We start from the raw sequence: 144,179 nt of genomic DNA on the forward strand, positions 1-144,179 counted from the left end.
CCAGAATAATCTTTCAAAATTAAACCTCTGATCTTGTCATTCCCTAACCCCCACAGCCCTTAGGCTAAAGCTCAACATTTTGATTCAAGCAAACAAAACACCCTGTCTGATGTCTCCTGCCTGCATCTCTTGCCCTTTTTTTGCCACTCCCTTCCTTTTACTCTCCACTTAGCCACATTTAATTTCAGTTTCTGAAGTATGCACTACTCTCCATTGATGCTGACTCACCAGCTAAGCTGTGGTCTCTGCTAGGAATCCTCTTCCTATTGCTCCCCCTGCCACTCTGCCTCCATCGGTGGCTGCCTCCCTCTACTTTCAGATCCCTGATTCACTTCAGAAGGTCCCTTCTCTGACCTTCTGAGTCTGTTTAGTGCTCCTCATATATGCTCCCAAAGGATCTTCACTTCTGTCCTAGCACTTACTACACTATATTGTGATTGTTTATTTACTATTAGATTTTTAGCATCATGAGGGTAGAAACCATATTTATTTTATTCATCTTTGTATCTCCAGTGTCTCTCACTTAGCTCAATATGTTTTTGTTGAACAAATGAATCCAAAGTAGATATTCAATATTCAATACATGCTTTACCTTTCATAGTGGACAAACATGTCTGACTGGTCAGGCAATTAAGCGATATTCAGTGTAACAACCACTCTCACTGTGAATGAAATGGAAGAATTCCTTTCTCCAGACATCTTTAGTTAATGTTTAAAAAAAAATGTTGCTAATTTTAACAGAGCACTGTGAATTGCCACTGTTCACACAGAGAAAAAGATCAAACTGAAAGCAACTCTTGCTTTCCAATTCAAGGTGCCAATGGGCCTCTTCTTTGAAGTATGCCCAAGGGACCCAAGAACAAGAAGAGAGAAAAGTTTTCCACAATGGTTAGCCAAGACTCTTCCTACTTTCTGATTCTACTAAAAAATGGTGTTCTGTCTCCTATCCTGTGATCTCAAGGTTGCTAGAAAATTAGAAATAGCTGCTCAGCACATGAAGGATGAAGGGTCCAGCTCTAATCTGCTCAAATATTCAATGAATGTTTAACTGCAGGCTAACTGTACGCAAGACATCGTCTGCCTTTTCAGATTCTACTTAGAGTTTATGAGAGATCAAACCTTTGTCTTCCATTATTTCATTCTCTCACATAGTCTTCCATGAGAGGAGGAGACTAACTCTATTGCAAAAGGCCCTCTAGCCTTTAAGAAGCAGAATAAAATCAGATAAACAGTTTCAGATCCAGTCATACAAGTCCAAATCACATCTAATTTATGATTTTAAAATGAATGTTGCTGTTTGTTGAATCTCATCTATCATGATGTACACTCCTGTATCCTTCTCGTATAGATCAGCTCTGGTACTTGTTTGTGAGATTGCTGGTCATAGGACAGTTTTCTTCATGAGAAGAAAATTGTTTAAGGAACAGAATCAAATTTTAAATGTATTAATAGGCCAACTGCACTACCTCCAACTCCACTTGAAAGAGAACCAGCGATCTGGAATTCCATAAAAGCATGGCATTATCTTCTTGGTACCCAAGGTAGGTTTAGATTGCTTACACATAGTACCAGAAAACAAAAAGCAAATGCTGGCATTTTAGAATTGCTGTGTTAGCTGGAAATGAATAATGCAAACAGAAGCACATGAGAGAGAACTTCAAGGGTCAATGCATTCTTTCCAGCTAGGAATATGGTGTCCATGCACAGGGCTCCCTTTTAATTATGCCTAGTTCTCTAAATAAAGCCTATCAACTTTTCATGAAAAGAAAACCTTTAAAGAAACAAAGTAATAAAGCAAACTTTCTGGGAATGTTTTTACTCAACTGGTGCAGACTTGTTGTTTGTGTGCAAACCTTCTCTAGTACCAACTGCGTTCTATTGCCCAGTATAATGAACATTAATAACGACAAAGGTTAATGTAATATTCTCAGTGTAGAAATGTGCATGTAATGTCAATTCCTTTACTGATGACTCTTCCATTTTGTAGTACATTGTATTGGTAAGCAGGCTTAATTCATCATAATGAAGCTATGAATGAAACGGTTAAGATCAAATTTTAATCTGAATTACAACAAAACATTTTTGCAGGTCAAAAAGCATTTCAAACTGGTGTCAGAAGTCAACATATGATTCAATAACAATACAGGCTAATAGAAATAGATCCTTGGCATTTGTTGTTTGGGACTTCTTTTTTTTTTTTTTTTTTTGGCATTAGGGATTCAGGGATAGAATCCCAGGGTGCTTAATCACTGAACCTTATCCCCATCCCTTTTTATATTTTTATTTAGAGACAGGGTCTTGCTAAGTTGCTTATGGCCTCGCTAAGTTGCTGAGGCTGTCTTTCAATTAAGATCCTCCTGCCTCAGCATCCCAAGCTGCTGGGATTACAGGCATGAGCCACCGTGCCTGGCTGTTAGGGAACTTTTATGTTGGGTCACTGCTGTACAGGTACTGTGTAAACCAAATTATACCCTTTCAAGAAGTATTTCAGGGGATCCAAGATGGCGGGCGAGAGGGAGGCTACATTCTGTGTCACTCTGTGACCTGGGATTCTAGTAGTGGGAATACTGTTTCTCTGTGAGTTACTGGAGGACCCCTGACAGCTGCTCCTGCACAGGAATCAGGCCACTGTGCCAGCACAGAACTCTGGCTGCTCACCCATGCAGGACCATGGGCCACCATGCCTGAGCAGCACTAGCAGCATCAGCACCCATATGGGACCCTTGGCCGCCATTCCCACACAGTATACCCAGCCACTGCCCATAAGCAGGACCTCCGGTTGCCACTCCTGTGTGGATCTCCATCTACCAACATGGGGCTCCCCCCCACTGTCCCCTCCATCTTGGGACACTGCAACCATGCCATAGTCCCCTATATACAGTAGCCTGCGCCTGGGGACACAGGACTGGGACTGGAGACAGCCGCCAGTCATAACACTGCATGCCACAGAGTTGCATCTCTGAACATGCGGCCCAACGCCACACCCGGCCTGATCTGACCTGACAACCTATCTCTGAAAGCAGCCGCCTCCATCTTGGCACAACCTTTGTCTTCATCTGTAGTTAGGGAAACACCCAGCTTGGGACACCTGCTGGGGCCTAAAAGCAATATCAAGGTACCTATAGTCCCCAAATCCCCTCTTTCCCCCACAGCCACTAACCTGGCACATTGCTTGCAGCTACGCAGTGGGTCAGTAGCTCACAAAGCCTGGCCCTGAACTGCATGATACAAAACAGCTCTCCTGGCAGGTGCGCAGACCCCAGAGCTCAGCCCACAAGACCTCTGGAGAGAGAGGTTCATGATTAGGAAGTAGAAAGGGAGGGTGTGAGTGAGATACAGTGTAGACTAAATTAGAGACCAGCAACTGTGAGGTCTACAGATGATATCGGGAGATAAGACCAGGTATCCACATTACAGGGGCAGGCCCCAAAGGAGAGCCTTGGGGTGCAGTCTCCCTCCCATCTAGGATGGGCAAGTGCTATACCCCACCTCCAGGGGCTCCACTCCAAGACCAACCCTCCCAACCTAATAACCTTCACCATCCTGAGGGTGAAGATATCAGCAAACAGACAATCCCACCTATTGGATGAGAAGGAAAGCTGGAAAGATACTGATCTCCAAAAAAAACAATTCTTATATTTTCCTTGGAGATATTTTTTTCTTTTCTCTTTTTTCTTATTTTTTCTCTCTCTTCTCCTGCCCTCACATCCCCAACATTTGTGAAACCAAGTACTTTTCATGAATTAGGTTACTGAGGACTGGGATTGCTGAATAGTATATTATAGTTGTGATGTATATTCTTTTATCTCCTATTTTTATTTTTCTTAATTTTTATGTTTGTTTGTTTTTATCATCTTCCCACTTACTTGTTGTCTACCCCAAATCACTTTCTCTCTTTTCTCCTGCTACTAGCCAACTTCTTTAGATTCCTCTTTCAAGCTTCCTAAGATCTAAAAACTCGATATCCTCACCTCCTACCTCCTTAACATCTCATTCTATACCACACCCCCAGTTTTCTCTTTGTTCACCATCAGAAACTGTATATCTTTGCAAACCTATTGTTTATATTGTAGATAATAATTGAACTAAACATTTCTGAATATTGTGACAAAACCATAAATGTCTTAATAGCAGCTATTTGGTTTAAGGTTGTATATTATTTGTATTTGGATCTGTTAATATTATTCTCCCCCTTAAAGAAGAGGTATTGGAATCCTGCAGGGACACTATAAGACTATAGGGTTAAAACTGTAATGCCTCTGATCCTCAGTGCTAGAAGGGAAGACACACAAACAACATGAAATAACAAGGGAAGACAGTGCCCCAAACAAACCAAGATACCACATTATTAGAATCCATGGCCAGCACAGCAGAAGAAATTACAGAGAAAGAGTTCAGGATGTACATAATTAAATGTTCAGGATGTACATCATAAAATGTTCTGTGAATTAAAGGATGATATAACAGAGCAAATACAGACAGCAAAAGATCATTTTGATAAAGAGCTACATAAACAAATACAGGAAGCAAAATATTACTTCAATAAGGAGATAGAGGTTCTGAAAAAAAAAACAACAACAGAAATCCTTGAAATGAAGGAAACAATAAACCAAATTAAAAACTCAATAGAAAACATCACCAACAGATTAGATCACTTGGAAGAGAGAACCTCAGATAATGAAGACAAGATATATAATCTTGAAAATAAAGTTAACCATACAGTGAAGATGGTAACAAACCATGAGCAGAACATTAAAGAATTATGGGATAACATAAAAATACCAACTTTAAGAACTATTGGGATAGAGGAAAGCATAGAGTTACAAACCAAAGGAATGAACAATATATTCAATAAAATAATATCAGAAAAATTTCCAAACATGAAAAATGAATTGGAAAATCAAATACAAGAGGCTTACAGGACACCAAATGTACAAAATCCCAACAGATCTACACCAAGGCACATTATAATGAAAATGCCTAGCATACAGAATAAGGAGAGAATTTTAAAAGCCACAAGAGAAAGAAATCAGATTACATATAGGGGGAACCAATTAGGATCTCCACAGATTTTTCAACACAGACCCTGAAAACTAGAAGATCCTGGAACAACATATACCAAGCTCTGAAAGAAAATGGGACCAACCAAGTATCTTATATCCAGCAAAATTAAGCTTTAGATTTGGTGACAAAATAAAAACCTTCCATGTAAAACAAAAGTTAAAAGAATTTACAGGAGGCTGGGTTTATGGCTCAGTGTCAGAGCTCTTGCCTAGCATGTGTGAGACACTGGGTTCAATCCTCAGCACCACATATAAATAAATAAAAAATAAAGGTACATCAACAACTAAGATATATATATATATTTTAAATTCCATATATATATATATACATATATATATATATATATATGTATATATATATTTAAAAAAGGAATTTTTATAACTAGAACTAAAGAACATCTTTGGCAAAATATTCCATGAGGAGGAAATGAAAAACAACAACTAAAATCAGCATAGGGAGGTATCACACTAAAGGAAAAAACAATCAAAGGAGAAACACCAAGTCAGGTTAAATTACCAAAAATAAAAAAAAGTGACTGGGACTATAAATCATGTCTCAATAATAACCCTAAATGTTAATGGCTTAAACACACCAATTAAAAGACATAGACTGGCAGACTGGATTAAAAAAAAAAAGACCCAACAATATGTTGCCTCCAAGAGACTCATCTCATAAGGAAAAGATATCTACAGAGTGAAGGTGAAAGTTTGGAAAAAACATACCACTCACATGGACTATGGAAACAAGCAGGGATTTCCATCCTTATATCAAATAAAGTAGACTTCAAGCCAAAGTCAATCAAAGGGATAAAGAAGGACATTTCATAATGCTTAAAAGGGAACAATACATCAACAAGATATAACAATTATAAATATATATATGTCCCAAACAATGGAGCATCTATGTTCATCAAACTCTTCTCAAGTTCAAGAGTCAAATAGACCATAACACAACAATTCTGGGTGACTTTAACACACCTCATTAGCTACTGAATAAATCTTCAAACAAAAGCTAAACAAAAAACTATAGAACTCAATAATACAATCAATAACTTAGACTTAACAGACTTATATAGGATATTTCATCCATCAGCGAGTAAATACACTTTCTTTTCAGCAGCACATGGATCCTTCTCTAAAAGAGACCATACACTATGCCACAAAGCAACTCTTAGCAAATACAAAAAAGTAGAGATACTACCCTGCATCCTATCAGATCACAATAGAATGAAATTAGAAATAAATGATGAAATAAAAAATAGAAGCTAAGAGACTAAATAATATGCTACTGAAGGAACAACAATGGATTACAAAAGACATTAAAGAGGAAATTTTAAAATTCTTAGAGGTAAATGAAAACACTGATAGAACATATCAAAATCTCTGGGACACTGTGAAAGCAATACTAAGAGGAAAGTTAATTGCATGGAGTTCATTCTTTAAAAGAAGAAAAAGTCAATACATAAATGACCTAACATTATATTAAAAAAAAAAAAAACAGAAAAAGAACAACAAATTAACACCAAAATCAGTAGAAGACAGGAAATAATTAAAATCAGAGCTAAAATCAATGAAACTGAAACAAAAGAAATAATTGAAAAAACTGACAAAACAAAAAGATGGTTCTTTAAAAAAATAAATAAAATTGATAAACCCTTAGCCATGCTAATGAAGAGAAGGAGAGAGAAAATTCAAATTACTAACATTGTGATGAAAAAGGAAATATCACGACGGACACTACAGAAATACAGAAGATAATTAGAAATTGTTTTGAAAATTTATACTCCAATAAAATAGAAAATATCAAAGGCATCAACAAATTTCTAGAGTCATATGATTTGCCCAAATTGAATCAGGATGACATACACAGTTAAACAGATCAGTTTCAAGCAATGAAACAGGAGACGCTATCAGAAGCCTACCAACCAAGAAAAGCCCAGGACCAGATGTGTGGGGAGCCACTCTGAATGATTCGCGTCTTCCATCCTGGAGTGGAGTGGCTTTGACAGTCACTACATCTCATAGTGACCTGGACATTGCCCTGGTCCCAGAAGTTTGAGGGCTTGTCTTCTGATGTAGGTATGTCACCCCATGGTCCCTTGGGTTGAATTACACTCACCTGTCCTTTGTAACCCTGCCCCTTCTGACCTTTTTTGGATGGAACTTTCTAAGAATAAGCATCTCACGAATAAAAGCCCACTTCTGAACGTGCTCTCTCTTTCTCTCTCTCTCTCTCTCCTCTCTCTCTCTCTCTCTCTCTCTCTGCACGCGCCTGGTATCCCTGGAAATTCACAAGAGCGACCTTAAGTTCAGCTGCCCACAAGGGTCAGGGACAGCACACATGGATACACAGCTGAGTTCCACAAGACCTTCAAAGAAGAACCAATACTCCTCAAATTATTCCATGAAATAGTAAAAGCAGGAAAACTTCCAAATTCATTCTCTGAAGCCAATATCACCCTGATCCCAAACCTAGACAAAGACACATCAAAGAAAGAAAACTTCAGACCAATATCTCTAATGAACATAGATGCAAAAATTCTCAATAAAATTTTGGCTAACCGAATATGAAAACATATTTAAAAGATAGTGCACCACGAACAAGTATGAGTGTGCCCCTAGGGATGCAAGGTTGGTTCAACATACATAAATCAACAAATGTAATTCATCACATCAATAGACTGAAAGATAAGAATCATATGATCATCTTCACAGATGCAGAAAACGCATTCGACAAAATATAGCACCCCTTCATGTTCAAAACAATAGAAAAACTAGGGATAACAGGAACATATCTCAACATTGTAAAAACCATCTATGCTAAGCTCAAGGCTAACATCATTCTAAATGGAAAAAAATTGAAAACATTCCCTCTAAAAACTGGAAGAGGACAGGGATGCCCACTTTTACCACTTCTATTTAACAAATTTCTTGAATCTAGCCAGAGCAGATACAGATACGGATAAGAAGAACTCTATCACTATTTGCTGATGACATGATTCTATACTTAAAGGATTCCAAAAATGCCACCAGAAAACTTCTAGAACTAGTAAATGAATTCAGCAAAGTAGCATGATATAAAATAAATACCCATAAATCAAAGACATTTCTGTATATCAATGACAAATCTTTCTGTATATCAATGACAAATCCTCTGAAAGAGAAACTAGGAAAACTACACCATTTACGATAGCCTCAAAAAAAATTAAATACTTGGGAATCAACTTAATAAAAGAGGTGAAAGACTTCCTCAATGAAAACTAAAGAAAGAAATTAAAGAAGACCTTAGAATATGGAATTTGCTCCAATTCTGTAGGCTCTCTCTTCACCTGATTGTTTCTTTTGCTGGGAAGAAGCTTTTCAGTTTGAATCCATCCCATTTATTGATTCTTTATTCTAATTCTTGGATAAGCAGAATTAATATTGTCAAAATGACCATACTACCAAAAGCACTATACAGATTTAATGAAATTCCAATCAAAATCCCAAGGACATTCCTCATAGAAATAGAAAAAGCAATCATGAAATTCATCTGGAAAAACAATAGACCCAGAATAGCCAAAACAACCCTCAGCAAGAAAAGTGAAGCAGGTGGCATCACTATTCCAGATCTTAAACTATATTACAGAGCAATAGTAACAAAAACAGCCATGGTATTGGCACCAAAATAGACTTATAGACCAATGGTACAGAATAGAGGACACAGAGACAAACCCACATAAATACAGTTATCTCATACTAGACAAAGGTGCCAAAAACATACATGGGAGAAAAGATAGCCTCTTCAACAAATGGTGCTGGGAGAACTAGAAATCCATATGCAACAAAATGAAATTAAACCCCTAATCTCTCACCATGCATAAACTCAACTCAAAGTGGATCAAGGACCTAGGAATTAGACTAGACACCCTGTGCCTAACAGAAGAAAAACTAGGCCCAAATCTTCATCATGTCAGATTAGGCCCTGACTTCCTTAACAAGACTCCTATAGTGCAAGAAATAAAATAAAGAATCAATAAATGGGATGGATTCAAACTGAAAAGCTTCTTCCCAGCAAAAGAAACAATCAGGTGAAGAGAGAGCCTACAGAATTGGAGCAAATTTTTATTACACACACATCAGATAAAGCACTAATCTCTAAGAGATATACTTTAAAAACTTAATACCAAATAAACAAATCACCCAGTTAATAAATGGGCCAAGGAACTAAATAGAGACATCTCAGAAGATGATTTATAATCAATCAACACACACACACACACACACACACACACACACACACACACGTTCAACATCTCTAGTAATTAGAGAAATGCAAATCAAAACTACTCTAAGATTTCAACTCACTCCAGTCACAATGGCAGCTATTAAGAATACAAACATTAGGTGTTGGTGAGGATGTAGGGAAAAGGGGCACACTCATACATTGCTGGTGGGACTGAAAATTGGTACAACCAATATGGAAAGCAATATGGAGTTTCCTTAGAAAATTTGGAATGGAAATCACCATTTGACCCAGCTATCCCACTCCTCGGTTTATACCCAAAGAACTTAAAAACAGCATACTACAGTGACACAGCCACATTAATGTTTATAGCAGCACCATTCACAATATCTAAACTGTGGAATCAACCTAGATGTCCTTCAATAGATGAATGAATAAAGAAACTGTGGTATATATATATACAATGGAATATTACTCAGCATTAAAAGAGAATAAACTCATGGCATTTTCAGGTAAATGGACGGAGTTGGAGAATATCATGCTAAGTGAAGTAAGCTAATCCCCCCGAATCAAAGGCCAAATGTTTTCTCTGATATATGGATGCTGATCCATAATGGGGGTGGGGGTGGGAGCATGGGAGGATGGAGGAACTTTAGATAGGGCAAAGGGGAGGGAGGGGAAGGAAAGGAGGTCTGGGGGTAGAAAAGATTGTGAAATGAGATGAACATCATTACCCTAAGTACATGTATGAAGACACTGAATGGTGTGATTCTACTTTGTGTACAACCAGAGACGTGAAAAATTGTGCTCTATATATGTACTACGAATTAAAATGCACTCTGCTGTCATGTATAACAAATTAGAATAAGTAAATAAATTTTAACAAAAGAAGTGTTTCAGCTATGAATTATTTCAAGTACCCTTTCCATCAGCCATTGAATGACTGAAGATAACCGTATTTCATTTAACATACTCTGACTTTGTTGCATTTCAAATAGGCTTCTGAGTTCCCCAAGTGAAGAAGCTGTAAATTTGATAAGTCTGGGACCATCTACTGTCCAAGTCCAATTTCATACAAAGGACCAGCACCAAAGACCTAAGGAACTAAGATGAGGTATGGATTACTTTTTTTCCTATAGAATTTCAGGTAATCAGATTCATGGCTACCCACAGAGCCAAGAGTTAAAAAGTATGTTACAAAATTACAGGAAATGCTGCCTGCAGCACAACCGCATCCTCTCTAAAGGGCAGGCTGCTTATCTTGATATCTTCTAACTCCCTTCACTCAGTCTCCAGTTTATTTACAATGAATAACTGCCCATTGTTATCTACTCTGACAAAGGAACATCTAAGGACTGGTCTCTCTGGCCAGACTGGATTAAGGCTTGGATTTGTGCCTTGCCTGAAGAATTCCGCTTAGTTGTGAAATCCCGCCCAGACAACATTTTCAATGGCCCTTTTGTTTAAAGAGAAATTAAAACACTTTGGTAAATAAGTATGGCCATATTTGAAGTCAGCAGCAATAATGAAACCAATAAAAACACCTTCAAACAAACTCTTGATTGTTAACTCTCAAACTTAAAAAAAAAAAAATCCTAGAACATATACCAAGGTACTAAAATGCTCTTTTAAGGCTTCTCTGCAATAGGCCACATCCCAAGAGTAGTATCTTTTGACTTTCATTTCATCACATACAAGTATCACTTCACAGCTAAATTACCTCTGCAATAAGAAACCAACTTTGCATAGTGTATTTGACTAAGGAATTCCTGCCATGGTTGAGTTCTTTTGAGTAAAATTAATGAAAAACAATCAATATGCAGTATAACTAATATAGAAATGACACTAACAAACTTGCTAGAATTTACATATTCAGGTGAACAGGTTTTTTTTTTTTCCCCCCCGCTTCAAGCTAGTCATTTTTTCCCCCTCCAATACTGGGGATTGAACCTGGGGCATTCTACCCCTGAGCTACATCTCCAGTCCTTTTTAAAATTTTGAGATGGGGTCTTGCTAAATTACCCAGCCAGGATTGCTTTAAGCTTGAGATCCTCCTGCTTCAGCTTCCCATGGGTCCTGGGATTAAGGTGTGCCCAGCCAAATTAGTCATTTTGAGAAGCAATACTAATTCTAGTTGGGAGCAATCTGGTGTGTTTGTGTATAAGGGGGAGGGGGAGATATTCTTGGACCTCTCTTCCAGAAGCTACCTGTCTTTCCCTACTCAATCCCTGTACAAACTTTACTTTGGAGGTTATTACTTTAGGGATTCTAAGATCCTACCAACACCCACAGCTGCTACCCTTTCTCAGCTGCCACTTGAGCCTATTCTTGCTCTAGGAGCTTCTAACTATAGACACCTAACAACCTACCACACTCTCTCATTCTCTTTTCTCTGTGCACCTGATCCAATTCAACTCCTGTCTCTCCACTTAAGGATTTGCCCTTCATGGTTCAAAATCTACTCAACTTTATGGGTACTTGGTATTCAGATTATTCTTATTCTTATTGTGAACTGAGATTTTTATTGTTGTTGTTGCTTGACAGTATAATAACTATTATATCATTTTCATTTGTTTCAAATAATTTTCTAAAAGGAATTTAATGAAGCCAAGTACAATTGAAAACTACCTGAATGCCTTGCATTCCTAAGAGAGGTGTGGTACGCAAAATAACTATTCATTTCACTGTAAGTAGAAAAATAAAGTTAAGAGCCTTGTCAAATGAATGAGTGGATGATTTGAAATGATTCATGTAGAGTACCAAAGAGCTGCAAGGGAAACTCCCAGAGATTTTGTTTTGTGTTTTCGTTGAGACAGGGCCTTCCTATGTTGCCCAGAATGGCCTGGACTCAAGTGATTCTCCTGCCTCAGCCTCCTGCGTACCTGAGATTACTGGCATGAGCAACTGTGCCCAACACAACTCTTTCACACTTGTCTTTCATTTCCAAACTAGGCAACCTTTTCAATGAAATCTGAAGCAGCCCTTCCCTTAGACTTGGAAACCATTGTTCACATGACAACAAGTTATTTTCACTCTGCAGACACTTGTAATTTAAAAATAAAAGCTATTAAATACAATTAAAATAAAAGCTATTAAATGCAAATAAAAGCTATTAAATGTCTGTTTTAATAATCAAAACATAGGAATATACCTGAGGCTGGATGACTCAAATTTATGATAATCAGGGTAGACAGGGGATTGAGGTTCTACTACCAGATCTGTCAAATCAATGATCACTTCACCTGACTAGGACTTGGTTTCCTCACCCATAGCCTGAGTTCTAAGATCACAGCTATTTTATATTCTATTTAAGATAAATAGTTATACAGTAAAAAGATATAATACTTTAGGGCTGCAATTGTAGCTCAGTGGTAAAGTGCTTACCTACCATGTGTGAAGCACTGGGTTCAATCCTCAGCATCACATGAATAAATAAAGGCATAAAAAATACAATAACATTAAAAACATGCTAATACTTCAGGAATACCTACAGTAATCTTAATTTTCCCTTTTAATATTAGCTGCCTTCTGTGTTTTTTCTTATTAATCATAGGGTCTCAAAATGAAATGTCTGGATGACATACTTTTTGGCTATAATTGATATGGAGATCTTCTCTTCTCCATGAGAATCCTTTACCACAAGTTTGCCCTGTCAAACTTCCAGTTAGTGTCACTTTTTGTAGTCTCCCTCTTTTCCTGCTTTTGTCTCTTGTCCAGCTAAGGTAAATGCATTTTCTGATCAAATAAACAGCTTCTATAACCTTCTTTCCTTTTCACTATTTTTGCTAACCCTCCTAACTCAAGAGTGTTTCAGTAGTTTAGAAGTTCTCAGTTTTCTCTGACTATACAAGAAACAGTTTTTAAGCATTTACTGTGTGGCTCAATAAGTATCATATGACTATGATACATATCAACTTGCAAAAGAATTTCTTCAATGTATTTCATCATTAAAATGGGGAAGCAGCAGAATGTAGTGGCTGTGTACACACAAATGGGGTAAGACTTCCAAAGTTCAAATTCTGAGTCCTTTGGTTAGTTATAAGTCGTGAACCTTGGGCAAGTTACATTGTTGTGGCTGACTTCATTGTAAAATAGATAACAGATCCTAACTCACAGGGCTGAGTTTTAAATAATACCACTAATATTATTAGTATGGTGCAAACAGTGCTTGACACACACACTCAAATGTTAGCTGTGACAAATTTATTTTATACTGTGGCTTAACTTTTGACTTACATAGCTGGGTTTACAATTTAGTATCACCCTAAAGAACCTAGCATTCCCATCACATCACTAGTACCATGTTTGGACATGATACTTTATGACAATTATTAAGAAAACTCTTGATCTTATTTATTTCCTGTTGATAATGATCAGAGAGAGGCATATTACTTCACGGAAACTGGATATTAAAGTCTGGATTTATAAAATAGGTTCAAGAATTCTGTGTGCTGCTGGGCACAGTGGCACATGCCAGTAATCCCGGTGTTTTGGCAGGCTAAGAAAGGAGGATTGTGGGTTCAAAGCCAGCCTCAGGAACAGTGAAGGGCTAAGCAACTCAGTGAGACCCTGTCTCTAAATAAAATACAAAATAGAGCTGGGGATGTGGCTTGGTGGTTGAGTGCCCCTGAGTTTAATCCCTAGTACCACCCCCTCCAATTGTTTGCCACAAATAGTTCAATGTTTACACAAAAAAACCAAAAAAATTTCAAGAAAAAAACACACTTTTGCTCTGCCACTGCCTTTTATAAAGGATTTGAAGCAGCAAATTACTAAAATCCAGAAAAACTGAGGAATATTTATTTTAAAAGCCAAGAGTCAAGTAAAAAGGTGGATATGGATAAGAATAAAGAAAAACTATCAGAAGACTTTAGCAAAAGGAAGTTACTGACTGCAGCTGAAAACAGAACATATCTCCTTAGAGGGTAGCCAAAGCAAAGACAGAAACACGAGTGCTGTCCCAACTCTCCTACTTCTATGAGAGGAAGTCCACTATTAATCACGAGGAATATGTTTTGTTGGTTTATTTCTAAGCTAGCATGAGATATACTGGGCTAGCATGATATATATAGAGAACATTCATCATAATGATCTTTAGTATACTGAGAACTTGGATAGCAGTTAAGGAAAGTAAAGGCATTCCAGCTTTGGCAAAAATCTTTTCTAATAAGAGGCTCAATCAAATGTCCGATTACTTCCTGAATCCACTGCCAGAGGACCCTTCCCCTCAAAAAACTGTTGATGCCATCCTTCCAGTTGCTCAGGCTGATTGAGCTAAGCATTTTTTCCCCCTTTATTTTGTATTGGTGCTGAGGATTGAATCCAGGGCCTTGGACTATGTCACTGAGCTACACCCCTACCCCTGAGCCGTTGTTCTTTTGATTCCTTCACACACCATACCTGATCTTCCAGCAAATGCCATTGGTTCTACCTGCAAAAACATCTAGAATTTGATCACTTCTCAAACTATTTCTAAGGTCACCGCCTTGATCCAAGCCACTGTGTATTTCTCTCCAGAATTACTGTCTATCCCCTTCACTGTTTTAGATCATGTCACTCTCATTCTCATGCCCTAGACCCTCTAATGGCTCCCATCTTACTCAGAATAAAAGCTACATTCTCAGGTGGTGCCTCATGATCTAGATCCATCCAATTCCCTCTACCTTTAACCTGTCATTTTACTTCGTCTTTATCTACTACTCTTCCCCTTTTCATACCACTTTAGCCACACTGGCTTCTTTGCTATTATAGAAATATTTCAGAGAAGTTTCCATTCCAGGGCCCTTGTGATGGTTGTTTCTTCTGCCTAAATGCTCTCCTAAGTAGCCCTACTCTTCAGCTTCTTCAAATCTTTAGTCAACTACTACCTTCCCAGTAAGGGAAGGTTTCCCTGGACCTCCTACATATTACAAAACTCTATCCCTCCCCACCAGTACATAACTTATTTATTTTCCTTTTCTGCTTTTCCTCTTCAGCATAGTTCACTATCATGTTACATTTTTAATTTTTTTCTTGCTCATTTCTATCTTTCTCACCTGATTACAAATTCCAAGGTGGAAGGGTTCTTTTTCTTCTTATTATTACCTAATGTTTAGAACAGAATTTGGTGCATACTAGCTTTTCAGTATCTGCTATAAAAATGAGTGGATGAAAATTTGAGGTCAAGGCATTACAGTATACTTATATAAGAGTAACTCTCAAAGCGGGGGTGTTAAGATTTTAGTTTAGTTAGGTAGAGTTTTGCTGATCTGATTTGCTACAGGGATAATACTCTGAGCAAAGACAGACTCCTGTTTCTCAATATCTGCCCTTCATGATGTTTTACCTCTAGACTGTAGCATTTTAGATTAGGGAAACTGAACATCTGTATAAACTGATGAACTTTTAAATGCAAAATTGCTTTCATAAAAGTTAAGCCCCAGGGATTCAACCCAGTTGCGTTTAACCACTGAGCATCGTATCTCCAGCCCTTTTTATCTTGATAGAGGGAGTCAAGAGCCTTACTAGATTGCTGAGTTTGACTTTGAACTTGGAGATCCTCCTAACTCAGCCTCCTGAGCCACTGCGATTACAAGTGTGTGCCACCAGGACCGGCTAGGATTATCTTTCTCAAGAATGCATTTAAGAGACCTAAATACAGCCTTTTCTCCTCCTTGGCCAGAATACTGACATTTCTTCAATACATCTGAATGAATAAATAAAAAAGTGTTCTATTAGGTACTGGAAAAATGATAGAACTATTACTCAAAATGCTAAACAGCAAACACCTAATGATTTACATTGCTTGAGTTTTTAAAGTTTAAATTTGATATAAAATGAACCATGTTATTCCCAGATGCTAGGAGGAAATTCAGGCACTTTGGGAAGAAGATGAAACTTTTATAGTTACTGAGGCACTATTTTAAATAGCCCTGTATGCAACCTGCGTAGAACCAACTCTCCAGCAGGACTTGACTTAGAAAAGGTCTTTATTATTAAACCACTATCAAGTCCCTCTATTATTAAGAGAAGATTTCCAAAGAGAACCAGACACTTTAAAAGTGTTATAGTAAATGTAACTTCCTTGTCTATTTCAAATGAATATTTTAAAGTGTTGGGCAGATCTGTCCAGTCTCGACTATGGTTTCCATTCTCCACTATGCAAAAAGGCAAGACACAAATTCAAATATCTATTTTGGAAAGTATTTACTTAGTTTGAATAAATTAATTGCAAATAAAAATTAAGCTACAATATATAGCCTGAATAGAAAGGACTAGAACAAATACAACACAGGACTTGATTTCCTTGCATTAGTCACAAAGCATGTGACAATCTAGAAAATTCAGAATCATTATGTTTCTTTGAAAAAGGGGTAACAATAGTTACTGATACATCACAACTAATAAACTTATAATACAAGTTTCCTGACATGCATTTCCTGAGTGAACTCAATGATCATTTTTAAAAACAAAGAATTTTGACAGTTGAAGTAAAATAAAATAGTTCATGGCTTCTAAGTGACAAGTTTTGCTTTTTTAACCCCCCTAAAATATAACAGCAATGTAATAGGATAAATTAAAGCTATGCTACCACATATAAAAACCTGCTAGTCAATTAAGTATCATACAACTTTTCAAATTAAAGGAAAACAAATCAAATGACTAAAAAACTATTCTGTCAAAATCTGAAAATGTATTGATTTCTACAAGTGTCAAAAAGGGTTTGATGTAGTGCAACTATCTATACTTTTCTTGTGGCACATTTAGAAAAAAGATTAGGGCAAAGGAGAAGAAACTTTTTCTTACTTCTGAAAGCAAAGGACTTACTGAAGTTAAAGAGAATAAACAGACCTTGCAAATGTATCCCTCAACTCTGCTGTCACTGGTGAGCATCTGCCAACCAAACATTTATTTGAGTCACACTGTGGCAACTCTTATTAGGATTCAAGTCCACAGTTAAGGCTGGTCTGCTAGGTTAAAAGTGGAGGGCACTATCGTCATTCTTTAACCCTCTATCTCTAAATTTTCTAATGCCCAGATAAAGCCAAATACAGAATTAACTAAGCATTTCTTTTTCTAAAAGCAAATCAAGTCACTCTCCTTTCTTGTTAATTTATATTTTTCTCATGGGAATGATTTTTTTTTCTAGAAACACTGAACAGATGAACCACAGTTTATATCCAAAAAATAAACTTGCCAAATGTTGCTGATACTAAAAACAGGTTAATTATCATGGGAGAAAAATAGATAATCTAGATTAAATTGCATATTCAAAGGAGCATATAAAATGTTTCTTAGCATTAAGTTTTTGTTGTAGTACTACACTTGAGAGAAACATTAAGGAAAAAAAAATCTTTCCTGATTATCTTCAATGTGGTTAAAAACAAACACTTCTTAGACAATGGTAATTAATGTGAACCTGATTTTATAAAGTATTCTAATTTATCAAATCACATATTTAGATGGGAGTGGGAGAGAGGCTCTCTTGTTCTTCTTCCTAAGTTTGCAAATCCTTGAGATTTGTGCTCACTAAACTACCATTCACACACACGGTGTGACACCATCATTACCATGCTACACTATCAAGAACGTTCTAAGATATTTTCTAAAATAAAGATAAATAGAAAAGTTAATATACATGTTGCTGTATTTTACAATGTTTGCAACAAACTGTAAACTAACATAGTTTGAACCAGCAGTACCCTCAGTTATACAAAACAATTTCTCGACACTGAGGATGGGTGATTCAAAAACACTAAAATGAAGGCATCAAATTAGACTATGTCTTTTTCTCCTCAAAATATATTTTCAAAGATTGTAATTCAGAAGTCTGGTACTTTCAAAAATTCCTTTGCTTGAGTTTCCCCGATTTTGCTCAGAAATTGCTACTATTTGTTATAAATTTAAAAAAAATTCTTCATCTTAATGCAAATGATCAGAGCAGAGAAACTGTGATGTGAACAACAGGTTGCAAAACCCAAATCACTTAGCTTATAAATTTATAATGTAGTCCTGGAGGACAACTGTCTGTTAGTCTAGAGGTCCTTGGAAAATGAGTCTGATGTAGCCTTGTTCACCAGCCAACTGATGTGCACAAAAGGGACAGGCTGCGTGAAAAGTGTGAGTACCATGAGGAAGCGGGATCTGGGACCAATAGGCTGTTGTCTTCTCTGAACACACATGCCCACAAGGGCTAAATGCATGTGTTGGAGGGCCAGCGTCCACATAAAATCCAGCTTCACATCCAAGCCACAGAGGGACATAGGGACCGACAGATCTACACATAGGACATTCACGATCTTTTCCGTCACGTTCTTCTTTGTTTCCCCAGTTATGATAGCCATGTACATGGCCGCAGTTTAGATATACCCATGGTTGTTTTTCATCTACAACATCTTTCCTCTTCATACTAGGAAATGCTAATGTGTTGAACCCTACAGGGCACTGAGGTCGTGCTGCGTTGATTTCCTGTCTTAAAGCTTCTAAATGCTTCACGGTGGGAGTGTGGGAAAGGCCTTCTGCAGTACGCCACAGCAATGTTGCACCACAGAGGTCAATCAATGAGCCATCTTGTAACTGATTGGTTTCAATTTCCACCTAGAGATTAAAAAATAAAAATAAAAAAGTGCATTCACTACTACGTTTTGGATTTTTACATAAAAGATTTAGTCTTAAGGGAAAGTCATGAAAGATGTAAGTTTGAAAACTAAGGATAAAATACTGAACAGTAACATCTCTTTATTCTCGAGGACAACTTACGATTAAAACATCTAGCTAAACAAGAAGCCTAATATTTCCAATTAGGTAAAAATGGTCAAAAGATATTTAGACCAAAGAAAGGTTACAGTGCTGTTTCATTGAGGAAAGCTTGAGTTTTAAAATCTATTGACATAATATGACAGACAAAATCCTTATATTTTCCTAATTGAAACAACGAGATATTATCTTTTGGTAGTGTATTTGACACTCAGACTCAGTTCTCTTTATCAGTGATAGATTTAAGATTTTGTTTTGAGTATACATAATGTGTTCAGTCCAACTTATCCTATGTACTGATGGTGGCTAAATAAGAAACTAGAATTCAGTATTTACCATTTTTCCTCTCTGTTGAGCTGATCTGGTTTCACGCAGGCTGAATACATTCCCACACACCGATATTTCTCTCCATATTCCAGGCTTGGAGTCTTCTGTGAACCCATTACGTGGATGCATCACAAGAACACCATTAGTGGTTAAACCATCCATCTGCCCATCGGATGTCTTCCATTTGGCAGCCTTTTCCTATAGAAATAATAGTAGTGACCTTACATTTATTTTTAATTTGGAAATAGAAGCTGGTATAAAAGAATGCATCATTTAGGAAAAAAGCTTTTTACCCCAAGAAAAATGTTTTTTGATGAATCAAATCCTGCAGCATAAATCCGTGCTGTAAAGGGGGGATTTCGTTCACATATGATTCTACAGGCAAATCTTGATATAGTGCTTTGAACTGACTGTGTATCAGAATTACTTTGACTTCCAGGAACCGTGTCAGTTACAACAAAATCAATAGGACTTTCAGTCGACCGACCAATCTAAGGGAAAAAGAAATATCTATAAACTTATTTGAAGAACACAGTGGAAAAATCTACTCAAGAAAAGTGAAATGTTAAGGTGAAAAAATTAAGACTAAAATTTCTAACTCAAACTTAGCATACTTAACTTTGGGGGCATCTATACCCTTGAAAACTAATCTTTCAGACTCTCTATGGTGTAGTAATCATTTGCAATACTGAATAAAGTGGGAACTTAAGACAGAATATATAAAACCCTCAGAGTATGAAGAATTCAGGATAACTGATATTTCTAGATGGTTGCAGACTATAACCTTTTTGGGTGGAAATACATCTACCATGTATTACTCTCCCTTGTTTAACAGGATATATTGAATATTTAAACAAATCTTGTATGATGTATCCAGAACATTACACCATTGACTACCATTTACAGAATGCTGCAATCCAATGATGTCTTCAGGTACTATAAGATAATTACATTAAAGGCTTGAGTGGCCTTGTTTTGAGGTCTTTTGTACACTTTACAGATTTTCCCACTTCCTTTTTTGCTAAGTTATCAGCTATCATTTCTTGATTTAAGTGATATTTTTTTCCCCTCGAACCAGCTTTTCTTATTTTGATATGGGTTGAGAAATCAAATAACCAACTTTAAAGAACAGCATTGCAAAAGATTCTTAGAGCCTAAGGGATTCTCTAAGAAGCACAAAAAAAGGAATTTCAGTGAGACTCTGTGGCATTTACTTTATATTGCCTAGATGTCTTTTAGATTTTCTTGCTGGTTCTTGCTCATATTTCTGAAGAGAAGGTTCCAAGATAAGAATTCTGGATGAGTGAGGTGTTAGAGAATAAGAGAAATCTTCAAAACTACTAAGCAATAAATAAATAAATTAATTCCATTTCTAAAGTTGAAAAGAAGATAACAAATCACTGGAATAGGTGACAAAAGTGACAAGAGTTACAAGGTTTTAAACATTTAGAAATTATCAGTCTGTTAATATTTGTTAAAAAGTAGTATCATTAAATTGAAGAATGTGAATACTGAAAAGACTCTTAAAAGTCATTCTTTGCATAGTTGAGCCTCAAGAGTTCCTCATATCAGCAAAAACAAACCCAATCAATAAGAATTATGGTGCACCAATAAAAAAATGGAAAAAAAGAGTTCCTCATATCAGCATACTTTTAGATAAAACTCTTTAGTGTTTTTTTCCTATCAACAAGTACAGTTTTTACATTTAGTTTGAATAATTTTAGGGAAAAGTTGGTTGGTTAACAAATGTTAGATGTTCCTTTTGCTTATTTTTAAGTTAATGATATCTCAAGAAAACGACCACAGACCTATGAAACTAAAAATATCTCCAAAAATAAAAAGGCTCTTTTAGAGGCAAAAGATGTATGCCAAAGAGTAGACTGGGGATTAATATTTGGGTCAAGCAAAAGCATCATTTATTTGTTTGGGAAGAGCCACTGGACTTTTCTAGAAAGTTGACATTTGATCTGGGCCTTGGAGAAGACTGAAGACTTCAAAGCAATATTGGTATTGACAAGTAAGAAGTAAGAAAGCTTAAATATTTATAAAGAGAAAAACTATACGATCAGATGCCAAAATATTTTATATTAAACTCCAGTAGTTCTTCCTTTAATTGCTACGATTAGCTTTGAAACTATAGATTTCTCATGTCACTCTTCCCCATGACCATGAGAAAATGGTTCCTTACAGCCTATCCATACTTTTTATTTATGATAAGTTAGAAACTTACTAAGGATTTCCCTCTCTTTTGTCAATTCAGCCCAATTTCCTATTACTTCTGTATACAAGTATATATTGTAGCAATAAGTAGCTTGTTCATCAATTTCCTGCCACACTGCATAGAATTTTTCTGCCATCTCTTTGGCCAGAATGCCTTTTTCCTGGTTACCAGCAAGGATCCTACTTGATCTGACAAGAAGGTCCAAATGAATAGGCACTGCTGTGAAGTCTTTTCTCCATCCTTCTGCCACCCTATCAGAAATCTGTACTTCATTCACATTTAGACAACAGTATAGCAACTGGGCAGGAAACTGAGTTGGAGTTTGAATGTCTGACGGATTGAAATATAAATGTTCTTGTTCAGTTTAGAAAGCAGATAATCTAAAATGTTTATAAAACCAGTTCCTGGAAGACTGCCTAATTTAACAGGATATTTCTGATTTATCTCAGGTTTTCTGATGTAAAAATGTTTGTATTTTCCATGGGAATAATACCTGTAGAAAGGCCAAAATCAATTTATTATTATACCGGGAAAAACTCTCTACTTTATGATAAAGGAGAAATTGATTACATATGATAAAGGGATGAGCAAATAAACATAATGTACTTTCTGCAGTTAAAATTCTGTGATCAAGTGTCTAAGAAGCACCTTGATTTAAAAAAAGCTAAACAAGTTCATTTTAATTGTTTGGTGGTGAAATAAAATGTGGAAAATCATCCTAAAGCTTTGTGTTAGGTTTTTGCTGGGATCCAAACCTTCATGTAACTAAGGACATTATTTACTTACTTTTGGTAAAAACAAGGAAACAAAAAAATACATTCTAAAATTAACCACAGAGACACTAGTCTAAAAAAAATGTTGCATCTTATTTAAGGGCTAAAGGGAGAAACCAACCTCAAAAGAAATATTTTGCTATTGGTTAAACTTAAATGTGTCTCTGGGACTTTTCATCTTTATTTACTCTTGTACAATTAAAAAAAAAGTGGAAAAATAACTGGGACAATAATAATAATAGCAAAATTTATCATGAAACATTTATGTCCTACTGAAGTTTCTTTAGCAAACCCAGTATTAAGGGAGGGGATATTAAGACTTCTGTTTACATCTTTGGATTTAGCAGTTCTGTAAACTATCAGTTTATAAAAACATCAGCACTGGATTGGTACAAAAATGAAGGTGCACCAGTAATAACAAGTTTGACATCACATATTTGATATGAATAGTTAGAAATTGCCTGTACTTTTTGTTGCCTAGGGAGGAAGGTGGGAGGTAGTGGGGGGGGGGGGGAAAGGGCATAAATGCATGCAGAGTATTTTTGAGTTTCTTTTTTTAGATATTAATAGCTAACATTTACTAAGAGTTTACTAAGTAGCTAGCAGAGCTCTGAGCACTTTACATGCACAACTCATTTAAGCCTGCCATGAGGAGGATTCTATTACCTGCATTTTACAAAGGATGACATGGAGGGCTAAGTAAAGTTTATCAGGGATTCTGATTATTGAGGCCATCTCTTAACCATGGCATAATGACTTTTATAAGGCTCAGAAATCAATACATATTTTAATGAGCTACATTATTAAAAATTATAATTCTTAATTTGACTGCAGCAGAAGTTGCTGACAATATATTTTTTCCTTTGGTGCTGGGGATTGAACCTAGGGCCTTATGCATGCTAAGTGCACATTCTATCACTAAGCCATATGTATCTCAACCTCCAACAATAGATTTTTAACTATTATTTTTTTTAAGAAAAAAAAATTTCATGTTATAATACCTGAAACATATCAGTGTTGCTATCATGAGTATATTCAACCACCACTGTCTGGGCCCGAGATAGAGTGTATGATATGCTATGCTGGTCCTTGTTGCTTATTGCCTGTGAATAAAAAAGTTAATAACAAATATTAGATAAAGCAAATCAGAAAATCAATCAAGTCAATTGAAAAATCTTTCCAATAAAATAAAGGTAAAACTATTTTTCACATATATGATCCACTTATGTATTTCCCCCCTGAAATTTAAGGTCCAGGTTAATAACTCTTGCATAATCTCAGCTATGACAATAGTTTCCTTAGATTGAGAGGGTATAGAAGAATATTTTCAAGTAGTTACAGAGTAAAACCACATATTTTAAAAACAAAAACTCTAAGATCTACCTCCCTTGTAAAGTATTTTAAATTATAAAGTAATCAAAACCAGATGCCATATAGAAGCTAAAATTGATTCTCAGTACAGGAGAAGAAAATAATTCTTATAAGAAGAAACTTATTTTTAAAGTCCTTTAAAGAGTCGTACAGTTAACCAATCTGCAGGGTTAGCTGGTTTTCTAATCATTTGATGACTTATACAGATGATAAATGTTTGCCATATATATATGTTGGGCTAGATATAGAAAAATTTGTAGAATGATTAAATATTAGCAAAGGCAATAGATATTAAAGCTTATGACTGTACTTCTGACTTATCCCAAACTAAAAACATTGCTAAAAAGAACTCTTCAGTTTTGTTTTCAGGCCCTTTTTATGTATATGAGCTAAAGATAATATCAGAGGGGGAAAAACCTAGTCATTGCATAAAGGAAGTGGAAACAGGTTGAGTAAGAGGAAAATAAGATACAAAGACACAAGAGAATGATTATACACAGCAAAGGAGCTAAATGAAAATTGATTTTTAAAAAATATTTTGTTATATATGGACACATAACTTTATTTTATTCGTTTATTTATTTTTATGTGGTGCTGAGGATCAAACCCAGAACCTCACGTGTTAGGCAAGCATTTTACTACTGAGCCACAACCTCAGCCTGAAAAATGTTTCTTAATTAGAAGTTTGGCATTATAAAATTTTAGCTGGTTTCAATTTTTAGCTAATCTGTATCAGATTAAGCTTTAAAATAATAATTTTAGATTAAGATAATTAATTTTCAATACTGAAGGAGAATAAATATCTGAGTTCTATCTACCCAGCTTTATCAGTCTAACAATGCTTTTGTTTCTGATATATTTTTTTTAAAAATTAACTCTACAGATATAACTGAGCCTGCCCATATGTCCCTCCGTATTCTTCCCTTCTCCTCAGAGGTATACAACCTCAAGAATGCAGTGTAGATCACTTACATGCAGGTTGTTAATATATTTTTTGCTACGCATTTATGTTTCATGAAAATTGTATAATTTTTTTCACATGCTTTACAATCTATACTTAAATCCAGCATTAAGCAACTGACTTTTCAAATAATTGCTCAGTATTTAAAAATGCTGTCTTTTGTGTGCTTTGAGACTAAAATCTTTAGTTTTTTTTTTTTTTTTTAAAACTACTGAACCTACTCTTAGATTAGGGATAAGAACTATGTCAAGTTTGAGTCTCACGGGGCTGGAAGGCAAGGTTTTAACCACTCATTCCAGATGACTGCCAGACTAAATAATTTAAGTTTTCTTCATGACCTCACTAACATATTCCTTTAAAATTTAAAAAGAAAAATTTGTTTGATTCTCTGTAAAGATAAAAAGGAGTCAACAAAAACATGAGGGGCATGCTGGGTACAGTGGTGCAGCACTATAAGCCCAGTAGCTCTGGAGGCTGACAGGCAGATCTGAAGTTGGAGGCCAGCCTCAGCTACTTAGCAAGTGTCTGTCTCAAAACTTAAAAAAAGGTTGGGGATATAGCTCAGTGGAAGAACACCCTTGGGTTTAGTCCCTAGTACCACAACAAACAAACAAAAACCTAAGTGGCATTACAGAGTAAAAAACCCAATATTTCAGAGTTTGAAGTTACAAGCATTTTCCCTCAGAGGGGTTTTCAATCAGAGGTGGTATTAGCTAAGAAGCATCTGAAAATGTGTATTTTTTGGCTGTCACAATGATTTGAGGGCTCAAATAATACTTGATGTGTGGGGGATCAAGAATATTAAATGTCCTATAATATGTGGACGGTCCTGTACAATGAAGAACTGGCACACCCCAAATGCCAGGAGCTTACTAGAAACATCACAAAAAGCTCCTCAGATTGGGATCCACAAGCCATTCACATATACCACTGCTCAGCACAGACCTTTTCTGCAAAGGAACAAAAATTATCATTTAAAGACACTCCCTTTTCTATACTCATTGGCTCTTGAATAGTATAAAGAAGGCCTAGAGCAAAGGCTTGAGGATTGTGTTTTGCACTCCAAACTGGATAGGCTTTTTATTTAAAGATCTAGGTACTTTCTGAAGTCACTCCAAACTGGATAGGCTTCTTATTTAAAGATATAGGTACTTTCTGAAGTCAAACAAATCTGTAATTTTTCTTATTTGTTTATCACAGTATCAACTGGAAATAGAGGAATTCACAAGGAAATGTAAAGATCAAATCTCTACTTGTCTATTATTCTAGGAAAAGCACAAGTGTCCTGAAATGGTAGTCTAGCTTCTGGAGATTTTGGTATAGAAAGGAAAAGGGGCTAGAAGCATTGATAAGGATAGGAGGGTGAGAAATTACCGCTGAATATTTATTTCTATAGCTTTGATTCAAGCTAATAATTACTGAGGTCCTCTATGTACAGGGTACTGTAATAAAAGCTGTGACAGTCATGAACCAAAAATAAAAATAAGCCAGGTACAGTGGTACATATTTATAATGCTAAAGACTCAGGAGGCTAAGGCAGGTGGATTTCAAGTTCAGGGCCAGCCTCAGATACTTAGCAAGGTCCTTAGCAACTTAGTGAGACCCTGTTTCAAAAAATAAAAAGGGCTTGGGATGTGGCTAAGTGGTTAAGTACCCTGAGTTCAGTCCCTGATATCCCAAACAAGACAAAAACAAAAAATCCACAGAATCTTAGATAATCATTAAGTTTAAACACTACCTTGTCCATCTGATATCTTATTATACATACTAGACACCATACTCCTTCCACCAGCCCAGGGGATGTCCCTGAGTAACAGAAATGCCCTCTTTATCAGGGTGGACAGTCACACAATTCTAAACACTACCAGATAAAAAGTCCTGGCCATACATCCACATCTTTTAATAAGAAAAGGGAATGTTTCCTTGTAATTTCTATCCACAGAACATGGTGTGTCATTTTAAAAGAATAAAAAGCCGAATTTCCCTTCTTATAGCAGTTCTTCAATCCAAACAAAATTTATGAAACAGAATGCGAAGGGAATGCTAGAGAATATAAGAAACACACAAAAGTTTTTCAAGTTTCCCAGTTTACATAGCTTTTATTTTTATTTGTTTACCTTTGCTGCCTGAGGAGTACATGCAATATGCACAGTGCTGGGCTTTACCCCATTTGCCTTAGGTCTTTTAAACAAAGCAAATCTACTTTTCCTCCTTCCTCTATCACCATTTGGGAGAGATCCATTATACCTGTTGTGGAAAAAATAAAAGAGATTAAGTGAGCTCTTTTTAGAATCACACAATTATAAAACAAATGTTTTACTTTACCTTGTAGAATCAATTCCCAATTAATTATCTATTAGCATATTATAACAATCTCAAATTCTTTTTGGCAACTGCTTATCTCCACACCAGTTGTCTGGGTATGAAACAAAGTAAGAATCTCTTTGGCTATATCCCAAGTCTCAGAGAAATACATTTTGTATTATGCATAGCTTTGTGTTGGTTACATATTTTTGTCCCTCTTTTAGTGAATATAATAAAGAGCTGATTAATGGCCTAACAGATTCCTTATGACTCACTGTATTTTTTTCTATTTTTTAAATTGTTTTTGCATGTGCTAATACATTTAAAAGTATAACATATTTTGTTTAAAATAGACTCTCCCTTAATTGTGAACCAAATACTTTAAATAGCTGAACTTTCCTTTAAAAAATATTTTTACTTGTAGATGGACACAATATCTTTATTTACTTTTATGTGGTGCTGAGAATCGAACCCAGTGCCTCACACGTGCTAGGCAAGTGTTCTACCTCTGAGCCATAACCCCAGCACCTACTTGAACTTTTAAAATAAGAATATTTAGATTTCTTCATTAAGTTTTGGCTACCTGAATACATACACACACATAGACAAGCTCTGCCAACATGGTGTGTATGTGTAATATGTCTGCTAGCTAGTAAACATACTTTTTGTTTTTCAGGCCTTATAACCATGTTTTCATAAAAAATATATGCCCGGAAAATAAGCAAGTTAAGTAAGGACTGAAACAACTGGAAACAAGCTTTTAAAAAAATCCAAACAGAAACACTTGGGTGTTCACTCTATGGTAGGTACTTAATAAAGTCTGCAAGACTGGCCCTACTGTCCCCATTTTTGCAGGCTAGGAAATAAACTCAGGAATTATTTTCTGAAGGCCACATGACAATGGCAAAGCCAAAGCTTGAATCTGGGTATGTTTGTTATGCTTTTTTGTCATTCTTCACTGCTTCACTAATGTATAAACAGCTAATATCTTCATTCACTGCTTTTCTATTCTGATAAAATCTTTGGTTTGATAATTTCCTATATGTAGTTGGTCAATCTGGGCAGAAATGAGGCAGGGAATAGGGACAGATCTGGAGTTGGAGGAGAAAGTGATTGTAAAATGGCCTGCAATTATGGTTGAGAAGGAAGAATCATGTTTCAAAGTTGAGAAGTAATTTACCCAGTAACTGTCATATACAGAAACCAAACTGATTTATTTATAAAAAAATAAACAAATATTTTGTACTGGGAGAAAGTCCTAACTATTTCTTGCTAGCCTTGTTACAGTACAAAGCAGAGTCCCTTGGCTAATATGTTAAATTTACTATTCTAGGCTATGGGTTGCCACAAGTTCCACTGTAGGCATCTTATTTACCCTCACTACTGTCCTTAAGTTGCATGGCTCATTCCTCTTCTGTGGAATATTGTGTTCCTGAATTCAAAGATCTTTTCTAAGAGAAATTAACAGCAGGAAATGAACACCTTGTCCAATTTCACTTCTTCTAGAATTGGGAAGAAGCATTATTTGCATTTTAAGACACCAAGTACCAGATACAGAAATGACCACTACTACTAGAAACTACTAGGCTGAGAGGCAGTTTAAAACCACTCACTAAATTTTAACCCTTACTTTTCAAATATTCTCAAATTTCCCACTAAAATACCTAGTTGTTGGTTTTGTTTTTTTTTTTTTTTTGGTAGTTAAAAGCTGTTTGTCATTAATAGTACTAAAAGCAATGTGACTTGAATTTCTAATATTGAAGTTAACATATTAAGTTTATGATCTTTTAAATTTGGTTTTTGATAGGAAAATTTTTATGCCTCAAAAGGTCTTAGATCTATCTTATCACACTGTCATTTTATAGGGGAGGAAAAACAAAGGTCTAGAACACTTGACTTGCCCAAGGTCACAAAGTTAACAGTGTTGGAATACGTACTGGAATCTAGATTCCCTGTCAAGATCAACAACTCTACGGATCTCCCCTGTGTCTCTTTCTCATCTGAAACAACACATTCTTACTTGAACAAGAACTTATACCATTCTGACTCTCAAATTTACAACAGTATCTAGAGCTGCTGTTTAGGCAAAAGAAGAGAAACAGTAGGTGGGAAGGAAATTTTCCAATTTTTAGTTTCTGGAATCTCTAGAATTAATATTAACACAATATTAACAGATTAATATTATGTCCCCACTTTGACAGTTATGGCAAGTTTATATTTAATAAATTGAAATAATGGAATAATCTATTCTTCAATCCATAGGCTGTTTTTCTGGGAATTATATTAATGAGATTACTATTGAAGAAAACAAGTAAGCTAGGTACTGGCCTTCAGGGTCTTCCTAACTTCTTTCAACAATACAGAGCACAAAGCAGACCTTAAGCACAAAGCGTCAACTACCTCTGGGGACAAAACAATAAATAAACACTCATTTACATGAAATGTCCTAAAGCAGGAGAAGAGGAAGAAAATTTTTGGTAAAGATGGCTGAGACAGAGGAGGAAAACTGTCTTCTTTGAGGGTACGGGTAAGATAAAGTTTATGAATCATTTAAGCACTTACAAAAATGGCATAAATGTAAGCATTGTAAGTTTCTTAATTTGGTAACATTACCCCATAACTTTAAATTTCTCTTTGGAAGCTAGTAAGATATAAATTCTAAAAAAAGTACTTTTAACCTAGAGGCTAAAATTACTATATATTATTCAATTTTATATTTCATCAGATGTAGAATGCTTACCCTAAGACAATGAGTTCACCATATTTTACTGGTGCTTTGGAAGGATGATTTTCTTGATCAGGAGAAAACATGAGCTTGGCTGTCTTTCTCAAATCTTTGTTTACTGGTCAGGAGCCTTGGGACACCTTTTGCATTATCTCCTAGAGGGGAAAAGTTTTCATTAATAATGTGAACAATGAATTTCAGTCTAAATAAAGATATTAATTTCTAGCAGTCTTTTTGAGAACAGTAGTATGAAATCATCATCTGATAAAGTATGTGACACTTTCTGCTTACAACATTTGATACAAATGGATCCAAATTTAAATTTGGGCCTTCTATTTACAGAAGACAGAGGTGTACTTTCCTCTATTATTTCTACAAAGTACAACTAAAAACTCTGGACATCATATGTGAAATGCAAGATGACATGAAATGATTGGGGATATAGCTCAGTGGTAGAGTACTTGCCTAGCATGAGCAAGGCCCTGGGCTTGATTCCCCATTAAGGAAGAAAGAGAAAGAGAGAAAAAGGAGGAAAGGAGAAGAAGAAAGGGAGGAAGAAGAAAGGAAAAGAAAAGAAACATGAAAAATGGAAAGAGGCAGAACAGGTAGAAACCCGAGCATCCAAGAATCAACCTGAGAGTGAGTTCTCTCAGTTTTCTGTTTTTACTAATACATTCCAGACATGGAGCTACAGAAGCCAGAATCCGGATATGTCAACTAATACATATCAGAGGAGGAAAAGGCACAACAAAAGCTTGCTTTCTAGTTAAAGGAACAAGAAAGGGGCAACCTACCAAAACAAAACTTTGGACAATAATAATTGTTCTACTACAATCAAAGCCTACAGAAAATACTACATACTCCTCCTACTACACCACCAAGAGTTGAATGGGGAGACTTGACTTCCATTTTGGGTACCATAAGGAGGAGGTCCAATGCCCCACAGAGGTAGCATTAGAGTAGGTCAAGTAGGAAGACAGGCCTTTCACTCCAATGGCCAGGTACATCTTACACTTACCTTAGCATTATCAGTAGGGACTACATAGGGAACTTGGATTTCCACTATGACCCAGTAATAACAAGGACCGTCCTCATGTGTCAATGGCGGTAGAGCAGAGAAGTTCAACTTTCATATAAACCTGGCAGTAATATTAGATAAAACACCCCTATTAATCTGTCAGAGCAGTGTCAGGAAAAGCCAGGGAAACAGAAGGTTTAGATGATATCCAGAGCCTTAGAATATAATATGAAAAATGCCCCAAGTTTTAAAAGAAAATTACTCATCATATCAAGACTGTAAAGATTTAAAACAATGCAAAAGATAACCAGTAGATGCCCAAACTGAGATGATAGTAATGGAAGAATTATCTGACAGAGTTAAAAGCAATCATGATAAAAATGTTTCAGTAGTTACAAAATACATTTGGGGCAAGTGGGGCAGGGAAGGAAGTTTCAGCAAAGAAAGAAGATACAAAGAAGCAACTGGAAATGTTGGAACTAGAAAATATATTAACCAAAATAAAAGAGAATAATAGGAATTACTCAATCTGAACAAGACAGAAAATGGTGTGTGGGGGGGGGCATGGGCAGAGCCTCATGGGTTTATGGGACTACAGCAAAAGATCTAACACTTTGTCACTGGAATTTCAAGAAGAGAGAAGAGCAGAGCTGGAACAGTACTTTCAGAAATAATGACTGAAAATTTAAAGTTGTAAAGAAAAATAAAACTACAGCTCTGAACAAACCACACACAGGATAAACCTAAAGACATGAAGCCAAGATGTATCATAATTAAACTTCTGAAAACCAGAGGCAAAGAAAATATCTTCAAGGCATAAAAAGAAGCAACATCTTATCTGGAAAAAAACAATTAGAAAGACAGCAGACTTCTTATCGGAAACCATAGAAGCCAGAACACTGGTTTAATAATTTCTTCCTGTGCTAAAAGGAATGAACTGTCGACAGAGAATTCTATAGTCAACAAAAATAGAGAAGGATTATTAAAACATTCTCAGATGGGGAAATTAAAAGAATTTGCCAGCAATAGACCATAAAAGAATGGTTAGAGGAAATCTTCAAAATAGAAAGAAACAGATAAAAGGAAAGATCTTTGGAATATCAGGGAAAAAACAAACAAACAAAGAAAATGGTAGCAAAAATACCAGTAAATAATAAGCTTTCCTTTCAAGGTAGAAACAACACTTGGTTGCAAATGTAAAGGTAGGTAATATTAAAGACAATACTGTACTCCTGAGCGTTAAACCTGTTTAAATGAAGACTTATGTACACATAAAAAGTCCGTAGACAAATAATTATAGCAGCTTTATCTGTAATAGCCTTATAACAGAAACAATCCAGATGTTCTAACTAAATGAATGATTGAATTAGTATATACACATCATGGAATACTACTCAGCAGCAAAAAGGAACAAACTATTAATAAATACAACATGGATGAATCTTATTACTTATTTATGTTAAGTAAAAAATGCTAACTCCAAAGATTATATGAACAATTACTTTTATATAACATTCATGAAATGAGTAGAAAGGGTTACAAAAGACCAATAGATGGGCCACAGTAGTGACAGAGATAAAAACAAAAACAAAAAACATTTCTATCAATGTCAATATCCTGGCTGTGGCTGGGGATGTAGCTCAGTGGTAAAGTGCTTGCCTAGCACATGCAAGAAGGGAAGACACTGAGTTTGATTCTCAGCACTGCCAAAAAACAAACAAAACAAAACAAAACAAAACAAAACCCCAAAACCTAAGAAGAATATCCTGGCTGTGATATTCTGCTATATATATATTCTTGCAGAACTATAGTTCTGCAAGACATAACCACTGAGATAAGCTGGGTAAAGATACACAATCTCTGTTCTTTCTTACAATTGCATGTGAATTTACAATTATCTCAAAATAAAAAGTTTAATTAAAAAATATAAATTTAACCTAAGTATGAAAAACAAAAGATAAACACTTCTGATAAATAAAAAAATCCCTATATAAACAAATCCTCGAATACTATCATGTCTAGTTCATTAACAGATTAATGGGACCATGAGTTTCTTTATCTGTTTCTCTCTCTGGTTTTCCTGATGAACACTGTTACAAAGGTTTCACAATAAAACTCTTATTACTACCTAGCCCATAAATGTCTCCCGTTTTTATACTTCCACCAATATGTTTTACAGGAAACTCATGAATAAAAAAAAATGTCTTTTTCTACAGTACACTGAAATACAGTCTACAATAGTGGCACTTCTGGAGAGAAGGCAAGAACAGAATATTTAGTTCAATGAGATCAAATCAAATCAGAGAAAGCTTAGCTATTCTGACACCTTTAATCCTTTGAAAGCAATATAACACTATTAGACCAGCAATCTGACAAATATGCTAACTTTATTGAAAGTTCAAAAATACTGATTTATTTTAAAGAAATGAAGCATATTTAAAACTATTTTAAGGAAAACATTTCCTCTGTTCAAATGAACTAAAACAACAACAACAACACAACCAAAAAAACAAAAACCTCTCATCTTCCAAAATAAATTCATTCTTGTTGTCTTGTTGATCAAGATTTTAACTCATTAGATTGTTTAAAATTTAGGTAACAGATATCAATACATGTCACCATAATTGTCAGATGTTAGCATTGTGTGGAAATGTCTTAAGCAAAAATGAACTACACTGATCAAACTCCTTATTTAGAAAATGAAACTGATGCTAACTAAAAATTTCAATGCCAAAATTTAAGAGTTTAAAAAATTAATTCAAATGAACCAAAGAACAATTTTTGTTTCTCATAAAAGACCTTCTTTTTGGCATACTTGAAATCATAATTGAAGGCTGGGATGTAGCCAATGGTAGAGTATTTGCTTATCACTTGCAAGGTACTGGGTTCAATCCCCAGCACAGCAAAAGCCAGAAAACAAAGACAAAAAATATCCCAACACAGCTGAGCATATAAACATGTCTTTATATCCTCTTATTTCCTTCCTAAGAAGCATTCCATTTAAAAAAGGAATGCAGAAGCTTAACTGGAGGTCTTAACTGTGCTTTTTCTTTTCAATTAGGATGCTGCCATCAAACATGAAAACATTGCCTTGACACATTTCTGAACCAAGAACAGCAAGAAATAAAAATAATATTAATTAATTAAATTTAAATTAAATTTTAATAGCATTGTCTTGTTTTGATTGGATTTTTACTCAGAGTTACTTTCTATTTAAAGAAGTGATAACTTCTATGTTTAGTAGCAAAAATGTTTGTTTAAAAAAAGTTTATTCATTTAAAGAAGTCAATTTAAATATTATTAAATAATATCAGCATGGATATGGCAAAAATATGAAAGTGTCATATCAAATGGCTAGCAAATATTAGCCTATGTTCTAGTTCTAGCTCTCTCTGAACAATGCAATCTGTTTCTTGATCTCTAAAAATGAAGGAACTAAAGTAGAAATGAAGAGAATTTTGAAGTTAGAAAAAATATAAGCAACCATCTGGTCCTGACATAAGAATTTACACATAACATCCATAGCATTACATTATGTAGGTTTAGTTCTACTGCCTCTATAGTAAAAGAAACAGCTTAGATGAGAAACTAAAAAGAATAAAAGTAGAGGTTAGCATATACCCTTCAGTCTACACTTTTTAAAGCCCTTGGCCACATTAGCCAAGAAAAACAGTATGTTTTTCCGTTCAGACATATTCTTATTACTCTGCTTAGGTGCCTCAGAAGGGCTGATCTTAAAATAATTTATCTTGGACATTGAAGTTTCTACCACAGAAACAATCTCAAACTTATTTTCTATTTTTGTCTTTAATAATCTAAAATAAAACAATTTAGTAGTACTGGTTATTTATATACTTAAATAGCCCAAGATAAACAGTTTTCTTAAGTTTAAAATGGCATATGATTAATTGATATATATCTGGCATTACTAAACTACAAATAAAATGTTGACAGTTATTTTTTGGAAACTTCATTGAATTTCTAACACATGTTGATAGGTGATTGTCATAAAAGAAGCTGATATACTCTTATGATTTTCAAAATGGGTCAGAATTTTTTTTTTTTTTTTTTTTGTGGCAGGTAACCAGGGTTTGAACTAAGAGACACTTGACCACTGAGCCACATCTCCAGCCCTACTTTGTATTTTATTTAGAGACGGGGTCTCACTGAGTTGCTTAGCACTTCGCCATCGCTGAGGCTGGCTTTGAACTTGTGATCCTCCTGTTTCAGCTTTCTGAGATTCTGGGATTACAGGGTAGTGTCCGGCTGGGTCACAATTTTTAACACAGCATAGGAGCTAGAGCCTGGGCTCCTGAAACTTTGGCAATATACAAGCTAAGCTTATGCTTGTGCATTCACTTTCTCATTTATTCTCTCCATATTTAAAAATCCGATTAAGATATGTAGTTCTTCAAAACGAATTCCTGAAGTCATGCACTTGACAACTTGAAATAGGTGTGTACACAAAAAAAATTCTAATGCTTCAATTACTGGTCCCACTTCTTGGTGGTTAGACTCCATGTATACTGCTGTTTTTCCCAAGGTGTTCTAGCTCAAAGAACATGAAACAATAGCACCATTAATTCTACCCTACTAGAAAAAAATACTAAGAGAAAAAGTTTTTTGGTTTTTTTAATCTTTTTCCTCTTTGTCTTTGGTACTGGTAGTTGAACCCAGGGATATTCTATCACTTAGTTACATCCCTAGATCTTTTGATTTTGAGACAGGTTCTCACAAAGTTGCCTAAGCTATCCTCAAACTTGTGATCCTTCTGTCTCAATCTTCAGAGTAGCTGGGACTACAGGTGTGCACCACCTGGCTTATGATGCTGTTTTCTATAATATCTATTACTTTGAAGCTCTGCTTCATCCTTAAAAATTAAGCATGTTGCTCTCAAAGGCAGGAACTAATCTTCCTAAGTTAAAACATTTTTTTTCAATAAACATATTCTGAAATAATGTTATTTTCTGTGTAGGTTTGGAAGAACATAAAAAGTTGGTCATAAGATATTTCTTAGGAATAATCTTATTTGTTTGATAGATATCACTGTCTAGCCATATGTTCTCTGAAGGCCGGTGAAGTATAATTATTTTCAAACTATGTCTTCCTAAAGGGAAAACTTTCTATAACTGTCAGTTTCATCTCAAAAAGGGAAACTGGGAAATAAATCTTCCCTCAACATAATGTTTTCTTTTACTAGTTACATTAGTTAGTCTTTTGCTTTTGCAGACATTGATCAAATTTAACAATGCCAGTAAACACAAATACAAAATTCCTGCTCTGAAAAATAAAAAAGAACTAAAACAAATACTAAGTAAGGGACAAAACCAATCTTATTTAGATGTTTACCCAATCTTTTGAACACTTCTATTTTGGTAGCAAGTGGGTAGGCATAAAGGGATACTAGATGGAAAAGAGGAAACTTAAAATATGAAATGTTATAATGCTGCTTTATGGTGAAAAAAAAAGTGGACTGTATTTACTATCTCTGATGAAAGATTTCCATCTACCCAAGAGTCCCTGTGTGGTTGATTTCAAGAGGATGACTCAAACAGAAAGAACTGTTCAGGTATATTTGGGAGGGGGGAGCCCACTTTATGAAACCAAAGCAGCTTATGATTGAATGGAGGTAAATGTATAGTAGTTTCTTGGTAAGAGCGATACTTCAATCACATTTTTCCTACTTTCACAATCAGCAGAATTAGTAAGCGGAATTTTTACACAAAAGGAGAAACAACAGTGTCAGAGATGGTAGCTGGAGATTACTATTTTACTTGCTCAAAATAGCAGGGCAAGGAAGTAAGATTCATGTTCCCTTTCCCAAGATACAAGATGCCAAATGCACAAACTCCCAGCCTCCCCTAGCAAGAGTAGCTTCATGACATGCTGAGAGTCTATCACCTACAAAGATAACTTATTTTCATTCAGATGGAAAAGTAGTTAACATATTTGCCAAGGACTGAATTTATTTCTTTATAAACTAGGGTTTAAAGGTCTGGGCATCACTGACATTTTGACATTGGAGGGGCCTAACCTGTGTGCTGTTAAGAGGCTCAGGACATCCTTGGCCTTGACATCAAAAATGTCTCACTGGTCCACTGTAAAAACCATCGCTCTAATTTTAAACTAGGGGTAATAGAATTTGTTGCAAAGAGGGGAATTTCCCCTAGTTTTTGGCATAAAACTTAACAGGTAGTAAGGTACTTAATAACATACCAATGATGTCTTATTAGGTTATTTATTTTAAGCCTTCTGTTAGTGAAGGCAACAGCTTTGAAGGAGGTTGCAGTGAGAGTGAGAATGGAAGAATTTCACCTTGCCTTGATGGCACTTATTAATGTTCCTGTGCAGTTAAAATGTTGTATTATATAAAAAAATGAAATATTGTTTTATTTCAATATTGTTTTATTTAAATATTGTTTTACCTCTCTCAAATGGTTGAAGGAAAGGGACTAGAGCTGAGGTGGCAACAGAAATAGTTAAAAGGCCAGTACTATAGGCAGATAAGGAAGTATCTTCTGGACCTAGAGACCATACTTAGAAAAAAATAAAAGCAGGCTTTGGAAAACAGGGAAATCCTTATAAGTCAGAGGGGTGTCGATTTGAATCAATTTTGGGTTAAGGTCTATTTTTTCACAGGTACCGAAGGTTAATTAGCAAAATACTTTCACATAAGATTATTTAATTTGACCCTCATAATAGCCCTGTGAATTGAGTTGAAAATTCTTATAATCATTTATCCCCATTTTATAAATAGGGAAACTAAGGATCCTAGGTGAAGTAGTTTAGGTTTTACCACTAATTCATACTCTAGTTAAGGATGAATGGTCTAATTCCTAAATAAGAATAAGAGACTATATTAGGGACCATTTAGAAGAGAGATTATAAAATATACCTGCATAAACCCTAAAAAGGTATACTTCACAGACTAATAACAATTATGCAACAATGACTAGAGCTTTTTGAGATTATTTGAACTTTTGTCGCTTCCTCAATGCTCAGCCTATTTGTCAATCCTGTTTCCTGGTAGTTACCCACAATAAAAAAAGTTCAGTAAATGAGGTAGACTTTGCATACTTGTTTTAAAAATCAGGAACCCAAAGGGAGAAAGAAGGGTATTGCACTGAGGTAAATTCTTGGTACTATCAGGAAGAAAAACATTTGAAATGAGTTCAGACTGTTTAGGGACAGAAAGTTTCACATGCTCCCTAGAAGTTATAGCTAAGAAAAAGACTGCAGGGGCAGTATTACTGATTGGGAGAAGGGGTTATGAAACAGCCTCACCACCTTCCCCCATATAATCACTTAATTATTCATACTTAAAAGATGTTATTTTAAAAGCATAATTAGAACTTAAACATTTTTATTGTCCTTTTCTGTTCTTGGCCTGCATTCAACCATTTTAGATTCCCAAAATTCCTAAAATGATAATATGCTTCTCAAAAAGCAAGACTAGAAATTCCCCTATGAACCATTAAAACATAAAATGAAAATTCTGAAGAAGCAGTAAATCTGGTGGAATTTGACAATTATTTGGAATAAAAACACAAGATTAAACTATATTTGTGGGAAATTCTATCATTTTCTAAAGTCAGCATCCAACACTGGTAATACCTTTTGATAATGGCTAACACTGAGTTCTGTCTCTATGCCAAGTACTGTTCTAAATAAGCACTTTATAAGCACTTTATATGTATTAAGTCATTTAAGCCTTGAACAACCTTACCAGACAGAAACTATTATAAACCTTATTTCATAGGCAAGAAAACCAAGGTCATACACCTCAAGCTTATACCACCATGGAATTGCTGAAATAATTACAGTCTGCAATACATTGGGTAGGGGAAGAGGGGAAATTACACTGGGAAACTAAATTAAACAAGAACTAAAAAAATCCCCCAACTCCTTTCTTACTAAAGTACTGCTTGTATAACTAATACTATTGTCCCAACAGCTTTTAAAAATAGACTTCTATAATAACTATTTTAATTTTCTCAGTAATGCAATCAATTGTTAAAAGTACCGTGGATAAGCTAGGCATGGTGGCACAGGCCTAATCCTGGCAACTCAGTAGCAGAGGCAGGAGGATTGCAAGTTCAAAGCCAGCCTCAGCAATTTAGCAAGGTCCTAAGCAACTTAGTGAGACCTTATATCAGTATAAAATGAAAAAAAGAAAGGGCTAGGAATGTGGCTCAGTGGTTAAATGCCCCTGGGTTCAATCCCTGCTACAAACAAACAAACAAACAAACAAAAAACCCAAAAGCCCTTGGATAAATTCTAAACTTGGTGAAAAAAATGCATAATTATTTTCCCAAACACTTTAAAGCCCATCAACCTATGGGATTTAAACGTGGAACATTAAGTGAGGGGCACTGTTTTATTTCCAGGAATAAGTAATATTACTCTTATATAGGCCCTGGGTTTTTCTCACAAAAATATTATGATTAGTTGGGGAAGTCAAATTACTCCCAGAAATTGAATAATCTGAGTTTTCTCTAGTCTTTGTTTTTATTAAAACAATAAATAAGTTCCACACTTTTTTTTTAATGGCAACAATAGTATCAAAGTATCTCTCCTAAGATAATTATGAATTATACAGGGGAAAACAGTAAATTTACAATGGGACAAACTTGACAGACATTGATCAAATTTAATATGCCAGTAATAAGATATTTTCGTATCACATATCTGAGGGATGTTACCCAAAAATGGATAACCTCAATCTAATGACAAGAAAACACCAGACAAATCCAAATTGACAGACATTCCACAAAAGAACTACGAGTACTTGTTAAAAGTTCCATGGTTACAAAAGGCAAGTTAAAACTGAGAAACTGTCACAGATTGGAGATGACTGTGAAGATGTAACAATTACATGAGATCATAAATTGGATCCTGGAACAGAAAAATGAAAAGTGGGAAAACTGGTGAAATTTGAATATGACTTAAAGTTGTATAAGTAGTATTGTATCATTGTTAACCTCTGGTTTTGGTAAATACACTCTGGTTATATAAATGGTAATATTGGAGGAAACTGAGTAAAGGGTATATGTAAACTTGATGCATTTGTTTTCTAATTTCTAAGATCAAAACTACTTCAAAATAGAAAGTTTTAAAAAAAGATAACAAAAATTGAAAACAAACAAAAATGCCCTTTAAATGTAATATAAGGCATTGAAAATATGAATCTGAGACTCAAGTTTTCCTCCTTTTAGCCTTCCTACAACCTAAAGGTGTGAGAGTTCCCTGTTACTTGGTCCTGCCAAATCACAGTGCCTGCAGGGTCTCATGTCCTTTCTCTTAGGTGAAACTGTTCCATTATAGCCCTTTGGTCAGGAAAGATGTCACTGCACAAGTGACACTTGGGCACTCACTGGACAGAGTGACACTGCATCTGAGCAATTCATGTACTTTTCATAATTTGATAGAACCATGCTTCATGTTTTTCTTTTCTTTTTTTTCCTTAAAAAAAGGTAAAACAAAACAGAACAAAAACATAAAAGGACAATTTTACTGCTCAACGTTCCAGGTGATTTTAGAAAACACTTTGTATATGCAGTTATATAATAACTTCTAAATTAATGTTGTACACTGAAATCTTTTAACAGTATTTGAACTTTTCAATCTTGTCTACCTATCCACATGAATAGAAGTGGGGGCTGGGAGAAGAAAAAGTAAAAAATAAAAAGCAGTTCTGGGTAATTTTGACACATTTCATTTAAAAAGCTTTAAATTATAAATCTTAAGCTAACAAGTATAGTATTTTAAAAAAATTATCACTAATTATTTCATCATAATACTATTGTTTTCATATCAGAAAAGACATTTGTGAAGTTTTAAGCCATAACTGTACATATGGCCAACTCCAAGAATTTGGGCCCCTCACAGTCATAAGGGCTATATTCACAGTTCTTAACAAATCCCCAAATTTAAAAATCAGATCTGTCCCACGTTATTTTCACAGCATACAAAATGGTGAAAATATTTCCTATACCTCACATGATTTGTCACAAGGTTTGAATGACAACAACAAAGCTGCAATGATATGAATGTTGTTATGTGCCTGATTCACTCATTAAATACTATTTTCTGTTGTTGCAGTACTGGTCACTGAACTCAGGGGTACTTTACCACTTACCTACATCCCCACTTCTTTTAAAATTTTATTTTGAGACAAAGTTTCACTAAGTTGCCCAGGCTGGCCTCAAATTTGCGATCCTCCTGCCTCAGCCTTTGAAATTTCTGAGATTACATGCATGTATTACTGGACCAGACCTATTTCTTTTTCTTTTTGGTATTGGGGATTGAACCCAGGTGCCACTTACCCACTGAGCCACATGTCCAGCCTGTTTTTCATTTTTTGAGAAAGGATCTCACAAAGTTGCTTAGTTGCTGAGATTGGCTTTGGACTTGAGATCCTCCTGCTTCAGTATGCCCTGCTCCAGCTGCTGGGATGGAGGCATGTGCCACCATGCCCAGCTAATTCTTCCTTTTATAAAACTTTGGGGTACCTTCAAATTATCCAAACTGTAAGATTAAAACAGTGATTTCCAAGTATATAAAGTAATATTTTAAAAATTAAGTATTTGTTAAATGTCTACTATGTATTTAATTAGGCATACAAAAGTAGGTCTTAATAAATACTTGGTTCACTTTATGGTGAAGCTGCTCCATCACTTAGGATTTAATTATTTTCTAAAAGATTCATATTTATTTCTCGGTATCTAAATAAACATAACATAGTCTTTGTGGATAACTTTGATACTCTGTAGAAAGTTCTAGTTTTCTACAGCTCTTAATATAAAATAGACCTAAAATATAATCAAAGACCTTAAAAACCACAACTTTAATTTCAAGGCTGAATGTTATGTTTGATTCTTGATAGAGGAAAACATTACATCTAAATCAAATCAGTTAGAACATGTATTCCCTCTTCTTGTAGGGAAGACTTTAATTCTTCCCATTTCAAAATTCCATAATAAGTTCCATCCAAAAGGAATGGGAAAAGAAAAAATAGAGTTGAAAATTTGAATTACAAATAAATCTCTTAACATGGTTTCTTCAGTAAAGCCAGCTATCAATAGAGAGGAAATAATTTTAAGATTATTATCATCATTGTAAAATGACAATTAATACTACCACTGAGCTACATCCCCACAGTTCTTTTTAATTTTTTTTTTTTTAATTTTGAGACAGGGTTTATTAAGTTGCTTAGACAAACCTCAAATTTGGGATCATGCTGTCTTAGCCTCATGCATAGCTGTGTTTTATAAGGTGCACCACTACACCCAGGCAACAAGTTTCACCTTATGAGTTTTAATTTTTCTTTTTGGTTCATGAAAAGTTCTCAAGAGTAGGAGCTGATCTTTCTTTGACCAAATCATAATGTGTTTCCCATAAATTTTTATAACAGTAATTTAGAGACACTGTGTGTAGGAGGCTAAGAACATGTTATTTTATTTTTTAGAAGAATGAATATTTTAAATCACTCAGTATGGTATTCCTATTTAACCATTTTCATTAGGAAAATAATAAATTCAAATAGTAGGGATATTTCTTTTCTTTCAATTTTTTGTTTTTGTAGATGGACAGCATGCCTTTATTTTATTTGTTTACTTTTATGTGGTGCTAAGGATCAAACCCAGTGCCTCACAATGCTAGGCAAGTGCTCGGCTACTGAGCTACAGACTCAGCCTAAAAGGAATATTTCTATAAATTTTCTATCATTCTGACACTCTGGTTATTATTATATTATCACATTACAAATACTCCGATTACATAAATTATGATCAATTTTCCCCATTTGTACTTTTCCCCTTGTCACTGACTTATCGTCCATCTTATACAAAAGAGTAAATTATTCTTCCTCAGAAAAAGATTAGAAAATTGGATCAAAATTCATGTCAATATTCTAGGATCTGGATCAAGCTGTTCATAAATGTCCTACAGGAAGACAAAAACTTCAATTATACTTTTTCTGTTGATGAAAAGAAAATGCTTCAGAAAAGAAAACTGCTAGGAAACTTATAACTGTTCACTTTTTTAGCAGAAAGAGTCCCTCTAATCAATCATCAGACTTGAAATTATTAAAGCTCTTCCCACTACATCAGAAGAACAATCAAAATATCCAGGTAGAAACGTTACTTAAAATCCCTATATAGCATAACTGTTAGTATTTTTTTAAAAAATTCCTTATAATTTTTCCCATATTATGATAATGTTTAAATATTAAATTATAGTTTTCACAAAGGCCCAGATCTCTTTCTTGAAACGATCTTGGGAGGAGATTTATGGCTAAGAAACTAAGATTGTGAATAAGCTGTCAACAGCTAAGCAAAGTACAATGACAGCACCATCATTCTGGCAACAAGCAATTTCCTTCAGAAAGCAACATAATTCTCAGATTTTATAACTGAAAAGAAAAAAACAGACAATATTACATTCTAATATATGTAAAAAAAACTACTGTAGCTTAGATTTAAAAATATTAAAAATGAGTAGCTTTCAGTTTTTCTATTGATCCATAATGAACAGACAATAAACACCTGTAGTTATATTTCTTAGGCTTTCTTTATGACTGATGGGAAATAAGAATAATGATGTAAATCCACCCTAACAACCCAAATGTTGTTTGAGATTTATTCAACCCTTTCCCTAAGTTGGAAGGAAATTTAATTCATACAACACACTTCTAAAGCTGAATATGAAAAATGAAATATAAATGATTTAATTATGCTTCAAATCATTCTTTTTTGCAAGCTTACTTTAACCTGAAGCACCGACTATGTGACACTTAAAATTAAGCAACAGAACACCTACCTTTTTATTCCATCGCTATCACCACAAGCTAGACAAACAACATTCTCATCAGAGGATAAAATCCAGATAGTATTAAAGCATCTGCCAAATACATTTGGAATGACACACTGAATAAGCTAGCTGTCTGCTCAGTGTTCTTTCACTTAAGCACCTCATAATGTGTGTGGGTGGGCCTGTGTTACGCAAAGTAGGTAAATACTACATAATTCTAGATTCTATTGGCTGAAGTGAAAATTCACTTCTTTTTCACCTCCTCCCTAAGGAAGTCTGTAGCCCAAAAGGGAAGAAACGGAAGTAAGAGGAAGCACAGAACAATTTTTACACAGGCTTAATAACAAGCTATGGAATAAGGTACTTGAAAAGAGAAAAGTATTCTATTTCTTAAAAAGGCTGTCTGAATTAACAATATAAATGCTCTATAAATGTCAGAAAAATATTCAAGATAGAGAACTACCTTTTCATGGGAGCAAAATAGACTACTTTAACAGATTTAATATGATAATCTATTAAAAACTCCATTTGAAAAAAATATAATTCATATGTAAAGAAAGTACACTTTTAGCACTACTAAATGAATCCAATCTTTTAATTTAGTCCTAAAATTCTATATACTCCAGGACATAAAAACTGAACATTTAATCACATTTCCAGTTGATTATATTTATTTATTTCTAGCTTTACACTTTAAAATAAACTAGATTCATTTGGTGCTCACAAACATGGAGAAATGACAGCTGTACCCAGAGATAAGTTGGGACTGGACAAACTTCAATAAATAGCTACTGTAGGCACCCTACTTAATGACTTTTGCTGCTCTCAGATTAGCCTATATATAAATTCTATTCAAGGAGTTGCTACCTGTACTATTAATTTCCCCATACCCTTTCTTAACAAAATAAATCTATTTTCTCACAGGGAATAGTTGTACACGAACCAAGTCTGTCCCTCTAAACAAAAGTGGAACCACTTTGTGTTAATTATGCTTTTTTTTTTTTTTAAAGAATACTAAAGTTAAGTCACAAAAATAATGCTGGTTCATACTTGTTCAATAAGGTGCACATGCAAATAATCTATATAACTCAGTCATTAAACTGAAGCCCAATTTGAGTCTAAAGTCTTTTAATATTCTTCAAGTGTTAAACCCTATTGTTACAAATAATTAATGGAACACTAAAATTGATATTGATACCCACAGTTCACAGCCACCTATTAAATGGCTATGTAGCCAATGAGACTTAATTCAATTACACTATAGTGAATAGTATATTACTAATAACACCTGACTGAAAAGTAAGTACCCTTTGTGACCTTAATTAGAATCATTCAAAGTCCTATCTATCAATATATTGTATTTTTAAAAGTATCATAAAACATACTTTTAATGGCCCTAATTTATCTGCAAAGCATTCTCACAAAGTGTCCACAGGACAAAAGAGCAACATTTTGAAGAAATCATCTTTATAGTAATATCTTGTCACTAATGACTTGGCACAGAATGAAACCATCCTCTCTCGTGGCTGGTTTCTACAGGTCTCAGCATTCCAGAAATATGTCATATGCCTTAAAACTATTCTTCAGTAAATCTGGATAATACTTCTTTTTGCTCCTTCTACTGGCAACAGGCCCATTTAGATTACAGTGAAATAAATCTGCTCAGGTATCTTGATTATGTTCAGTCCAAAAAACTTACATGTAAAGATGATCTGGTTGTATTTTAAGAACATGCTACCTGGTAATCCTGCCTTGTCATGTGATTCTGGACTGACAAAACTGCTCAAGAAGTTGGATATGACAGGTTCAGTGTTCATACCAAGCAGAATGTAGTTTGGTTGACTATCTATACTTTGAAGTTGATTCCATAAAAAAAAAAAAAAAAAAAATCTAAGAACTTGCCCACTCTTTGGATCAATATACCAATTCTCTTAATTTTGGAAATCTATTTGTTGCTTAACCCTATGCAACTGAGATATTAACAGCCCATATGATATATCATCATTACTCCCTTAATGGTTAAAAATAGAACATTAAGAGGATAAAAATGTGTCAAAATGCATTCTACTGTCACATACAAAAATGAGAATAAATTTTATTTATTTATTTATTTTTATTTATTTATTTTTTTAGAGAGTGAGAGAGGAGAGAGAGAGAGAGAGAGAGACAGAGAGAGAGAGAGAGAATTTTTAATATTTATTTTTTAGTTCTCGGCAGACACAGCATCTTTGTTGGTGTGTGGTGCTGAGGATCGAACCCGGGTCGCACGCATGCCAGGCGAGCGCGCTACCGCTTGAGCCACATCCCCAGCCCGAGAATAAATTTTAAAAAAACGAATATCAAATTTCTTATGTATACTATGCTCTGTGTTTATATCTTCTAAAGAAATATATTTTTCTTAAAGAGCTCTAATAAGATATTGAAGATAAAACCTCCATATTTTCTAAGTAATTACAATGAAATTTTAAAAAATAGGACAAAGACCTATATTCATAAGGAATAAAAAGGTTAGAATTAAATTTTTATGCTTTTGTCCCCCAGTCTGAATTTTGACTACTTCAAAATACATATGTAAATAAAACAAAACCACAACAAAAAAACCCTTTCTTTTGTTTGTCACATGTGCTTTTATTTACACTAATATTTGATTAAAAAATATCATGGAGGCCAGTCAAATACAAATACAAAACATAACCAAAACTTTAAGTAGCTTTCTTGGTTGGTGGGAATCAAAGTTATGAAACTTTGGCAAGCACCTTTATCTCAATGACTTTTCCCCTACTTACATATCCGGTTTGGCTTATAAGTATCTTAAACTTCTTTATCTTACTCTTCAATGACTCTGGCAATTATTTCAGTTGAATTAAGGACCAGGCTTTTTTACACAGGCTTAATAACAAGCCCCCAAGGACCAATTATAAACTATAAGTACACTGAAACTTCTTAAAAAAAAATCACTCCCCAACAAAATCAAATCAAATAAAGTGTGCTTACCTCACAATTTCTAGGTCTTCTCAGATGTTCGTTTTCTTATAGTCCTATTTTTTTCTCCTTAGTTGTTGAGATTTTGGTTTCACCTTTGGACCCAACTGACCTCTGAGAGCTTGCTTCTTTTCTAATGATCTCTGAATACTTCCAATGACACAATCACGGACTCATTCCTCATACTCACTTTACTTCTAGCCACACCCTCATCAGGTGTGTAAATTATTTCTTCCTTTAGTTCTGCCTCACTGGTGATGCTTAAGACATGTTCCTCTAACCCACAATACAATTCATATAGATGGTATTTGTTACTCTACAGCAAATTTTTGTTGAATATCTATATGTGCCCAGTTTTTTACTTGTCAAATTCATCTAGACAATCCTTTTGAGAAAATAAATGTCAGACCTAAGTAAAAAAGGCATAGTTCATTCATGTTAAGGGAAGAAGATGAAGAAAAAAAAAATCACTGATGTTACTGTAATATATAATCACATTTTAAAGCCAAAAAGAACCTGAAAGAATCTACTATCCAATCTTCCTTTCAATTCTCTAATTTTATAGATGAGAAAAATCCATATCCAGAGAGGTAAGTTATTTGATGAAAGTCACAGGGCTAAGTAGGGAAGCTAGCTAAAACATCTTTCTACTACTATGTTAGAGCTTATTTCATTAGTTTTCGAGGCAATATCACAAGCACTAAAGAACTGAACTGTCAGTAAACAAGTTAACTCATACTGTACTGTATAGATATCATTACATGAGATGGTGAAATGTTTGCTGTTAGTGCTGTTCTTTGCTGTATGTTGTCATAATTTTACATCATAAAAAGAAAACTGAAACTTAAGACAAATAAAAATTTGGTGCCAGGTATGCCATGGAGATCTGTTTCTCTGTACATCAAATGGGGCATGCCTCCCTTAACTGGCTGTTTACACTCCGACCTTGTAGGTTTTTATCACCTATAAGTAACCTAAAAAGAAATCTACACCTCAAAAGTACTATCATAAAGAACCCACAGAATGGTAAAATATTTGAAAATCATATATATGATAAAAAGACTTGTATCTGGAATATATAAAGAACTCTGACAACTCAATAATAAGATAAATAACAAATTCCAGCAACTCAGGAGGCAGAGGCAGGAAGATTACAAGTTCAAGGCCAGCCTTAGCAACTTAACAAGATCCTGTTCTCAAGATAAAAAATTAAAACAGGGATGTAGTTCACTTGTAGAGTCCCTGGGTTCAATTTACTGAATTAAATAACCCAAATAAAAATTGGTAGAGGATCCAATTATTTCCCCAAAGAAGAAATATGTCAATAAATACATAAAAAGATGCCCAATATTATTTGTCATCAGGAAAATGTAAATCAAAACCACAATAAACCGCCACTTCAGATCTACTAGCATAACTATAATAAAAAGGACAGCTAATGACCAATATTGGCAAAGATTTTAAAAAGCTGATATCATTAATCACTGTTAGTGAAAAAGTAAAATGGTATAGTCATCTTGGAAAACAAAGTCTGGCAGTTCCTCTAGATTAAACAAAGTTATCATATGACTTAGTAATTCAACTTCGAGGCATAAACCTAGGCGAAATAAAACTATGTCAACACAAAACTGATGCCTGTGTTCATAGAAGCATAATTCATAATAGCCAAAAAGTGAAACAACCCAAATGTCTAACAACTGATGAACAGGTAAACAAAATATGGTATAAAACCATACAGTGGAATATTAGTTGGCAAATAAAAGGAATGAAGTACTAACACATGAATAAACCTTTAAAACATTTTACTAAGTGAAGGAAATCAGTGACCACATATTTTTTTTTTTGGTATGGCTCCATTTATATGATGTGTCTAGAACAGGCAAGTCCAAAAACAGAAAGTGGATTAGCAGTTGCCTGTGTGTGTGTGTTGTGGAGTGGGGAGCTGAATTAGGGGATTGGCTAAAAGATATGGGGTTTCTTTTTCAAGCGATGAGAATGTTCTAAAACTGTGATGATGGTTGCACAATTATGGGTAAACTGCATGGTATATGAATTGTACCTTAATAAAACTGCTACAATAAACAGGAAAGCAAACAAATAAAGCACTAACACACTAAAAGAAATCCACTATAGACTCAAGGATCACTGGATACCAGCATTCATCTGGAATGCAAATACCAATCTTATTCGACTTTCAGAACTTATGTAATTTTGAAAATTCTAGATATTGTAACTCCTACTTCTTCTTGAGTCAGAGAAGCTGAGGAAAACTAATTACATGAACATTCTACAAAATAGGTAAATTTTTACAGAGCTAGGCTTTCCCAAAACAAATGCTTTTGTATCAGAAACCATGAAATTCACAATTAGGCTTTTTTGGAATTTTAAATCTCCTATTCTGTTTTGGTCAGTTTTTAATTGTAGATATGGAGCTTTTTGGTGGTGTTTATACTTTTACTGATATCTTACATCACTTTATATGACAGCAACTGGAGAATGTGTTCTCTGACATCAACCAATTCTCTGACTAAATAATTGGACAGCCAACAATTCAATTCAATTTTGACACCACCTATCTGGAGTTAGTGTCAGATCCTACAAGTTGAAGGGCTCAGTCCCCAAAGACTCCCCCACTCCCAGTTCGGGGGGCAAATAAAAGCCCCAGGCTTCCTGTACCTCTGACTTACTTACTGGCTATAAATTGAGGGGTCCCATAATTTATTAGTACAGCTCACAGAAGAACTTTAGACAAGACAATAAACCATATATGTTTCTTGGTTTATTATAAAGACTACAACTCAGAGCCAGGCACTGGGGCATGACTGTAGACCAGCTACTCAAGAGGCTGAGGACAAAGGATAATTTGAGCCCAGTTTGAGACCTGCCTAGTATTGCAAGACCTCCTTTCAGAAACAAACAAACAAACAAACAAACAACAACCATCAAACTCAGAAACAGCCAAATGGAAAATACGCACAGGGCAAGGTATTTGGAGCAGGTGTAAGCAGTGGAGTTTCTGTAGTACCCTCTGCAGACATGCCATTCCCAGTGCTTTGATATGTTCGCCAACCCAAAAGTTTGATGTCATGCCCCACTCTTAGGGTGAGACTGACAGATGCAATTCTCTAGTCACTTGGTCCTTCTGGTCACCAGTCCCATTCTGAGGCTACCTAGGAGCCCCACTCTAAATAACCTCAAGAGCATAAATTAAAGCATGATCTAAAAGAAGCTCATGATGAATAACACAAGACATTGTGATCACTCAGGAAATTCTAAGGGTTTTAGAAGCTTTATTCCAGGAACCCCAGGAGACACAGACGCTAAACAAATTTTTGTATTTTACCATAACAACAATATCATATTAAGCTGAATATTCAAATAAATAGCTCAATATAAACTTATGGCCCAATATAATGTGACTTAATTCCTATAAGAACAAAGAAATTACAAAACCAACAGATACAGTATTTAACCATAAGTTGGTGTCCAAACTAATTAGCTAGCCTGCCCACTACCTACTAGTCCTATTTGACTAAATAGCTAAAAATTGAAGTCCTCTTATAGCTAATATTTCTAAGTTACCAGATGATGACATTCCTTCAAAACCAGGGAATAAAGAACCTTTTCCTAATATTCTAGATTAGTACTTTCCATTAAATACTTTATGATTTCTCCTATTAACAATTGTGGGCTTCTCTTAGAGTTTTACTAGATATTGAAGAAGTTCCAAACTGAGGGATAACAGTCTCCCTACTCTTAATTTTGTGTATCCAGAGATACCAATAATGCAATTACTGACCCCAGAAATATTACTGAGCATTCATTATGCCAAAAGCTAAGGGAATATTCGAGTTAATGTAAAGGTATAATGCCCTATATTGACACTTGCTGACTTATGAAATAGAAGTGTAAATCAATTACCCCAAGCCAAATCAGTAAAGGAGAGGCAATATTATTAATGCAAAACACCATAAGTACCAAGATTTCAAAGAAAATTATACCATTAAGGTGGAAAAAATTCAGAAAAGGTTTTATTTGAGTTGAAGTATCTGAGTTGGATCCTGAGACTAGATTATGATAACTGGAGAAAACGCATTTCAGGTAGAAAAAAATCACAACAAAATAAAAAGGAAAAGAGGGAAAAACTCCATATTACATGCTCCAGAAAGGGTTAGCCAGCAAGTTCCCTGAGTGAAGGATTTAGTTAGGAGATCAATAAAGACCAAATTTGAGGAAATCAAGGACCATAACTCTGATAAGCTTTGAGACTATAAGCAAGCAATACATACATACATACAAGTTTAACTGAATGAGATACAGCTGGAAAGGTAAAACAGGCCTTAAAAACTAGATTAGAAAATAAACTTCATTAAATAAAAAGAATTTAAATGAGGTTTCAGAAAGAGGGAAGAAAGGAAACTTGTATATAGCAGGTACTCAGAACATCACCCATGTTAAGTTCAATATTTATCACTGTCCTATGACTGATGAGGAAATTAGACTAAATAATTTGCTCATGGTCATTTAGAAACTAAGTGGCAAAACAAACTTATTTGAAACATCTGGTCTTTCTAGATGTTTAGAAGTGTAAAAGTATGTTAAATATAGAGATAGTAAATAAAACATTTTGTAGACTGAAGAGGAAAAAAGATCCCCCCCCCAAAAAAAGACTCTTAGTAGCAGAAGCCAAATCTGAATTTAAACACGTGTTCTATCATTCTACATTGTATGAATAAGCAAATCCACCAAACTAGGGCCAGAAAATGTATGACAACAATGTCTAGGACAAAAATAATGTATTTCATCAAATATAAATTTTATATTATAGTAAACTGTTTTATTTTGCCAAATCTGGGTGGAATATTGGAACCCAAAATATAGGCTGCTTGGCACACATAAAATTCACTTTTGGAATTCTTGGACAGTTTAACAGTAAACTTTCAGAAGAGATTAAATTGGTAGTCGAAAGTTTAGCCTAATGATGGAAAGGGAAAGATAAGTCCTATGTATTAGGACAGAATGGATGATGTTAAGTCATAGCCTTCTTTCTAGTTACTGATTTTCCTTACATTTTGGTAATTTCTTACTGTTAATTTACAAAAATCTGCATCAATTAATACCAAAGGTTTGTGTGGGCTCCCTCAACATTTTTATACTTTATTGTTCAATTTCTCCACAAGGAAGTCTCTTTATCTAAGGAAGGCAGGAGACCTTTGAGGTCATCAAGGATGGGTTTGCACCCTTCCTTTTTCCCAATGTGAATGGATCAAAAATATACCAGTAATCAATTAAGCAAGCAGTAGTCTCATTCTTGAGTAAGTTGGGTTGCCTAGACATTTATGAAATGCAAGGATGTTAAAAAAGTAAGAAATTACATATAAAAACAATACCTTATTAAACTATGTAAAACTAGCCAGCACAAAACCGATCCAAAAAAGGCATCTCTGATGTTGGGTGGTCTTTATATTTTTAAGTATTGAGAACCAGGACAAACTTGATAAAACATGAGTTTACTAGCAGAGATAGGGTGCAGGAAGAGTGGTTTGGAACAAACCTATTAATTAATTATTAATAAATTTAGTATTTATCCCTAAAATATAAAGTCTTTATTTGGAAAAAATTCAGTTCAGTACAAATAAAAAGTATGACAATTATTGATTCTCCTTTATCTCTAGAAAATAGGGAACGCCAACACTATATACTTTTTCAACAATGGATAGACTACTAAAACCTGAAAAAAATATAAAACAACTTTTGTTTATATTTACTAAACAACAATAACAAAACAAGGAAGAAAGCAAGCACAAACCCCAACAAATTCCAAGCCATTTAGAGTTTATTTGAAAACTTTCCAGAGGCACATTTGTGCTTAAAACTTCTGTTGGGCCACTATTCTTTAGTAGATCATAATATCACTGCAATGTTTTCTAACCAATGGTGAGTCAGATTTTTAATACTGATGAACATTGCTTGAATTGAAAGGGATGTCTTCTGGTAACTTTTGTTGAATTAAAAATATATTCATTAAATACTGTTTTAACTTTTTTCCCAACCTTATATTTCCAATAAGATCAAGTGACAACTGCAATTTTGCTAATTGTAGTTCTTTCCCTTGTTGTCAAAGGGTTACTGCACTTGAAATTGGAACCCATATAAAATCTAGGTTGTTGTCTCAGTTGACACTTGAAAGTTGTAATTGAACCTCTAACTACAATGTTAGAATTGACCACTGAACAGGAATATCTATTCCTTTTTTCAAAGCAGTTCTTCACCTCTGTTGATTCACTTCATAGATCATATAATTTATACATGTTTTCTTCACATTCAAAATTGAAGATTTATTTGTATCAAAGCGAGATACAAAGGGTGAATGGTGTATATTTATTATTTTTTTAAAAAATTTTTTAGTTGTAATTGAACACAATATCTTTATTTTATTTATTTATTTATTTTTAATGTGGTGCTGAGGATCTAACCCGACGCCTCGAAGGTGCTAGGCAAGTGCTGTACCAATGAGCCACAGCCCCAGCCCAGAATGAATGGTGTATATTTAAAGGCCAGAAAAATAACACTGCCTAACCCTGAAATTTCTCATATTCAGGTTAGTACAGTAAATATTTATGCTTAAAGAATGTCTACTGTGAGTCCTATTCTGTGCTACGAAAACAATGTAAAATGTTTCTATCTTTTTTGTGGGGGGTGGGTGGATAATGGGGATTGAACTTGGGGCACTCAACCACTGAACCACATTCCCAGCCCTATTTTGCATTATTTAGAGACAGGGTCTTACTGAGTTACTTAGCACCTCACTTTTTGCTGAAGCTGGCGTTGAACTCACAATCCTCCTGCCTCAGCCTCCCAAGCTGCTGGGATTACAGGCATGCACAACCTCACCCAGCAAATGTTCCTATCTTTAAGATGCTAATAGAATTAGGAAAAACAGATTTTTCCCCCTAGAATTTTTCTGAGATATCTTATTTTTATTCATATAATAATGGTCCTAAAAGTAAGACAAAACCATTTGTCCTAATTATGCCACCTGCCTTTACTGAAGTTTTATTACAGAGTATATATGACAGTATGTTTAAATTTCTATACATATCTGAATTTCACAGTTTCCAATTCTCAGCAAGGATCTCCTCTTTCTTTTCACATATTAACATTTTCAAACTACTGGGTTCTACGTAAGTTAACATGAATATTTTTTATAGCAGAAATATAGGCAAGATCCTAATGAACATATTACTCTTTCTCTTTGAAGAGTCAAAGATATAAAATTAAAATTGCAAATATTCGAATCTGTATGTTTGCTGTTTTCTTTTCAACATTTTGTCACAGAGTATTTGGTCTATCACCATCCCTGTGTTTACTGAGCCAAGTATCTACAAGGACAAACAGTAAAGCTTCCTATTCATTCCAGTGAAATCAATTAGGTTATTCACACATTTATTGAACACTTGCCAAAGTCTCCCCTTTTTTGGTATCAATAAAAAGCAATCTTATAATAAAGGTTATTTTGTTTTGGAAAAAAAAAGCCAGGGTTGGTTCTCAAATTCACTGTACTACTCTGCAACTCTTGCTACCAGTGCCTTCAACATTGTGTGGGTGGAGGAAAGAAACTAAGACATTCAGAACAAAATGTGAAGTCAAGGGAAATTTTTAGACAGCAATGAATTGTGAAAATCACTTAAACTTAGAATAATCTTTTGTAGAGAAACATAAATGGACGCATTTTAATATATCCCTGGCATTTAGTGAAAAAAAATACTACGCAGAGAATACAATAAATTTACAGATCTTAACTGTTTAATTGGGCTCTTTTTTCATACAACTCAATAACTTGCCATTAAAACCATATTCAAATATGTTTTGTCTAATGGTTCTTCTTAATCCTATTTTAAAAGGAAGACTTTATCTGGAGATATATTGTTAGCTCATGCAATGTATTATTTCCTTTTTTATGATTATAAAAATGTTCTACAGTAAATACTTAGACTATAGTCATTTAAGACCACTTATTTAAGTCATACTGTATCTCTAAAAGCCTACTTAAAAAAGAACCATTTTATATTTGTAAAATACACAAAACCTATATAAATACTAAATACACTGCTGATTCTAGAAGATGCAGAATACAGTGTACAGTGGCTATTATTGCTGATCCACACACAGGCACAGGACTTATGTGACAGATGAAATTATTACCTTCTAAGACAATACATACTAAGTTATCATGTAAATCACTGATTACCTCCTGAGAAATACAATATAATTTTTGTTAGAAACAATTTTCAAGCTGGGCATGGTAACCTATGCCTGTAATCCTAGAGCTTTAAGAAGCTGTGGCAGGAGGATTGCAATTTCAAGGCCAGCCTCAGCAATTTAGTGAGACTGTCGCAAAAACCAAACCAAACCAAACCAAACCAAAACGAAACAAAACTAGACATGTCTCAGTGGTAAGGTGCCCCTGGGTTAAATCCTCAATACAAAAAAAAAAAAAAAAAAAAAAGATTTTTCAATTCTGTTTTACATTATTAAAAAATTACTGTAGTAGTGTAGTAGCTAAAGAAGAAAGCTCCTCAATTTGATATGTCCCAATATAATCTATTTTAATTTTAAAACTTCAAGCCATGTCTCTTTTGGATCTGCCTTAATTCAAATCTTCCCAAATTTTTCCTAAATTTACAGTGATATGACTCTCTCGCTCTTCATCACATGCACTGAAAATTTTTGACAAAATACATAAAAAACGCTCAGCAAACAATTTTTAAAATATTATCACTACTTACTTCTGATATTTCAAGACCTACTTGATATGCCTTTTCCAATCAGAGTCTCTCTATCCCCTAAATTGGGTATAATTTTTTTTGAGCCAACAGTTTATGTGCAAATCTTCTAAGGACCTTATATCTAGTTTTGCATTACAGTTACATATAACCTTGTGCTATCATCTATTAAAGCTGAACACTCCTCCAAAGGAGAAACTGTCTTGCTCATTTTGCAGCACTTCAAAGAATAAAGGAAAAGAAGATTTTGAAAAATGTTTGCAAAGTTGTATCTTAAGGAATTATTTAATTTGGTGGAAAAAGAGTAAATATTTCTATGGTGTCAAGAAATATAAATTTTTTTTCCAAGACTGTAGAATGTTAAAGTCTTTGGGGAATGGATATTCTCATTCATACATACATTAATATGACATAAGAAACAGGAGGAACTTTGCACTTTGTCTCTTATTTTTGGGGAGAGTAATCAGACCATGGGGAATTTATCTTCTATGTAGTAAAAAGGGACTTTTCATTTTCAGACTAAAATTGGTTATAGAAATCAGCATGTAAAGCCTGTCAGTAGCCCTCACAAACCCTTACTCCTACTGTAGCTCTCTTAAAGGCCCTAACCTAGGCAAGGACCTTGGCCTCACAGTTCTTTATGAATTTCTTGTTTCAAAAGCCCATTCTGCTTAAAACATTGAAGGACTAGCTCAACAAATTTGATTATTACAGCTAACAGGAAAATTAGTTAATATGGTATTTGTTAAAGTAGCAACAAATTTCAATACATTTTCAAAGCCCTATTGGTAAAAAGTACTAGCAATTTCCATTTAAAAACAGTAACTTATATATAACCCAAAGTAGAACTAAATATCATATGTTAAAAAAAAAGATCTTCCCAGTTTTTTCCTAGGTCTTTTCTAATTAAGTACTAATTCTTAACCTGGAAAAGGTACTATCAAGCATTATGGACATCTGTTTTATTGTCCAGAAAATTCACCCCTCCTCTGGTATAATGGTATCATTATTTCATTTCTGGAGGAAAACTCTTTTTTACTTTCAGTTCATGTCTGGTGGAGACTACACCCTCAAACTTGGCTGTGCATTAACTGTCTCAAAAACTTGAGCTTCATGTTCCTCTGGCCACAGGGGAGTGAACCAGCTAAGAGCCAATAAGATGCCAAGGCTTCTAGGAAAAAGATGGTCACTCCTTTAGTTACTTGTGACACTGTGAGGTTTTAGAAGGTAAGGGAATAGAAGCTACCAGGAACACTAGATTAGAAAGCAACACTGAGGAAGCAGTCCTTAAAAAGGTAGAGAAACGGAGTCCTGATAACATTATTTGCATCGTGAGGGGAGTAATTCTCGAAGACACACCTATCCTGGACCAATTTACACAAACCAATACATTTCCTTTCTCCTTCTCAATCCTGTTGAATTTTCCATTACAGCAGAAAAAGTCTTAACTAATATAAAAACTATTTCAAATGTGTTTGTCTCCCCCAAAGTAAACATACTAGGTCCCAGAATTCAGTTCCAAAAGTAAAAACTCTTGCCACAGATGATTTTAGCTTTTTTAAGTCTACCTTCCTCTTAAGGCCTTCTTCCCCTAAGTTCAAAGGCTACAAGATTTCATATCTTCTACCTTATATTGTCTCACTACAAAGGACTTTCTTTTCCTCTGCCACAAAGGAATAAAAAACTGACATTGGAAAAAAGAAAATAACAAGTAATGGGAAGAGGTGGAGGGGAAGAGCAAATCATCTACAGAAGCTTTAAATAGTAACCAGATGTGCTTTTTATTTTTACTAGGAGCATAAACAAATATCAGCTTAAAAAAAATAAGCAGATTCAACTACATAAAGATTTAATACAAAGACATCAAAATACTAAAATCAAAGATCCTATTCAAAAAACAGCTGATGAAAATTAAAATTCACAGAAAAATTTCTTGGGAAATTAAAATGTCTTGGACTTTTAAAAACAGGCAAATCATTACATAATGTCAAAAGAGATACCAATTAATTTTATTTATAAAAATTCTTGATTTTAAACACACTATGTGGTTATGACACACTATTGAACTCCCAAGTCATTCTGAAAATGTTTAGCAAAAGAAGATTTAATAGAGTAAGTAAGTCACAACAACCAAAGTCATTACAAGAGTAATGTAAAATTAGTACTTCCACTTTCTAGGGATTTTGGTGACATAACCACTAATAAGAAAAAGAAAATGTATATGGAACAAAATGAAATTAAATGGAGGTATATTCTTAGGCTTCTCAGATGGTAGCAAAGTGAGATTTTATGTGCATATTTTTGTATCTTGTACATCTTAAGCACTAGGTGTTGAGTGCTAGAATGCATTACCATACTTTTCTGATCACAAGGAGACCATTAATATGGAGTCTGTAGGCAAATTGATGAAATAAATTATTATTATTTGAGATGACATAAAATGGAGTAGTTAAGGGAGTTCTGGAGTCAGATGTCTATGTCCAACTATTGGCACCATCATTTAATAGTTGTGAGACTTGGACCAACTTCACTGAGGCTCAATTTCTTCACCTATAAACCTGAGATAATAAATAACAACAACTAACACATATGCAGTCTTTAAGTACCAAGCATTTTTCAAAGAGCTCTGTGTACTAATTCTTTAATTCCTAATAATGTTCCTAGGATTATTATCTCTGTTATAAAGGAGGAGAGTGAGACAAAATCAGTTTAGTAAATTGCCTGAGGTCACAGAGCTATTACTTCAGTAGGACTGACATCTGGGACTGGAACCTGAGACATCTTGGTTAGCTGATAGCTGTCTCCATTATACCTTATTAATATTACTTAACCTCAAAGGATTGTTATGAAACAAACAAAGGTCTAGCATATGGTAGCGGCTCTACAGAGGTCTTTAGGCAATCCCTTCCTAGTTATCTGAATATTTATATTATCAACTATTTAGAAATAATTAATATGGAAAATATTTCCTGTTGAAGAAAATGTTTTGGAGTAGGAACAATGTTGGAAATTAGTTTTTATTAAATGTAACAAATTACTTTAAAAAATTCTATGGTCTGGTACTCTTAGGGCTTCTGGAAATTTACTTTTGAGATACCTGTGGAGAAAGTTAGAAAGATATAAATATACAAATCTGGCACTTGGAGAACTATGGGTCATAAATGTAAATCTGGAAATCTTCAATTTATATATCTGAAATGACCTACGGAAAAGAGTATGGAGTAAAAAGGAGAGTCTAAGACTATGGTTTCCAAGGTTAGATAAGATGAAGACTGGATTTAGCAAGATGGACACATTATATTAAGGATCTCCACATCTATTTCAAAGGTATAATTAGATTTTATTATTTATTTAGCATCATTATATATCTTTTAATCAAGAATAGAAAGCATTTGAGATATGTTGATAATTATACTGAGATTTTCATTTTCCCCTCCCCTTCTGCCAGCCTTCATTAATGTACATAATTAACTAATGCATATTATTATGAGGTATTCAACAGTTATACTATGATCTAATGAAATTTCTCAATTCCAAGTTAAGTATTAGGTGCTAGGGAGACAAGAAAAAATAGGACTTGTTCTCTGCCATTCAATTTATGCTAGACAATTTAATGTTAATATGTGGCACAAAAGAAGTGTTTGGGTACCATGGAAGCAAAGAAATACTCATCCCAGTTTGGAGGGGGGTTGTGTTAAGACTGCTTTTATAAAAAACATCTCATTCATTATCTGAGAAGCTCTATGTTCCCTAGATCCTGGGAACACAAAGACAATAAGCTTAGACGTCTATATACATGGCTTATACTTTAGTGAAGTATATCCACATATGTTAAAAGAGAAATTGTAATACAATAGCAGTAAAAAGTCCTGAGATTCAATCCTAAACCTAGAGAAGATTATATACAACAATAATATTCCAGATGGACCTTGAATAATGAAAAGATCTTAGTCAGAGATACTTATTCAATCCAAAGGGAAAAACATATGCAGAGGTATTAAACAGTTTGGAGAAAAACATTATGGCTTAAGCAAAATAATGAAGGAAAGATGAGGGAGAAGCAGCTAGAGAGGCAGGTTTGTTAAACTATGTAAAGACTTTATAAATCAAGACAGAATCTGGAACAGATGTTATGGGAAATGGGAAACCAGTGCAGAGGACTAACATAAGTACAATTATATTTTCAGATTTTCAACCCTGACAAACTAAAGTGGTTCCACCCCCTTGCCCTAACCTGTCCTCACCTGGTATCTCTGCTTTAGTAAATGGCATAGCCAAAAATCCAGAAATTGTTCATATTAGCAACTTGAAAGTCCATCATACTTTCTCTCTCATCTTGTATCCTACCCATCACATCCCCTATCAGTTGACTTCTAAAACATACTCAACTTTCCCCACTCAGGGTTTTTGCTCATGCTTTATTCTCAGCCTGGAACAACATTGTTCTGGCTCTCCATCTGGCTTCTTCTCATTCCTGAGACAGCTTAAGTGTTAACTCTTCAGAAGGCTTTCTCTGACAACCCAATATAATCCAGGTCCCCTCCTGTTACTCTGTCTCATAGTACCTTGCTCTGTATTGCCGCAGTCTGGCTGGGCACAAAATAACCGAGCTGCCACAAAGCCTTGTAGGTTCAAACAGCAACTCTTTATTCCCGAACTCTCACTGGCACTCTACACACACTTACTCTACACACACTTCCGGGAACATACTCCCTCCACCAGGCTCCCCCACGCCTATTCTCCAGAGAGAACTCAAGGAGAACTTCAAAATATCGGCCGCCTGAGGCAGCAGGATCCTCCCTAATCCGGGTGGATCCACCCTAATCCCGGAGCCGCCCTAATCCCAGAGTAGGATCACCTTTCAACCATTCCTTCTAGCAAAATGCCAGGCGTCATTCCGTCTAAACTGTGGCTCTCAACACTGTATGTACTTGTATACATGCTTGCTTTGAATATCTGTCTCTAGTCTACGATTTTCTTTTTTATTTTTTTTAGTCTACGATTTTCATTAAGAAAGAACAGTCTCATTTTGTTCATTCACCATACCACTGCCTGCCTGCACTGCATTCTACATTGTAGATATTCAAGAAATATTTGGTTCATAAAAAAAGAAATTTTAGGAAAAATAACTTGAAAGCAATATGGAAGATGTATAAGAAACACGTAAGGACGAGAACCAGGAAGATCGGATAAAAATAACCCAAAAGAAAGAGGATGAGGAAGAGCTGACCTAACATGAGAGCAGTGAGGATAAAGGAAAGCAAAACTTGGGAAATCAAGGCAGAAATGACAAGTTCCTGACAGGCATGTAGACAGTGAAACACTAACTTCCATCAGGACTGAATGAGGTACAAAAGGTATGGAAAGAAAAATAAGTCTGACATGGCAAGTATCAAGAATCTGAGTTAATATAAATTAGTAGGCAGTTGAAAATTTAAGTGTGGCACACAGGGGATCCTGGGCTAGGGGCAGATCTTCCCCTCTCATTTTTCTTTTTGCCACACCAAATCAGGATAATAATAATAATAACTGAATAATACTGTTTAATATTGTTTGCATGTATAGATATATAACAATGAATCCCATAATTATATATAATTATAATGTACTAATAAAAATACGGAAAAGAAAGAATAAAAACTTTCAATTTTTGAATACCTGCTTTACGTTTGATATCTAACTGAGGGCTGAATATAGAGACTCTATTCAATTATGTTACTAGTAACATACTCAGAGCCTTGAGAGATTAAGTAAACTGAATCAACTACCCAAAGCATCAGAGCTACTAATCAATGGGTGAGGATTCTGAATTCAGTTTTCTTCTACTCAGAGCCCCTTTCTAGCATACTACCTTACCTTTAACTTGAGTGACTACCTTTACTATTTTTCAGAAAAGGGAAAAACATCAAAATTAAAGGAGTTGTCAGAATGAGAAAATAGGGAACAAATCCAAGAAGAAGAGGATTCAAAAACAACAAATTTAGTAGTGATGTTAAAGAGATAGAGAGAAAGAAGTAGCATTAAGATGTAAAGACCCTCTAATCCAGAAGAAGATTTGGAAATTACCTAATAAGTAAAACTTTAGTTTTGATGTTTTTGGTACAGTTGCACAAGTACAGGCATATGAAAAATGAAGAATCTCAAGCTCTTTTCAGATCTAAAGAATCAGAATATGCCTTTTAATATGATCCCTAGGCAATCAATACAATACATTAATGTCTGAGATGCATTGATGTGATACCATTACTTAGATAAGAACATCAATCAGGTTAAAAAACAGTTTGCAGAGCTAGAACTCAGGCCTCTGTGTCTAGCATTTATTCTTTTTCACAGTGCACACTCCACACAAACATATCACTTTGAACCTGAGGTTTGTTATCACAGAACTGTTAGAACTTGAATTTAAATCAAATTATCACTAAACATTTTGATTTGTTTTCATCCCATGTAGAATTTAAAGTGCCCCTGTGAATTTTCTTCAATATTTTGTTTTTAACATTACTACATAAAACATAAACATACTATTCTTGATGACAAGAATTCTTATATTCATGCAGTTAAGCTTTGACCCTGAGCACTCGTTGTAAAGACACAGTAGACTCAGAAAGGAAGAGACTTCTTTCAAATCATTTAAAGTCGTGGAATCTTGAAGTTGGAAGAGACCTTATATGATTGGGATGACAAACAGATTTCACCTAGAATACCAACTATATAGTTTCTGACAGTGCTGTATCAAAAAGAAGTCTGAATATGGTTTGGAATCCATCTTTAGTTATTATCAACCAATGGGCTGCTTCAAAAGAAGACATAGGTGCTACAGATTAACTGATCTTGTAAAGATAAAGAAACTAGGGCCCAGAGAGGCTAAATGAAATATATGATATCACATATTAAATGGACCAGTACTCTAGTTAGGTCTCTTAACTTCATGTGTAGTAGTTTTTATCATATACCTACTGCTTTTCCAGATACATTTATTCAATTTTTAAAATTCCTTTTCAATTAACATATAAGAAAAGTCAAACCAATTAAAATTTAACTGGAAATAAACCCTTATATGGTTTTATTAGGTATTAAAGAATTGTAACCCAATAATAAAGCACATATGTAAATACACTTAAGGATTTAAATGAAGCCCACAACCTCTTGGTTGTATTATTATGATCAATGAATGATCACTGACTAAGGTTGCTTCCTAACAATTTTACTTCATGGTGAATTTTTCCGTATGACAACTCTTCTTTATAGAGTTTAGCCATGATGACTCAGGGCACCTAGATGCCATAAAGGCATTTTCAATTTAAGGGGTAGGAGGAATATGAGGGGGCCTACTGAATCATTAACAGCCCACTCAGTTATGAAACCTTGCAAATTCTTTTTGCAAACCATTTTAAAGGCAGCTTGGAGGTAATTCTGTCAAAAGCCTTAAAGACTAGTCTAACAGATGAACTATGTAAATAAATCAACACACTATTTCTAAAAGAGATACAAGTTGCTTTTAGCAAAATGTGATTTTGTTGAACAAATTTCAGTAGTGAATTAAAAGAAAAATGTTTGGTATCAATAAAGTTATAGATGTGCTCTAAGTTCAGCAGTTTAAAATTTATCACAAAATTTAAAGTTCACCTCAAAATTCATCACAGCTCCTTTGGTAACCTAACAGGACTAGTTCAGAGACTGAATCATCCTATTTTAAATAAAAATTACAGTAAAGCATTAAGTACACTTAAAATGCTTTCTGATACATGAAGTCTGCACATAGGGCTGTGGTTTCTAATTAGATACAGTCACTACTCTACAAAAGATACATGTTTTAACACACTTTCTTATGAATGATAACTGATTTTATACTTTGGATGTTTTAGATGATGGTAAATTTAAAGAATGCTAGTGAGAAACAAGTAGAAGAAATATCCATCATGTTAATTAGGTCTAAAATGACAGAAAATCAACTTTTAGTGCTTCCAGTACATGCATATCATTAAATCTGACTTAAACCCAGAGGAACATTAAGTACAGAGGACAGTATATGCCAAGAACCAGGAATACAACATTAAGGTTTTAAAGAACAAATTGTTTTCACTCACTGTAAAAAAAATAAAATTGAACTCAACTGTGCCTTCTAAAGATTAAGCCAATCTTAAATGTTGAGCACTACAACATGCAACTAGGAAAATCAGAGTCAATCACTTCATAATTCACTTTATCTATTTTTTTTTCTTTTCAGAACAGGGGATTGAACTGAAAGGTACTCTAACACTGAGCTACATCCCCAGTCCTTTTTATTATTTTGAGACAGGGTCTCCCCACGTTTTGCGGGCTTGTCTCAAGCTTGTGATCCTCCAGACTCAACCTCCCAAACTGCTGGGATTATAGGCACATGTCACCATGCCCAACTTTGTAATTAATTCTTGTGGAGGGAAGAAGTTATAAACTTCACCACATTACCAATCTTCTCATCATTTCTACTTGACTGTCAAAGAAAAGCTCAATAGAAATCCAGAGAGTTTTTGTCATCAGGTTGTGTACGATCAACTATAATTATGATCTTGATGAAATACCCAGTTGTTTACCATTTTGGGGAAAGACAAAAAAACACTAAGAACTGGAAATAGCTTTTGAAATTCCACTAGGCTGTCAATTCCATTAAACTTTGCTAGTTTAGGTATATAGATTCTGGATGGATACAGGATTAATTACTGGGCTTTCAAATCATTAAGTCTATTACTGTTTCCTACATTATTGAGTTAAAAAATATTGTACTCTGCAGGTCAAACAGTTATCTAACAGTGTCTAGCTGATAGAATACATTGTTTCTACCAGAATACACGTTTACAAAAGGGGTGGGGGGAGCAAGGAAAGTTAAGACAGAAGAAGTAAGGCACAAATAGAAAAAGTGTTATACTTGCTATCTGCATGTTACTTTTTAGGGGCTTAATTCATTTTAGGTCCATTTATGAGATACTATGGAAGAGCAATGGGCATGACTAAAGATGGTGAAGGACCATAGACAGAGATAGTGGCAGAATAATGTAAAAATGAAAATGAGAAAGGCAGGGACATGGAATTATGAGTTATCTTGCAATGAACGAATTCAGAGTAACCATCTAAAATCTGTTGTTGCAAAAACTTAAACTTAATAGATTGAATTTTCAAATAATTCTTAATCTTAATGTTGAAGTAAACATAATAAGATATTCTTTTAGCAAAGCAACTTCTTTTCTCTAAATAGAAGTTTTATTATTTTCATTCTCTAATTTGAGTCTTAGCTCATTAATTCCTAGTCGTGTAAGTAGATCCAAGTTACAAGAATTATCTCTAGCAATGTTTACTATTTTTCGACAACCATTATTTTCCCAAAAGCACAAGGACTTGTTTTCATTTGTATTTAAAGTATTAAAATTTAAATATCCAAATGAACTTAGTGCCTTCATACTAGTCACACACAGAGTATTATACCCTTATTCCAAATGATGCTACAATTGTCCAGAATTTTATTAAAATTCCTGTTTAGTCTATGGGTGGATCTGATTTTTAGAAACAGAGTTGCCTTCTCAGAGTAGATCCAATTATTATAAATACCCTCAAGTTATTTCCTATATTCTATCAAAATCTTTTGAGTCATATCTGATAAATAAGATGAAGTATCATGTAGCTTATAACCCCTTTTTCCTTAAAAACAAGGAGTAGATACAAAGTAAAAAGCTATTTTCATGTGTGGCTTAGACTGGCTTAAAAGGCAAGCAAAAAAAAAAAAAAGGACTAAAAATATTTTGAGTAATGTTAGTATTACTAAAGAAGTGTATAGCTTCCATGGTGACTACTCTAAAATAGAAGACTTATTTTAGGTTAGTGTTTCTACATTAAAACAAAGATGGACTAGTCCTATTCAATCTACTCTTTACTACCTTCTCTTTACCATTGTGACTTTATTATCTGATACTCTGTTCCAATCTGATCCACTCTAATCTTTCAGTTTCTTATAGTCTAACACCTCCCAACCCGTGCCCAGAACCATTGTATTTGCTGTTCATTCTGTCTGGAATATCTTGCACAAAGACTACCTACAAGTCTCATTCTTACTTCCTTCACTTTACTCAAATATATATCATCTTCTCAATGAGGTCTTTTCTGAAAAGACCTTGCCCTTAAAACTACATCCTCCTCCTATCCCTTACTTGTGTCCCACATATCCCCTCTTCTTCCCTGCTTTGTGTGTCATGTGTGCATAAAACCTGATGGAAATTTTCCAACACACAGAAGTGGAAAGAATATGTATCTATATGGCATCTTCTACCAACAAAATATATAGTCAATCTTGTTTCAACCATATTCTCACTTAAAAATTATTTTAAAACAAAAAAAAATCTAGACATTTTAATTCATATGTATTTCCATAAGGCAAGGACTTAAAAAAAAAAAAGACTAAACATATTTTGAGTAATGTTAGTATTACTAAAGAAGTATATAGCTTCCATGGTGCCTTAAAAGTCAATAATTCCTTCAAATTAAATATCCATTGTTCAAGTTTCCCCAATTTTTCATAAATGTATGTTTAAAGTTAGTTTGTTCAGAGCAAGATCTAACTCAGGTCCTTTTACTGCATTTGGTGGCTATGCCTCTTAAGTCTCTTAGAAGTCTTATAGTTTCCTCCCTCTCTCTTGTTTCTTGCTATTTATTTTCTGAAGAAACCAGGTCACTTTTCTTGAAACATGAACTATTTTACTGTCTGAGTTTTATTATTAGAATGTAAACACCAGGAAGGACAGATTTTAGTCTGTGTGACATCAGTACCTACACCAGTCCCTGACATGTAAAAGCATCAAATAAATAATGAATATTTGGCACTCATTCTAGAAGTCCATTGCCTATTCAATAGCAAAAATCGCTAAGCTCAGCACTCTTTATTGCTATATCTGAATTAGGAACCCCAGTTTTCTAAACACAGCACTCCAGGCAGTGACCATTGGCAAGTGGGTTGGTACCCAAGATGGTACCTATTTGCTATCCCTGCTTTAGACATCTTGAGAAGTGTACTTCTACCCAAGATTTGAATGCACCTTTTATGCTGAAAATTTAGCATGATAAATTGCTGAATGTATTTCTTGTTAAGTATGTTTAAACATTTCATAGCTTATTTTAGACAGTTTGGGGAAAAAAAAAAACTGCAGCCAAAAAATAATAGAAAAAGAAACTACAGATGATGATGGGAACTGGGGATACTACATATTTTTAGAATCAGCAACATCCCAAGAGATTCATTACAAAATAAAAATCAGCAACAAATGCTTTGAGAAGTAAATTACATGTGTATTGAATTAATTTTTTGAAACTACATGAATGGTCAAGATTAACTAAGGGATGATGACAGATGTGAGGATCTTCCCATTTATATGCATAAACAACACAATCTATTTTTCTCTAAATGGTATTTTGAGGTATAAAAGTACTACAGGGGTGAAACTATAGTATTATGTAGAATCCATTTCTCTGGAGTTTACTGTCAGCAAGAAAATACAAAATATTTTGTACAACATTCTGAAAAAATAAATCTCAGAATCATTTACAATTAATTTCTCTTAAATCATCTGATGAAACCCTTTCTCTCCAAGTTTATTGGCGAGAATAAACAGATGTTTATGTTTCAATTACTTATTTCTACTAAAAAAGAAAAAAAATCAGAAATTCCCTGGCATTCACTCCAGCAATCTTGTTTTCTCTTTAGCACTTTCAAATTCATTCAGCAGCAACAAAAAATCATTTAGAACCTTCTAAATGTAATATGTTGGGCAACTATTTTCAACTTTTGAAAGAAAAAAAATGGAGAAATGATAATTCAAGATAACATGAAAAAAACTAGTGGCAAAACCTGGAATCATATCCAGATCTTTCAGTGATCAATATTTCTTACTTTGAAGTTCCCGCCTGTCAGTGGAAAGTTTTTCTCTAACAGAGGTCAACTTTAACAAAGAAGAACAACAATAAACCACCCACTACCACAAACAATAAAATCTCCAATAACCCAAATCCCTTGAAAGAAAGAATACTATTTATTTCTGTGTAATATATTTAGAAGGAATCTGGGAAAGGTGCTACCAATCTATAAATGGAACAAATTGAAATGCACTGTTTATAGACTTCCTCAACTAGAATTTTGTCTCTTATTTATATGTGCTACTGGGAATCTTTAATATTGTACCCTTTAAATTTGTCTTATCATTTTCTTTCTTTTTTTTTTTTTTTTTTGGTGCTGGGAATTGACACAGGGCCTCAAATATGCTAAGCAAGTGCTTTAAGCTACAATCCCAGCCCCTCCATTGGCTCTTAAATCATCCTCAGTTAAAATATTGGAATAACACAATTTTTCCAAAGAAACTCCTAAAACCACCTCAGTGCTATCATATATTGGTCATTATAAAACTTTAATATACACAATTAAAATATATACAATAAAATAATTCTATAAATCTTTCTGACATAGTACTAGGATAGACCTATACTGATGTTCCAAGATAAAATGTATGTATATATGTAGAAAAGACAGTTTTCAACTCTAACTTTTGCCTTAAAATTGTTATCTGCTAATACAAGCTTCTGTATGAAAACATTAGTTGTTCACAAAGAGAATTACTACAATCTTTATCCCTGGAGCTACTGGACAACCACAATAAAGTATATTTGGAAATGAGAATTTTAAAAATACAATTGACAAAAATAAAAAATAAAAAAAAAATACAATTGACGTTCTGACAACCTGAAAGGAAGCTGAAACTAAGTCAAATGGAAACATCCTTAATCTTCCCCTCAAAACTTGCCCAAGTGGCACTCAGCAGTATTAAACTCAGTTTCCCACTGAGTACTTTTCAGTCATTTGTTTTAAGGGAACTCAAAAGAAATAAGGACACCTGCAAAACCAGACTTCACCAAGTCCACAATGACTTCTGCCTTTGGAACTCTAGGGACTAAGTAAAAACTCTGTGCTACAAGCTTCCTTAAAGTACAAATGCCACTGTTAAATCTGGTAAATACCATAGGAAATACTTAACACAACTCTAAGGTTATTAAATACCAGGTTTTTTTAAGGAGGGCAGATCTGCCACTAAGGCAGATTTCCAGTTTATTTTTTTCAAATAATACATTACTACCAGGCTAATAAAAATCTAGGTGACAGTTTCTTAAGGGTTTTAACTTTATTAGATGAGGTACGATAACCATTTCACTACATGCAATTTTTTTTGCATTTAACTGTTCTAATTTCCAATTGTTTTAAACTCAAGACTCTTTTAATAAACTACAGAAAAAGGGAAAGGCTAGAGACTTGAGGGGAAAATAACAAATGTCTAACTTTCATTTTCTGATGTAAACAACAGAATGTAAATACTGAGGGGTACCTATATCGTACATAATCAAATTCAAGAGAATCTAGGATAAGTGAACATATTCACTATTACTACAGTTCTGATCACTGTTCATCTCAGGAAGAGTTGTAGAAACAATGCTTGATTTAAATTTTTGGTACCTTCCAGTTTGGTATCCAATAAATAAAACTACAGAAATAAATAAAATTGCCCTCAGAGTCAAGTATTTTACTCCAAAAGTTGTTGATATGAACAAAAAGCAAAGAATTTATATGCTATATTTATTTAATAAGGACAATGTTTTCCTTAAACCCAAAGGGGTCTTTACACTGAGCTATATTCCCATCTCTTTTTAATTTTTAAATTTTGAGTCAGGGTCTCCCTGAGTTGCTGAGGTGCTCCAACTTGGAGAACTTGGGTTTTGGATGTAAATCTGATTACTTTGAGAAAACAGTTCCCTGTTAGGTATAAAGAAACTGTATCAAAAACCAAAAGAGAAAAATTGCACGAACTTAACCTCCACAATTCAAAAATTTAAATTCACACTAGTATGGAAAATGAATAATAAACTCATTTCTCTTCAATTGTAAGAGTAATATATATTCAATGTAAAAAAAAAAAAAAACCCAAAGCCATCTCTGAAACAAAAGATCACTTGCTATGAAAACAAAGTAACATTTTGTAGAGTAAGAAAAAGTAAATAGTTGTTGAACCAATACAAACAGATAATCATTCTAAAGCACTTAATAGCTTCAGTTCTTAGTGCAACCAGCACCTTATGGATAAGGTGCTCCATAGTATTTGTGGATACACTATTTGATGATTAAAGGATGGGACAATTGTTGGTGACCAAATCAAGACACATTTCCTTGTGTGTAGTGGCTAAAATCTTGAGTGACATTAACACAAAACAAAACAAAAACCCTATCATTCCTCTCGTCTCATGAGAGACTTGTACCTATAAAAATAAAAGTAGATGGTGAGTTTATGATTTACAGTATTTTCTCCACTCAGAACATTTTTCAGGAAGTCCTTTGAGGTTTTAAGATTCAAACATTATGCACTAAGAATTATTGTTTGAACTACCTAACAATTACCCAGACTTCTTTCAGACTTCAGTTAACCTGTAAAATGAGCATCTTAAACTTTTCCACGGGGCATTGGAGAACGAGTTATTACTCATAAACGCTTTCAGATCCTCAGACACCAGGCACGGTAGATCAAGCGTATCCATCAATTAGGGAGCTTTCCGACCTCAGTTTACCCACTGGACCGAAACGGGTGTATTAACTTGCTTGGCAAAGGCCCCGGAGCTGAAATTAATTAGTGTTTTTTAAAATGCTCTGAGATCCAAAGATGAAAGGAAATGTGAGAGACACGCAGAGATGATGACAATCATCCTAACAATAAAAAGAATGACTAACTTGGAAGTCTGTGTTATGTAAGGGAGGAGAAAGAAGTTATCAGATCCGCGCAAACAAAGCAAAAGCCCACTGCCCCCTTTGTTTCTCTTTCATTTCCCTTTGCCTCCCGCCACCCGCAGGGCTCCCCTCCCGCAGCAGGAGAGCGCGGCCCGCCCGGCGCGGGGCCGGGAGTCGGACGCCGCGCGCCCGCTCCCCGGCAGTGGGGGAGGGCGCGTCGGGCCGGCTCCTGACAAAGGCGCTTCCTCCTGCGAGGGCGCGGGATGCAGGAGCCGCAAACTCCGCTCCCCACCGCCTCCGGGCGCGGCAAGAGGGCTCGAAGGCGGGCGGGGAGAACCGGCCGGCCCGCCGCAGGGACAGCCGCCGAGGAAGTTGAGAGCCCGCCTTCCCCGCACCTTTGGTTACCCCTGCGACGACCCCTCCCGCGCCGTGCTGCAGCCGTACTCACCGGACAACTGCTGGTGGCCGGAATGCCAGCGCGGCCCCCGAGACCCAGAACGTGGGGGTGAAGAGTGCGTGCGCGGGGGGCGCGAGCAGACAGCCTGGCGTTCCGCTGCCGCCTGCCTCGCCAGCCGGCCAAGCCCCACGAGGCGAAGTTGACGGCGGAGCCGAGAGCTGAGGAGCCGCGGAGCGAACGAGAGGCGCGGGCCCGCTTTGTGGAGCGCTCCCGGAGGGCTAGAGACGAATCCGGTCGCGCCGCACGGCTGCTGCTGTGGCTGCTGCTGTGGCTGCTGCTGTTGTTGCTGTTGCTGCTGCTGCTGGCGGCAGCGGCGGCGGCGCCCCCCGACGGTTCCTCCGCCTCACACTGCCTCTGGGTCACTGACACACACTCAGAGGGAGGGGAGGGGTCTAACAGGAGGGCTGAGCCTGAGGGAGGAGACGGGGGTAGGGCCACAGCGGGAGGTGGTGCCGCGGCACCGAGAGGACTCCTGGGAATTGTAGTTCTCCGACATTGTTGTGGAGGATCCCGGGGTACTGGTTCTGAGCTGCGCATGCTCGAAAATGTTCGCGTCCCGCCCCCACACCGTTACCATGATCACCGACTCTCTAAGCGAGCGTATGCAAAGGATTGTTGACTAAACAAGGCCGGTCCTGTGTCTTAGTGTTGTTGAGGAACCGTCCCATAGCGGGTCCTACCTGCTTCGCTCCACCTGCAACAGCTAGCCTCACCACACACAAGTGCCCCGTGCAATCTAACGTTCTCCGGATATTTCAGCCTTCTCTGCTGCTTTTCTTCCACATATCCTGAATTACAAATACCCCATTTCCCTTGCTTCCTTCAAGTGAATCCTGTCTTAAATTCAAATTTCTTTACCTAAAACACTGAAATCTCGTTGCTTCCAGTAATTTAACAATGAGGTTGTGAAACTGTTAGTAACATCACCACTAACAGAATCCCATAATTTCTTTGCTCAGTTAGTCTCATCTAATTCTAGTGCCAGCAAAGGTAAAATTCAGGATTAAGATCGCTGAATTTTACTTGATCGTATAAAATAATTAAGATCTGTTCACTTTAAGGCCTACGATGCTTAAGACATACACATTTCATTAAGTGCCTGTAAGTTCACAAGGTGAGTGTAAAGTTGAAAATGGTTCACTGTATTAGCAAACTTTCATTTGGCAATAAGAAATCTGAACCAAGCTTATGAGTATGTTGTTGGGCTGGTCAGCTAAGTCTACACCCATTCTGGGCACCCAGGTATGCATAGGTGGTGGTGAAGGGTGGAGAAAGCCAGGACACATGACTGGCTCTCCAGAAGACTAGAAGTAACCTGTCTCAGGTTCATTGTTTTTCTCATTTCAGTCTACTTAGAACCCCACACCCTGGAAGAAAAAGATTAATGCTTAGGAATCAACATACATTTATGGGAAGTCAAAGTTTTTGAAAGGAGTCTCAGTATCAGAAATCCTGATTCCTTCAGACCACATAATTGTCTGCTCATTCAAAATACACTTATTGAATGTCCTTGTGGCAGGCACTTTACTGAGCCTCAGAAATAGAGGTACAGAAATGCAAAGGAAACATTCCTTGTTTTCAAAGTGCTTACTTTGCAAAGGAGATAAACACTACTATAGTAGAAAAGTGCATAAACCTCCAGACTCAAGCAAGGTCAAGAGATTCTTCAAAAGATCATTTGAATTTGAGAATAAATAGAAATGGGTGTATCTGTGTATTTAGTGCCAGAAAAGTGGGGAAGAGCTTTGGAGGGCAGGGAGAGCAACAAGTGTGAAAATATGGGAGGCATGTAATCAAAGAACATTTTGGTTCAGCATTGCGTGCTGGTAGTAGAATGGAGTTGGGGACAGTGGCCAGAGAAGCTGCTGAAAAAAAGTAAGGAGACAGCCTAGATGATGATGAATCTTGTACAATATGCTAATGTGGACTTTTTTTCTGGAAACAATAGAAAGCCACACCAGGATTGTAAGCAGATGAAATTTTGATAAGGTACGCATTTTAGGAAGATTACTCTCTGGAGTGTAACATGTATGGGGCATGATACAGTATTATACTGGAAAAGATAAAAGAATGAACTAAGGTACTGGTGGCAGCAGGATTCAGAACTGAGAGTAGTCAGGTGCTACTTAGAAGATAAAATTAATAGAACCTAATGACTAATTGCCTATGTTTAGGGGTAAAGAAAGGATGAGGGAAGTTATAAATTATGATGCTTTTGGTTGCAAATAGCAAAAATCTTAACTCTAACTGGCTTAACTGAGGGAGATTTATTGACCCATCTATCTAGAAAATCTAGGAAAAAGGATGGCTACAGGGGTGATTGATGCAACAACTCAGTGATGTCATTAAGGACACATTTCTTTCTCATTTTCATGCTTTTAGTATTAGCTTTATGGTCAAATGACAGTTGTCACAAATCCTGTGGATATAAGTTTTGCCATCTGGGCCCATTACGACATATGAAGAATGGTCTCTTGGAAAAGAGAGAAAACTCTTTCCCAGAAGTCTCAATAATTGAGTCACATGTCCATACAGAAGCTAAAACTGGTAGACAAGAGGTGGCATGAAGTTAATTATTTTAGGATAAAGATATAAGCCTACTCTTAGGGTAAAGGGAGTCAGCTTCCTTCAAGGCTGTGATGAGGAGGTATGGATGTCCTCATGAAAACTGATGTGGTTATCCAGAATGAGAAAAACAGAGACTGAGGAGCTACTACAAGGAAGACACCAAGATTGGCTCCCAGATTTCTGGTTTGGGTGATGACAAGCTAGTGATGCCATTCATTGAGTTAGGGGATACAAGAGATGGAACAGATTTGAGGGGGAATTTGAGTACTTTTTTTTGAGTAGGTTGATTTTGAGTTGATTCTGCAACATCCGGTTGGAGAAGTGGAGTGGACAGTTACATAAATACTCTTAGGCTCAGGAGAGAGATCAAAGCAACATAATAGAGGATTGGAATATACCATCATATAGATGGTATTGAAGTTAAAGAAATAGATGAGATAACCCTGGAATAGTATTCACAGCAGAAAAGGAGTAATCAATAATAGAACGTTGGAAAGTGCTAGCACTTAAGAAGTGGTAGGAAGATCATGAAAGCCCCTTGGAAGTAACAAAAGAACTAGGACATACGAAGGAGCAGAAAAGTTAATTTTGGTTGCAAATAGCAAAATCCTTAATTCTAACTGGAGTAAAGTTTACATAAAGTTGCAAATGACAGAGATGATAGAATTGGCAGTCAGCAACTTCAAAGCTGTCATGGTGAATATGCTCCACATGCTAAGAGAGATTAAAGATGTAAGAAGTGGAATCTAGAGATTAAAATTACAACTTCTGAAATAAAAATTTTACTGATAGGATTCACACTCAGAGGTAGTAGCAAATTAAGGCACTCAGAGAAAAAATTAGAACATTTAAAGACACAGCAATAGTGGAGCACACCTGTAATCCCAGAGGTTCGGGAGACTGAGGCAGGAGGATTGCAAGTTCAAAGCCAGCCTCAGCAACTTAGCAAGGCTCTAAGCAACTTAGTGAGACACTGTCTTAAAATAAAAAATAAAAAAGGGCTGGGCATGTGGCTCAGAAGTTAAGCGCACTTGAGTTCAATCCCTGGTACCAAACCAAACAAAACGAAACAATATGGCTGAAAGTATTTTCAAATTGATGAAACTTATAAACCCAAGAGCTCAGTGAATCCTAAATAGGCTAAATGCGCACACACTCTTAAAAACCACTGCAAAAGGCATCATTGCCAAACTGTTGAAATGCAGTGACATGGAGAAGATATTAAAAGCAGCCAGAGGAAAAAGGTATATTACATATAACGGAATAAAGACAAAAGTTCAGTGGACTCCAATCAAAACCTCTGAAAGTCCAGAATACATTGAAAAGATATCTTTAAAGCACTGAAAGGAAAAAAATCTGTCATATAGAATCATATATTTAGAGAAAATGTCTTTCAAAAATGAAGGCTTAACAGTATGGAGATTCCTGGGAAAGCTGGGAATGGAACCACCATTTGACCCAGCTATTCCCCTTCTCGGACTATTCCCCAAAGACCTTAAAAGAGCGTATTATAGGGATACAGCTACATTGATGTTCATAGCAGCACAATTCACAATAGCTAGACTGTGGAACCAACCTAGATGCCCTTCAATAGATAATGGATAAAAAAATGTGGCATTTATACACAATGGAGTATTACTCAGCACTAAAAAATGACAAAATCATGGCATTTGCAGGGAAATGGATGGTATTAGAGCAGATTATGCTAAGTGAAGCTAGCCAATCCCTAAAAAACAAATGCCAAATGTCTTCTTTGATATAAGGAGAATAACTAAGAACAGAGTAGGGAGGAAGAGCATGAGAAGAAGATTAACATTAAACAGGGACGAGAGGTGGGAGAGAAAGGGAGAGAGAAGGGAAATTGCATGGAAATGGAAGGAGACTCTCATTGTCATACAAAATTACATATAAGAGGAAGTGAGGGGAAAGGGAAAAAAAAGAGAAATGAGTTAAGATAGATGGGGTAGAGAGAGGGAAGGGGAGGGGAGGGGAGGGGGGATAGGAAGGGGATAGGAAGGGCAGCAGAATACAACAGACACTAGTATGGCAGTATGTAAAAACGTGGATGTGTAACCGACGTGATTCTGCAATCTGTATATGGGGTAAAAATGGAAGTTCATAACCCACTTGAATCAAATGTATGAAATATGATATGTCAAGAGCTTTGTAATGTTTTGAACAACTAATAATACTAAAAAAAAGCAACTTACACTTCATGGAAAAAAAATATATCAAGGAAAACATTAGATAAAAACAAAGCTACTAGTAGATAAATTTAAAAATTATAAATATGAAATATTTCTGATAGAATTTCTATCATTTTTATTCTTTGTACAAATATTCTTTGTTAGTTTAGAATTAATAGTATAAAATATACTGATAAAGAAACACAGAAAATCATAAATAATAATTTTTATTTCTTGAAAGTCCTTACTTCTTAAATAAAGAATATACCATAAATGTTTCCTTTAAAAAAAAAAATGAAGGCTTAAGAAAACAAAAGCTAGGACAATGTCTCTAGCAGAACTGCACTACAAGAAGTATTAAAGCAACTTCTTCAGCATACGAAAAGCAATACCACAGGAAAATTTGGACTTATGCTAATGAATGAAGCGTTCCAGAAGTGGTAATATGTCTTTCCCTCCTCAATAAAAAAAAATTTTAAAGATAATTTAATAAAATAACAACACTGTTTTAGGGATGTAACACACATGGAAATAAAATTTTGGACAATAAATAGCTCAAAATGTTCAAGGAGGAAATGGAATTATATTGTCTAGAAAGATCTGGCATTTTACATGAAGCATTCATTATATGATTGTTTGAAGGTAAATTGTGCCAGTTAAAGATGTATATTCTAAACCTCAGAGTAGCTGTGAAAAATAAAAACAGATATACTTAGTAAATAAAAATGTAGATAAAATGAAATCCTAAAACAAAGAAAAATGTGGGAGAAACTGAAATAGAAGAGATTTGTGTCCCTAATGACCATGGAACTGATATATCAGCTCTGGATGCATTACCTTCTGACTTCTTTTAAAATGAGAAACAAAATTCTATCTTGTTTAAAGGCATCACTATTTTTTTATAATTCATTAATAAAGTTTATCTAATGTATAAATCATCAACACCAAATTAACCATGAAAAGAAATCACAAATAACATTTAAATCCGTATCTATTGACTTTTTTCTCATTTTTATTTATCATCCTCTATGACTCTTGTATAGCATAATTCTTTTTAAATTATTTTTATTCTAATTTGTTATATATGACAGCAGAATGCATTACAATTCCTATTATACATATAGAGTACAGTTTTTCATGTCTCTGGTTGTACACAAAGTAGAGTCACACAATTCGTGCTTTCATATATGTACTTAGGTGAGATGATGTCCATCTCATTCCACTGTCTTTCCTACCCTCATACCCCCTCCCTTCCTCTCCCTTCCCTTTTCTCTATCTAGAGTTCATCTAATCCTACTGTAAAGGCATCACTATTTCGTGTTCTGCATTGTGTAGCTGAACCCAAATGGAATAGCCACAAGCCAATAGTAGTTCCATCAAATCAAGTATATTTTTCTGAATCAGAGAGATACCATGTTGCCTAGAATTTGGGTGTATGATGAGCAATTTAAACATAGTTTTGGGTCTTGTATATTTGGGACTAAGTTCATCTTTTGTATAAAGATCATTTACAATTAGTTCCATTAGTTTTTTTTTCTTTTTAATGATTTCATTATCATAGAATATGCCATCTATAATGTGTGCAAAGAGAACATGGAGGGAGAGGAAGTCAAACTGGGATAGACTGGATGGTCATTTCACTTCTCTTTCTTTTCATCTTTCTCATTCATAGCCCAGATCATCATGAGTTCTCTGAAGAGAGTAATGAAATAGAAGAAGAGATCAATGCAGTGCCAGATATAATCCTTATTGCCATTTTTAGCCTTTTTCAATAATGAGTTGAATATCAAAAAGGACAAAGCCAAACACATCCACCAGCCCCATATACAGTTTTGCCTGGAAAAGTCAAATGGATCCAAAGAAAAGGTTTCCCAGTGAAGACAAGAGCATCAGGCTCATGACTGACATCAAGATACCTCCCAGAAAGAGGTAGTGCCTGGTGTAGAGTGCATTGAGGGTGAAGAAGGTAAAGATCATTGCTGTGCCCATGAAAGCCTGGGAAGGATGCTAAGATTGACATCAATGCACAATTCCAGGGCAGGGCGCACGCCAACTCCTGTAAGGAAAGCAAATCCAGTGAGAAGTCCCAGTGTTTTCTGCTCAGTTTCACAGCTATGAGGTATTGACATCAGCCAAATCATTAACCCCAGGGAGCTCAAGGCAGAGAGTAGGCCAGCCTGAATGAAATGAGTGACCACAAGGACATAGGCTTCTGCAGCCACCAGAAACATACAAAGGGCAAAAGTGGCATAGACCTTCTTTGAATGCTGCTGGGTCAAGGGATTATATGTGAAAAATTTAAAAGTGCACAGAGTTGATCTTCCAGTCAAATATGTTCACGTGTAGACACATGAGGCTGTGTGACACAGCTTCTACTCTCCTTAACCTGCCTCTTAGGGGTCTACGAGCTCTTCTAACACCAGATGTGCTCTCAGTCAGTTCTTCTTGAAGGATGAATATAATAAATGCTTTGTACAGTCATTAGAGTACAGTAAATGCTCAATTAATATATAGTATTTCAAAACTGAGTCATAGTAATTAAGGTAGATATACCACAATTTAGACATATGCTGGGGTTTGTAGAAAGGTGTAGAAAGGTGACGTTCATTTATATATCAAAATCTGTGACACGCTTTTTGAAACTGACTTTACCTTCATTATATGGTTCTTCAAAATCTGTAATCCTTTGAATTCGGAACTGTTCAGTTATGGAAAATTAGTGTACCTCCAGTTACTACCTGCTCAGTCTATATATCTAAAGTAACACCTACATTTACTTAACAAAAGCAGCTCTTCTTTTATTGTTTATTTGCAACAAAAAGTATATTCAGCTACCTAGTCATTTCCATTAGAAAATAAATCCTGGGGAGCTAAACTTTTTTGGATTTCTTAAATTCTAAAAAGGTTCTGATCTGGGGAAGTTGCTTGATAAATTTTGACAAGTTTTCTGACCTATTTGACTATATCAAAATCAACTAAATGTGTTTCTACTCTTTCCCCAAATATGAAAACAGTGCTTAGGATATGAACATAAAGAAAAATCCAATATAGGTACCTGTGTTAGTCAGCTTTCCATTGCTATAACAAACACCTGAGATAAACAACTTATAAAGAGAAAAGTGTTATTTTGGCTCACAGTTTTAGAGGTTTCAGTCCCTGATTGTTTGGCCTTGTTGCTTTTAGGCATGTAGTAAGGTACCACATTATGGCATGTAGCATCTGGCAGAGCAAAATCATTCCTCTCACGGCTGGGAAACAAAAGAAAAAGCTAGAGGATGAGGCCAGGGTCCCACTATCCCCTTCAAGGGCATACCGCCAATCACCTAATACTTCCCACTAGGCTCTAGCTCCTAAAGGTCTTACCACCTCCCAATGGGAAGCAAGTTTTTATCACACAGATGTTTGGGGAACACCTAATGTCAAACTTTCACAGTACCTTTCTCTAAAATAACATGCAACAAATATAATTTGCTGGTAAATGATGCTGATGAAATTAGATAGACCAATCTTTTCTTGTAACTTGAAGTAACTATTATAAACTTTTCTTTCTCCTTTCATTGCAAATATTTCATCTGCTACAAATAAACAGATCTTTTCAGGTTTTGTCCAAATTTTCCATAGCTTATATTGAAAAATTATTGTATCCTCTTATGATAAATTCCTGACACACTTCTGTTTGGGACCAGAAAGATCCTAGTTGACATATTGGATTCTTGCTGAGATTCTTGGTTTTGAAAACAATAAAGCTGTGTGTGTGTGTGTGTGTGTGTGTGTGTGTGTATTCATTTTAATATTTAGATTTTAAGTAGGCTAACTCTCAGAACTCCTACCTTCCAACATTCCTTCCCAAAATAAAATTATTCTCTCCTAATGTCCTCAAAGCCTCCAAATAGCTCATAGTCAACATGGAACATGTTCCTATTTTAAACTTGTGAATGGCATACAACTTGAAGTCCTGGGCTTTCACTCAAAAGATTTGTAGGCCCCAAATGTTGGCTCTGACATTTTAGATACATTTGGAAAATGTCAAAGACAATCTAGTTAAGATTTTAATAGTTTAAAGGAATATTCTTGTTCACCAAAGAATGAAGCCTGTATAGTCTCTGTATTAGTACAAACAACGTGTACGCAAGCAGTCATTTTGGAAGATCAAAAAACACTGTGATCCAGGCATGATGGCGCACGCCTGTAATCCCAGCAGCTCTAGAGGCTGGGACAGGAGAATCCCAAGTTCAAAGCCAGCCTAAGAAACTTAATATATATTTAAAAAATATACATATGTAATACAAAGAAAAGGGCTAAGGATATGGCTCAGTGGTTAAGCACTCCTGGGTTCAATCCCTAGTATCCTCTCTCCTCACAAAAAAATGATATATATGAGAAATATGAAAAGTGAAAAACTCATGAAGATAATAGTTCAATTGCGTTTTCAACCCTAAAATTAATTTGTTTGCTCATTGGCTAATTACTTAAATTTTCATATCTCATATTTAATTCATTTATTATTCCATCAAATACTTATTATTATGTACTATGGTCCCAGGTTGTGTATACAAACATTAATTAGTCACGATCCCAATCTTTGAAAACCTTAAAATCAAGTTAATAAAGTAAGAACCATAAAGTTTTATAGGTTCTTTTCTAGATACATATTTAGAGAATAGTGGGAATATAGAGAAGAGAATAATTAATTTTGAATGAGACTGTAGTCAGACATTTCAGAGCTAAGGTAGCAATGGAGGTGAATCTTGAAAAATGAGAAGGTGCTCACTAGATGGAAAGGAGAATCTCAGGAGGCCTGCAATGTCAGAAAAAGAAGCAGAAGGATGGAATAGTTGGGCCCATAAGGGTGTGGCACGGACACCCTGGATGATGAGGTCAGGGAAATTTTCTGAGAGCAGATAATGGAAGTCCTTGTATACCACACCATGTCAAAGAGTTTGGCAATGAGGATCTATTGAAAGATTTTTAACAGAGGAGTGATACAAAATCATATTTGTGCTTGAGTAGAATGGTTAGTTAAAAGAATCTGCAATAATGCAGGACAGATATGATAGGAAAAATGAAGTAGTATATATATTTATGTGTCTACATCCTCATCAGTCTTTTCTTATTTTCTGTTGCTTTCATTTTAGATATTTTAGTATGTGCATAGTATCCCATTGCAATTTCTTGGATGATTAAAGAAACTGAGCAAATATTAAGAATAATACTGGCCATTTAGAAATCCTTTCTTTAAAGAGTCTATGCACCTCTTCTATTGTTTTTTTATTGTAATTCTTTATAACTACAAATATATAAAATATTTAAGTTTAGTTATAAATCCTTTATCAGATATATATGTATATGTATATATATACTACATAACTAGTCTTTATTGAGATTCTCCTACACAAAGGTAGTGTCAATTTAGACCTTACCCTCAACAATGAAGAAATTTTGGGTTTAGATTTATAACAAGAAAAAAATTTCCTGTATTCAGAGATCAGGACAGACAATAAATTGTTTGCTACTTGTCCAGTCTGATGGACAAACTTGTTCTAGCTCCTTTGCACAGACTGTGAAGCTATTTGAAAGTCCAGGCTTTAGCAGAAGTCCCAATTCTACCCTCTTACTCTGCAGGTACAAGAGCACATCTTACATCTTCTGTCCCTTCTGTGGAAATTAAAACCCTGGCCCGCAGCTCCTGAGGCCTATAATTAGGTCCCTGGCTTTGAGTCTCCCCTAATCTTACAATATTTTTTCCTCCTATCACAATATGAATTTCTCTTTCTCCCAACATCAATTATGTATTTTGTGTGTTTCTTTCCTTTTTTAAAAAAATTTACCCAGAATTTCAATGTATTTGTGTCAGAAGAGGTGGCTCCAGTTACTCAGCTCAGTCTACCATGATGATTTTTAAAACCTTATCAGACATTTTGTCATAACTATGTTTTTTTTTCCCCTCAAAATACTTACCTGTACTTTTAAGAACACATTTGACTTTCTAAAATGCTATGGTCATTAATTGTTTAAGTAAAACAAATGAACAAACAAACAAACAAAACAAAGCAAAACCATACTGTCTGTTAGGCCTTTCCATTTTCAGAAACTTATTACATTCTTAGGGAATACTGGGGAGCAGGGCCAAGTGGAGAGAGGGTTTAGGGTAACAACCATGTTTAATTTGGTAAGCTGGAGGAATATTAACTCACTATACTCAGTTTAATTCTGTCTATTCCATCCTTCCAGTTAGGTGGGTCCCAACATAACCCCCAATCCTTCCTTATTAGTTTCCTCTAGTTATCTGTTACTTTAGTAACTAAAGTAGCAAATTATTCCCTAAACTCTGCAGTTTGTTTGTAAAATCTTTGTAGACCTGGATTGTGTCAACTGAACACTCTTGTTTGTTTGAGCTCTGCTTTTCTAAGGATGGATTCTACAGAACCGATTCTCTCAAACTGCAGTAATATTTTCTCTGCTGGTTCCCCCATGCAGTTTCACATCCTTCCTTAATCATCTGGTGTCTCCTCCTGCTCTTCCTGCCTCCACAGTTACCTCTCAGAGATCAGTTGCTTCACAACTCCACCCTACTGTGTCACTGTATGAAGCTCCCAGCCTCCCAACCTGAGTCACCACACGCCCCCTCCTAGTGTTACCAGCCCAGCTCCAGCCCCCAGACTTGTCTCAACTCAGATAAAAATCAGTATCACATATTTGCATAGATGCAGTTTTATTTGCCAGACTTGGCTAGCCTGAGCTTCTTTGATTGGTGGGAGAATTTTTAAAAATGCATTATTTAGAAAACTTCTTATTATAGAAAATTTCAATATATACAGAAAGAGAGAAAGTAGTCGAATGAATCCCACGTAGCCATCAATCAGCTTCAACAGTTTCAACTCTTGGTCAATCTTGCTTTATCTCTACCTCTTCCTCACCCACTGGTTCACTGGTTCATTTTGAAACAAATCCTGGATGCCATATAATTCCTGTATTTCCATTTGTGACTCTTAAAAAGGGAGTATCTTTTTTTTTTTTTGATACAGAGATTAAACACAGGCGAGCTTTATCACTGAGCCACGTCCCCTACCTTTTTTTTTTTTTTTTTAAGTTTGAGAGACAATGTCTTGCTAAGTTACTGAGGATCTCACTAAGCAACAAGACTGGCCTTGAACTTGCGATCCTCCTGCCTCAGCCTCCCATGTTGTTGGGATTACACATGTGCCACCAGGGCTGGTGGGGGTATCTTTTTCTTTTTTTTTAAAGTATAAACACAATGCTACTAACATACCTAAAACCAAAAACTCTGAATATTTTCCTAATATTCTCATATATCCAAGTTTTTTTTAAAAAAACTGAGATCCAAATAAGAAATATACATGCCTTTAGTTGATCCATCTCTTACATCTTTCTCTTAAAACAACAACAACTTTGCATTATGGAAAATTTTAAGGATAGTAAAGGACATACATAAAACAAAAACCTTGTCCTTTAAATGTTAGCAGAACAATTACCCTTTCCCACATCTTAGCTCCTTTTACTATTATTTTTGTATGTGTATATGTTCTTATACAATTTTATTTATGAAAGCAAATGGTTAGATTTGATCCACAGACTGTAGTTTACTGGTACTTATATTTTTTAATTGACACATAATATTGTACATATTTATTGGGAACAGTGCAATAATTTGATTCATTATATAATGCATAGTAAACAAATTGAAGTAATTAGCATTTCCTTTCCTCAAATATATATCATTCTATGTATTGAACCCTACTGCTATTCTTTTGGATGATGACAACGTAAACTATACTACCAGACTTTTGCTTCACTCTCACCATTAACATTTTCCTCTAGGTAGGTAGCCAACATAAGATACTCTATGGAGTGAAATCACAAAGAAAATCCAGCACTATCTTGGGATCCTTAACCATAACACTGGCATCCCCACGAGTGAGACTAGTCTCCCTCACAAATGAAACCAGGATTCCCGTCCAACTCTTTAGAATTCCCTCCCTTAATATGTGCTCCTACTGAGAATGCCCTAAGCAGTAGCATGGGTTTCCTCTTGCTTGTTAGACATATTTTTTGCACTTATTTTTTTCTCTGGATAGAGAATGTCAAAGACTATATCTAGGCAGTTAAAAAAAAATCCCATTGATACAGAGGGAGAAAAGATGCTAAAAAGCCTACTAGTGCATACTTTTAAAGAAAGCCATTTGGCTCTGCTGGGAGCCATGGCTCACACACCTATAGTCCCAGAGACTAGGGAGGCAGAAATTCTATTGGAGGCCAGCCTCAGTAATTAAAAAAAAAAATTCTTTTAAATTTGTTCTTTTTAGTTATTCTTGACAGTAGTAGCCTTAGCAATTTAACAAGGCCTTAAGCAACTTACCAAGACCCTGTCTCAAAAATTTTAAAAAAATTAAAAGTGTAGCTCAGTGGTGAAGCACCCTTGGAGATTCAATCAGTAGAACCAAAACCAAATAAGTAAAATTAATTAAATAAAAAATACTTTAAAAGAAAGTCACCTGGCTAATAAGATAATCATTACTGTGACACCTACATTTTCATTTCTGACTGACTAGACTTAACAATATTCAGGAAAATTGTGAGAAGTAATTCTTTTTTTAAAGACTTTTAAAAAGATGGACACAATATCTTTATTGATTTTTATGTGGTGCTGAGGATTGAACCCAGTGCCTCACATGTTCGAGGCAAGTGCTAAACTGCTGAGCTATAACCCCAGCCCTGAGAAGCAATTCTTATCTCTCAGAAAACTAGAAAGCTTAGTAAATACTCAGAAGTATTTTACTGATTTGAAAAGTATAAAGAGAATTCAGCAAAAGTCTTGTTCTACTCATATAAAGTAGCAAGATTGATATAAAATAGGAAAATAAGCCTTTTGATAATTACAAGTTGAGCTTGAACTTTTGTTTAGACAATTTCTAAATTTCCTTGTTTGAATAGAACCATGTACAACTTTTCAGATTATTTTGCTATCCTAACCAATTTGTTGCAGTTCACTCTTCAACCATAGCTATCTACTCCTCATCTTCTACTCTCCAGTTCCAAATTCCGACAGATTATTCAACTGAAGGATTAGACTGAGCTAGAAGTTCCAGACAAGTAGGCAATACTTAAAAATCAATTCAGAACATGTCTAATTACTCTGAAGACAGATGCTATGTAAAGCTTCAAGAGGTAACAAAGGGCCGGATTAGTTATTGAGAATCAGATCTGAGATTTGGGAATGGACTTTAACTGGCAGTCATTGTTGCCTCTCACCTTCCCCCTTGTAAAAATGTCTGCTATGTTGTAATCACTGAGCAAATGCCAAATGTCTTCTGGGATGTTCTGATCCTGCCAAGGATGCCCCCTCCCCCAAGCTCTCTACTGTGGGAAAACCTTTGAATTTCCAGTCTCCAGCATGCCACACCTAAATCTTGGCCACACAACTCTAATAAATGTGGGGTTCAAGCAGCCCTTTAGTTTGCTTGAGTAACAAACAAACAAAAAAAAGTCCAGGGAACAGAAGAGAATTAGGGCCGAGTTGTATATATGCCTCTTTAGAGATTTATATGTGACTCTTGACACAGGAGAAATTGCCATTAGAATTCTGCTGATGTTAGAATCAATCATCACTGTGTGTCTTGATAAATAATCATAAAAGGAACACAGTAAGAACCTCATTTTGTAAGTATAGAGCAATGAGATTGATACAAAATAAGAAAATGAGCTCATTCATAACTTGAGGTTCAGTTAAAAATTGTTTATTTGATTTCTAGATTTAATTGTTCAATTACAACCATAAATATATCCACTTATTAGATTATTTTACTATCCTAAACAATTTGTTTCTACTTAGTCTTCAACAATAACTATTGACTCTCAGTTTTTTCTCCCTGTTTCCAAATTCCAACAGACTAATCGACTGGAGGATTAGACTGGACTACTGGTTAAGAACAAATAGATGATTCTTAAATACAAAGAATTTAAAGAAATGCAATACATAATGCAAATATTTGACAATTTTATTCAATTATTAAATGAGTTAGGTATTAAGATTTATAAATATAACCACTCTGAATTTTCACTGAAAACATAGAATTGTGGACTTGGCTGTTAATATGGTTGGCTGCACATGAATAAAAGGCAAACATTGGTACGTGATAACACAGGGAAGCTGGTTGGCTTTGAAGAAAACTTTAAATCTATCTTTGTAAATGGAGCAGAGAAGACAGAGTCAAATCACATAGTAACAAAAAACATAAGACAACAACAGAAAAGATAGGTTATATAGTAAAAAATGTTAATTATTTTGAGACCATTTATCTAGCAATCCAAATAGGACATCTAATCCGATAAAAAAACCCCTCTGAGCTGCTGCTAATAATAGTTGTTAATAATAATAATAATAATAATAATAATAATAAGAAGAAGAAGAAGAAGAAGAAGAAAGAAAAAATAAAAGGTTTAAAAAGGTTTATACCAGGTTGGAGATGTAGCTCAGTGTTAGAGCACTTGCCTAGCATGTATGAGGCTGTGGGTTTGAGCCCCAGCAGCAAAAATAAATAAATAGAAAAAAGAAAGAAATAAAAATAAAAATATTTATGCCAAAACTCACAAACTGTATTAATAAAAATGTTTTTTTTAAAATAATTTCAACATATTTAAATAATTCGATTATTTCATTACCCAGGCCAAGGAGAATAGAAGCAATAAAAAGGTTTTTCCAGTCCTTGTGGAACTTAACATTGTGGATTAACTATGCTTGAGGGATAATTACATGAACAGCTAACTTAAACCTCTGTGGTAGGTATTATGATTCCTCTCATTTTTCAGAGGGGCAAACAGATGGAGACAGATGGATTAATTTACCCAAGATCACACCGTAGAAAGAGGTATAGTTAGGATTTAAACACAAGTGTTTTACCATTGCACAGACTTTCAGGTATGAATGGCAACCCCCAGGGACTGTGGAGCAGAGATGAGGGTCAGAGAAGGTTTCTGCTTTCATAGCCTAGAAATAACAGGAAACAGTAAGAGAGGTAAACTCAGTTGTGGAACAGAAATTGATGCCGATAACAGAACGCAGGAAAGGAAACTGAAGGCTGGGGGAGCCCCAGACCCTAGACACTTAGCATTTAATTTACTCTTTAACCTATTCTGCAAATCAGCATCATCATTTTTTAGATGAAGAAACTGAGGCATTAGAAAGTTGAATAAATATCCAGAATTGTTGTTAGTAAATAGTTGATCTGGGGTTGGAATCCAGATCTGTTTGGATGGAGGTACAATTACTCTTTCCAGATTTCCTAAGACAGCTCCAGTTTTAGTATTTCATTTGAAGCCATTTTAAACCATTTTATTTTGATTTTTGTCTTAAATGTTTCAATACCATAGAGGGTAACAGTCTGATATCCTTAGAAAGATATTATTTTTACTTTGACTCCAAATGGTTTTAGCCTTTTCAGAGAGTTTCCAAAGGTGAGTTCCACATTCATTAAAAACTTAGAGCATTTAATTAATAAGGAGTAATTGATTTTGAAAAGGTCTTCTAATTGACTTCAGAAATATTATGAAGTACGGTCTGGGTCTATAACCCCATAGGAGATCTATTTATGACACGTTATTATGCCAGAAATGCTCTAAAAATTATTCCAGTTTAAGCCTTCATATAGCACAGTTTATACTGATTTTGCAAGTTTGAAAAGGTTTATCATCTATTACTAGCACAACATCTCCACAATGTAAGAGAATATGCTTCTCCTTTTAAAAACATTTACCATAATTATATTTTCTAAGAAATATTTAAGTATTGAATTAGTATGACAGGTTTTATCAAAGCAACAATTGAATAATTGGCCTAAAATAGTACTTTGTATACTTAGATGTAACTCAGATAGGAGGCTCTTGAAAAGAACATAATGTCTTGTTTTCTTCCCTTTTAAAGGAAAGGAAGCATTTTAGCAGTTAGCAGAATCAAGATAAGATATACCTATTTCTTGCTTATTAACAAAAATGTTGAAAGGGAACCTTATCTTCTATTACTTGACATTGTCTCAGAAAAGATCAATCTTCTATTTTTTGTCCTTACAACTTTTAATAAGTTCATATGTTCCAGATCTTTGGGGACAATACCATCTTTCATTTTTTATTGGTACTTTTGTTATATATAACATTAGGACTCATTTTGACATAATTTTAAAAGCATGGAATATAATTTGTTCAAATTCAGTCTCTAGTACTTACCCTTTCTTCCTCCCCCCTTCCTCTGTTCCCTTCCTTCTACTCTATCGATCTTTCAAATATATACTTGTAGTTTTTTTTTTAATTAGTGTCTTGTGGGTCTACATGATGGTGAGATTCACTGTGGTATATTCAGATATGTAAATAGGAAAGTTAGGTCAGATTCATTCCACTGTCTTTCCCTGTCCCAGCTCTCCTCCTTTTCCTTCATTCCCCTTCGTCTACTCCACTGATCTTTCTTCTGTTTTTTTTAAATATATATTTTAGTTGTCAGTGAACACTTATTTTTATTTATTTATTTATTTATATGTGATGCTGAGAATTGAAACCAGTGCCTCATACATGCTAGGCAAGTGCTCTACCACTGAGCTACAACCCCAGCCCCTCTTCTATTTTTTAAAAATTATTTTTATCCCTCCTAATTCTGGATTAACTTCTGCATATCAGAGAAAACATTCAACCTTTGACTTTTTGGAAATGGCTTATTAGCATGATAGTGTCCAGTTTCATGTATTTACTGGCAAATGCCATAATGACATTCTTCTTTATGGCTGAGTAATACTTCATTGTGCATATATACCACATTTTCTTTATTCACTTATCTGATGAAGGGCAAAATAACAATAAATGTTGGCAAGGGTGTGGGGGGGGACACATACACTCATAACATTGTTGGTGGGACTGTAAATTGCTGTAACCACTCTGGAAGGCAATATGGAGATTCCTCAAAAAACTAGGAATAGAATCATTTTTCATTTAAAAACTTTTTTAAATTTTAAAAAATTTGTTCTATTTAGATATACATGATAGTAGAGTATATTTTGACATATTAAACGTATGTGGAGTATAATTTATTCTAATTTGGATCCCATTCTTGAGGTTGTACATGTTGTGGAGTTACACTGTTTGTATGTTCATATATGAAATAGGAAAGCCATGTTCGATTCATTCCACTGTCCTTCTCATTCCCATCCTCCCTCTCTTCCCTTCTTTCCCCTTTGTCTAATCCAATGAACTTCAATTCTTCTCCCCTCCCCTTATTGTGTGTTAGCAACCACAGATCAGAGAGAACATTCACCTTGGGTTTGGGGATTGGCTTATTTCACTTAGCACAATAGTCTCCAGTTCCATCCATTTACCAGCAAATGCCATAATTTCATTCCAGAAGCAGTTCTTAAGGCCCCTTTTCACCATCATTTTTTTTCTCACCCTGCTCACATACTGCATCTCCCTTTGCTATACCGTTGACATCTTCTTCTATGCTGGCTCTCCAGAAAATGCCCTCCTCGACCCTATGTCCTTCTTCAGCTATTGCTCTATTTCTCCTTCTCTTCCATTCAGGTTTCCTGAGAAAAGGCTATATTCACTTCTTCTATCTTCTCATCTTTCATTCACTCCTTTGTTCTTTCTCTCTCTCTCTCATTATAGTAAAATGTACACAACACCAGATTTGCCGTCTTAATGACTTTTAAGTGTATACTTCTGTGGTGTTAAGTACATTCACATTGTCTTGCAACCATCACCACCATGTATCTCCAGACCCCTTTCAGCTTCCCAGATGGAAACTCCATACACATTAAATACTAACTATTCCTGGGGCTGGTGCTATAGCTCAGTGGTAAAGCGCGTTTGATTCTCAGCACCACATAAAAATAAGCAAAGATACTGTGTGTTCATCTACAACTAAAAATATACATAAAAATTAAATACTAACTATTCCCACTGCCCCCAACCTGTGGCAACCAGCATTTTACTTTCTGTCTCTATAAACTTGACAACCCTAGATGCCTCAAATAAGTGGAATCATGCAGTGTTTGTTCTTTGATAATGCGTTTATTTTACATAGGATAATGTCTTTCAAGTTCACCCATTTTTTTTATTCTCTTTTATTGTGACCCTGTCTTCTTCTACATCATTTCTTGTCAAGGTCACCCATGACCCCCTACCTCCTCCATACTGTGGAAAATTATCTCTATCTTCCAGTAGCAGTTCATTGTACTTTACACTTCTTGGTACATCCTCTTCTTTTCACTAAAAAGACATCCTTCTCTCTTGATTTTCCTCCTATATTTCTAGCACTTCTTTGTGGTCTCCCTGACCATTGAGCCACATCCCCAGCCCTATTTTGTATTTTATTTAGAGACAGGGTCTCATTGAGTTGCTTAGTGCTTTGCTTTGGCTGAGGCTGTCTTTGAACTCATGATCCTCCTGCCTCAGCCTCCCAAGCCACCGTGCCTAGCTCTCCTCTCCATCTTAAACACTGTTTTTCTTCAGTGTCTCTGTGTACTCCAGAGTGTATATTTCCCAGCTTATCTCCCCCATTATCATGGCTTCCCCCTAGTACTTATGTGTTGACTCTGACTCTGGATCTCAACCCAGATTTCTCCCCTGAGCTCCAGTCAAGGGCCAACCTGTGTAGCTAGAGATCGTCTCATGAGCGTTCCACACAAAATATGCCCAAAACTTAACTTTCTATCTTATTCTCTAGATTTTTATTAAGTTAATCTATGGAACCTCTGAGTCCTTCTTGACTCTTTGTTTCCCTACCCATAACATTTAATTGATTTCTCAAGTTTTCTCAGTTTTACCCATTTACTATTCCTGGAATCTGTCTTCTTTCACTGCTACTGCGAGTTCAATTCTTTCTGGAATTAGTGTCACAGCATCCTAATAAGACTGTTTCTTGGGCTGAGGTTGTAGCTCAGTGGGAAAGCGCTCACCTAGCACATGTGAGGCGCTGGGTTTGATCCTCAGCACCACAAAAAAATAAATAAAATAAAGACATTGTATCCATCTACAAGTAAATTTTTTTTTTTTAAAAAAAGACTGCTTCTTTTCCTTCTTCATTACATTTTCATCTCACATTTTCTCTACCTATTGCCAGAACAATCTTCTGACAAAGCAAATCCAATTATGTCACTATCTAAATACAATATTTGAATATCTTCCCATGGCCTTTAGGAAGAAGTCCAGAGTCCTTAGAGCAGAGCTGCCATATTCTGCTTCATCAGGCCTTTCCTCACTCTTCCGCCTCAGCATTTGCTGCTTTCCCTTATGGAGTACTCATCCCTACAGTCGTGAAGAACCTCCCCACTGCACTCCTCAGGCCCACCATGTCTTTGCATGTGCCACTCTCCTGGATACCTCCTACCAGTTTCATCCCTGTCGATGAGTAGAGTGGATGCTGTGGAGTGCTGCTTGGTTTCCTATATTTCCTCAGCACAAAAACACTCATTCCCTTAACTGCTGAGCATGTTGGCAACTGAGACCTCAGTTGCATTTCATTCTGGAAACTGCCCTTGTTCAAAGAGAGTTTAAGGTCAGGCTTTTCTTCCTAGAAGCAGCCTATATGCAATGACTCGTTGATACAGAAATATAAAAGCCTGGTCTTGTTGCCCCAGCTGGGATGACTCAAGTCATCCTAGCTCCATAATTTTCCTGTGTGGAAAAGCTGAGGGCCTCCGGACTATATTACCACCCAACTTCTCCTGCCCAATTCTGCTTCCTTCACTTCACCCTACAGGTGCTGATCCTGAAAACAAGCTTTTTGCACACAGATTTCCATCTGAATCTGTTTCCCAGGAAACTGAACAGCAACCTTGGGTTAGAATTCTCAATACCACTTGCCTATTTCTATCACAGTTCTTATGCTACTGTATCATAATTGTCTGTTTACTTATGGATCTATGCCTAAATATAGGGAGCAACTGGAGAACTGAGATTTTAATCTTGTCTTTTTATCCTCATTTGCTTTTTATCCTGACTCATTTAATCTTTCTGAATAAATAAATGTGTAAATGAGTGTATGAGAGATTGTTATCTCCAAAAGCCTGGGGTCTTTCTTAAAATCCTAAAGTACTTCCTGAACCTTATTTCTTTTGGGAGTAACTTGAGAAAATATGGATTGTCTTTCTCAGAATGTCTTTTAGATTGATGGTTTTTCATATTTCATAAAACTACGAGAAGCATGGATTTAAAAGTCTGGGTTGAATTTTTTCAGGACCATGTCCTAGTTGTATGATTTGGGGCAAGTCATTATAATCTCTTCATGTCTCGATTTAGTCAATGGGAAAATAGTATTACCTAACTCATCAATACTGCTTGGTGATAAGTAAATGAATAACATCTGTGTGAACTGATGGCATATAGTAGATGCTCAGTAAATTTGAATTCTTCTCTTTTATTTATTTTTAGATTGAATTCACCCTTCTGTGATAACTTGCAAAGAAATAAATTACAGGGCTGGGGATGTGGCTCAAGTGGTAGCGCCCTCGCCTGGCATGCATGCAGCCCGGGTTCGATCCTCAGCACCACATACAAACAAAGATGTTGTGTCCGCCAAAAACTTAAAACAATAAATATTTTTTAAAATTCTCTCTCTCTCTCTTGCTCTCTCTTAAAAAAAAAGAAATAAATTACAATAGTTCTGTCATACTGAAATGATCCCGTTAGCTCTCATTGTCTTTCTTCTTCTCCCCACATAACAAAAATTCATCATTCTCTGCTAGTATGCTTATTTTAGAAGGGGAAAAGGGGCAACTGAAAGCTTCTAGCTAACCGTGCAAGTCCCTGCTTGATACAAGTTTTGTTAATTATTTATGAGGCATCAAATTTGCCAGTGGTAAGAGGTGTGGCTAGGTGTGTCTGAGAGTGAATCAAAGGTGAATAAATGACATGAATGAAACCTTACCTGTTGGGTTTCAGTGGAGTGGAGGAGGCACTAAAGTAATGAACTTAAGGCACCAATAAAATGTTAAAGAGAGGGTTGTAAAGTATCCCATATTTGTTTACCTGATTCACTTATACTTCCAATTTTCTTTTTCTTAAAGCTTGGAAAAACTTCATTTCTCAGCTGTCTTGCTGTTGAGTGGGTCATGTGATAACCTCCGGTCAATTACATGGGAGAAGTATTTTACCACACGTAGGAAGAACTATTTAAAAACCAGTGATCAGCTTTTAGCTAGAAGTAGTCCAAAATATTGAAAGATATATGGTGTGGATATCTCCCTGTCCTGGAGCAGATTACAAACACACACACACACATACACATACACACACACACACACACCTTTATTGTGCTAAACTCTGAAATATTCATTTGAGTTATTATTACTGCAAAACTTAGACTTTCCTAATAGATGCACTGGGGCTCAGGATAATCTGAATAAATAAGATATCTCAGGAAAAAGAGGAATCATAGCCAGCTATTTCAGAAATTCTGATTGTCCATCTCTACTGCTGCGCTACTAAAGTGACTTAGTTTCTCTTTCAGAATCTGCTCCTTTCTATCTACTTCTGCTCCCACTTCTAGTTGCCAGGTCCCCCTTTCCTATATCTCGCATCGTGTTTCTACATCTTTATAAAGTGATGTAGAGAGATAGAACCCGATTAGTCCATTTTGGAAACCCATTAGAAAATGCTCTTGAACCAGGCTACCTCAAAGGCTATGGGGGCCATAAATTGGCTTTCTTTGAGTCAGGGATACTCCCTCCCTAGTCCAATTAGCAACAGCCATGGTGTTGCATCATGAAATACAAAATACATGGCCATTTATTAAGCTTAAGGAATGAAAATCTTGGGCCTCTTTCTTCTTCATAGTCAGGAGCTGTGGGTTAGAGTCCATAAGGGCTGTCCATATGGTAGGCACCCTGTTGACTTGTCTGGTAAACAAAGATACTCTACAAGTAGGAGAGAGGCTATTGTTCCATTGCCAGGCTCACTGGGCAGGGAACTGATTGCAAAATGTCTTGGTTTTGACTTGGAAATTGACCAGTGGTTTCTGAGTTGGGACACAATTCTTGTTGAGCTGATGACACATCTTTCTAGATGAGACAGGAAAACCAGACCTAGGGTCAACAGCAGATTTCTGGTCTTTTAGATATTTGTTAATCACAAATGAGATGTTTGAGAATGTTCTTGGATAATAATACACACAAATATCAATAATTGTTTTAGGGCATTGTAAAAAATCAGTGACTTAAAATTGTTTTGATTTTAAATATATATTATGAACCATTTCACTTCATCTTGGGCATTTGATTAACTTACTCATAAATGTGAAATAAGAGCATCCCTTGAGTTTTAATGTCACCGTCCTACTGGCCATAGTGCTTTATAAATAATCCTTTCAAGGTATGGTAGTCCCATGTTTTGGGCACATTTATTTACCTTCCTCTTAAAATGCTTATTTTCATTTAAAATTCTACTTAACATAGTTTTTTTCTTGATTAGCTTTCCCCTAAGGTAACTTTTAGTCTTTCCCCAAGCACCCCACTGCCTTCTTAAATGACTTCAACTCCTTAATTGCCCTCCACCTAACTGCCAATCAAAGCCCCAATTGCCTTCGAAGTGATCTCAGTTTGGGGTTAAGAGGAAATAAGCTAATTAAACTACTATAAAATCAGCTACGGATTACTAGTAGTTATCTAGCAAAAATAATGCAGACTTTTAAAAATATCAGAAATGTTTTTCCCTGCTGTTTTTCAAATGATCACAGTTAGGTTGTCCCCACTTCCTTTTGACAGTACAAACAAAATGGAAGTCTCTAACACTGGTTTCTGGTCAGAGATAATGATACATAGGATAGGGATATTTTATTGAGAAACCATGAACATGTTTTGTGTAATTTAAGATGCTGTTATTTATAAAATTCATCCCTATCTAGAGGATGTTAAAAAGGTAAAAAAAAAAAAAAGTGTGTCATAAATTCTCCTGAAACAAGGCATATGGATTGGTGCACTGAGGATAAGGAACAGTGAGGGAGTTAGATGAATGCTGAGCTTTAATTGACACCAGGTTTGACTTCTGCTATTGGAGTTTAATCCCCAATATAGCAGTGTTGGATGGTGGAATCTTAAAGAGATGAGGCCTACTGGGAATAATTAGGCATGGCCCTCAAAAGGGATTAATGTAGTTCTCTCAGGACCCCAGTCAATTCTTCCAAGAGTGAGTTGTTATAAAGCAAGTCCACCCCCACCTGCTTCTACACTCAGCTATTTCCCTTCTGTTCTTCTTCCATGTAATGACTTTGAGCCAGTTTCAACAGACAAGCTCTCACCAGAAGGTAAACAGATGAGGTTGCCTGATATTGAACTTTCAGCCTATAAATCTGTGAGCTAAATAATCCTCTTTACTTTATAAAGTTTCTAACCTCAAGTGTTTTGTTGTAACAAACAGAAAATGTAATATACTACCTTCAATCTTGTTCCTTATTAGCTGTGTAACCTTGGGGAGAAAATAATGGCTATAGAGTTATTAGGTGTTTTACACAGATGTTGTACATGAAAGCTCTTGACATAGAGCAGATGCTTGGTGGGTGAACTTGAATCTGCTTCCTTTTAAGCACCCATTAGATTTGAGGGAAGAGGTTCCTGTTCTATTAAGGGATTGGTCAAAGAGTAGAAAGGACTCTCTACTTAGGAGAGAAAGGGCCTAAGTCTTGTATGCCAAATCTCTTTTGTACTGTTGTTGAGTTGATAGTCTTTTTTTTTTCTTCCTTCCTTTAATTTCTTCTCTAAATCATTATATTTTCAGTCCAAACATTTTTTTTCAGGTACTGGAAATAGAAAGAACAATAAGACGCAGTGATGTACATGGATTACCATCAAAAAAGGAAAACAAGTCATGAAAGGATCAATTAGAAGCATTATTCTTTAAAAATTTGTAAACTTTTTCATGAAAGGAATATTTTTTAAAAAAAAGTTAGATTCCTGATATCTTCTACAATTTGTAAAGTGTAATATGAACATAAGTGATTTAAAATAAACTCTAAGATAAAGAAAATTCCCTTCTTTTACCTTTCCGTCTCATTCGAGTTAATTTTGACTTTGGCATCAAGACCCATTTTGTTTTTCTTCTGCTCTCACACTCTGCATCTGTTACCTTCTCTGTCAGGCAAGTATAGAAAGTAAATCATCAGGCAAGAAACAATAAGCGCACCTCCAGAATCCGAATAAAAAATGGTAGACATAATTTTAGATCTACCTGTTTTTATGGTGATTTTGCATATGGAATACTACATCTATCTATAGAACTCTTTGCTTTCCTGGTGAGGTAGCATGGCATATTGAGAGAATATAGACTGAAGAATTAGAATAAATTCAAATTTTGGCTTAACTAGTTTCATGGGCAAGTCATTTAACTGCATGGAGCTTCAGTTTCCTTATTTGTAAAAATGGACAGATAATATTTGCATTATGATAAAAATAAACACATGTGCTACATTTAGTAGGCCTTTAGCAAGTGTTATTATTATTCAAGAATACAAAAGAAAATTATTTTCAGTCCTTGGTCAAATGTATAAAATACTCAAAATGCTTTAGTATAATATAAGCATGTAGTAGAGGCTGAATTTGACCTTATTGTATTAAGTAGGAAACTGGTTATTAATTCCCTTAACCTAGGATACTTACTGGAACAAAGTCATTACAAGTTGTAACTGCCTAGCTAGGGTGGTAAATTATGAGAACCAAGATGGTACAGGTTGGAGCCTCATGGAGTATGGAATGCCCAAATCTGGCTCATAATATGAGAGTGGAGTCTGAACTTCTCTAGGATTAGATATTAGGAGATTTCACGACTGATTAGACATAAGTAGTAGCTTTGTTTTTAATGTCAATGTCTGAACCCTTTCTATTTTGGGAAATTCCCTTAATTGGTAGATGTAGGACCACATTGAACCACTAAAATGCAAGGCCAGTGACTCAATTACCATCCATATATACCTAGGGATAAGGGCATGTCATGTGATCTTAGGCCACTAAGGACTCTGGACTGAACAGGCAAGGCCAAGAAATAATTCATTTTAGTAAAAGTGTTAGTGGCAGGAACATCCAGTGTCTGGTGACATCAATATCCAAGGGGTTTCCAGTGTCATTTCTATGTCTTGTGAAGTAAGGAAATGATGTCATTATAGCAGTCCAGCACACTCTAATGTAAGTGTTTTCCTGCTTCAATCTCTTGGCTTCTCTTGCTTTTGGCCCATTTATTGAATCTGGTTCTTTGGGCTTTCCAACACTTCTTGGAGGTACCTATCAGTCTGCCAATAAATTCATTGTCTGTTAAAGATTAAGTCCATTTCAGTTGTTTGCACCTAAAATTTTGACTATTTTAGGGCAAATAGAAGAATCCAACTGTGTGGGTAAAGTGGAGGTTAAAGCTGTCAGAGACTTCACAAAGAGGCAGTGAATATTTACTGATGGTTCAGATGAAAATGGGCAGGTAATGTCCATTTGTCAATGGGTCCCTCTGTCAAGAGTGCCTACTTGTCTTGAAGACATATTCTTTAAACCCAGTTTCTCATAAGAATCAAGATCTCAGGTGATAACAAAAAGGCTGGAAACAAGGCGAGAAGGCTGGCTCCACAGAGGATAAAGCTCTTAAGTAGGGAAGAATGTAAGGCAGCTCACACAGCCAGACTCACTGTCATGGTGGGTGGCACTACACCAACACGATACTGATGGTCATCCCCATCTCTGGATTTTAGCTGATGGTGTGGAGTTAGGGCTAAGGAAGCAGCCAGTGGTTGTCATGTCTCATCTCTGTCCCCGGTGGTTTTGGAATTTGTTTGGCACTTGAGGAATCTTCAAGCTTTTGGGGGTTGAGGATAAAAATTTGAACAAAACTCAGGAGGAATCCTGATTACTCCCTGCTACCACGAATCAAAGCTAGCTCTCCAGAAGAGGCAGGTAGGGAAGACATGAGCTCTGGAAGTGGTAACTCGGATTATGTCTGAGGTTACAGACAGGAAAATAAACCAGGAAGCCAGAATCTGGCAGAACTGAAAACTGCTAGGGAAAGCAGTATGAGTAGGTGTGTAAAAAGAGGTCTTATGACAAAGGCTGAGGGTGTTCGGGCTCCATATGCTCTGTCACCCAAGTCTACGCTGCCAAGGGGTTGAACTTGATGGTGACTTTTCAAGCCTAACTTCAGAAATCTCAGGAAACCAACATTACTTCTACTTATTCACAGTGGTAATAAATAATTAACAATTACTTGTTATAATATGAATGATCATTATTATTAATTATTTATAATAGTAACAATAATAAATTCAATTTTTTACCTTCTGATACCATTCTGAGCCTGTATTTGCCTCTTCGGAGACAAAACCCACTGTAATCCCGTGAAATGAATCCAAATGCGAGGTAGTCTTTCAAAATAACTGAATTTTCAACAATATATTGAGTCAAGCCTGCCCTTCTCAGCCCCATTTTGGGACAGGAAGAGGGCAACTGGCTATAAAAGCAATGGTGGTATCCCCTTATCCCTTGACAGCCTGACACTGTAACTGGGGACTGTGGCATTATGGAGTTTTAAGGAGACAGGAACTTAAAGAGAGAGAAGGAATGGTTGGCATCAAGATGATCCCAACTCCTCTCACTGTCTCCTTATAAAACCTGTTCTTCTGGCTTAATCTTGCCAAAAGCATGCTGACCAATGCTTTAAAGCAAGTCAGGAGCAGTGCATGGGCAGTCATGTGGGATGGCAGTGGGGGTGTGAGATGCTTTGTCCTGAAAGTCAGGTGTAATATCCTGTAGCCTCCATACACATTAGGATATCAGAAGAGCACTTTCTGTACCCTGCATGGGATATTTTTAGAGTCTTAGCTGCCTCAGAGTAGAAAATAAAACTCAACAGGATTTTTAACTTGTTTTTAATTTCTATGTCTCCTTGGCAGCCGTAATATTATACATAGTAAATATGGAGGGGTAAACCAAGTAGTCACATGAGAAACTGATATTTCACACCTCTATTTTGGAATTATGTGCAAAATTTGTCACATCCCTCATGTTGAATATCTCAGTTAAATTGATAACCACCCTGGTTGAATATGATGAACTGTAATTAAATTATTAGTCATTGTTCTGTTGCAAGAATCAACTCGTGGATAAAATCTATAGTAAAAGTTGTTCCTTAAAAGCATTTTATCACTGACTTTATGCAAGGTTGTAAAAAACAGATTAGTAATCGCTAAAAAATGGAGTGACTAATTAGAGAATTATTAGGTCCTCTATCGACAACAACTAACCTTTATGAAAATTTAGATGCAGTTTCTAACAGAATAATAAAACTCAAAGGGCTTTTGCTTCCTCTATAACTGAGCACTAGATCTCTGCAGTCCTCTGGCATATATTAAACATGCTTAAAATTCCCCCTTTGTGCTAAAAAGGAAGCATTGGCAGAGCAAGAGACTGGGAATGTTGCTATTCTGTCCCCCTTTAGCTTTGATTCCTCTTCTCTCTTCATTGCTTATTCTCTAGTTTTTCTATGCCTGTTTCCTGCTTTCCTCCTTGCCTTTTTTTTTTTTAAATCTCCTGCTTCCTCTCATTTTATTTAGTCTTCAACCTTGATCTCTTTTCCTTTCTTTTCTCTTGACACCTTCCTTCTCTGTCTCTCAAGGCAATGATGCATAGTGGTTATTAAGAAGATTGTGGGCTCTGGAAGCAGATTAAGGCTTCTAATTCTGTTTGCAGTTTATTAAGTGAGTGATTTTGGGTAAGCTACTTAATCTCACCATGATGCCACTACCTTTGTCAATCAAGATTCAACTGGGAAAACAAAGCCTCCACTGTCGGATACACTGGGGAAGTGAGGGTCTGAAGAGGGCATTGGAAGACCAGAAGGGCCACCCATCAGTCCATCTGAGAAGGTAGGCATGTTCAGCTACTGAAAGGGGACTCCAAATAGGGAACTAGTAGAGAATCTATGGGGTTCCTTTGCCTCAGGAAGTTCATGTTCAAGTATAGGTGATGCTGTGTTTGATCAATGGGGCCACTGAATAGAAAATAGAAGGATGTGGAGTAGAGGAGAATGGATAGCTAGAACCTGCTGGCACCTGGGACTGTTCATTACTGTATATAACCAGGATGATCTTCGTAGAGTGATGGCTGCTGCTTTACTTCTGCCTTCCAAATCTCATACAGATTTCATTTCTGGTCAAATCAAACCCAGGATCACACAGGGAAGAGAATTCTGGAGAACCCAGGTCTAGTTCAACTAGGTTGAGAAAGTAAAAATCACCAGATGAGTCATTTTCCAAATGCCACTATTAGAAGTTCATAAATCACAGGAATGTTGTGTAAAGTAAATGAGATTTAATAAATGCAAAAAAGCACTTATCACAGTGTCTGACACATAGCAAGCACACAGTAAATGTCAATAGTCATTTTCTCAGTTTCAATCCTTTTTCTCTCATGCTCTTCTGCCTAAGCACCATTACCATATCTCTCAATGTCATTATTATATCAATAATATTCAAGACAATTAGTAAATTATATGGAAATTGTAAAAAGTATTTTCCATGTAACACACACTATATTTTAAAAAAACCATCAATACATAGGATGCTATTTTATTTTACTTGTGGTACTGGGTGTTGAACCCAGGGCCTTACATATACTAGGCAGGTATTCTACCACTGAGCTACTCCCTCAGCCTTAGGATGTTTTTTGCAACTTTGAACTAGGTAGCAAAATAATTCACATTAATATATGAAGAAATTAAAGTAGAGGGATTATTCACTTGTACCAAATAACAAAGAATGTAAACACAGTACCTGTTTTCACTAGAGTAGTATAAGTGCAAACATTTTAAATATGGTTTCCCTTAAGAGAAGGAATACCACCTGAAGTAAAATCATCTTCTGAAATATTGCACCATCAAGGCTAACAAAGGATCTATCTCAGAATTCCTTTTTGTTATTATTGTTGCACAAAAATATGGGCAAATTATAAATGTCCTGCATGGTTTGGGATGATACCAGTGGTCAGAAAGAAGTTGGTGTAGAGTGTGTTAGACAGAGTAGACTTAATGTAAAGTCAAGAGAAAGCTGAGGTATTTGGGGAGGGAGATGGAGAAAAGTTGAAGAAAGGGTAAAGTTAGCTCATAATTTTATGTGATTTTTACAACCTAAAACATGAAAATACTGTTCCACAGGAACTCCCTGGCCTCTTTTAACATGGCCATGTGAATTTTACTGGAACAAAAAAGTTCCTTAAGTTATTCTAGTCTTTTGCCCCTACCCTAAGTTTAAGCTATCTCCTAAAGAAAAAGTTCCAAATTTGTGACTCCAAGATGGACTTGTGTAGTCTTTAACACACTTTTATAAAAAATTCAAGTGTTGTCAAGTGGGGCTTATCACAGTTTCCACTCATCATTTCTTATTCTCTCTCTCTGAGCCTTCATTCATTGCTTCTTGCCTCAACCTAGAAGACAGATAAACTTCAAATTCCTGCAAAGAAATCTATCCGGACAGATTTAAAAGGGCTTCACTGATCCTAAACATATGAATATTATGAATTTCCATGCAGAAATTAGCAGAGACAAGGGGCATGAACCTTCCAGTTTTCCTATTTTCTACTCATCTGACTCTGCCTTTCCTAGATCATATCTCAAAATTCTTTATGGATAAATTTGCTGTGTCGTATTCTGACAATCCATAGGTTTACCCTTGAAGAAGCAAGACCTGAAGTGCCCAAAAAGCCATATGGAGAAACCATATGAGTTCATCTTTGTCAAATGTGACATGCATTTTGTAAATGAAAAATTCTGATACCTAAAGGTTGACTAGGCACTGAAAGAGTGAAACAGTCTAAGATTTGTTTCTAAGTAGACACAGGTGCAACCCTTGCAAATGCACTTTAAAAAGGGTTAATTGTGTACTTCTCAATTTGTAGGGCTTGACATTTTTAAATGCGCTATTATTAGGGAATTATTTGATTTCCTATAGTTTGGAATATATATGGTATGAAAACTTGAAGTTACTAGAATATGATAGATGATAGTGCTTGGTGATGTTGACAAGCATTTTTGGCATTGAGGAGGTTACCTGTCAAAAGCAGTGCTGGTATTCATTGCTTTGATTAACTCACTGAAACCAGGAAAATGTGGCAAAAATGACTTATTCAGAAGTTGGATTTGGTATTTTATGATAAAAGATTGACAAAAACTTGTGACATATAATTTAAATTATGGGTTCAGGAGAGGTAATCATAAATTTACTGAACAGAATCTGTCTTTTTCTAAGAGATATGGAGATAAGTAGGATTATAGAGTCTAGCTTGTTAAAAGGAGACATGGAACTTTTCTCCCTCTAAGAGGATTCTAGTAGCGTTTTGCAGTTGGAAATTTCTCCTGGTGTGCTGTTTCCTGTTTTGTTCACTTGAATCTGGGCGTTCTGCCCCACTCCTTATATCATCTTCTCTATTCTCTTCTCCTTTTTCTAACAATTATATCACTGAGGAGGCTTTGGCTTGTTTGTTATTTATATCAAATTATTACTTTAAATTCATTTTAATTGTGTTCTTCTAACCTCTGGAAACTGTCTAATCTCCACTCTCAAAATCAAAATGTTCATAATTTATAGAATAAAATAACTGTAACTTGAGTCTTAGACTTTAAAAAAAAAATCCTTAACTGTTGAAATAAAAGGATCTCACTAAACATATTTGATATTATTCATTTGGAAGACTAGACCAGTCTAATGCATAATTACAACTTCAAAATGTGTGCAATCATGCATTTAACATAATTAAGTAAGTGAATACAGATTCCAATTCCTTGTACACTCATGATGACTTCTACAACACATTATGTTTTTCCCAGTTTTATTCAAAACACTGCATAGAGGCCTGGTCTGTGTAATAAATGCACTTTTAAAAGAGTGTATTTCCCTCATTTCAAGGATTCTTTTGAGTGCTCAGGAAAGTATATAGAACTATAAGGCCTTGGACCCCTGCAAACCAAAGTAACCAAATGATTCACTTATATACACTTTGGGAGAAAAAGAGATAAAATATTTAGATTAAGCTCAAGCATTTAGTGAAGAATAGTTTTATAAGAAAGGGATTTAAGTCACATAGTTTATATTAACAATGGCAGTAGTAATAATGATCTGATGAATCCTGGAAAAATAATACTACCCTTATGCTAGAATTTCAAAATCACTGGAGCTGTGCTATCTAATAGAATTTTCTACAGTAATGGCAAGGCTCTCTAATCTGCACTGTCAAGTATGCTAGTCACTTGCTGTGGGTGACTATTGAGCATTTTAAATGTGATAGTACAACCAAGGAGCTGGATTTTTAGTTTTATTAGTTTTAATTAATTAATTTAAGGTTGTTCTATATAGCCACACATGTCTAATGGCTACTGTATTAAACAGTGCAGTTCTAGAGTGTTATTGATAAAGCTTCTTTGAGAAATTTCTTTAATTCAGTTATCTCTTCACACATACATGAGCACCTATGTATCCCATTTATTATTTTTACAAATATTTACTGATTACTTTGTTTCAGAGCAACATTGACCAAGGCCCTACATTCATGGAACTTACAGTCTTATGGAATACATAGATACCAATCAAATAATCACACAGCTGGTGGGAATTAGAATTGAGGACTGTGAGATTAACCTCAGTGGCTGATTTCTGTGAAGAAAACAGGCTTTATAACCTCTTTAAAGTCTTTTGGTTTTTCCCCAAGGAAATGACCTGTGACCTAGGATCTGAAAGACACTTGGCTTTATGAAAGAGATGGATTTTATCAGTTGTCACTACAGAGATCAAACAGAATTGGTAGAAACAAATGTAGATAATTATCATACTGAGTGCATATATAAACAAAATCACTGTTTCTCTTTGGAAGGAAGAAGAAGAATAACAGGAGCCTGGTGGCGTAAGAGCAGCACTAAGGCTGTCAAAACTAGAAGTAGAACTGTTGATCATAATATATCCAGGGAGTTTCCAAGTCATTTTGACTCATAGTATATTAAGGCAGAGGCCCCCTTAGGAGCATCTTTCTCTGTTATTGAAATAAGGTATAGAAAGCATGCATGCACACACATGCATTTGAGTGTAATTAAGAGGTAAGAGGTCAAGTGAATTACATTTCCTTAAAGAAATATTTTGAGATGTTCTTGGAAAAGTATATCCCTACTGAATACAAGCTAGGTTTCAAATATAAACAAATGATGTCTCTTGCAAACACACCATATAAAACAGCACTGATCTCTTCCAGTTAAAGATTTCCCAGTGCCCTACCATGGTTATCTGGCAAATAGTTGATCTGAGGGCTCAGGAAACAATACTATCCAAAAGGATAATAAATAGGAATTGGAATCTAGTTTGCATGTAGAATTCCAATTTCCCTAGATGTTCTAGTTCATAATCAAATTTAACTGTGAAATGATATATGATAATTTGAAAATAATTATGCACTCTCAAATGAGAAGCCACTAAAGTATGGCAGCACAGAATTAAAGTAGCATGTGACACTCTCTAATTTTGCCTGCTGTAGCTTTTATTTGGGTTTAGAGTTGGGTTGCCACTTCCTCCCGATTCTAGTAAAACATTCAAGAATTTCTAAGAGATATACTTTCTCACCCTCAGAAGAGTGCAAAGTATATGCACCACCTCCGCCAGTGCAATATTTCAAGAATCTGCCTAGTTTTTTGGAATGCTGCCAGGGGCCTGAGCTCTATTCTCCCCGTTTTTCTCTCTTTTCCTTATAATGCCTGATAGCATCTGTATTAAATGATATGAATGTCTATATCAAGACTACATTGCGTTTAATTAGCAAGAATCACTACATACCATACCTATGCAACATACTGAGCACATGTGCAATACAGAGCCATTGAGAACTCTTGGGTCAATACAGCTTTGAAGGCTTTTGTCTTACCCACAAATACTGGTACAATGTCTTTCCCTGGGCCTGCGTGTTACGTCTCTGTGAGTGAAGTGTGCAGTTACCCCAGAGCCTCCGAACTTTATTGATTATACTGAGTTTGAATTTCCTTGAAACTTAAATAGATTGTTTTTTATCAGGATATATGCTCAGTCCTTCCCTGGTGGTAGGCCATACTACTAGGGGAATCCCTGGGTTGTTATTACCCTAGTGTTACCAATTCTTTTTTTTAATATTTATTGTTTTAGTTGTAGTTGGACACAATACCTTTATTTCACTTATTTATTTTTATGTGGTGCTGAGGATCGAACCCAGGTCTCACACGTGCAAGGCGATTGCTTTACTACTGAGCCACAACCCCAGCCCCCTAGTGTTACCTTTTCTAACCAGAAGTTTTACATTAAACAATTCCTGTTGGATAGATTTATGTCTGTGGAGGGGGAGACAGGAAGGAGAATTCAGTTCACATTTTTGGTAGTCACTAATATCCTTTCTGCCTCATTAATCTTCAAGGCCCACACCATTATATCATGCACTCCAAAGCCTTTTGCATGCAGTTTACTCTATAAGTAAATTGTCTTGTTCAATATTTTAACTTTTTATAATGTAAAATTTCAAACATATTCTAAGACATGTAAATGGATCCTGTAGACACATATCAGTGTAAGCAAAGCTTGAGGCACTTCCATCCCTCAAATTTCGGCCAGTCTCCTTTCATTTATACCCCCATCTATTTGCCCCTTTCTGTATTTCTCTGAAGCAAATTAATAAATGGTTTGCACTTGGATGGAGCAATTAATAGAAGAGGCCAGTTTTCCCCTTAGTCCTCCTTTGATTCTTCTCTCTCCAGTGAGAGCTATCTTTGAGACTCCCTAGTATGTTCCCACTACTTTTCTTCTAGCACTTAACATTTCTTGGCCTCTTTATATATTTTCTTTCTTATTGAAAGCTCCAAAAAGGTAGGATCCATGAGTAATGCACCCAGAATTCAATAAATATTTGTTGTATGAAAAAAGGAATGTATGAAGATGGGTTATAATGACTAACATCCAAATTTAGATCAAGATAGATCCACACCCAGCACTGGGAATCAAAGAAGCACACAACTCTTGACTCTGTGATTTGATCTGTCTTCTGTTTATAGATCTTAAGTACAGACCTTGAGTTTCTTCCAAAAGCCAAGAAAAGCTTTAGGCAAAATATATTTATCTTGAATTGAATGATAGAGGAGGTAAATGTGGTGGAAGATGTATTTGTTATTCATGGTGATGCAAGGCAAAACAAATGGATTCGTGTAGCTATCCCTAAAGTAATACAAACTTGAAATGGTAATCCACATTTTGCATGAAATAGTAAAGAAATTTGGAAAGAATGAGCTTCAATGTGGAAATGAACTTCAGAATCAGGTAAACCTGGCTGCAAATACCTCCTTTGCCACGTGTTTGCTTATATGACATTGAACAAGTTATTTAGCCTCTCTGACCCTTTCCTAATCTATAAGAATGTGAAGGACTTTTCCTTGCTTCCCACGATTGTAAAGGATTAAATGAGCTAGCATACATCAGATCTCCAGCACTGCCTGCCATGTAATTGGCACTGTTGTGCATTGGTAATAAAACTAGCAACCACTTATTGAGAACTTGTTAAATGCTGGCACTGGATGCCCAAGACTGAATAACTTATAAAGAAAAGAGGTAAATCTGGGTTGACTATGGAATGAGAGGGTAATTGCTTATTTTTAATTTGGCTCACAGTTCTGGAGGTCCAAGTGCAGGGTGCTGGCATCTATTTGGCTTCTGGTAAGGGCCCTAGGTTGCAACATAACATGGTGGAAAAAAGCAGAAGGACAAGTAGGTTATGTGTGAAAGAGAGAGAAGGGGGGCTGAACACCTGCAGTGGCAAAGCAATTTCCATGAGAAAAGTATTAACTTATTTATAAGGGCAGATTCATCATGACCCTAAAGGCCCACAACCTCTCAACACAGTTACAATGGGGACTAAGCCTCAACATGAGTTTTAGTGGGGATGAACCATATTCAATCTATAACATAAATATTATTTTAATTAATCCTGGCAGTAACTTTGAAGACCAGGTTCACAGTGTATTTTTTGTTTTCCTGATGAGGAAGTTAAGGTCTAACAGATTAAGTAATTTACTCAAGACCACACAGCTAGTACAAGGTGGAGCTAAGACTTGAAGATTTGATTTGGGACTTTGTAACTCTAAAAAGGCATTCTTTGTCATTACTGTGCTTCCCAATTTTATTATAACTTCTGTGAAACAGCATAGAAAAGCAGATTAATTTTACTCTTATTACTCTTAAAACTCTAAGGCAAATGTCTTTTCTTTCAATCATGTATTGCTGTCATGAGCACATATAACAGAAACTGAGAACTTTGAGTAACTGTGAGTCAGAGTAGGAGAGTATTATAATATAAGGATGAACATTTGAAGACCTTATGTATTTTATTTTAAGCCAAAGAAGACTAGTGATCAATAAAAAATTAGTGTTTTTATTTAATGGATGCAGAATGTACAGAGACTTTTAAGAGCACTAATTTAGTTATGTACAGGGAAATATTCACAAAGGTACACCTTACATAAGGCACCTACAGAAATAGCCTCAGAATTGCATAAATTTTATAAAATTCAGAAAGTTTTCTAAATAAGGTTTTAAATGAAAAGTTAACGTCAATAAAGTGTTTAGAACAATGCCTGGCATATAATGAACATGGAATAGGTATATGTTCAATCATGAAGGATGAGGCATAAAATACCCAATATATTAAGTCCCTCAGAATCTGAGACAGTGTCCAGTTCTTAATTAAGTCTTGGGAAAATAATCTAGCTTACTCCTAAGAGATTGTCTATTTTCTTCTTTTCTCCTGCTGCTTATTAGGAGTTCTGGCATTTCAGAAATACATTATTAGTTCAATTAGTTCACTCAATTAGAAAGCCTAGAACACTTTCACTAAAATATTCAGGTTGGCTGTTATTAAAGGTTGTTCTTTCTGTTCTCTTTGAATACAAATATTTAGATTGTTCTTGTAGAGAATGCAATCTAGCACGGAAATCTGTCTTTTAAGATTGGGCAGGCCTGGCTCATTCCTATAAGCTTCTACATTCCGGATACAGATTGACTGTAGTAAAGAAAAATTTGAGTCAAGTGTCTGAAGAACAGGGTGTGATTTAGCTAAAATTGCCAATTTTGTTACAGCGTGTTTAGAAAATTTGCCCCCGAACCAGCTGTCATGGGTATTTCTTAACTTAAAATAATTCCCACTGAATTTTTTGAAAATAAATAGTTGATGTCCAAGAATCTCCCAGAACATGCCATTGTGAAGTCTCATGAGGACAGGAGTCTTCATCTGTGGTTCCCACCTCTACTGACTGGGGGCAGGCACCACAAATCTGCGTTGATTGTGGAATGAGAGGGAAATTGCTTTTGCCACCGTTCAGACATAACAGGAGCCTAGCTTTGTGTTAATGCTTACAATTAAAGCTTTCTGTAAACAAACTCCAAAGCTCATGGATATTATGTCAAACACTTTCCAAATATTTTTTGGATAATAACCTTGTTTATTATTATCCAAGTCATATATGACAAGTATAAACTAGCTCCAGGATTGTTACATACTGAACCCTCCCTCCCCCATGGATCTGGACTCTGGCAGAGATAAAGGAGACCCTGAGATGGTCTCAACTGGACAAATGTTGAACAGAACAATTGTTGCCTCCAGTTGCTCTTGACACAGCATTTGGTGGGGTGGGGAGAAGGACAAAATATTTGCTATTTACAGGCAAGTTTTTTTTTTTTTTAAATTCTGCAGATTTTGAAAGCTAATGATAATTACTAGTGCAGAGTCCCTAAGGCTGGACATGTAGGTCAGGTATCCTGTACCTGGACTTCTGATCATGTCAGATAACGGGAAAGAGGAAGGAGTAGTGGCCACCTACCTCTAATACTAATGATGTTTGGTGTTCTGATGGTGCTCTGTTAGTCTGCTTTGGCTTGGGTATGGGGTGGGCAATGCCTTACCATGAGGAGATCCTCTGGGAGAGAAAACTTAAGGAAGGACAGTGTGGCAGAGGAGCCATCGGGTTGAAACACGAGTCCCCCCCCCCAAAAAAAAATGTCCATCCTTTGTCTCAACTTTAATGTAAGCAGCTGAAGAATTAAGTTGCCTCTACTTTGTTAGAGTGCCTCAGTTACCCCAAGTTTGGCCATGGTCCGAGAGTACCCTTGGGGCTACCAGTTAGAGCAGGAGATAATGCTTTTGCATGCATCACTAAGCAGAGTGAAATTAGACCCCAATGGGATGAGGTATGACCAATGAGTATCAGATGTTCAGGCTTTTTGTGTGACTCCAGCCAGAGGCAGAGATGTGGCTATCCAAAAGACAGCTCAGTGAAACAAAGGAGCTTGAGGGCAACCAGCACCCCAATCTAACCAACCCCACAGTATAAAATGCTCAGGATCAGGGTAAATGAGACACAGTGAGATAGAAGAGTGAGGGAGGAGGAGAACTTTCCAAGTCATGCGTTGGGTTTATCATTAACTACTCACCAGCAGATGACCTTGGGTAATTTATTTAACTTTCCTGGGCCTCACTTTCCTCATTTGTAAATTAAGGATAATGAGAATTGGATACTGAGAGTACCTATGCTGTCAAGTAGTTATGAAGTCCAAATGAATACATGTAAAACATGTAGGTGAGTGCTTGGCAAAAAGTAAATGCTCAATAAACATTAGCTCTTATTAAATCCATGGCTCAGGCCTTTTTTCACAATATGGTTTGGTATTAGTCAGCTTTTCATCATTGTGATCAACATATCTGACAAGGAAAACTTAGAGGAGGAAAGATTTATTTTGGTTCACAGTTTTTGAGGTTTTAGTCCACAATTAGTTGGCTCCATTGCTCTGGGCCTAAGGTGAGGCAGAACATCATGGTAGAAGAAAACTGCTCAGCTCAAGGCAGCTAAGGAGCAGACAGAAAGAAGAAGGGGCCAGGGACAGGATACAGTCTGCAAGGGTACATCCCCAGTGACCTACTTCCTCCAACCATGACCCTCCTGCCTATAGTTTCCATCTCCTCCCAGTAGTCCATTTAAATTGTGAATTCAAGAAATGGGTTAATCCACTGATTAGGTTAGAAAATTAAAATTAGAAAAGAAAGGCAATCATGTAAAAATAATAAGATCACAATATTATCATTTCCCCAAATCCCCACCTTGGGACATTGCTGAATAGGGACCCAAGTTGAATTTTGAGGGAACATTCCAGATCCAAAACGTAACAGGTTTGATTAGTTTATCTACAGCTTGTACCAAGAAAGGACTGTTTTAGAACACAGTGGCTCTGCTGAGTATCACTGCATAGTTTGGATAAAATGCACACCTGTGCAGGGAAAGCTTGGCGATCCTTCAGAAATATCTTTAAGAAAGATCCCACCTGCCACTAAGTGTGAATTATTTGGCTAATTTAGTATTACAAAGAACAAAAAGAATTTTTTTAAAACCCTTTTCTTACATCTACACTCAATAATATAATAGGACACTCAGTGTCTCACTCCCTCACCTGTTCAAAAAAAGCAATTAAAGAGCTTCACAAAATATAGGGTTGAAAAAAAGGCTAGGTTGTACATATCTCAAGAGCGGTTCCTTTATTTGCAGCAATGCCTTCTCTTTAAAATCTCAAGCCAACCTGTAATCTGGGGGGTTGAGACAGAGAGTGTTGGCTTGTGACAGATCTCTGCAGAAATCTACAAAGGGTTCTGGTTAAAAAATCCCACCAGCCGAAAGATGCTATGAATTTCTCAATAACCACATGGTCAAAATCTCACAGGACCTGAAACTTGACATGTCATCAAGACCAGCACTGGCTTTTAAGAAAGTCAGTGAGGAAGTTATTGAAAATGTAATGCATTATTTTTTTAAAATAATGTTTTTGATTATTGAAATTCTGGGGGTGGAGAGAACTCACCAGTCTTCTAGGTTAATGTTGGTTACCTCCTTACCAGGTGTAGTCAGAATATTTAATGCAAGCTCATTTTAGAAGTGATCTAGCAGTAATGTGAAAGCACAATTATTATATCCAGAACATAAGTCACAGCAGCAAATAAGTTTTTCTAGAGACTTGGCTGTAGTTTGGGTCAGGAAAACCATTCTCAGTGTAATTTTCACTGGACTCTAGCTTCATAATGTAACCAGTAACAACCACCACCAAGTTTCTGGAGAGTTGTTGTTATATAGTGATTCTTCCATAACTATGATAACTATTATTCTATTTTAATAGGTCTCTGGCAAATCAACTCAGAAAAGGACTGTGGGGAACCTAGGTCTGAATCTAAGGTTGGCAAGTTCACACACTCAGCAGTGGCCTTAGGAGAAGAAGAAGGCACAAACCAAAGTGGGCTGTTACCAGGAAATTTACATTCAACCTAAGTTTTCTTCTTATTTGAGAGATGTATGTTTTCTGCACAAACAATTGTGAGTGCTTCATAAACTGAACAACAACAACAAAAGTTCTAAGTCAAAATGCCACAGTTCATAAGAAGCAATTTGAAAAGAAAAAGGTTGAACTTGATCATTTGAACGTTTATAGTCAGAACATTGGAGTTTGGATCTTGACCTTCAGCGATAGTGTGATCCAAAACAAGTAACTTAGTTTCCCTATGTAGGGACTTGAGTAAATAACTTAATCTTTCAGGTATAGATTAGAAATATCTTATGACCATTTCTACCATGACTACCTAGCACAAAATAAAGGGATGGCTGATTGTGTGGCTTAGCAGATCAGTGAAGATAGCAGAACCAGCCAAGACAAGCTTGAGGTTGACCGTCCTTGACTTGCCTACCTTGATGACTTCTGGGCCTTAATTAGCCAACTTATTGCAGGCTTCCCTTCACTTTATGCTCAGTGCATTTGACTGCAAAGTTGTTTCTCTTCCTGGGAAAAAATGAAAAATATTCATATTACTGAGATCTATTAAAATGATGATTAAAAACCAGAGAGTGAAAAATGTTTGTCAACTGAACTTCCACTTTCCTTCTATCCCCCCCAAATCAGCTCCCTACCTCCTTTGGTCATCTGCCTCCAGCCCAGAGAGTCTCAACTTGAGGGAGTACTATAAATCAGATGGCCAGGCCCTACCCCCAGAGTTCCTGAGCCAGCAGGCCTGGGCTGGGACCTGAGATTTTATATTTCTAATAAGTGATGTTAATGTGGCTCGTCTTGTTAGGAGACCACAGTTTGAGACCGACAAAGGAAACTGACCTCCTGACAGTTTCTGTTTCCTTCTTGACTGTGGTTCCTCTCCTGGCCCTCCCCTCTGCCTTGGACTATTGCTTCCATCCCTGCTTGTCCCCACTGGGGCTCTTGCTGATTTCTCAGGGTAGCCCCAGCTGGGAGCTAATATGGAGGTCTAACTTTCCCACACTTGTTCTAATAGAAACCTTGTTTTATCTATCTATCTATCTATCTATCTATCTATCTATCTATCTATCTATCTATCTCAGGGTAGCCCCAGCTGGGAGCTAATATGGAGGTCTAACTTCCCCACACTTGTTCTAATAGAAACCTTGTTTTATCTATCTATCTATCTATCTATCTATCTATCTATCTATCTATCTATCTATCTATTTTTTTAATGAAAGGATAGTGATACTAAGAGAGGAGTACAATCAGGACCTAATAATGTGAAACTGAAGTTAGATCCGATTATTCTAGTATGCCATCCTTCAACCTTTTTCATCATTACCTCCCCTAAGGAGATTCTCTAGACATTTTCCCTCGTAATTGAACCCCACCTCAAATTCACCCCTTTCTATAAAATTTAAACACTACAAATATACTGAGTATTTGTTTATCTCCTGTAGCCTTTTGGAGGGTTGCAAATCATTATATTATCTAAGCTTGTTTTTTTTTTTCACCTAGAACTGATTTTTGCCCTCATTGAAAAATATGTGTCCAAAGGCAAAGTCACAATTTATATTATTCAGAGCTTCTCTCTGCAGGCAGCCTTCTGTTCTAATCTTGCTCCAGTGTTTGGAAATCTTCCCTGTTCTCATCAAGGGGCCTACTCTGCAACATCTTAGTGCTTATATCCTGCTCTTTCCTGTCATTCCTTCTTTTAGACAAACCCCCTTCCATTCTTTCCCCCTCAGTTCTGAAAGGCGGGAGAAGGGAAGAGGAACAATCAAGCCACCTAAAAGATCTAGAACTCTCTGTTTTCCTTCTTAGTTCCTTACCAATTGGCCTCAGGGGCAAAATTCTCCATCAAAGGGGGAAATACTTTTAAGACTGACCAGATGCTTCCTTTAGTCTGACCTCAGGGTCTAATGACTGTAGCATCTCCCAAAGTTTAAGTTATTCACTCAGGAACAGCCCCATGGGGACTTTAGGAGGACAATTAATAACAACATTCCAGAAAATGTCCGCTCCAAGATTTCTTCACTGCTGAGCTGTGCAGAAGTTTCCAACTGTCCCTGCAGACTCTGGGAGAACATCTTGCCTTCATCTTCCTCCTCCTCCCCATCATACACATACAATATAGACACACATGTGTAAGCCCACTCAAAAGCAAAAGCAACAATTCTTGGAGGCAGAATAGTCTAAATTAAGGGCAAGAAATCTTCTTTTTTTCTAAGTACAACATATCTGCCCAAATTCCTGTGCCCACAAGAGAGAGAGACTTTTCCATTTTTAATGCAGAACATTTTCAATTCCTTTCTCCTATTACCAGATAATGTCTTAGCTCCTACTGTGAGAGACCCATTAGAACATCTTGTCAAACAACAGAAAACTCCATCCCAACCAGAGCTCAGAAATTAAAGTTTTTCTTTATTTGTGGGCCATTATGTCCTTTACTGAGCTCTAAAGTATAAGAGAGGAAACTTAGACCTTGGTATCCTCCTTCCCAGAGTAAACACCTAGAGAGATAAGGACAGGTATTGGTGCTGGGAAGGTATTGTTCTATTAGTTACATAAAAAATTAAAAAAAGAAAAGAAAGAAACTCTGTTTTATTAGTATAGGTCTGTGTTTTGGTGCCTTTGTTAAATAGAAAATGGAAGAAATATAACTTAATTCACTGGATCAGATTTTATATCTAGCTAGGTGACAGGTTGGCAACCAAGACCCAAGAAGATAGATGGCACCTCTGTGGCAGCCTGGAGACAGTGGCTCCATGAGAATGCCCATCACTTGCCATATTAGTGACTCCTACTTCTGGGAAAGAATAAAGGTACCCTAATGGAACCTTCTACACTAAGTGGTGAGATCAGAGGAATGACCTAAGTTGTCCAGGGTCAGCCAGATGAAACAAAGAGGCAGAGCTGAAACCTCAGGCCCTCTGGTTCCTGCCTAGATGCTTCTTTCCACCACATCATTGTACTTCTTTTGATTCCTTCCTCTTTCTTTATTGTAATGCTAAGATTTTTCTTTCTTCACAGATATTACCCAAGATGTGTCAAGTCTCACAATACAAACATCTGAAAGGTCCGTCTGGGTTTAGACTCCAATTTCTGAAGAACTGAAAGGAGCAGGATGAACTTGTTGACTTTTGAATGTAAGTGGGGATTAGAAAAGACACAAAGGAAGTTCAGATGGTTAGAAGAGCTTCCTTACATTTTCAGGAGCCTCAAAGTGAGAACCCCAAAACATTTCCTGTGGCTGTCACATGACCAACATGAAAACTATGAAAGGAAAAAAAAGGAAGCTAAGTGTGAGGGCAGGCCAAGATTTCCCTTTCCTTCTCGAGTTCCTCTTCTAGCTTGTGAAGCTCTAGAAGAAAGACTGAATGACCTCAGTATCTCTGGTGAAAAGGAAGACATATACAGTGGGTATACAAGACGGGATTCAGCACATACTGACCTCACAAATATAACAGGGGCATCCTTCAGCTTACTTCCTGAAAGCAGTGTCTGCATATGACCTCAGCTGCAGGTCAGGGACGAAGATTCATCTGTAATTTGACCTAAATTCAAATAAAAAAAATTTTTTTTAATCATTGATTGTGTGCCAGACAAATATTGTGGAAAAATAGAAAACGGGGTTTCAAGGAGTTTATTATCCAGGAGAGAAGCTTAATAGCGTACTAATTACTAAGTCAGAATGTAATTATACTAAAATTTTTATCTCAAGAGGTAAAAACAAAGTTCTCTGGGAGCCCAGAGCCATGGCCAACTCCTGAACCCGAGGGCCTCCATCAGAAGACAGATGTGAATGGTAGAATTGAATTGGGGGTTTGGGGATAAAGAAATTGTCAATTACTGTGGAAGCAACTACTTCTAACTTGCCATTTGTGATCACTGAGGTCAATCTTCAACTATAGTCTATAGATTTGCATCTCTAGTTTTGGTGAGGTCCCTCTTCCTACTCACAAATCTAAGCTATTATAAGGGGCCAATTGTTCTCTTCACTTGGATAGTTAAGTAATTAAATGTGTGAATGCAGGAGTTTGGAGAGAAACACAACCATGTAAGTGTCGTGTGCCCCCAAACTAGAAATGGAAAATTAATAAGCAACCTATGAAAATCATTACTACGGTTTTCCTTCTGAGTTATCAAGAAATAAAATTATTTACTTGGTCATTGTAACTTGATAGATGGGGTAGAAGATATACTTAGATAAGGATGTGGAAATTTTCTGAGTAATGGAAGCCTGGTTATTTGAGTCAGTAGTATCTATATTAAAACAAAACATAGGGCTGGGGTTGTGGCTCAGTGTTAGAGCACTTGCCTAGCATATGTGAGGCAGTGGATTAGATCCTCAGCACCATCTAAAAATAAATAAATAAAAATAAAGGTATTGTGTCCATCTGTAACTAAAAAAATATATATTTTAAAAAAACAGAACATAGCAAAATTAAGCAACACCCCCAAGATCACAAGATTCTGAAAAAATTTCCATTATATTTTAGAATAAGTGGTTTCACCTGGATGATATTCATCATTCATTCAACACATTCCATTTGGCACATAACTTCCATTGTTACCTTACTGATAGTTTCTTTTGCTAATATAGTAGTTCCCCCTTATTTATAGTTTTGTTTTCTGAAGTTTTGGACCACCAGTCAACCATGGTTCCAAAATATTAAATAGAAAATTCTAGAAATAAATAATTCATATGTTTTAAATTGCTTGTCATTATAAGTAGTGTGATGAAATCTCAAACTGTCCCACTCTGTCCCACCTTGAACATGAGTCCTCCCATTGCCAGTGTCTCCACGTAGTAGCTATCTTGGTTATCAGATGGACTGTTGAGGCATCAGTGTGCCTCAATGCTTGTATATGAGGTTTGGTAGCATCCACAGTTCTAGGAATCCACTGGGGGAATCTTGGAACATTTGCCTGTAGGATAAGGTCAGACTACTGTGCTTCACTCAGCAGTCTCCTGGCCATATGAAGAAAAGTGGGTGATGACAAGGACATGGCTCAGATCCTCACTGCATGTGGGATCACATCACATTAGGCTGGTCACCATCAGTAGTCCTGAAGTACATCATCAACTCCAAACCCCAAATATTTGGTGATCAATTTAAATTTACATTATTCTAAAACCAAGCTTTATTTCCTCTTTGTTTTAGTAAGAGATTAAATTAAATGTGTGACAATTAGGTTATTGCATGGTGTGAGCTGTAATGCTGGCAGCAGTATGTAGAAATATGTATGATGGATGAGGCCAAGAATTGGTGTGTACAATGCTTATTAGTATTGTAGACTCCAGTGAATGAAACAGATATAAAGATAATTATGCAATATTTTTGTCTCTTCTTGAAAGATAGTGAACAAAGCGTAAAATCCATCTAGTTAGTTCCAAAAAAATGTATTCAAATGTTTTAAAATAGAGTAGCAAAAGATTTATTTTTTAAAAACACCAAATTTTGGTGCTGACAAAGCAAGGTATTATTACTCAAAATCTCTTTCTGTGTGTATGTGTGTGTGTGTATTTCTTTCTTTTGTTTGATTCACTTGTTCGATAAGTATTCACTGAGTGTGGCAGTACTCTGGATTGAACCCAGGGGTGCTCTACCTATTAAACTACATCCCCAGACCTTTTCATTTTTAATTTTGAGACAGGGTGTCACTAAGTTGCCCAGGCTGGCCTTAAACTTGCAATCCTCCTGCTTCAGCCTCCAGAGTCACTGGGATTACAAACTTCAGATTTGTTGAAAGTATTCTTACATTTGCATTCCTATCATTCCTGGACCAACATTTCTATTTTTCCAGAAGACCAAATGGGAGTTTAACCTAAAGGTGAAGGAAGTGGAAGAACTGGAGGCCATGGAAGTAATGAAACAATCAGTAGGGAAAGAAACTAAATATTGATGAAGACTCTCATGTTTCTGAGATATCTTTACACCCTTGGCAGCATGGGTTCATCTGGTCTGCCATTTACTCCTGGATTTAACTCAAGTAACTTAGAATTAAAAACAAACAAACAAACAAACAAACAAACTACTCATTTACTCATTCATCCATTGGTTCTTTTATTCACAACTGTTTCCTTTGAGTAATACTAATAATGGGGAACAGGAGACTTGGCTACACCTCTGACTATTTTAATAGCAATAGTTGATTTAACTTTCAGTATTACCATTTGTTGTTTAGCCACAACAAGAAAAATCTAATTATTTTCCACAAGATATGAGTTTCTAATAAAACTTTTATTACTCAATACATTGAATAAACTCTAAAAGCCTAAACAGCACCTAGATTTTTCTTCAAGCCCCATTATTATTATTGTTGTTGTTGTTATTATTATTTTGTGGTGCTGGGGATTGAATTCAGGGCTTTGCATATGTTAAATGAATGCTCTATTCCTGAGCTATACTCCCCAGTCCATCAATATTCTTAAATAAGTTTGGATCTTTTTTTTTTTTTCCCTTCTTGACTTTGAAGGCCAGGGTGGATTTATTGGACAGAAGACTCTGTGTTGGGCATGAGTAATAATATCCTTCCTTAGAATCTTTAACCACAAGTCTAGATTAGGTGAATTAATGTTCAATTTTATTTTTTAAAACCATGCTGTGGTAGCATTCATATGAATTGAATCCCTGTTATTCAGTCTTTCTAAACATCAGGAGCTGTCCCAAAGACTTCCTGTAGTGATGTAGTCCATGGGGTAATTGTATTAGGATAATAGGGTTGAAACACTTCATAATTTAATGAGTTTGTGGATTTCTTATTCTCGGAATTATAAAAGAACCTCTATGAATGTCAAATTCAGTAATTACCAAACTGAACAGAATATTTAACCAACTGGCACACTTTCTGCAGATAACAACATGATTTGATATTTATCAAGAGCCTATTTCCCCCACCCCCACCCTTAGACACCAGAAATTCATTAAATATAAAGTCTTACATAATTCTGTGAAGAAACTCATTTCTCTGGAACTTTCCCAACTTCTAAACTAGATATTAAAAAAGAGATATTATTCTCTTGGGCTAGGCCTTCATCTTTCCCTGAAATGGGATGATTAGTTGTGGCCCAACACAAACAGATGTGAGTTTAATAGAATTTAATGAATAATAATAATAATTATGATAATAAAATGCAAAATCCTATTGTTGTTAGAGTCATAAACAATTGAATTCTGGGGAGGGAGATGAGACTAGGATCTAGTCCATAAATGGCTTTAGATTCTTTCTGGCATTAGGTATACATATTTGAGTTGATTTGAATTAGAAACATAAAATCATAATGTTTACCTTTACTTAAATTTTTATACAAATGTCCAAATAAACACAGAGCTGTATAATAACAATAGCTTATGTTCATGCTCTAGGTATTTTACATGAATTCCTTTTAACCCTCACAGATGACTATTTTCCTTCTGTGAAAGGGGAAGAAACCGGAGGCCAGAGAGGTTAGGCAACATCCTATAGGTTAGCCAACATCTTCAAACCCAAAGAAACAGTAAGCTAACAGGTTCTGAGATCATGAAGACAGGCAGTATCACCTCCCAAACTCTGTCTCTCCATCAACAGGCAGGAGGATATCTAGCATTTTTCATGGAAGGATAATAAATGCTTCACTTGAACATAATGATAACCTCCCACAGCAATCTTTTGATGCAGTCAATAAACCAACAACTGGAGGCCATCAGTGGGGAAACCACTTGTGTAAGGCATTCCCTGTGCTACGGCCGATCCAGGCATACAGTGAAGATGCTCTTTTTCTTGGGAGTTCATCAATGGCTGGTGCTTTTCTTAACACCACATCAAGCAAGACAAATAGCATTCTTCCCTATCAGCATATACTCATTCCATGCTCGTTCTTTATTTCTCTCTAGGGGCCAACATTCCTGGCAAAGGAAAATGAAACCAGGATAGTAACCATCATAGACATTATGAAATTGTTTCTTATCAGAATTTATACTTTAACCCTTCTTTAGTGCTTTCAGAAACTGAAAGAATTATCTTTTTTTTTATAACTCATGGATGTATTTTACTTTTCCATTTTTGCTCTCTTTACTTTTTTTAAAATTGTAGATGGATACAATACCTTTATTTTATTTATTTATTTTTTATGTGGTGCTGAGGATCAAACCCAGGGCCTTACCCATGCGAGACAGTACTCTACTGCTGCAGTCTGGCTGGGCACAATTCAGGAGCCACTTGTCAAAAGAAACGAACTTTATTTTTAGAACCACACACGCCAAAAGAAACAGCTCCTCAGGAAAAACCTTCAGAGCCCAACTGCCACCACCGGCTTCCCACAAGCCTCTCCACCTCCCCCACTCCTCCTGCTCTTGAGGCCGATTGGCTGGATCGTGTGGGTGGAGCCAAAAAAGTCCCCCAATGAGCAGCTCCGTGGTCTGAAAGGGCAGGGAAACAGCCCAATGAGCATCACCGCAGAGGAGCCAATCAGCTAGAAGTTGCTGGGGCCGCTGTGAGCCAATCATCAGCTGGCAGTCTGAAAGTTTGCTGGGGCCCCTTCGGCTGTGGTTCTCAACACTCTACCACTGAGCTACAACCCCAGCCCCATGTCCTCTTTACTTTAAGGCAGAGATCAGATGATGAAGAAGTAAGATGCACCTTGTGGTGCTGCATGGGAACTTATTTAAACCTAACACGGAGACCAAGAAAAAAACATTAACAAAAGATACATTAACAAATAAAAATCATCCCTGCCCTCAAGTCACTTACACTTATACGTAATGTGTGACTGTTCACCTGGGCCTGCCGGGGACAGTCTTGGATCACACCTGTTTTCCCAATGTAATTATAAATAATACCCCCCCCCCATTTGCTCTCAAAAGTGTCTCAGTTTGGATGATAAATTATGTACACCCCAGTAATCATAATTCTTACTAGATGATGTTTTGAAATACTTGCAATTCTTGGATATAAATAAAAAGTACAAACAGTGAAGGTCCAAAAGCATGTACTGACACTCTGACTTCATTTTGGAATCACTATTTCTGTCAGTGTCAGTTTAAGTTAGTGCATTGGGAAAGGGTGATATTTGATTTTACATTATTTTAGAAAATGCAACTACTGCCCAATCTCTGTAGGGAGGTTGAAATAAATGGACCAGAAAATTTAAGAAGAGGAGAGAATACTGCAAAAAATGGAGATCATAATATGCAAATACACTCAACTCCAATTTTGGTAGGAACCTAAGGTAGAATAGGACACAGTGGGACTTCAGGTAAGAGAAGTGTCAGGTAGGACAGCAAAGCAATAGCTGGGGCACTGATGTCAGGAGCCTCTGATCTTTGAATTCAAGGTGGCCTGTACCTTTCACTCTTGGACTTCTTGCTCAATATCCAGAGGTACAGGACTCAATGGTTTTTAAAGCTAACTGTGACATTCTCTAGTGAAAGACTAGTGTCTGTAGAACTTCTAATTACACATCATTTTGTGTACTTGTTGCCTGAATATATATATATATATGTACGTATTTTGATATTGAAGACAAGCTATTTTTAGTTTCCTTTTGGATATGTTTGGAGAAACTACTAACTGTTGCTATGCTGCTATGGAAACGGTATCCACGTATACTGACATGTTTACAATTGTTTAAAACACTATAAACTTTCCAGGGCAAAGGCAAACAGCTTACTTCTATCAAAGTTTCTCCATGCTTTCTTTCTTTCTTTTTTTTTTTTTGTTAGCTTATTTAATATTCTCTGATCCATGTTGGAATCCATTTCATCTGTGCCTGCATTGAAGGCTTTTTTTTTTTTTTTTGCTGACGTACATTATCATTAATTGATTCCACCATGATAACTACAAAAGTGCTGAAAAAAGATGAAAAAATTCCCCCTGAAATTGGGAATATTCCTTGCTTTTGTTAGGAATTGGGAACTGAATACTTCCCAGGTACTCAGATTAGAAATGGAAATAACATCTTTTGAGGGTATATTGACATCTATCTAGACTTTTCAAATGTGGAGCCTTCGACAATAGTTTAACTGTAACTAGTATAATTATTATTCACATATATAAAATGAATTTAAGACCTATTCTAATTGCAAACCCAAACAGGAGTCTTGTGGCTATTTGCTTGCAAGCCTAAGGGAAAGTAGGTGCCTGAGAGTGTTTACAATTTTTAGAAAAAGACTCTTAATAAAACCACAGGAATCAGAGTGAATAAGAATCATGCTCATCTGAAGATATCAGAGAAGTGGTTTTGCTAGGGAATTTTGTAGGAGTAAAAAGTATTTGGAAGTGGAATCTGTCATTGTGAATCACACAATGGTGCATCTGACCACAGGAAAGAGCACACACTCTAGCAGAGCATAATTTCTTATAGGACCTTAGACTCAGACTACTTTTTCTTTAAAAAACAAACTACTCTTTTCTAAGATTTGATAGCTATGATGGGTAAATATACAATTTTTAAACATTTAGGCTGTCACAAAGGAGCCTATTTTCCTTTCTTTTTTGCTCAAATCTCATTTTGCCACCTTCCTGAAATGATGATTTTAGGTCATACCTTTAAAAAGCAAAACAAAACAAAACACCCCAGGGAAGTTCTAGGGGAGTGGGAATGATTCCCTGGGAGCTGGTCCCAGCAGTGACCTGCACCTTCCTTGCATCCCTGGAACCTGCAGATCAGGGATCCATAGAGCCAGTACTTTCCCCCAGGCTCTTTTCCAACAAGTGTTGATGCATTTTCTGTGCTTCAACTCACTAGGCCTTGACAGGACAAGGTTTATGTGATTTTTTTTTTCCCCTCCGTGGAAAGGATTCCTCCCTGACTCTTGGAGCTTAGCAGCAGCTAAGAGATGTGACCCCAAGGTCACATTTGGATTAAAACCCAGTAAAACCTGATAGGCTTGCCGAAGCAGGATTGTAGGGAAACAGCGTGAATAGTGTGGCTTGCTTTTCTATCATGGGGTGGGGGAAGGGGTAGGGTTAGCATGGTCACAGGAGGTCCTAAGGGAAAGGAATCTGGCTTAGCAGCAGTCATGTCAAAAGTCTAGGAATTGAGGTATTAATTTCCTGGATTGGGAGGCTGGGCAGAGTGGGTGTCAAGTGGCTCTGGCAACTGGGTCTCCTCTGGGTGACTCTCAGGATCAGGATGAGGATGGGGGGGGGAGGCGCAGCAGGGTGGCTTGACACAGAGTGCTCCCCAGGCAGTCACTAATTGGCTTGCTCATTCGCATTTCCCTTCAGAAGCAGCTTTCCATTTCTGTTCTGTTGCCTCTGAGGGAATTTCCCAAACTAACCTTCTCTAAAGCTTTCTTGAGAGACTGTTTTTGAGGTTTGGTGGGGGGAATTTCCCCCCTTTAAACTAACTGTTGCCTGATGAGATTTATTGCTGATTTTCATCTGGGGATTTTCTCACTGGTATGTTGCTACTTCCTGTTTCCCAAGAGTCTCTGCTCTCTGGGAACTGATCAAGAGAAGGGGACAAATAGCCTTTGGGAAAAAGGGAAGGGAGGATGTGTTTAATACAGTGGTGATTCCCACCCCTCTTTCCTTTAGTTCTTGGCTATAGTGATATTGAATTTGAGGTCAGGCTCAGGGACCTTGCTGAAAGCTTTGGGTTGATTACACTAAACTTTGTACAGGAATTTGGATTGTGCAATGTTACTATTAATCACATAAAAGTTTGTTTTATTGGAGTATTTCTCCTTATTTGGAATGGATAGGAACTCTAAAGTAATCACTACTTTTGCCTGATGATCATGCACTGAACTTGAGCTTCCTGGGTATCATACGTGGTGGAGGGGCTCTGCACATCACTTTCATTTGATCCTGGCAACCAACTGAAGAAGTAGGCCTTATTAAGACCCATTTGACTGATAAGCAAACCAAGGTTCTGGGAGGTTAAATGACAGTCAAATATTCTGTGCTGGTATTAAGAAGACCCTGTACTATAGCGGTTTACATCCTGGGGAAATTGTGTTCTAGAATTGACCTCTTTGACTTTGATGGCTTTTAAGCCAGACGGGTGTCTGTGCCTGTGTGGGTGCATGTGTGTGTGTTCTTGTGGTAGGAGGTTCTCAGGGGATAACTCATTAGCCACAGTTGACCTTTGAGAAGTTCTGTAAGTATTTTCAGTTTCACCACAGGAGTCATCAGCATGTGTGAGGGTGTTGGAGGCAGCCCTGGGAGCAAGGGCAGCTCCTGGGAGTTCCTAGGAATGGTTGCTGCAGTGGCTGCACGGGCATCCCTTGTCCACTGCCTGGGACTCTCTCTGTCTGAGAGGGACCTTACCATGTCCTCTTCAGCCAAAAAACAGTGGACTCTGATAGCCACCAACTGCTGAGAGTTGATTAGTTGACAAATGATTTGCCTGCATTAACTCACTTGATTCTGACCCACAAAGGTAAGCAAATGATGCAGTGGTGATGGAACACAGGGCCCTGTGCATGCTAGGCAATCACTCTCCCAATGAGCTACATCACTGGCCCCTAAACTTTATTGTTTAATTACTGAGAAATTTTTATTATAGCCTTGAAGCAGCAGTCTTACAGGCCATGTCATCATTTCAAGTAATCAAGTGATAAAATCAAGTGATAAAAGAGAATAAAAGCCTAATCAGCATGATGTCTATGTTGGAGAAAGAACACAACATGGCCCAGAGGCTCCTAGCTGGATGGAATGTGGCATTGGTAAAGGGGGGCATTACCAAACACCTTCCAGTGTACTAAGGGACGTGATTTCCTTATCTTCACGGTTGCCAGGGTATCTTTCAGAGGGGTTCTGCAAATTCAGAGGGCTAAATAAGCTATGCCAGGATGAGGCTTTCAGCCCATTCTGTTCAAGAGGAAACAGGCCTTCCCAAATCCAGTACTTTACGACTCTGGGAGTGAAGTCACTCCCAGAGACACTGGTATACATTATCATCAAAATCCCCGTTAGCTGGTTATGGTGGCATGTACTTGTAATCCCAACTACTTGGGAGACTGAGGTGGGAGGATCACTTCAGCTCAGAAGTCTGAGATCTATCTGGGCAACATAGCAAGAATCTCAAAAAAAAAAAAAAGAATCCCTTTCCCTTCAATGGAGAAATGTCTCTGCCCTTCCCACCATTTTACAGAACAGCAGGAGAAGACAGTACATGGGTCATCATGGCAGTCTCATACCCAGAGTGGCAGGGTCCAGACCGAAAGATGTGATGTGCAAAAATCTCAAGAAAAGCACAGCTGTGTCTTGGTGGCAATAAGAGCCATCTGGGGCTGGGGTTGTGGCTCAGTGGTACAGTGCTTGCCTAGCATGTCTGAGGCACTGGGTTTGATTCTCAGCACTACATATAAATAAATAAAATAAAGATCCATTAACAACTAAAATAATTTTTTAAAAAATGAAAAGCCATCTGTAGGAGCCTTTTGAAGTTCCTATCCTGACCACCCTTTCCAGCTCAACAAATTAATAAATTTTAAATTCTTGAATTTTAAAACCAAATCAAATACCCCCAAAGTGGTTTTTTTCCCCCTCTTCAAATTAGAAATGACCTCATGGCTGTTGCTTCATGGCCAATGGAAAATAGATGGTGGCACACCAGGTATATGGTGGCACTCCTGGTGTACGGGAGGTTGGCAACAACTTCATTAAACTCCACCAGACCACCAGCAGATTGGGAATCTTGCTAGACTTTTGCTGCCTATGCACCTAAAAGAGTGGGTGTCTCAGAGAACCCTGGCTTGGTATGACAATGGAGATCTCCACTGCTAAAACACATTTCATTGCATGAAATCTGGGCAGTCGGAAAATCTTGGGATATCCTTGACCCAAAATATATCATCATTCTCTTCTGTTTCTTTTACTATTGATTAAAATGCAAGATGGACCTGGGCATGGTGGTACACACCTGTAATCACAGCAACTTGGGAGGCTGAGGCAGAAGGATCATGAGTTCAAGCCAGCCTCAGCAAAAACGAGGCTCTAAGCAACTCAGTTATACCCTGTCTCTAAATAACATACAAAACAGGGCTGGGGAAGCGGCTCAGTGCCTCTGAGTTCAATCCCCAGAATTGCCCCCCTCCCATCCGCAAAATGTAAGATGGAGCCAAGTGTTCATAGGCAAGTTAACCTATTACTTGAACTTAAGGAAATTCTTGATTTTTTCATTTCTTAATTTCATTTTAATTTATCTATTGATAAACCTTCATTCTTTTAAATTGATTCCTGCTCCCTGGGGTCATGAGTAAAGATTCTTATTTCCTTTTATCTTTTTTGATCACGGCAAAAGATCCAAGCTCCCTGTATCCACCCATTGATTGGCTTCGTTGATGTAGGTGCACTGGGCTGGCTGGTCCTGGAACTTCTTTAATTGGTGAGTCACTAGGGCCTGCAAGTGTGGTACTGCATGCACTGCTTCTTCTGCTGCAGAGACCTGGCTGTCCCCAAAGTAGCTGGTGCAGTGTGGGAGAATGAGACCCTGGCTCCGCCTAATGTTCTGTCTTTCCAGGGCCTTCCCTATGAGAACCACCATCTCTTAGCATGACTTCATACTATGCCTGCCTCTCCAGTACCCACATGAACCCTGAGAGGGAGGTCACACCTTTATTGCCAGGTATCAGTCATTGATGGTCCCAGAGCTACTGCTCTGGATCATGTTGCTAGCATAGCAATGAGTTTTCCTCATAGTGTTTAATCTTATAGATAATTACAGTTCTAAAAATTAGCCATTGTTAGCAGTTTTTAAATTGCATTAATGATAAATTCATCTCTGTCTTATTTTAAATGATTACAACATTTATTCTTACAAAATTAGATGGCTAGGTGAAAAATGATCTGTGTTAGTGAAAAGCTATAAGATAAAACATATTTCTTCTACTAGAGTTGATCTTTAGCTCTAAGTATGGATGCAATGTTCAATATTATCTCCTTTTCAAGGATGTCTTAAAAACTAAGTTAAATCAGGTTTTTTAAAAGACAAGCTTCAGAATATTAGCAGTGACTGAGATATCATGATATGGATTAGCCATAGTTTGAATGTGAGAAAGAACAGAATATTAAAAAAAAAAAAATTTGCTATCTCCACAGCTCCAAAATAAAAAAATACCCTAAAAAACAAACACACATGCATCTTTGGGGTTTTAAGTTATTAGAACAAAAAACCTGAATAACAGTCAAAAATGAGTCACTGGAGTTAGGTTTGATATCTAATACACTATTCCTCCTTTCTCCTTATCTTCCTCACACCTGCAACACCCACACACAAACTGGCTCACTTCCCCCTTGTATTATTGGAAGTGAGATACTGCGTGCAAGAAATGCCTGGTACTGGGTGAGTGGCAGAGGTCACCGGGCTTCTGCTTCACTACCATTTTCCTTCTGAGCTAAATGATAACATTTTGAGAAGAATGGGAGAAAGAAGTCCCAAGTATTTATTAATCTGAGAAGGCCTCTTTTGCATGAGGAATTCTTTATACTGGAGATGCTTTTATAATCTCTGAAATGACCTTGTACAGAAAAGAGTATTCATAATCGGTTAATTAATTCCTTAGTAAATAGTTAATTTTATAGTAATTACTTAATATTTACTAGACATTTATTAGACATGTGTGCCTGCTTAAAAAATAAGGCATTCATTTGATGGTTATTAATTTTTTCACATTAATAAACAAAGAAAACATTTTTAAAAAATGGGGCTAGCTGCAGTTCTGGTTTCTTTCTTTTTTTTTTTTTTAAATCTTTTTAAAAGCAACATTCTTCTAAAAGATTCAACTATATTCTCTGCCTTAATTTCTTCTTATCAACTCTTTTTTTTTTAAAGAGAGAGTGAGAGAGGAGAGAGAGAGAGAGAGAGAATTTTTTAACATTTATTTTTTAGTTCTCGGCGGACACAACATCTTTGTTGGTATGTGGTGCTGAGGATCGAACCCTCGATCGAACCCGGGCCGCACGCATGCCAGGCGAGCGCGCTACCGCTTGAGCCACATCCCCAGCCCCTTCTTATCAACTCTTAACCTCTCTCCAAATAAGTGTTCCTCTCATGATTTCTCTATTGAAACTTGTCTTTGCAAAGCTCCTGAAGACCTGTACTTTGTAAGACCTACACATTGGTAAAGTCTCAGGCCACATCTTCAGTGAGTGTCAGTAGCTCTCTGGCCCAGCTGGTAGCTCCCTTTTCTCAGAAACAGTTCCTTCACTTGGCTTCCAGGATGCCCGGTCTTCATTTTCCTCCTCTTCCCTGGGCATTTCTTCTCAGACTCCTTTGCTGGCACCTACTCTTCTCCCTGGCCTCATAATCATGAAGGGCCCCAGGGTTCTTTCTCTCCTTATGATCTCACCCAGCTCCATGGCCTTAAATATCATGTAGAAGTCACCAAATATGTCTGTCCTGCTCAGACTTCTTTCCAGAACTGCAGACCTTGGTCCTGTGCCCAGTTGATCTATCACACTGAAGTCCAGACAGGTGCTGTCATTCAGGAAGTCCAGGCTCCACCCACATCCAGCACAGCCTCATTGAAGGTGACTCGACCCCAAAACTTAAGGATCCTCCTTCACTTCTCTTTTTCTCTTTTCTCATATCCAAATCTTGTTGGTTCCACCTTCAAAATAGAACCTAAACCCAACAACTCATCACCACGACCACTGTTACCACTTTGAGGCACCGTCACCTCTTAGATTATTACAATAGCTTCCCAACAGGTCTGATTCTACTCTTGTTGCTCTGTGTTCTAGTCTCAAGAATTGGAAGTGATGCTTCAAAAATGTAAGTTAATCACATTTTCTTCTCTGCTCAAAAACTCATAATGGTGCCCCATTTCGTTCAGGGTAAATACAAATTCTTATGAAGGTCTACACAATCACGAGGACCTGCTCTCCATCATCTCTTTGCCTTCAACTCCTGCTAACCCCATCTTCACACATTCTACCCCAGCCACAGTAGTGTCCTTGCTGTTCCTCCAACACAGACATGTTTGATTCCTCCACCTGGGATGCTCCCCTTCCCCGCCCCACTGAGAGTATCTCTCCACACCCTCACCTTATTCACTGTTGGCTCAGTTCTCACCTCCCCCAGTGAAGCCTGCTCTGCCACCTGTTTCAAACTGGACTTATCTTACCTCTGCACACTCAACACTCCTGACTCCTTATCCTGCTTTAGTATTTTCTTTTCCTGTCACATTTATCCCATCTAATGTCCTAATGACATTACTTACTGTGCTTATATTTTCTGTCTTCCACCTAAAATATAACCTCCATAAGGACAGGGATCTTTGCTTTGTTCATTGATGTCCCCATTACTTTCTCTTCCTTCCTTTCCACCCCCTTACCTCCTTCTCCTCTTCCTCCTCCTCCTTTTTTGTGGCATTGGGGATTGAACTCAGGGGCACTCTAACACTGAGCTATATGTACATCTTCATCCCTTTATATTGTTATATTGTTTTAAATTTTGAGACAGGGCTTTACTAAGTTGCCCATGCCCAGATTCACTGATTTATTCTAAGCACCAGATAGATCAGTGCCTGCCACATGATAGGAAATAAAAAGCTATATTTGAACAAATGAAAATTCATATCTTCAGATGGGAATGGCAAAAATGTGAAAAGTCTATAAAAGTCCTATCTGTGTTGATTCAGTAATCTTCAGGGGGATTTTTATCTCTTATTTCCTGGTGACAGAGATGAGCACATACATGATTTTGTACTCACATATTAAAAGCACCCACAACAGTTTGTTCACTTCGGTGGTTGCTTTTGAAGAACTTGATAACCGTCTCTTCTTTCCAGCCCTTCTTTTTTGGTAACCTCCTTTTAAAATATTCACATTACTTTGGTATTTCTGCTCCAGAGGCATCACAAAGGCAGTTAGTTAAGGATGGACTTGATCAGGTTCATGGTCAAAACAACTCCTTAATGTTCATTTTGTACTTTCTTTGATGGATAATAAAAGACATAGGTCCCATCTGGATAGTGCTGAGTATTCATAGCTCACTTAGGGGCTTTGAATTCATGTGAACTGTTTTCTTAGCTGAAAACGGGTGGGATTCTAACAGCAAGTTGGTTTGTGGGTAAAACCATTGACCAGTTTTGATGATGATGACTGCTATAGCTGTTACGTGCTTATAGTAACACTTCTCTTTTTTGAGACATTTCAAGAAGCACTATTCTCAGTATTATGAAGCAGACTACAAGTACTAATGACTTAACAATTCTGAGCCCTCTCAAGAATATTTTCTGCTAAGCCTAACCATTGTGTGATGGGTTTGCAGCAAATGATACTGTAGTTGGTACAGAAGTTAAAAAGGGTCATTCATCTTACTGTCCTTTTCCTTGGAAGACTTAAAATTGTTTAAGCTATTTTATTCTCTGATATTCTCACCCATGCCCTTTTCCCTCTTCCTAGGAGGCCTTAAGTAGATTTGCTATAATAACTGTGTTAAGCATATGAGACTTAGAATTTGTATTATGATTAAAATAATGGATTTATGCTTTAAATAGCAACTGTGTGTTATTAAAAATGGAGGCTCTATTACTTAAAGTAATACTATTTGAAGAAATAAAACTTAGCACTCAATTTTTAACACTAGGATTTTAAAATACTCTTGTGTTTTAAAATTAAAATTAAAAACATTAGAGGAATGTAATTACAGGAATTTGACAACATTATAGGAAGTTTGGGGAATTTAATAGAGTTATTCCATCTAACTTTGTGATCCTTTGTATATATTTTCTGTCAATTTCCTATATGCATGCTGATTAGTCCAATAAATGAAAGTAATATCATTGTCACTGGATTGCAAATTCTTTGAGATTGGGGACTCCTTCTGATCTTTCTGTGTATACAGAGCTCAGAGGAGACAGATGATTGAAAAATTATTGCCAAAGGGATGAATTAAAAAGTGAATTTGCTGGATGTACTTAATTAAGTGTAACTAAAGCTATATTGATGATTTTGTTGGTTCACAGGGAAAGGTCAAAGTCCCAACATTCAGTAAACATCAGTCATTCTGTGACTCCCTCTTCTGCCCAGACCTTTAAGGGCAGCACGGCAGGAGAAGGGGCCAGTCACACAGTGACATGGTGACTCTTGCCTCCCTTGAAGACAACAGGATTCATTCCTTTTACTTTTCCATTCTTTCTCTGCAGGTTACCTGGGCCTAGAATGGACTTAAATCTTTGAAACATAGACTAAATGCTAAAAATGGGATGCTGATCTTAAAAATAAAATTGCAAATCAGGTTTGGAGTTTGATGTAAAAGACTGAGAGACACAGGTTTGTTGCTCATTTATATTACAAATGTCATCAAAAATAGAAACCCAAAAGGTTAGGTAATTTCTAAATTAAACTCTCTTTCTTAGAATAATTACCATGTTACAGCATCTGTGTACTTTGGTAGAATTTGAATAACACTTTATTCCTCAGAATAATGCTCTATTCTTGTCACCAAATAATACTTGACGTCCTCGCTCTTACACTCCCTAAGTGCAGGAAGGGTGGTGCCCTGTACTCCTGGCACACCCTCGCCAGTGACGCTTAGTTTTGCTGGAACTTTTCAGGTACTAAAAAAATCCCTTTCTCTACTCCCTATTCACTCACAGGCATGAGACCTGAGCTTTATTATTTTTTTTCTAAATCCAAGCTGACTGAGTCAGACTCGTGGCAGTCACCATTAAAAACATACATCAGTAGCAAGGAGAAGATTATGTGATTCTTCTTTCCATAGGAAACTTGCTATGAAAAGGCTAGAACCATCAATCATGATTTGAAAGGCAAGCTATAAACCCTTGGTTGGAGTTCTTACAAGCTATCATTGTAGTAAGCAAAACTGGAACACTTTTTTGAACAAATATACCCGGTCATTCTGGACATTTACATTTTGATAGCTTAGCAGTGGAAGAAGGATCCTGGGCTTAAATAATAGCTTTTTAGCATTTCATGATTCTAAGACTGAGTCTGAATTTATGGAATGTTAATCCTCCTCCTTTATACCACAACATCTACAGAATTAGATTGAAATTTATCTAAAATGACATGCACTGGTCACATTCCTCACTAGGACACAGCATTGCCTTTATTCAAAGGCCATATATGACATAAATAAACACTTGCTGTGTTTTGTGTATCTTTCTGTTGCTTTAATGTATTTAAATTTCAATAGCAGCGTCCAAGATATAAGTGTTATTACTAAACTCTGTGTTCCTTAATCATGACTATCTTTTTTCTTTCTGAGTTAAAAAGAAACTGTTTTAACTGTTCTCATCATGCAATGCATTGTATTGTATTGTTCAAAATTGCTTAGAGAATATATTTTTAACATTCTCACTACAAAAACAAAGACAAGCTGGTGAGGTGATGAATAAATTAGTTATGCTGGTTGACTCTTTTGACACTGTATACATTGATCAAAACATCACAACAGACCCTATAAGTAGATACAATTATTGTCAATGAGAAATAAATCAACAAAAAAGAAATGTTTTTAGCCTATGTGTCCTAAAAATGAATGATCAATATGCAGAGACTGCAATTGGTCCCTTAACATGTGATCTCTTCTTCCATAGCAATAGAAAGCCCAATTTTTAAGCTGAGCATGTAGATGTCCAGGAAAAAGAAAAAAGAGACTATTTCCCATGCAATTTGTCTAAGAGGAAGAATTACAGGTTGCGTATCCCTTATCCAAAATGTTTGGATCATAAGTGTTTAGGATTTCATGTTTTCTTAGATTTTGGAATATTTGCATTTACATAATGAGATATCTTGAGAATGAGACTCAAGGCTAAACACCAAGTTCATTTATGTTTCATATACACATAACCTGAAGGTAATTTTATATAATATTTTTAATAATTGAGTAATTATAATTTATGTAATATTATAATTAATGGATTTTCCACTTGGGGGGTCCTTTCAGTGCTTAAAAGATTTATGATTTTGAAGCATTTCAGATTTTAGATTTTGGATTAAGGTTCCTCAACCTGGTGTTTACCTCTTGCCCCTTCCTTATCCCTTCCCTCTCTGCTGTCTACAGTTGAGGACATGTGTGCAGGAGCTCTAGCTGCCATCCCGAACTTTTAGGACAAGGGCAGTGCTGCAGATGAAGGGACAGAAATATCATACCAGGTACCCACATTTGTAGCTTCATATGGAAGATAAATTATTCTATTCCAATGACTCTTCTTTAGCATCCGTGTTTCTCAAAATGAAAAAATAATCCTCATGTGCATAATCACCTGTAATGAAAAGTATTCTACTATTTAATCTGACATGGAGAAATAAACATACTGTAGCAGATATCTATTGGCTTATCTGCTCAATACCCCATTCCAGAATTAACTCATTCTATTACTGTCTACATGGATATAGTGAAAATTTCCAAATTCTAGAATATGACTCCATTTTTGTTTGAAGGATGATCCAGATTCTGGCTGGGCTATCCAGAACCTTGCTCTAGGAACTTGAAGATAAGATGGAAAAATGAGAGATTCAGTTGAAAGACTGTACCAATAAAAATCTAAGCTATTAACAATGATTTTTTTCTGCTGTGTGTTGAGACAAGTGAAAGAAACCAGGTTGTGATGAGAAAAAGCAATGAATCAAAGTCCAAGAGAGAAGCAGAGATTTAAAGATGGAGGAAAAAAAAAAGATTCCTAGGTATCCCATAGTCCTCCAGTATTTGGTTGTCTGGAAAGTCTTGCAAACTTACTTATTAGTATCCATTCTCCATTTTTCATACTGATGTTATTTTAGGCCCACCCATCCCTGGAGGGGGTCACAGATTCGGCTTAAGACAATATGTGCATGGCAATCCTTTGGCAACTATTGACCCAATAATGGGTACATTTCCTAAATTGGCCCAATTTGATTGAAGGTTTATATTCCTTGCCTAGAGGAGAAATCACTCTTTCTTCTGCTAGACATGAACAAGGAAGCACATATCCCTGATAGCCATGGTCAGCTTTCCTGCCACGGTGAGAGTGTATTTTGGGAAGAGGACAACAACTGAAAATTACAGCAAGAATTCTGAAAACCCTTGGAAAATAGTGGGGAACGATGTTGACCAAATTATATTGTTTGTTATGTGCATATGTGAATATGTTATGATGAATCCCACCATTATGTATAATTATAATGCACCAATAAAAATATGAAAAAAAATTCTGAAAAGCTTGGTTCTTTAATGGCCTTTTTCAGTTCACCTTGACACTGAGTCAAACTATGAGATAATACATGACCTATTAGAGAAGTCAGGGTCACTAAACTTTTTCTTAAAGTGCACTGATGGTGACTATTTTAAGACTTCAGGCTCTACTCAACGAGTCAAATCTGGTACTGTAGCTCTAAAGCGCCCTAAACAATATGTATATAAATGGATGTGAATGTATTCCAGTAAGACAGGTGGCCAACCTACAGGCTGTCGTTTGCCAATCCCTGTGATAAGCCAGTTTGAATCAGAATTTTCTTTAACTTGTTGCCAAAACCAATGATGCACAGGCTCTTGTGCATTTGGGGGGCATAGCTGCATCTTGCCCTTGGAGTCTATGAGGAACTCTAGTGTCCAAGGGCTGATGGCTGAAATGCTTAGTAAAGGGTGCAGCATAAACCCCCAACCAACCAAAAACATGTAAGATAACCATGTGGAGGTGAGTTGGCTGAATATCACTCTGCTGTTATCCCTCCAAGGAGTACTCTTTGTTACTTAAACTTGCCAAGGTTATTTCTGTTATTGGTAAACAAAACCATCCTCACCATTCTTTTTAGATTTTCTTTGAGGGGCACTCTTAATGATCTTACTCATTTAGGGGCAAGATGCAGATCAGTTGTTGCTTTTTTTTTTTAATATCACTTCTTTTTGATTCTCCGTTTCTTTAGTTCAGTATTTCAGTGCCAGGTTTGTAATACTGAAAACTTTCCCTGATAATGAGCTCTTTTTTGAATTCCTGCAGGCCTTATGATCAATAACACACAATCTAGCACTTGACACATGAGGTGCGACTATAATATCTCAGGAAGATTTTAGCACACATGCCACAGCTCAGACATCCAATGTGTTTCGTTAAATGCAGTCGCAACTGGGAAGGAGTTCTATTCCAGTGATGCTGCCATTTTTCAAATATCTTTGAAATTCTTCCAATATCCTCACTTTATTTTAACATCTGATATTGATGGAGATATATCATGTTGTCACCAGGCTTGGCTCAGCATGGATTCCTTTCATTTGCAAAAAAAAAAAAAAAAAAAAAATCCATCTTAATATTTGCAATTATTGAATATTTTTATTTTCCCCTTCCTTTCTCACACAATGAAAAGGCACCTAGCTATGACACTCTCTCTTTCAGGAACTGGTGAGTTTGAAGTCTCAATAATGAAGGTGTTCATAATTTAATAGAGGAGAGATGAAGTAAATAAATTATAATGGAGCCAAGCATGGGGTCGCATGCCTATAATCCCAGTTACTTGGAGCAAGAAGATGGCAAGTTTAAGGCCAACCTGGGTAACTTATGGAGACTGTGTCTCTAAATAAATTAATAATTAAATTAAAGTAAAAGATCTGGGGAATATAGCTGAGTGGTACAGCACTTGCCTAGCATGTAAGAGGTCCTAGGTTTGATCCCCCCCACCACCACACACACACAAAAAGTCATTATGCAATCCAAATAGGCCCAGGTTTTACCAGTACAAACAAGAGAAACAGCTCATATTTTGCAGGCTTTGCCCCACTTACCTATGCAGGGACTTAGACCTCTGTCAGGCCTTTCACATTGACTCTCATGGCCACTTAACACTTTTCCAGTTTAGCTCTCCTCTGCTGATGGCTGCTACTTTTAAGCCTCAATGATATCAGGAGTCTAGTACTTCTTTTCTTCTTTTTTAACTTCCAAAATTCTTATTTAGCGTAGAAGAACACAATACTGCTCATTATGCTAGTCTAAATCCTGTTTAACATTCTAGTTTAAAGCTTTTCACATTGTTTTCGAAAAACAATTAACAACAGAGAAATCTCTGCAGTGGGCAGCCTGAAGGGTAGCCAATGTCTCTAGAACAGCTCAGAGTTGAGAATTCATATTGTTTTCCATTCGGACCTGTTCCAAAAAGGAGGAGGCTAGTTTAATCCAGTGAGCACATGCAGAGCTAAAAGACAGAAAGGCACCAGCAGAGTTCTTGAGACCACATGTCATTCTCAAGCTCAGCTTTCTGTTTTTTGTTTTTTGGTAGTTTTTAAAAGAACATGGAGAGTGAGCTGCAGAAAGTGTCTCTTGATCATCACACAGCGGCAATAAGTTCCAAGTGCCAGAGCTTTGTCTGTTTTCTTCTATGTAGTCATCAGGCCTGGAACAGGGCCACACACCTCCCAGTTCCTCAATACAAAACACTGAATGAACAAAAGTAAAAGAGTAGGGTTAATCCTGCAACCCACATTTCCAACCACATGTCTTCCATGTGGGAATGGGGAGAATGCCCCAGGGTCACTCAGTGCTATATATTGTTTCTGAGTTCAAATGTTTTGGGGCCCCTTTTCTTGCAAAGTTCTTGATGAGCACATCGTTTTCTTGATTTTTTTTTTTCTCTGCTCCTTTCTGTGAGAACTTAGGCCTAGTCCTTGAGTTATTGTTGGAAAGCGACTTGAATCCCAACCATGACATAGACTCAAACTTAATTTCCTGACTTACAGAGTAATAGGCGCTACACTAGATGCACACACAGAGACATAGCAAGGGAATATGGCAGGAAATCGGAGGGGGACCAATGGGTAGAAAATAATGATGGATAAAACTCTGTCTTAGCTACTTTTTTTTTTTTTGTACTGGGGACTGAATTCAGAGGTGCCTTTACCACTGAGATACTCTCCAATCCTATGTCTGCTACATATTTTTGCTTCTTAGTTGCCCCCTATGTTTTGTCTTTGTAACCTGTGTATGAGTAGGTCTACTTGTTTTATAATTTCCTCTTTCCAGGTACATAATAGGTGCTAGTTAAATATTATTGGACTGGCTGACAATTAAGACCTTAGTGGGGTCCTATTACTTTTCTTTTAATATTTGCTCTTCCACATTGACTGCTTTTTGATGGAACTGAGGTTTGAGTTAGTGGATAATGAGAACTCAATACATCCTTATTTGTTGAGACCCTAACCCTAGCCTCTGCCCTCTGAAGCAGATGCATTGCTTCTTGCATGAATCTGAAGACTGCTGTCAATTTGCAAGAGCTGAAAGTGTGGTGGCTTCTTGTCTTTCTTTCCCTCCTTCTTCTTCTCCTCCTTCCTCCTTCCTCCTTCCTCCTTCTTCCTCCTCCTCCTCCTCCTCCTCTTCTTCTTCTAACTTCTGTTGTGTACTTATGGACTGTACCCAGTGTACCAAGCATTGTGCTGGATGGAAAGCCACAGGGATTCATAAGGTGTAGCTCTAATGAAGCATGTGGTGTAGCAACACAGATAAAACAAAACATGTCAAATAACTATGCTGTAAGGTAGAAAGAGTTCCATGGTGTTTGAGAAGATCCCATGACTTGTTATGAGAATGCAGAGAAAGTGAAGAATTCTAGCATGTGGGCTCTGAGGAGGTTCCACAGAGGAGCTCCATGAAGAATAAATTGGATTTTAACCAGTGGATGTGGGTGAGAGAAAAATGTAGGCAATGGGACTCCTGCGAACAAATTCAGTCTACCAAGGGTCATACAATCGTAAATGCTTCCAGTATTTTTTCCTCATCCTTTATCTTCCATGTGTCAGTCTTTTAAAAAATAATAGAGTCTCTTAAACATAACCTCCTAACAGACACTGCTTATGAGGGCCATAACTGGTAGAATGGCGGCATGGCGTGTGCTTTAGTTTGTGCAAAAAGGAGAGAATTTCATTGGCTAATGCTGTCGCGGTATTTTAAAAAGAAAATTAAAGAATTCTGCTGCCTGTGAATTGCCCTGTCCAATTTTGCATGTAAAGCAGATGGCTGTTAAATGTTTGTTCCATGCGTGGTATTGTCTGCATTATAAATGCTAAAGAGGAGCTGAAATGGAGAATTCTATCACATTAAAGGAATTTTTGCCTATAATTTGTTTAGAACATATTCTTAACTAACGGGCAAGTTCCTTGCTCCCTGGGGCTATGCTCTAAGTGCACACACATTCCAGAATGATTAGCCTTTCCCCTGGTGCTATTAAGAGCCCTAAAAGCCAGGAAATCAATACATGCAATAATTTATCACTGACAGATTAAAATTTTCTATTGATTTCTTCTGAAATAGGAATTTGCATCCCCCAAGGAGTTTTATTCTCTTAATAGTCAACTAAGCAATTAGTTGTAACTTCAAGTTTTGAAGTGCACTGGCAACAGTTTTTAAGAAAAATAACAAAAGGCCCTGGATAGTTTTAAAGTCTTGCTGAGATGTACAGAAATGGCTTTTCTTGCCTGTGCGTGTCGACAGTGCATCTCTGTCCCCTGTCGTAGATGCTCTGTCTCTTGCCATGAATCTGAAGACTGCTGTCCATCTGTGAACTTTCGAAGTCTGGTGGCTCCTCGTTTTTCTTTCTTTTCTAAAAACCATTGTCAACTGGCAATGCAACGTTAGGCTGGACAGCTTCAGAAAACAGCAGATCTAACTTTCCATCAGGATGAAACTTCAATGTTTGCAAGAATCTCCAGGGAACCCCATTGAAATGCAGATTCTAGTTTTGGAAAGGAGCCTGAGATTCTGTATTTCTAACAGTCTCCCAGGTGTTACTCCTTGCAGAAGTTTATTTTTCTTTCTTTCTTTTTTTTTTTTTAATGAGGAATTTATTTATTTTTTTTTAAAGAGAGAGTGAGACAGAGAGTGAGAGAGAAAATTTTTTAATATTTATTTTCCATTTCTCGGCAGACACAACATCGTTGTTTGTATGTGGTGCTGAGGATCGAACCCGGGCCGCACGCTACCACTTGAGCCACATCCCCAGCCCCCTTGCAGAAGTTTAAACTTGTCCTTTTCCCTGGTAGGATCTGTCTCCAAGATAGCAAGGACAGGTGGCAGAACAAGAGCAGCAAGCTGAGCAGGCAAAGTTCACCTGGTGACACGAAGCCCTGACCAAACATCCCACAAATATTAGTAATGGAACCAAAAGGGAGCCTGAGCTCTTCTCTGGTCAAGCTTGTTCTTAATTACATATGTCTCTGAGGCCACGTGGGGTTGGGATAATAGAGGAAAAGAAAATGGATGGTTTGTTTCTTTATTCTGTACCTTGGAATTCCCTACCCTATGCCAGACATTTTAGGCACAGAGAATATACATTATAATAGGAGAACGGCTACAGAAAGAACCTATTTTGGAAAGACAGACATTGAAAGCATTCCTGAGCCCCTAAACTTTTGTCAGGAAACTCTTATTCCAAGAGACCCTACACACAAGGAATCCAGGCGCTCAGTATTTCCCAGTAGAACCATATTATCTATCATTGTTCTTTGTGCTCAAAGATACTTCTGGCAGTGATGTTACTATTCTTGTGTAGAAGTCTGGCAGGAAGCCCTAAGATGTGACCTAATTTCCAAATAGCTTGTCCTTCTGGTGAGCTGTTATTAGTGAAATCTGCCATAGTTTATGACTCTACCCTACAGACTTTGGGAAAAGAGTTAGAAGGGCAAAGGAGATTTCCACCTGGATTTGCTTTGTGACTAGATGATCTATTTGGAATAATAGCTTCTGCCTATTGTTTGAAGAGATGATGTAGAAACCAATGCACTATCTTTTCTTTCTGAGAGAAGGGCTCTTAAAAGCCTGGAAGTGGAAAATCATTAGGTAATTTGTTGTTAGCTCTAGAAGGGCACATCTTGGTATATTTATAGTCATGCTGTCCAGGGAGGGGGGATGTTTACATATAGACCTGTCTTATCATCTCTTCTATCCTGAGTGGATCTTGAAAGTTAAATTATAACATTGCATTATGCTTAAAAGGGAAGGATGCTTCAGAGAAAAGGCATTTATCAAGCTCTTGAGGGACTGTTGCACACTGATCAAATGACAGATGGTGCTCAGCTTTCACAATGTAGGAGTGCTGAAAGAATGTGGGGTCACAATGAAGCCAGGGAAAATCAGAGTAAAATATGGTACAAGTTGTTGTCAGCCTGGCATACGAAGAGGAGGTATCAGAAAAATGATCCCAACTATTAAGGGGGAAAAGGAAACAAATGAAAAATGACAATACTTCAAGTTTTGAAAAGCAGTTCTGTCTCTAATTTAGCTATGAGATGTTGGGTAGATCACCAGCATCTCTGGGCTTTGCTCTGCTAATAAGTTCCCTCCATGTTCCATAATTCCTGCACACTATATGCTTACTATATGCTAAATACACACTTAACTTTTTTATATTGTTTGGCCATCCTCATTTTACAGGGGAAAAAAATAAGTCAAAAACTAAAACAACTAAGACTCAGAGAGGTTAGGAATCCAGGCCAAGATTATAAAGTTTATAGGAGGCAGAACTAGAATCTGAGCCCATAGTGAATGCAATCTGACAGCACAGATAATACTTTTAAGTTTTACCACATATCACCTTTATATTTCTAAGGCTCTTATGGGTCAAGAAGAAAGGTATATTTTATTTGCTACTTTCTTAGAAAAAATCAATTGATGTTGGGGGGATCTCTTAAAAGATTAGTTACATACCTTCTTTCCAATTCTTGACATATTGGCATTTGGTTCTGGTTAAAAAAAGATGCTATAACTAGTGTCATGATTTAATGTCCAAGAATTTAAGATGCACAGTGCACATCTTCCTGTTCCCTTTATCAGTTCACCTTGCTGCAAGTACTAATATCTTTCTTTTTCAGGTTCTGGTGGCCAAGCAGAGCCCATTCTGCCCAGGCCAGCCAGCTGGAAAGTGGCAGCACAATGTTGGCCAGTGACAACTAGGATTCCTATTCCTGTTTCCCAAGCTTGAGATCCTGGGAATCTGGGAAATGCTGGGCTGCAGACAGAAGCTTCCTTTCACCATCTTCCCACAGTTTCCCACGCCCACGGGTGGTGGGGTTCCTCCTGAGACTAAAGTTCTGTATTCAACACCATCCTCTCAGGATGGGGCTGTATCACTCCTTCTCACTGTTAGAGGGAGTTTGGCAAAGTAGGATGCCAATCGAACAAATTTGCTTATCTGCATTCCACCGATATAGGCATGTACTTGTACTTTTCTCTACACTGACGCACTTTTTAAAAATAAACACCTTAATGTTTTTTTTTTAAGAAAGAAAACTTCAAGGAGTTTTAGAGTTTTAAATTTTATATGTAAAGCTGATTCATTTTGAGTTAATGTTTATGAATTGAGGTATGGATTAAGGTTTTCAGTTTTGCATACCAATATCCAACTCCAGCATTGTTTATTGAAGGCTACCTTTTTCCAGGGAATGGTCTTCATAGCTCTGTCTCTTTTCTTCAGAGTTAGATTAGGTTCTTTGTTTCTCTTCATTGTTAGTTGGGGAGCCAAAGTGTGAACTACTACCCTCCTGTCTTCAACTACTATTCATTCTAGAAGTAGCTACTGCTGCCCATCTATTAGCTTGGATTTTAAGTTTGCTAATATCTTTGGACATTGTAATCTAATCTCTTACTGACATCTCTTTGGTCACTTCTGTTAACTAAAAAGTACCCTAATACAAATATCCCAGCACAATTTCTGCACTTCATTGTATTCTCTCTTTTGTACCAATATGCCCTGATGTTTCAAAAGTTACAGTTTATAAAATAAGTTTGAAATTTTATATGGGGTAGAATAGAGTAGGAAAAGGGTTGAATTATTTTTTAGAGGACAAATATGTAGACATTCATAAAACAACATTGTTAACTATCAACATGTCCCAATTGGGATTCACTATTTAAGGGCTCCTGTGGCCCATGTGCTATTTCCCTCATGTGATTTCTGTTTTGGGGTAGGACCATCATGTATGTATTAGCCCACATGTATCTACACACAAAGGTACATATGTAGTCATACACACACACACGTACACATACTGGAAATATTTTTGCACTTAATTGTGACTTTCCTTCTAATTAAATTATAGACATTTTTATAGTTGTTTTATTGGGGAAGTTTTCTAAATTATAGGATCTTAGAGACACAAATGGATCATCTGGGTTCAGTAGGCTGACACCTCCAGTGAATTGATGGTGATGACTGGGAGCACAGCTTTGAAAAGCATTGGCAAGCTGAATTTAGCTCAGCAGGAAAGAAAGCTAACATTGATTAGTCATGCCTGCAATGGCTGGGGCTGATGGGGTGTACAAGCTGTCTGACTAACTCCACACTAAGAGCAGGCCACTCTTTTTCAGTGCAACAATCTCTTCTCACTATTTTTGACAGCTGGATTCTACTTACTGCAGGATTGCTTTGGGTAATTATAAGCTTGCTATTTTTCTTTTTCTTTTCTTTCTTTCTCTCCTTTTTTTTATTGTTAATGGACCTTTATTTTATTTATTAATTTATATGTGGTGTTGAGAATTGAACCCAGTGCCTCACACACGCTGGGCAAGCACTCTACCACTAAGCTACAGCCCCAGCCCTAAAATAGCTATTTTTCAAGAACATTTATTGCCTTGTTGAATAGCTCTTCTATACCTTGAGTCCAAAATCTCTCTCACAGCAACTTCTAATTTAATTCTACTTTCTGGGGCTGTGTACTCCAAGTTTACACCATATTCAAACATCGAAAGATAGCCATTATGTAACATCTTCTCCTAGATAAAATCCACCATTTCTTTATTACTATTTATTATTTCTTTATTACTATTTCTTTACTCAGATATTGTTTTTTTTCTGGGTCTTGCTCCATTCTGGATATTATTTAACCTTTCCTTACTCCCTCTCAAGTGCACTACCCAGAAAAAGTAGAGAATTTCAGATGGGATCTGACCAACTAAAATTAACTGAGATTGTTTTTGGTTTACACATACCTATTGTATTAATAAGTTTCAATCTGTACCTGAAACATGCTATTTTTATTTTTACATGAGTCAATTCAGTTTTTCTCTTTACTGAATTTATATTTGAATTTTTACCTTTTAAATTGTGTCTTCTTAATGATGGCCCTTTCTTGAGTACCTGTGCTGCATGCTCTATTTTATATTTTCTTTAATATCTATGAAGTAGATATTCTACTTCCATTTTGCAATTGTGAAAACTGAGATTCAGAGATGTCCAGCTTACTCACACAGCTAATAAGTTGAAGAGCTAAAGTCAAATCCAGTTCCTTCTTGCTCTAAAGTTTGTTCTTTTGGCTACCAAAAGCTCACCTTGATGATTTTGAATACTGAATTCAACACAGAAAAAAAAATTGGATGAAGACAGGGAGAGAGCATATCCTTTTTTTTTTAAAAGATGTTCCTCGCATTGTGTTGAAGTCAAATGCTTCATTAAAATAATAATAATAAAGAATTAAAGCTTGTCTTGATCAGTTCCTGGTGGACTCTTATTGATTATTAGTGGTCATTTTTTTTAAGTGCTCACTAGTTGCTTGCTTAACTATCCAATCTAAAACTATGCTGGGGGTTAATAGTGAATTTGTCAGTATACAATTTCTAGATTCCCTACTCCCTGGAACATTATTTATGTCCTTTGTCTGATCCCTGCCCTACTTACCATAAGATCTCATTGGCTGCTCATAGTGGTTCTGGCCTTCCTTATATCTGTACATTTGTTCAGTTCTCTAGAATAGAAGTGGTTGGGGGAGGAAGTTGTGCTTATTTAAGTAACTAAATGCTTTCACATTGTATTGCTTCTACTCTGTGGTTTCCTCCCACTAATGTATTTCTTCCATTTACAATTTGTAGGCAAGAAGCAGAGCCTCTCTTTTAATGGAGGGGTTAATGGAATAGACGCACTCAACAAAGTTTCTAGCAATTTCTGTTCAGTGAATTCTAAAGTGAACTCTATGGCAACAACAACTGGACAATGAATCCACTTCCCCCAAAGTCCACCTTGTATCATAAATCAATAAAATGCATTTGGGGATTATCATCATCATTATCATCATCATCATCATCACCAACATCATCATTTTTTGAGACAGGGTCTCATTGTGTTGCCCAGCCTGCCTCCAACTTACTATCCTGCCTCAGTCTCTGGAGTAGCTGAGATTATAGATGTGGACTACCACACCCAGCACATTTGCAGATTATTTGCTCTTTCAGATTATCCATGCTGGAAAATCTCTCCATTAATAAAAAGCATAGGAAGTCATATATAAATATCAACATTAATATGTATGGTTAATTCCCTGATTGCATCTCAACTGGATATAAGATCGTATACATTTAAATTTTTTTTTTTAAGTTGCAAGCCCATAACACAGATTGAACCAGAAATTAAAAAAAATCCATAGAGTAGATCGATGAAGAATGTGCACAAGTTAATACACACCCAGGGCCGTGTGAGAATGGGGAGCATTGTTAATGTAGATGTTTAACTGGATAAGAGCTATGAAAACAGCACTAAAACTTCCAGCGAGCAGCTTACCCTTGGTTGTTTTTAAGCTTCCCAGTGCCAGACAGAGAGAACCTGGCTGCGAAACACCAGTAACTGTATCGTGGTGCGTTGTAAGGACACTGAGAGACTTTCATAAATTACCAGGAGCAGGAACTCCCTGTAGAGCGTGGCCTCCCTGGATTAGCAACCGTGAACTTCACTTTCCATTTGCCCTCTCCTCTCTGTAGTCCTCAAAAGCAAACCCTGAAAAAGCACAGGCTCCCTGGTTCCTTCTAACGACCTATCAGAAAGGCCTTTCCATCTAATCCCTTTAGAGACTTTAAAATCCCGGACTCTGAGCCCAAGGCGATGATGAATATTCATGAGGGGGCGTGGCCCCGCCTGCGCGCGCGGCTCCGGGCAGCTGCGAGCAGCGGAAAGGGTGCGCCAGCTGCACGCAGGGAAAACGGCTCTCATTGTGTGTGCTCGGCTGACTGCGCGTCAGCCTCCAGCCGGCTGCAGCCCGCCGCGCTGTGCCTGTGTAGGAGAGCTTTGCCAAGACGAAAGGACTCTTCTGTGGCAGGGCTCAGAAGCTGCAATTCAAGAGGCCTCAAATCTCCCTGTTACCCACCTGCCAGGGCAAGTGAAATTCCTCTGAGAAAAATTCAGGCATATCCTCACCATGAGTTTGTCCCTTTGTAAGAAACAAATACCCTTTGTGTGAATAACTGGAGACTTTTTATCCTCTGGTGGCATCTCCTCCTTCACTACTGTAACAGAGGCTGTTTCTTCTCCCTTCTCAGTGATTACAACTGCTACTTGCATTCTTTCTTTCCTTTTTAAAGATCTTGAGGCCAGGTTGTTTTATTTAGTAGTATGGCATAGTGGTTATAAAACATTCCAGATTTGGATTCCAGCTTGACCGCTTCAAGCTCTTTGATTGGCCTCTTTTGACTCAGTTTCTTCATCTGCATAAAGGATTTGATCTGAGAATGAAATAAGTTGTTTATATAAAACTTGAACAGTGCTTGACATACAGTAAGCATTTAATAAATGCTCCTCCTCCTCCTCCTACTACTACTATTACTACTATTACTATTCCTCCTCCTCCTCCTTCTTCCTGTTATTATTATTATTTTACCTTTTGACTAGACAAGACTGGCAGAAAACAGCTTAGAGTAAAACAGTC

The 144,179-nt window shown here is 36.4% G+C and overlaps 1 protein-coding gene and 1 pseudogene across 1 annotated transcript; both read right to left on the reverse strand.

Annotated features, from left to right (window-relative positions):
* Positions 1-17,621: 17,621 nt before the first annotated feature.
* Peli1 (pellino E3 ubiquitin protein ligase 1) lies at positions 17,622-70,890 on the reverse strand. The gene is made up of 7 exons (XM_026387244.2): positions 70,529-70,890; positions 29,721-29,860; positions 26,794-26,923; positions 23,346-23,447; positions 19,644-19,841; positions 19,360-19,548; positions 17,622-18,864 (listed from the first exon to the last, which is right to left on the reverse strand). Exons 2-7 carry the CDS (start codon positions 29,789-29,791, stop codon positions 18,298-18,300), a joined length of 1,257 nt encoding a protein of 418 aa, XP_026243029.1. The 5' UTR covers positions 29,792-29,860; positions 70,529-70,890; the 3' UTR covers positions 17,622-18,297.
* Positions 70,891-76,928: 6,038 nt separating this feature from the next.
* LOC113181598 (bax inhibitor 1 pseudogene) lies at positions 76,929-108,439 on the reverse strand (annotated as a pseudogene).
* Positions 108,440-144,179: the final 35,740 nt, after the last annotated feature.

Source organism: Urocitellus parryii, chromosome 12 (assembly GCF_045843805.1).
Source record: "Urocitellus parryii isolate mUroPar1 chromosome 12, mUroPar1.hap1, whole genome shotgun sequence".
Classification (NCBI taxonomy): domain Eukaryota; kingdom Metazoa; phylum Chordata; class Mammalia; order Rodentia; family Sciuridae; genus Urocitellus; species Urocitellus parryii.

Bases quoted from the DNA above. Each gene is read 5' to 3' on its own strand.
- Peli1 (XM_026387244.2), bottom strand. From the start codon at position 29,791: ATGTTTTCTCCTGATCAAGAAAATCATCCTTCCAAAGCACCAGTAAAA. The intron at 26,924-29,720 runs GTAAGCATTCTA...TTTCCACAACAG, and splicing joins GGTGAACTCATTGTCTTAGG to GTATAATGGATCTCTCCCAA. The intron at 23,448-26,793 runs GTAAACAAATAA...TTTTATTCACAG, and splicing joins GTACTCCTCAGGCAGCAAAG to GCAATAAGCAACAAGGACCA.